The sequence below is a fragment of the Bubalus bubalis genome, chromosome 1 (genome assembly GCF_019923935.1).
Source record: "Bubalus bubalis isolate 160015118507 breed Murrah chromosome 1, NDDB_SH_1, whole genome shotgun sequence".
NCBI classification, from domain to species: domain Eukaryota; kingdom Metazoa; phylum Chordata; class Mammalia; order Artiodactyla; family Bovidae; genus Bubalus; species Bubalus bubalis.
The window spans coordinates 131715017-131859195 of NC_059157.1; the positions used below are offsets into that span (position 1 = coordinate 131715017).

Genomic DNA, 144179 nt, shown 5'->3' on the forward strand with positions numbered 1-144179 from the left:
TGATGCCATCCAACCATCTCATCCTCTGCTGTTCCCTTCTCCTCCCACCTTCAATCTTTCCCAGCATCAAGGTCTTTTTAAATGAGTCAGTTCTTCCCATCAGGTGGCCAAAGTATTGGAGTTTCAGCTTCAAAATCAGTCCTTCCAATGAACACCCAGGACTGATCTTCTTTAGGATGGACTAGTTGGATCTCCTTGCAGTCCAAGGGACTCTTAAGAGTCTTCTCTAACACCACAGTTCAAAAGCATCAATTCTTCTGCCTTCAGCTTTCTTTATAGTCCAACTCTCACATCCATACATGACCACTGGAAAAACCATAGCCTTGACTAGACGGACCTTTGCTGGCAAAGTAATGTCACTGCTTTTTAATATGCTGTCTAGGTTGGTCATAACTTTCCTTCCAAGGAGTAAGCGTCTTTTAATTTCATGGCTGCAGTCACCACCTGCAGTGATTTTGGAGCCCAAAAAATAAAGTCTGCCACTGTTTCCACTGTTTCCCCATCTATTTGCCTTAATGGGACCAGATGCCATGATCTTAGTTTCTGAATGTTGAGATTTAAGCCAACTTTTTCACTCTCCTCTTTCACTTTCATCAAGAGGCTCTTTAGCCTTACTTTACTTCAGTCTGACCTTACCTTACTACCACCAATACCATCCAGTGTTACCCATCTTCTAGCCTTTGCTCAAACTATCTGCTCAGAATGACTCTTCTTTCCATCTTAGCATTGGAGTAGCCAGTTTATTTTTCTGGACTGCAGCGGATTTCTTTTGATCCACCCAGAACTCCTATTTCTGGGAAAACTTGCTTCTCTCACTTTGCAATGATGTGTTTCCAAAAGCCTTGCCCGCCAACCAAGGCCATATACATCATCATGCTTGTGGTCACAATGATTGACCGAAGTGTGACCAAGTAATCCAAACTGGGCCAGTTGGAGTCCTTCCAAGATTGCTGGTACTCAAGAGATACCCTTACCTTCTGAATCATTATTCTGGAGTGACGTTTAGCCCAAAGCTGCTGGTGACCATGTTTCCTAAGACAAGGAGAAAGCTCACGTGTAGTAGGAGGTTCTGAGGCCAACATGCAAAGAGAATCAGATAAGAGAGTTGGGGAGACAGAGAGTCGGGGTGTTCCAGACCTTGATCTAACAGTACCAAATCATAATCTTCTTCTTCTTTTTTTAGAATTGAGTCTGTCACTTAAAATAAATAGTCCTCCAGGTCCATCCACATTAAATATTTCTTCCTCTATGAAGCCTTTCTAGACTGTAACCTTATAGATCTGCTTTATTATACAACTGCCATCTGCTTTTTCTGAAGGTATAGCTAATTATTTTCCTATTCCATTAGGTTCAATCATTTAGTAATATTTGCCAAGTGTTACCATGTTTCCCACTGGACTAGACTGGAGCTTGACTCATACCCCACTCAGCACAGAGCTTAGTACACGATAGAATTAAAAAAAATATTTACTACGTTGAATTGTTAAGGTTGTTCAAAGAAGGGTTTTCTTCGATTGTGCCTGATGACATGTATTTCTCTCTCTGTTTCAAGCTCTGTGCTGGTAATAGAATCACTAATGATCTACAATATTTCACTGAAAATGTAATTTTTGAAAAATATGTGAACAAGTGAAGAACATAAGCTACATTCAAAGCAGAAAAAGGGTAGTTTTCAAATAATGAACTCAAGCCACTTCTGTGTCTTACCTCTAAATAGCAGGTACAAATTGGTTTATTTGCATTTTCTTGGTTAATTACACATTTTGGAATGATCTTTCCATGTGGAAGTCATTGATAACAGGATCTAATTCCAGAGACCGAAGTGCCATTAGTTTCATTGAATTGAAGCATTTTCAGAGGTTGGAGTCAAAGCCTGGGAATTAGAAATCGTGGGTCTTAATTACATCTTGGTCACAGATTGGTTGTTTTCTTGGAAGCATACAACCTCAAAAAATTCAAGTGCCTGTAAAATGAAAATGAGAATCTTTGCTTCCTTCAACATCAGACTTTTATGTGGTTTAATGAAATATTACCTATACATGCCTTTGAATTCCTAGGATAGTGTGCATTACTTTCCTAAGTCCTTGAATAGAGTAGCTATTTAGCATCACAGACAAATGGGTAAATTAAGGTCTTTGGTTCAGTGGAAAACAAAGTCTAGCTGTTTGTAAGGGAGGTACAGATATATAAAAGGGAAGGAACACAACTTTCCCTTTGGAACTGGATGGTCCTATCTACCAACTGCAAGGGTATTTACTTATCTTTATTTATTTATTTTTTTTAATCCCATGATATATAGTTTATAGATGATTACAACATGCACCATCACATTTAAAATCAACTAAAATTTTATGAAAATGCACATTTGATGTGTTCAGTACAAGTGTGTACACAAAGTTATTCATGCAATTAATATTACGGCATACTTTAGGTTAAGGCACTACTTGAGAGCAGGAATGAACAGCTTGTCTCTCTTTATTTATTTTTTTTTTGTATTTTTATTTATTTATTTTTTAATTTTACAATATTGTATTGGTTTTGCCATATATCAAAATGAATCCACCACAGGTATACATGTGTTCCCCATCCTGAACCCTCCTCCCTCCTCCCTCCCCATACCATCCCTCTGGGTCGTCCCATTGCACCAGCCCTAAGCATCAAGTATTGTGCATTGAACCTGGACTGGCGACTCGTTTCATATATGATATTATACATGTTTCAATGCTTTTACTTATCTTTAATCCTTAGAAAATTGTATGAAATAGAGAATACATTTTACCCATAATGAGACCAAACTTCAGATACCTTAAATAATTTTCTTCAAGGTCACCAAACAACAATTGGATGACGGTCATGTGCTGATCTTTGTAGAATTAATTATGCTGCAAAAAGGCTATGCTTTTGGTTCTGGCATACTAAGCCATTTACTCATAACACTGAATAAAAACTAGGTATGTGTTTTGGATTTTTTCAAAAGTAGTGCTGTACATTTTATTATTGATTATCAGCAATAAGAGGAACTTTGAGCTGCAGGGCATTTTGCTCTATTAGAATGGCTCATAAATTTTAAAAGTTAGTCCTTGAATTTGACTCTAGCTGGGACTATAGGAATGCTGTGGGCAGTCATTCTTGCTCAAAATTCAGATTAGGCATCAGATTCGCTTGTGAAGCTTGAAAAAAGCAACTCTGGAGCCATTAGAAGCAGATTCTGACTCTGAAGGATGTGTATATATGTGTATACGTTTGCATGCTCTTCTCTGAGATAGGAAGACAGTGATCCCAGAGCAAAGGTTTCCCTGGGAGAAAACTAAAGCCAGTCCTGGGGAGGGGGTGAGAAACTCTAAGAAATCTAGGTTATCTCTGAGGTATCTGAGGTATCTCTGAGGAGTCCCTAAACTGTCCCTCCAGTTGTAGACATTTCTAATTTGATTTCAGAATTGACCTGTTCTCCATAAAACCTGTGTAGCAGTGACATCAGCTGGTCCTGACAGGTCATGATCTCTCATCCTGGAGCAAGTTCAAGTCAAAACAGCTCACAGAGGGGAGGAGACGAGAAGCAGTTGAAAGAGAGAATCCTTTGGCAACAAGACCAAAACCTTACCAACAAGGAGGCTGCAACCTCTTTCAACTGCAAGATAAGACAGAATAATACCTTCCTGTTTCACTTGGCCAGTTTATAATGTGACACTTGGAGGGAAGCAAATGTGTCAAGCTGGAGTGTGCGTTATCTGATTTCCCCCACACTGCCCCTGCTGGCCCCCTTTGTGTCAGGAGTGCATTACTTGTTGGAGCAGTGAGCCTCAACCAACCTGGAGAGTGGGGCTAGGAGGATTACAGGGAAGAGCAGTGAGGCTCAACTAATGTGGGGAGTGGAGAGGGGTAGGGAGACATATAACAACACAAGCTCTGCTTTGACTCACAGACCGAATCCAGTTGAAAAGACAATTCAGATTTTGGTGTAATGACTCTATTAGCAAAAGACAGCAAGGGTTTTCCTCAAGCTGTTTCTTCAGAATTCAGAAGAAACAATGCTAGAAGGATGCAAATACTACTCTTTTAATTTATTTTATTGAAAGAGGTTTAGGGGTGTGTGTGTGTGTGTGTGTACATGTGTGCACTCATTCATTCTTCTCCACACTGGCAGAGAAACATGGAAGAAGTCTCTCTTGGACAAGGCCATAGAGTGCTACAGGATGACTCTATTTCATTGCTATTTTCTATAACACACAGAATTTAATCTGATGTTCCTTTCCATAGAAACTGGCGATAGTCAAACAACATAGCATGGGTGTCTGATTAGGATTAGTGTGCATGAGGGTCCACAGCTTAATCCGAGACTATACACAAAAGCAAATAGTTTGTGGTATAGCCAAAACAAGTATAAATTGACTATAGATTCTGAAAGTGTGGAAGTGTCAGTCACTCAGTCGTGTCCAACTCTTTGCCCTCCCTGGACTGCAGCCCGCCAGGCTCCTCAGTCCAAGGGATTCTCCAGGCAAGCATACTGGAGTGGTTTGCCATTCTGTTCTCAATCCTGACTAGTTCATAAAATCATTACTAATCATTATAGGTGTAGTAATCAAATGCATTATAAAAACCGATCTTAGCAAACCATAGGGATCATTTAAAATATTGAAGTTTAACAAGTGTTTAAGTAGATCAGATCATAGATGATGCTTTGGTTTTTCTCATCTCCTTACTAAAGAAAAATTTAAGTCCCTCAGATGAATATACCTGAAGAAAGTGCATGGTAACTTTTACTGGAGAATCTCAAAAGTACTTTAAAAATGAACATTAAGCAATAATAAGCAGTTATAATAAAACAGCTATCCTATTTTGTACCTGACATAGTGGTATTTTACACAGATTATCTCAATTAATACTCTCAAAAGCCTTGGGGTTTAATGCTCAATGCTATTAGTATCCTCATTTTATTGATAAGGGAAATGAATCCTATAGAGTTCAAGTTCACACAGCTAAAATATGTGGTGGATTTAAGAATGGAACTAGAGCCCTCCGAACTGGCTCTTAACCATCACTCTATCCCAGAATCACAAATAACTTCAACATAACCCAGAGATATAGCAAGAGGAGTTAAATGGTTTGTCGTATTGATGGATCTAGGATGAGGTTTTCCAAATTCATAAATTAGAGTTGTTCACTAGATCACATAACTTAATTAAAGCAAATAAAACAATCCTCCTTGCTTGCAAGGCTGATATTAATAAAGGATGGACTACCGAGATAGATTTCCAGTCAAAGTTTGTTCCAAGCATGGCTGTTTACATAAATTTGTGCAATATAAGCATCATACACTGCCAAAAGACTCCAGAGGAACCTTATTACAATCTTTTTAGCTTACTTTTAAACTAAGAATTGCTATGTATATGGGCTTCCCTGATGGTTCAGACAGTAAAGAATCTGCCTGCAATGCAAGAGATCCAGGGTCAGTCCCTGGGTTGGGAAGATACCCTGGAGAAGGGAATGCAACCCACTCTAATATTCTTCCCTGGAGAATTTCATGGACAGAGGAGCCTGAAGGACTACAGTGCATGGGATTGAAAAGAATCAGACATGACTAAGTGACTAACACTTTCACTTTCATATATCTGTATGAAATATAGATGTATAAAGAAGAAAAACATAGATATATTCAAGAAAAAAATCACCCATATATAGCCTCATCACTGTTTAATTTTGTTGTTCTTGTATTCTAGTTTTTCGTGTGTCCATATATGAATATAAATGTCTATTTTCTAAATAAAAATTAGATATACCATAATAGTGTTTCATTTACTGTCTTTTCTTATCAATATATGATTCAGGAGCTAGCCACAACCCAGCTTCACACCTTATAAACTGTGAAACTTTAGGAAAATTGTTTAGTTTCCAAGTGCCTCAATTTGCTTTTTTGTAAAGTAGAGATATTATAAAGTCGGCATAAAAGTTTATTTTTAATATGTGAAAAAGTGCTTAGGGAAGTTAATGGCAGATAGTAAGTACTATATAGAGTTTTGTTAAATAAAAAATACATCCCAGAGAAAAGGATGCACATCTTTTAAAGGATTCTGATATTATCAAGTTACCTTTCAGAAAGATCCTACCAATTAAAGCAGCATGTGAGTGGAGTACCCATTTTCCTGCTCCCATGGCAGACTAGTTAAAAGTATAGGAAGTGAAGTGAAATGAAAGTTGCATAGTTGTGTCCAGCTCTTTGTGAGTCCATGGATTATACATGTCCATGGATTATATAGTCCATGGAATTCTCCAGGCCAGAATGCTGGAGTTGGTAGCCTTTCCCTTCTCCAGGGGATCTTCCCAACCCAGGGATCAAACCCAGGTCTCCTGCATTGCAGGCAGATTCTTTACCAGCTGAGCCACAACGGAAGCCCAAGAATAGTGGAATTGGTAGCCTTTCCCTCCTCCGGGGGATCTTCCTGACCCAGGAATCAAACCAGGGTCTTCTGCATTGTAGGCAGATTCTTTACCAACTGAGCTATGAGAGGTCAGGCCAAATTCTGGCTCCATCGTCTGATAGCCATGTTATTTTGGAAAAGTGACTTGACCATTCTAAGCTTCACTTTGGTTTTGTATAAAATAGGAATGACAATAAAAATATCTACATTTTAGGATTGCTGTGAAACTGAAATGAGATGATTCACAGTAGAGCCTCTCATAGAGAAAGGGATCAATAAATGCTAACTATTAGTCTGTATTTACAGTCCCTCCATTTTCAAGATAAGAAAAATTAGGGCCAGAAAGTATGTCATCTATGGCTGAAGAACTAATCCCATAAGCAAAAATAATACAGGAAATACAGTGAGGAGGATATTTATGGTTTTAGGTGATAAATTTTTTGTGCAACTGAACAATGTGGGTATCTTTTAGAATATACTTCCATGATGCTTTCCTGTGGCTAGTGCTCAGCATATATTAATTAGTAACCTGGACAGTGGAACAGAAAGTAAGCTTATTAAGCCTGCCAGTGTGAGGGAGGGAGAGCATGAGCTTCTCCTTGAAAGAAAGAAGCAAGAAAATACGCTTCTACCAGGAAAAGTGATAGTAGTCTATTTGAAGAAGGAAAATCAGTTGCCCAAGTATCTGGTGAGGAATGAATAATTATGATCAAACCACGAAGCAAATGCTCTATCAACCAGTCTGTGCAAAACAATGTATGATAAATGTAAATCTAAATATTACTGTAACCTAAAAGACTTGAATAGACTGAGAACTGGGTGGTGTCCTACTCTTTTGGGCACCATTGATCAGGCTTTCAGATAAGTAACAAGATAGGAGTGGGTTTCCTGAGTAGGTGTGGTCTTACAGAGTATAGGATGTCATCAGAGGAGACCTATAATACAAATGGCTGAAAAGATGAAAGAACTTAGCATTATTCACTTTGAGGAATTTGTCAGACTTTTTTTTTTTTTTTCCAGTACAGGCAAGATTCTCTTAGAGAGGAAAGTGTACAGTTGTTTATTTCCACTGATATTAGAATAATAGGAAGTGGCTTTAAAACTGCAGCATGGAAGATTTAAGTTAGGATGATTGAAAAAAAATTTCTAAGTAATGTGAACTGTAAAACATTGCAAATGATTACTAATTAATACTATGCAACATTTGTAGAATTATTTAAATTTAGACTTTTTTTATTAGTTTCAAATTATTTTAGTAGGTCTTAACTAAAGGCAGGAGAATAGGCTGGGTACACTCTCAAGTTTCCTTTCTAAGATTTGATGATAAAAAAGACTTGATCCTATAAAGATTGCTCTGGCTTCTTTTCTATTGCAGCTACCCAAGGAACAGCTGTTGCCTTGACAACAAGGGACATTCTTAGGTTCCTCATATGCTAATAGGAAAACGGCCAATTTTCTTGTTCATAAAAGAAAACTGTTGGTTAATGTGTGCATCTTTTCCCCTCTCTCCCCCACCTGTCTCTCTTTCATTCTCTCTCTCCTCCCGTTACTAGCCGCACTTACATGAACCTCAGTGAGAGAGTTAAAAGAAGTTGAGAAAACAGGGTAGAATAGTTTGTATTTTCAGCATCCTCACTGAAACTTAAGAAACTCATTCACAAAAGACTTTGGAGTAAGATAATACTAGAGGACTAACATGAAATCATCATTCAGTGTGTAGAGAAGAAAAACAATGATGGCACAAATTTCTTATAGTGTGGGTAGACACACTGAACAGATTTCAAGAGGAAGGACTCACTATACCTTCAGCGATGTCTCAACACGAGATGACAAAACTAACACTACCAACTATCCAGGCACGAGTATACAGACATCCACTTTTGACTAAACTGAGTAGATGGCATATAGACCTAGCTTTACATAGGTTTATGTGAATAATACTACAAAACACAGCAGGAGAACAGCAATTACTTCACATACAATTCACTAAAGTAATTGGTAACACTTATTTCCCCTAGCGCAAAAACCATAGAACAATTCCTCCTTTCTCCTTTGCTACCTGAACTGTAGCCAAATGCAGGCTGGAAAACAGATTGATAGCTCATAAAAAGTGCTTTAAGTAAACTTACCCATATATTATGTGGAGAGCTATAGCTCACTGAATTAAAGCAGGCCACCACTCTGTGGTATTTCTTAAAGCCTCAACTATAAAAAGCCAAATCTCTTAGCCTAGTGGAATGGTGCTTTGTCCATGTAGCAGCATGGAAGCCACAGCCCTGTTCCACCAGACTTGTTTTTATATTTTGTTCACATGGATGGCGTGTACATATCATAACACACATTTCCTTGTATATTTACCCTACCTTTTTTTATACAGTAGTTATATGGTGGGTGTGCATTTTTGTTTGCAGTTTTACCACTCCCTGTTACCTCTCAAGGATTTTTTTTGGGTGGTATTGTTGTTAAAAGTATTTTTCTTTTTGTCATAAAAATAATTCAGGCTTGTTGTACAGAATATGAAAAAGTTCACAAAACAACAAAGAAGGATATAAAAAAATCTCTGTATTGTTTTGAAGAGCAGTACTGGAAGCAAAGAAAGTTGATACCAATATATTTTTTTTATTAACTGCTAGGATAGCATAAAACGCAGGAAATTGTTTCCTGCTTGTTTTCTTTTTCTATTTTTCTGTGTCTATCATGGACCAAGAGAATAAGAAAACTGATGATGTACACAAACATACAGGTACCAGTAGGTGATGCTATATATTCTGATGATGTAGAGTGGCATTGTCAAGCAAGTGGGAGAATATAGAGGGTTTGAAAGGCTGAGCAAAACCACATTTAGATGTCTATAAGATAATCTTAAGGATATTTTGAAAACACTTCTATTTGTGGCACAATATTGTTGACAGGTTTTGGAACTAGCTTTTCTTATCCCAAGCCCACTCGGCCCCAACATTTCCCACAGAATGAGAGGACCATCCTCTTGGTTGGTCCCACTTTTAAACAGTCACAAAGTCTTATCTTCTGCCTTTTTTCTCTTTCCCTATTTTGCATCCTCATTACCGATCTCTTTTCCATTCATCTCCCTCATTTAAAACTACTCGGTGTGTCCTTATTGTCTATATGAAAATTTTTTGTGATGTTGTACCTTTCAGTTCTCCCTGCCTCATCTCATATTTGGAGAAGGAAATGGCAACCCACTCCAGTATTCTTGCCTGGAGAATTCCATGGACAGAGGAGCCTGGTGCGCTACAGTCCATGGGGTCGCAGAGTTGGAGACGACTGAGTGACTAACTCTAACTCATCTCATATTCCTCTCCCACGCAAATGCTACCCTCAATAGTCACTCCCTTCCCCATTCAGTAGGACTGAACTGCTTGTAATTTCTTGCTGCTCTCCACCTCCCAGGCTCAAAATTTTCCACATTATTACATTATTATTATTCTCTCTACCTGGAATACACTTTCATCTCAGGTTTTCACCAGGAACCTTTGTATCACCATCTTTGAGGTTTCAGATAAGACCTTATTCTTTTTTTATAGAGGGTATATATTTTATTGTTTTCTCATTGGCCACATTATTTATTTTAATTTTTATTTTATATTGGAGTATAGTTGATTAGTAACGATTTGTTAGTTACAGGTGTACAGCAAAGTGATTCAGTTATACCCATACAAGTTTCTTTTCTTTTTCAAATTTTTTTCCTATTTTGGTTAATACAGAATATTGAGCCAAGGTCCCTGTCCTATATAGTAGGTACTTGTTGCTTTTCTGCTTTAAGTATGATAGTGTGTACATGCCAATCCCAAACTCCCAGACTATTCCTCCCACCTCACTTCCCCCAGTAATGATACATTCATGCTCTAAGTCTGTGAACATTTCTGTTTTGCAAATAAATTCATTTGCATCATTTTTTTTTTTAGATTTCTCATATAAGCAAAATCATATGATATTTATCTTTCTCTGTCTGACTTAGTTCATTTGGTATGATAATTTTCAGGTCCATCCATGCTGCTGCAAGTGGACTTATTTCATTCTTTTTAAAGGCTAAGTAATAATCCATTGTATATATGTATACCACATCTTTCTTATTCATTCATTAGGTTGCTTCCATATCTTGGCTATTGTAAACAGTACAGCAATGAACACTGGGCTGCATGCATCTTTTTGAACCATGGTTTTCTCTGGATATACACCCAGGAGTGGGATTGTTGGGTCATATGCTAGCTCTAGTGTTAGTTTTTAAGGAACCTCTGTAATGTACTCCATTGTGACTGTACCAATCTACAGTCCCACCAATGGTAAAGGAGGGTTCCCTTTTTTCCATACACTCTCCAGCTTTTATTGCTTTATAGATTTTTTGATGATGGTCATTCTGACTAGTGTGAAGTGATACCTAATTGTATTTTTATCTGCATTTCTCTAATAATTAGTGATGTTGAGCATATTTTCATGTTCCTTTGGTTCATCTCTCTGTCTTCTTTGGAGAAATGTCTATTTAGATCTTCCACACATTTTCTGATTGGGTTGTTTGTTTTTCTGATATTGAGTCATATTAGCTGTTTGTAAATTTTTGAGGTTAATCCCTTGTTGCATTGTTTGCAAATATTTTCTCCCATTCTGTGGGTTGTTTTTTCATTTTGTTTATGATTTCCTTTTCTGTGCAAAAACTTTTGAGTTTAATTAGGTCCCATTTGATTGTTTTTGTTTTTATTTTCATTACTCTGGGAGACAGATTTTAAAAGATTTTTGTTGCAATTTATGTCAAAAAGTGTTCTGCCTATGTTTTCCTCTAAGAGTTTTATAGTATCTGGCCTTAAATTTAGGAGATAAGACCTCATTTTAAAAATATTTATTTTTAACGGGAGGATAATTGCTTTACAATATTACATTGGTTTCTGTCATATATCAACATGAATCATCCCAACCTCTCTTTTAAGACCTTTTTTAATAGTATGACAGCTGCGCCCCTGATTCTTTCCCACCTGCAGACAGACATTCTTCCCTGGTGAGTTCTGATAGCTTTGCCAAACTGTGTGTACTTGGTATGCTTTAGCTTTGTTAACAAAAGTTCTGCAAGGCAGCATTCTACTCTAGTTTTGCTCAATAATACATGTCCCTATCACTTACTACAGAGAGCATGTCACATAATAGGTGCTCAGTGACTATACAATGAATGAATGAATGTCCACTTCTGGGGACTTCCCTGGTGGTCCAGTGGTTAGGGTTTCATGCTTGCACTGCAGGGGCCATGGGTTCAATCCCTAGTCAGGGAACTAAGATCACACATGCCACATGATATGACCAAAAAATTAAAAAGAAAAAAAGCCATTTCCCTTGTGGCTCATCTGGTCTTTGGATGAATATAACTCCCTCCAGGTAATCTAGTTATAGAAAGGAGATTTAGTGGGGAATAGATGGGGAAACAGTGGAAACAGTGAGACTTTATATTTTTGGGCTCCAATATCACTGCAGATGGTGACTACAGCCATGAAATTAAAAGACGCTTACTCCTTGGAAGGAAAGTTATGACCAACCTAGACAGCATATTAAAAAGCAGAGACATTACTTTGCCAACTAAGGTCCATCTAGTCAAGGCTATGGTTTTTCCAGTAGTCATGTATGGATGTGAGAGTTGGACTATACAGAAAGCTGAGAGCCGAAAATTGATGCTTTTGAACTGTGGTGTTGGAGAATACTCTTGAGAGTCCCTTGGACAGCAAGGAGATACAATCAGTCAATCCTAAGGAAAATCAGTCTGAATATTCATTGGAAGTACTGATGTTGAAGCTGAAACTCCAGTACTTTGGCCACCTGATGGGAAGAACTGACTCCTTGGAAAAGACCCTGATGCTGGGAAAGATTGAAGGCAGGAGGAGAAGGGGACAACAGAGGATGAGATGGTTGGATGGCATCACCAACTCAGTGGACATGAGTTTGAGTAAACTCCGGGAATTGGTGATGGACAAGGAGGCCTGGCATGTTGCATCCACAGGGTTGCAAAGAGTCGGACATGACTAAGCGACTGAACTGAACTGAACTGAACTCCCTCCAGGTAATCTAGTTACACAAAGAAGATTTAGTGGCAACTCTTCCCTGATCTGGTGGCTCCTCTTATATCCCTAAGTTGATTTATCTCACCTTACCTTGTCTGTATTACAGCTGACCAGTTAAATTGTATTTTTTTTGCTTTTTCATCAAGATGTCATTGCTGAATTAAGATCATGGCTTTTCCATGTTGCACAACCTACCCAAGAATAATCTATACAATTCTGTCTCTTTGTGTTTATTCAAAGACTGGTGAGTTAATGAAGATACAAATGAATGAAAGTATAAATGATGAAATAGACATCTGAAAGGTTTCTACTGACTTCCCTGTATTTGTATTAGAATCTAGTCATTAAAGTGATAAATTTACTGAATAAAATCATTTTATTAAGCCTTTGGTCAGCAGATTATTAATACCTATATTATGTATAGAACTCATCTAAAATTAGTGATTACAGCTCTCATTTTTCTTTTGATACAATGAAAAAGTGTAAAAGAATTTTCAAAGTATGTGAAAGGACTTTGTGAAATCACATCAAAGTTAACTCAATCAAAATTCTATACAATAAACTAATGCAATAATAAAACTGTTCTAATTTTTATATTAGTTACATCTTCTTATCCCTATTTTATGATACAATGACACTTTCAAATCATTATAAATCTGTGAACTAATAACATACTTCAAATCTACAAAGATAAAAAAGACAAAAAACTTGATGATTTCTGATTCAGATCATTAGTGTTTCATTATTGTGTTTCCGGTAAATGAGCAACATAAATTAACTATTTGTAGGTTGCTGGGTGACATGGATTAATTTTGCTAATACCTAACTAGAGTCCCTACTTTTCTACAGCTTTCAGCCTTTCATGATTCACAATGAAACATTAATTTGCATGGTTCACGTAATCAGATTCAACAACAAACTTTGTTTATAAAATTTCACATACCTAAACTTTTTAGTATACATTATCTTCTAAGTGATTAATTTATGTGTCCATTTATCCATGATGATCTTACATTTAAACTTTCATTGTTAATTATTATCATTGCTATGGTTGCTTCACAATAATAGTAACTAACAGTGTTTAGAAGAATAAGATGGACTATGATTTTGCATCTGGATGTTTTTAAATGGAATGACACAGAGTTCTGTGTGACACCAAAGATTTTGTCATTAGAGTGAGAATGAGATGAGGGGAAAAATTGTTAAGAGATTGTTAGGTTGGTATTTGGGCCAAAATTATTTCTGGGGGTTTTCTCCTTAAGTACATCCTTAACGCTGTACCCAGAGATTTGGCTCAGATGTCAGGAATAATGAGCTTCATTATAATAGTAGACCTTGATGAGAGTTCTAGCTAAAAGAAAGAAAAGATTGAAAAAAAGAGACATTTGTGGTACTTTACATAGACAGACATGTAGCACCATCTACTGGATTAGAATAAATGAATAAAATCTGTAAAACAAGTGTTTCCACTAGCAAAAGTATGAAACTATGAATATTAAAGCTTGTTATAGTATTGGTTTAGCCAGTTCTTTTGATTTTGAGGATTGTTTTACTGTTAGATGAGACTACTTTGCTATAAAGGGCCTTCTTTTCCCCTTTGTCCTTGCATTTAGGAAATAGTCACCAAAAAATTGGTAGGTATTATTTTAGGTTACCCATCTACAGCAATTGATTTTTTATGTACACATACACGCACACAGAGGCACATCAAAAAATAAAATTGCGTAATTTTTTTTACAAAGCAGTGGTTGCCATTGGCAAACTCAATTTGTAAATGTAATTTCCCAGAAAAGGGTATTAGAAAGTCTATAATCAGGGAGGTCTTTCCTCTACTGTTTTTCTGCAGTAGAAAATGTTTTCTTTAAAAATAGCTATGGCTCCATTATGAGGAGAAATAAATCCTTAAAAATGATCCATTTGTTGATTCAGCAAGTATTAATCAAGGGATTACTATATTCAGTAACAATGATAAAAACATTGAAAAAATGGAACAATGATTTTAGTAATATTGTATATTTGGCTGAGGTAAGTGCTCCTTTGTAAAAACTTACATCTATTTGTTTCATTAACTGAGCAGCCAGTCATCCAATAGAGCCTTGTAAAATGTATAAGTTTACAAAATGTTATAGATACTGGTTAAGATATTCAATACTAGAAACACATATCATATAGGGAGGGAAATTGTGGAACAGGACACTTAAAAGACCCCTCTGACCTTCTTCCAATGCGATCGTTATCTCATTATTCAAGTCATTTTCTATTTCATAAAAAGAATGCATTTCCTCAGGAGGGAGTCAGTACCTAAACCATACAGCAGCAGTATAAAAGCACTGCGTGTTGCTGAGGTGCACGTTGTAGCCGGGGGCAATCTTAGAATTTTCTTCTAATCCTGAGGTTACATAAATGTTCTGAATCTAGTCATGTGCAGCTATATTAAGAACAAATTGCAAAAATGAAAATCTGACAAAATGAAGATGTTTACCATGTTTCTGGATATGAAGACAATAAAAGTTTAATTTCTTCTTAAATTTTCATCTATTTTCAAGGAATTTCAATGAAAATTCCCAGGGTTCTTCAACTTTTTTTGAGCTTGATAACTTGATTGCAAGGAAGTGTTTGAAAATAAGAGTAGTTGTGATGGTGGTGATAGATGATGTGTTTGGCCCTACCATAGTAAGAAGTTTTCTACTCAAAACAGTTTGGTACTTTTGTACATATAGATAAATAAATCAATAAAATACCAGACATCCAGAAATATGTAAATTGTGTATATGAGAATTTAGTATACAAAAAAGGACACATTTCAAACCACAGAACATAAACTATTTAACAAATGGTGTTGGGAAAATTCCTATTTGTTTTGGAAAAGAACTATGAATCTACTTTGCCTCGTACACAAACATAAATTTTATGTGCATTAAAATTTTAATATTGAATATATGATTTTAAAAGTAATTACATAAGTGTGGAGATTCCTTAAAAAACTGGAAATAGAACTGCCTTATGATCCAGCAATCCCACTGCTGGGCATACACACTGAGGAAACCAGAAGGGAAAGAGACACGTGTACCCCAATGTTCATCGCAGCACTGTTTATAATAGCCAGGACATGGAAGCAACCTAGATGTCCATCAGCAGATGAATGGATAAGAAAGCTATGGTACATATACACAATGGAGTATTACTCAGCCATTAAAACGAATACATTTGAATCAGTTCTAATGAAGTGGATGAAACTGCAGCCTATTATACAGAGTGAAGTAAGCCAGAAAGAAAAACACCAATACAGTATACTAACGCATATATATGGAATTTAGAAAGATGGTAACAATAACCCTGTATGCTGCTGCTGCTGCTGCTAAGTCGCTTCAGTCGTGTCCGACTCGGTGCGACCCCATAGACAGCAGCCCACCAGGCTCTCCCATCCCTGGGATTCTCCAGGCAAGAACACTGGAGTGGGTTGACATTTCCTTCTCCTTTACGTGAAAGTGAAAAGTGAAAGTGAAGTCGCTCAGTCGCGACCGACTAGTGACGACCCCATGGACTGTAGCCCACCAGGCTCCTCCATCCATGGGATTTTCTAGGCAAGAGTACTGGAGTGGCTTGCCATTGAGACAGCAAAAAAGACACTGATGTATAGAACAGTCTTTTGGACTCTGTGGGAGAGGGAGAGGGTGGGATGATTTGGGAGAATGGCATTGAAACATGTATAATATCATATATGAAACGAGTTGCCAGTCCAGGTTTGATGCACGATACTGGATGCTTGGGGCTGGTGCACTGGGACGACCCAGAGGGATGGTATGGGGAGGGAGGAGGGAGGAGGGTTCAGGATGGGGAGCACATGCATACCTGTGGCGGATTCATTTTGATATATGGCAAAATCAATACAATATTGTAAAGTTAAAAAATAAAATAAAATAAATTAAAAAAAAGTAATTACATAATTATAAAACTACTTGGGAACTTAGGGTTAGCAGATACAAACTATTTTATATAGAATGGATAAACAACAAGGTCTCATTGTATAGCACACGGAACTATATTCAATATTATATGTAAACCATAATGGAAAAGAATATATAGAAAAAAAGAATGTATATGTGTGTATAACAGAGTCACTTTGCTGCACAACAGAAATTAACACAACATTGTAAATTAACTATATTTCAATTAAAAAAAGTTCTCAGGAAGCTGAAAAAAAGTACTAGAAAAATATATAAATAATTTATATATAAATAATTTAATGTATAATCAATAATACATTTTAATGACTAAATACTAAATTTTAATATTAATATAAATTTAATATTAAGTATATTAAATTTTAACATTAGTTGGACTATAAAGAAAGCTGAGTGCCAAAGAACTGATGCTTTTGAACTGTGGTGTTGGAGAAGACTCTTGAGAGTCCCTTGGACAGCAAGGAGATCCAACCAGTCAATCCTAAAGAAACTAAGTCCTGAATATTCATTGGAAGGGCTGATGCTGAAGCTGAAACTCCAATACTTTGGCCACCTGATGGGAAGAACTGACTCCTTGGAAAAGACCCTAATGCTGGGAAAGATTGAAGGCAGGAGAAGGGGATGACAGAGGATAAGATTGTTTGATGGCATCACTGACTCAATGGACAGGAGTTTGAGTAAACTCTGGGAGTTGATGATGGACAAGGAGGCCTGGCATGCTGCAGTCCTTGGGGTCGCAAAGAGTTGGACACAAATAAGCTACTGAACTGAACTGACTGAAACATTTAATAAATAAAATTACATATTATGTATAATATATATATATAATATATTAAAATAGATCATCTCTATAGTCCTCTGGGAAAGGATTTCCTTAGTGAGATGCAAAATAAATGTTATCAGGCAAAGGACTGACAGATTTAACTATGTAAAAACTTAAAACTCCTCTTTTTATTTATATATTTATTCTCTCAGAAGGTTTTTATTGAGCATGTTCAGGTATTCTTCCAGTTTCTGAATATAGGGTTAACAAAATGCATATGGTTCCTACTGTCTTATATATATTATATAGTGGCAATGATAGAAAACAAATAAGTTAACAAGGAAATAAAAACATAAGTATTCATTGTGGTGAATGTCAGATTTTAATTACTAAATGTGAAGATTTTACTATAAGAGAGAGTAACTGATAAGAGCTATATTCAGTTGAATGGACAAAGAAAGACCTCTCTAAGAAGGTTATTTATAACTAAAGACTGTAGAGCTCTGAAGAATACTCTAAAACTAGACATTATGGAAGGAAAATATTCCAGGTGGGAGGATCAGCATCTATGAAGACTCAAAGGCTATGAGACTCCTTGGCGTTTCTGAAGCTCTGAGGAAATAACTTAAAAAAATTCAAGGTGGCTAAAACATGGTGAATAAGGGGACAGAAGCCAAGAGAAGAAGTTGGAAAAAAAAGATCAGCTGAGATAAGATTTTGTAGACCAGGTTAAGAAGTCTGGGTTTAATTGCAACTAAACCAGCAACCCACCGAAGAGTTTTAACTTGGGAGAAATCTGAGTTAATTTTTTAGAATGTCCTTAAAATGGTACAACTATTTTGGAAAAGGTATGGCATGTTTTATAAAACTAACCATGCACCTATCCTAAGGTCAGCAATGGTACTCCTTGGTTTTTATCCAAGGGAAATAAAAACATATGTCCTTGAAAAGGCTTGTACTAAGATAAGTTCAAAGTGTTAGTCTCTCAGTCGTGTCTGACTCTTTGCAATCTCATGGACTGTAGCCTGCCAGGCTCTTCTGTCCGTGGAATTCTCCAGGCAAGAATACTGGAGTAGGTTGCTATTCCCTTCTCCAGGTGATCTTTCCAACCCAGGAATCAAACCTGGATCTCCTACACTGCAGGTAGTTTCTTTACTCTCTGAGCCACCAGGGAACACATTAACAATTCTGAAAAAAATTTAAATGTACTTTGGAGTTGAACAAATAAGTAAATGTATGACGCATAGTGGGAGCAAGGTTTCTGGCTATTAGAAGGGAAGTTTCAAATAAATTAGAAGGAAGGCAAGAATGGACTTGTGGTACTGGATTGGAGTCAGAGACATCAGTATGTACCAGGGTTTAGCTTATACAGATACATAGACACAAAGACAATTACAGATATGCATGAATTCCTGGGTTAGTAAACATTAATATAATATCTAATTTGGTCTGCTGAGAGGGCCCAGAAGCAATGACAACCCAGCAACAGCAAACAGGCCCAGAGCCTAGATCTCAATTTCTACATACCATTCTCTAATAAAAAGAATCAGAGCTCCTTGGAGAAATGCTAGTTCTTGGGTTGTGGAAGGAAAAATACAAGATAAACCTAGAGCATTTTGCAGGCCAGAAAGGAGATACTCAAAAAACAAAAAGATGAAAGGATATCAAAGAAATAGGGGCCAATGGCCCCTGGAACAAATTGAGTAACAAAATAGCATAGTTTGAATTATAATCCAAAGTGTAAAATGAGTCCATGGTAATATAAATAAATAATTGAATAAGTAAATGAAGAGATGATCTCACTTACAGAAGGACTTCAAATAATATATGTAGATACCCTCTCTTTGGGAGATAGAGTGTAATCTTTCTTCCTGAAGGCAGACTGAGCTCAGTGAATTATTCAGAGTATGGGAGGTGAAATAGTAGCTTTACAGTGAAGAAACCTGGAAAATGCTATTTAAACAAAAGGATGACAGTTAATCAGTAATGCCATGATAAATAACATCATGAGCCCTCTGATATGATGTAATGAGAAGTGTATTTCATCTCTGTGGTTTTCTGCCCCAAGCTCATAGCTCCAAGCTATTCAGGAGACAGCCAAGAGATAAACCATTAGGAGACATTTCGAGACATTCTATAAAATATGTAACCAGTATTTCTCAATACTGTCTAGCTTATAAAAAGCAGACGAAAACTAAAAACTTGTTACAGACCAGGGGAAACTAAGGAGATATGACAATAAAATTCGGTGTGGCATGCTAGATTATATCTTTGAATCAGAAAAAGAACATTAATGGAAAGACTAGAAAATCTGGAGTTTACATCACTGCAGATGGTGACTGCAGCCATGAAATTAAAAGACGCTTACTCCTTGGAAGGAAAGTTATGACCAACCTAGGTAGCATATTGAAAAACAGAGACATTACTTTGCCAACAAAGGCCTGTCTAGTAAAGGCTAAGGTTTTTCCAGTGGCCATGTATGGATGTGAGAGTTGGACTGTGAAGAAAGCTGAGTGCCAAAGAATTGATGCTTTTGAACTGTGGTGTTGGAGAAGACTCTTGAGAGTCCCTTGGACTGAAAGGAGATCCAACCAGTCCATTTTAAAGGAGATCAGTCCTGGGTGTTCTTTGGAAGGAATGATGCTAAAGCTGAAACTCCAGTACTTTGGCCACCTGATGCGAAGAGTTGACTCATTGGAAAAGAATCTGATGCTGGGAGGGATTGGGGGAAGGAGGAAAAGGGGATAACAGAGGATGAGATAGCTGGATGGCATCAATGACTCGATGGACGTGAGTTTGAGTGAACTCCAGGAGATGGTGAAGGACAGGGAGGCCTGGTGTGCTGCGATTCATGGGGTTACAGAGAGTCAGACAACTGAGCGACTGAACTGAATTGAACTGAACTGAATAGACTTTTCACTTCTTTTTGGCTTCTTACTTTTGTCAGACATACCATGGTAATATGTGATGATAATGTTAGAGGAAACTGAAACTATATGAAGGATATATGGGTATATTATCTTTGCGAGTTTTCTGTTAATCAAAGTTACTGTGAAGTAAAAAGTTTATTAAATGGATAATCAACAAGGACCTACTGTATAACACAGGGAACTCTGTGCAATATTATGGAAAAACCTAAATGGGAAGTGAATTTGAAAAATAATAGATATATGTATATGCATAACTGTATCACTTGTACACCTGAAACCATCACAACATTGCTAATCAACTATCAGTTCAGTTCAGTTGCTCAGTCGTGTCCGAATCTTTGCGACCCCATGAACCACAGCACACCAGGCCTCCCTGTCCATCACCAACTCCCGGAGTTTACCCAAACTCATGTTCATCGAGTCAGTGATGCCATCCAGCCATCTCATCCTCTGTCTTCCCCTTCTCCTCCTGCCCCCAATCCCTCCCAGCATCAGGGTCTTTTACAATGACAACTCTTTGCATGAGGTGGCCAAAGTACTGGAGTTTCAGCTTCAGCATCAGTCCTTCCAATGAACACCCAGGACTGATCTCCTTTAGGATGGACTGCTTGGATCTCCTTGCAGTCCAAGGGACTCTCAAGAGTCTTCTCCAACACCACAGTTCAAAAGCATCAATTCCTCAGTGCTCAGCTTTCTTCACAGTCCAACTCTCACATCCATACATGACCACAGGAAAAACCATAGCCTTGACTAGACGGACCTTTGTTGGCAAAGTAATGTCTCTGTTTTTCAATATGCTATCTGGGTTGGTCATAACTTTCCTTCCAAGGAGTAAGTGTCTTTTAATTTCATGGCTGCAATCACCATCTTCAGTGATTTTGGAGCCCCCCAAAATAAAGTCTGACACTGTTTCCATTGTTTCCCCATCTATTTCCCATGAAGTGATGGGACCGGATGCCATGATCTTCATTTTCTGAATGTTGAGCTTTAAGCCAACTTTTTCATTGTTCTCTTTCAAGAGGCTCTTTAGTTCTTCACTTTCTGCCATAAGGGTGGTGTCATCTGCATATCTGAGGTTATTGATATTTCTCCCAGCAATCTTGATTCCAACTTGTGTTTCTTCCAATCCAGCGTTTCTCATGATGTACTCTGCATAGAAGTTAAATAAGCAGGGTGACAATATACAGCCTTGACGTACTCCTTTTCCTATTTATAACCAGTCTGTTGTTCCATGTCTAGTTCTAACTATTGCTTCCTGACCTGCATACAGGTTTCTCAAGAGGCAGGTCAGGTGGTCTGGTATTCCCATGTCTTTCAGAATTTTCCACAGTTTATTGTGATCCACACAGTCAAAGCTTTGTCATAGTCAATGAAACAGAAATAGATGTTTTTCTGGAACTCTCTTGCTTTTTATGATCCAGTGGATGTTGGCAATTTGATCTCTGGTTCCTCTGCCTTTTCGAAAACCAGCTTGAACATCTGGAAGTTCACGGTTCACATATTGCTGAGGCCTGGTTTGGAGAATTTTGAGCATTACTTTACCAGCATGTGAGATGAGTGCAACTGTGGGGTAGTTTGCCCATTCTTTGGGATTGCCTTTCTTTGGGAATGGAATGAAAATTGACCTTTTCCAGTCCTGTGGCCACTGCTGAGTTTTCCAAATTTGCTGGCATATTGAGTTCAGCACTTTCACAGCATCATATTTCAGGATTTGGAATAGCTCAACTGGAATTCCATCACCTCCACTAGCTTTGTTCGTAGTGATGCTTTCTAAGGCCCACTTGACTTCACATTCCAGGATGAGTGGCTCTAGGTGAGTGATCACACCATCGTGATTATCTTGGTTGTGAAGATCTTTTTTGTACAGTTCTTCTGTGTATTCTTGTCACCTCTTCTTAATATCTTCTGCTTCTGTTAGGTCCATACCATTTCTGTCCTTTATTGTGCCCATCTTTGCATGTAATGTTCCTTTGGTATCTCTAATTTTCTTTCTAATCAACTATATCCAGTATAAAGTAAAATAGTTAAAAAATAAAAATTGTATTAAAAAAGAAGAATATTTATAATAGAGCTATTCATAGTTTCCCCAAACTGAAAACAGTCCAGGTGTTCATCATTACGAGAACAGATAAACAGAGTGTGTTATATTTATTATAAGGGAATATTATTCAGCAATAAAAAGAAATGAACCATTGACACTGCAATATGGATGAATATAAAAAACATGAAGCTGAGTGAATAAAAAGGCTAACATCAAAAAGTACATATTTTTATCCATCTGGGTGCAATCAGGAGAGCGAAAAGTCACACAGTGATTTTATAGAGAAGGCTCAATAAAAGAATTATTAACTGTAACAGAGGATGCAGTAACAAGAGGCTGGCTGTTAAGAAGTAAGTAAAACTGTAAAGAATGTAGAAACAGCAGATATAAGAACAGTTACTATCATTAAACCTGAGATAGTGAGCCCCGGGAGGAAGCTTCTCACCCAGCCCTGCCAGCTAAATGAATGGCAAAGTCATTGTGCTGGTTGAACTTGTTGGAAATCTGTTCTCTTTGGGGCCAGGGAAATCTATTAAAGGGGTGATGTCTCACTGGGGGCACTCTGTTGCCAGTTTCTCAAGTTGGGGTGGGGGTGGATGCTAAGGAGAGCTGCTACTGTGCACAGCAGGAGCTGGGACTTGGAGAAGCTATAAGCACTGCAGGAACCTGATGCTGGAAAAACTGCTTGAGATGCAGGAGCTGGCTGCTGAAGAAACTGTATGCTTGCAGGAACCTGCCAGGTGAGCACACTGAAACCAGGGAGAAAGAAAAGGCTTTTCCCCTCCTGCAGTGTCTTTCCTGTGCCCTTAATTGATAAAGCTTGATGGTGTGCCAACTGTCAAAAGAGAAAAATTTAAGGGCTAATATCTGTTTTCACAGAGCAGCAAAATGGGTGAATTTGAAGCTGAGAGGCAACAAATTGTCAATATGGTAAATATGGCATGATATAGTCTCAATGTTGTTCTATTTACTTGAAGTTTTAAAAGAGAGGAAACTAATTTATGATAGAGAAAATACTAGAACAGTAAGTTACCTCTGGGAGGTTAGAGGAGGGTAAGAGCAGGGACTGAGTGGATAAGCAAGAAGAAACTTTTTGGAGTAGTGGTGATGTTCCACTTCTTTAGCAGAGTCTAGGTTAACCTGGTATATGCATCTATCAAAACTCAAGATTTGTGTATTTGTATATAAATTTACCTATAGAGGGAAGAATGTCAACAAAAGTCGACATATGCATAGTGAAGCATTTAGTAGAGAAGTGTATTGATTACTGCAATTTACTTTGAAATGCACCAATAAATAACATGGATTGATAAATGGGTAGACAGATATGTGATAGCACGAATAGTCAAACATTCATGGTAGGACCTAGGAAACATCTAGATCCGGGGGATAATGGTGCTCACTGTAAAATTATTTCAGATTTTATGTATGGGAAGTACTTCAGAATTAGATGCTGGAAGTAAAAGATTACCTTAGCTGTTGAGGGAGAATGGATTTCAGGGGAACAAGAGTAGAAGTGGGCAGATTGTTGAGGATGCAATTACAGTGGTGCATTAAGAGATGATGATAGTCTAAATTGGAATGGTGGCAGTGAAGATGGGGGAGAAGTCATAAAAGCCAAAACAAGAAGATGTTTTAATAGGGAAGGAATAGCCGAGCTGAATGTAGCCCAGAGAGCAGAAGAAGTTAATGATGAATATAGCCATTGGAATATGAAGGATATTGATGGCAACATGAGCAGTGTCTGGGGTGTGTACAGCAAAATACACTAAAAATAAATTTTTAAAAGACAAACAAAAAAGATTAGGTGAAAAAAATATTCTTCTTAGACATAGACACAAAAATGCACAAAGAAACTACCAATATCATGAAAAACACTGCCATAATTCAATAAGAGAAGACAACCTAATGGGAAAAAATGGGCAAAAGATATGCTATAGAAATTCTTTGCAGAAGAAATGTGATGTTCAGTCGCACTCATAATTATTGATTTATCAATAAACAATGAGATAATATATTTTTCTCCTTAGGTTGTAAAATATTTGATACTTCATAATTTCCAGAGATTGCAAGAATACTGTCATACCTACTCTATGGGTATCCAAGACATTTTGAAAGAAATCTAGTGTTATCTATAAAAATAAAATCGCTTATACCTGTTTTCCATTAATTTTACTTCTAAGAAAATGTCATGCATACATACATAAGTGTGTAAAGTTATATCTTATTCACCAAATAAAACACTAACTGAAATTGCATTCCAATTTTGGAGATATTAAAATATGAAAATAATTATACTCTATAATTGATGACCTAGAGTATTTTAAAGACATTCATTATAGCATTGTTTATAGAGTTAAAATTGATTGATAATACTGAATTTTAAGCTGCCATTAAAAGACCAAAGATGTAATGTACTGATGTGAAAGCATGGCTACTGTTGTTAAATGAAAAAATGAATTTGCAAAAGAATGTTTTTTGTTTTATTTCTACAAGAAAAAATTTATATATATAGTTTCATTTATATATAGCTTCATTTTAAAAAATGCCAGTAGGATAAATGCCAAAATGTGGCAACCTTTTGACAGTGAGATTGGCATACTTCATGCTTATATGTATTTTTCTTTCTAAAACAAAGATCACATTATTTTTGCAAAACCAAATATCTCTTAATATTTTAGCCTGAACAACCTAATTTGAATGAAGTTATCTACTTGGGAATGAAATAGTAAAAGGGTAACATCTACCTTAGCATTTGGGAATTAAATTGATTATTTCATGGTCAGTGACAAGGCTTGTAAAACTTTGGGTTTTGTTTCTAAATCTAGATCCAAATGAATACAGTTATAATCTGGAAACTGTAGAATTTATAAAAGTGGGAATTGGATGATAGAAATACTGTGGCGATGAAGGGGAGAAGCAGGGATATTATTTAAAGGTGGAAAGGTAGAATTTGGAGGATGCATGGATATTTTGTCCAAAATTCAACATGGATACAATCATCATCCTGAAATTCAGAAAACAGAAGCCTTGAGTTATGGGAAATGGGACTATTTGCAGGGATTTGGCTGCCAAAGTTCTTATGTCAATGGGCCTAGAGGAGTACCCAGCAAAGACAGCTGCAATCATGCATTTGGCAGCTACAGCTGACACTGAGAGGGGTGGATCAACAGATTGGCACAGGCCAAGGCAGCTGCCTCAGTATTCACATTTTAAAATAATTGTTAAAAAAGACACTGCTATAACAATTTTCAAGTATAAATAATTATGCCATCTTAATATATGCTGGATACTAACATTTTTGTTAGCACGGATGATTAAGCCACTATGAAATGAAAGATGATCTCTATAAGCTATAAGTTATTTAAGCTGTAAAAGTCCATTATTTCATATAGGTCAAAATTCCCTCTACAAGTTGTTTTCTCGCAACCACCTTGGAAACTTAGGCATTGTAGAAATAGAGATTAAAATACCTTACTAACTCTTGTCTTTGAAGTCACTATTTCTAAGTCCGAATGATTAAATACATGGAAAACCATGTGAGCACAAAGAGCGAAAGCTACAAAAGAGGATTTCAAAAGTATAGTGACAAACCAAGGGAAAAAACATTTTCAAGACATTTGAGGAAACAGGAATGTGAAAAGATATTGATCACAAAGATATTTTGATACTGTTAATTTTGTTAGATGCAATAATGATACTCGTTTATGTTATAAAACATTAATAAGCTAAATGTTGGTGATGTATACTCAAGCAGTTACGGGTGAACTGTGAGATTTGTGTCTTACTTTAAAATGCTTCAGCAAAAGATATAGATGAAGCTAATACGGCAAAAAAAAAAAAAAGTGGTTAAGGTGATGAGTCAGTTCAGTTCAGTTCAGTTCAGTCGCTCAGTCGTGTCCGACTCTTTGTGACTCCATGAACCGCAGCACACCAGGCTCCCTGTCCATCACCAACTCCTGGAGTCCACCCAAACCCATGTCCATTGATTCGGTGATGCCATCCAACCATCTCATCCTCTGTCGTCCCCTTCTCCTCCTGCCATCAATCTTTCCCAGAATCAGGGTCTTTTCAAAAGAGTCAGCTCTTCGCATCAGGTGGCCAAAGTATTGGAGTTTCAGCTTCAACATCAGACCTACCAATGAACACCCATGACTGATCTCCTTTAGGATGGATTGGTTGGCTCTCCTTGCAGTCCAAGGTACTCTCAAGGGTCTTCTCCAACACAACAGTTCAAAAACATCAATTCTTTGGCACTCAGCTTTGCTTATAGTCCAACTCTCACATCCATACATGACCACTGGAAAAACCATAGCCTTGACTAGACAGACCTTTGTTGACAAAGTAATGTCTCTGCTTTTTAATATGCTGTCTAAGTTGGTCATAACTTTCCTTCCAAGGAGTAACAGTCTTTTAATTTAATGGCTGCAATAACCATCTGCAGTGATTTTGGAGCCCAGAAAAAAAAAAAAAATCAGCCACTGTCTCCACTGTTATTTGCCATGAAGTAATGGGACTGGATGCCATCATCTTAGTTTTCTGAATGTTGAGCCTTAAGCCAACTTTTTCATTCTCCTCTTTCACTTTCATCAAGAGGCTCTTTAATTCCCCTTCACTTTCTGCCATAAGGGTGGTATCATCTGCATATCTGAGGTTATTGATATCTCTCCCAGAAATCTTGACTCCAGCTTGTGCTTCTTCCAGCCCAGGGTTTCTCATGATGTACTCTGCATATAAGTTAAATGAGCAGGGTGACAATATACAGCCTTGATGTACTCCTTTTCCTATTTGGAACCAGTCTGTTGTTCCATGTCCAGATCTAACTGTTGCTTCCTGACCTGCATACAGGTTTCTCAAGAGGCAGGTCAGGTGGTCTGGTATTCCCATTTCTTTCAGAATTTTCCACAGTTTATTGTGATCCACAGAGTCAAAGGCTTTGGCATAGTCAATAAAGCAGAAATAGATGTTTTTCTGGAACTCTCTTGCTTTTTCGATGATCCAGCGGATGTTGGCAATTTGATCTCTGGTTCCTGAGTATATGAGGATATATATTTAAACTTTATTAAAGTTTAACTACGAACAGCAAAAATAAAACTCAGAAAAGGGGAAAAAAGCAACAGATAGTGAACTATTGGATTAGCAAAATTAATTGATCCTCAGGATGCCATGGTAGGGGTTTCCCTGGAGGCTTTCGGTAAAGAATCTGCCTGCAATGCGGGAGACCTGGCTTCGATCTCTGGGTTGGGAAGATCCCCTGGAGAAGGGACCGGCTACCCATTCCAGTATTCTGGCCTAGAGAATGCCATGGACAGAGGAGCCTGACAGGCTATAGTCCATTGGGTAGCAAAGAGTTGGACACAACTGAGCGACTTTCACTTTCACATGCAGTGGTAGAGAGTATTCCAGCCAAAGAACACCCCCTCATTGCAGAAAGCATAGTTTGAGACCTGTATCTTAGTTTAGGTTCTGTCTGGTTCCGTCCAGTTACCCCTTCACTTCAGGGAGCTTCAGTTTATTATCTAGGAACTGAAAGGATTAAATTAGTTCACTGTTTTGTCCTTTCCAGTTCTGAGAAGCTCTACAACACAGGGCATAAACTCAAACACCTATCGGTGCCAAGTAGGTAATCCAAATGAGTTAATTGACGTGTTGGCCATTCTAGATCTCCTTTTTTGAGATTAGGAAACAATACAAGTTTTTGTGCGGAATTAAAGATTTTACACATGTTAACAAATGAAAATGTAAAGAAAATAAAGGTGTAGGAACTCTGCGCTGCAAGTCAGCCACCTCTGCGCAGCTCACGTATGCGGTTAGCTAAGATTGTAAGCTGGAAGACCAGAAGTTAAAACAGACGAGGATCAAAACATCCAGCAATGTTTCCAGGGAGTTAATTCTGCTTCAAAATCCCTGTTTACTTCAGTCTACCGAGATTTCACCTACGAATGAAACTCAAACGCCACTTGAACATTCTTTTCGTCAGCTTTCATCTGCCGCCTGGCGCAGTGAGGATCCGTGCCTTGCGGGCCCCGGGAGACCGCAGGCACCGGAGTTTACAGCCCCCGGACTCGAGCTGCACGTTGAAGGACTGTTATGCCGGCACCTGGCAACCCCAAGGAACCTCGGCTGCTACTGCTGCTGCTAAGTCGCTTCAGTCGTGTCCGACTCTGTGCGACCCCATAGACGGCAGCCCAACAGGCTCCCCCGTCCATGGGATTCTCCAGGCAAAAACACTGGAGTGGGCTGCCATTTCCTTCTCCAATGCATGAAAGTGAAAAGTGAAAGTGAAGTCGCTCAGTCGTGTCCAACTCTGTGCGACCCCGTGGACTGCGGCCCACCGGGCTCCTCCGTCCACGGGATTTTCCGGGCAAGAGGACTGGAGTGGGGTGCCATTGCCTTCTCCGAAGGAACCTCTGTAAGAGTAAATTGATTCTCTTCCCTGGATGCTCAAGAAGTTGCCCTGGATTCAGGGACAGTGTTCTCGACCGGAAGTTTTGCCTCAGGACCTGAGCGCTTCCGGTTTGGTAACTAAGGGCGCGAAACGGTTGCTAGAGCTCGGGTAGCAACTACTCCGGAGCTTTGCGAGTTCCTGGGGTTGCCTCAGGTGCCGCTCACGGGTGAAATGAGAAGGTGGCTCTTTCTTCTGCACTTTTTCTGAGGTCCCCTATCTATTTGTCATCATGAGTAGTGAATTCCTGGCGGAGCTGCGCTGGGAGGATGGGTTCGCTATCCCGGTGGCGAACGAGGAGAACAAGACACTGGAAGAGCAGGTAAGGATCAGGTGAAGAAGGCGAGGTGGGCGGGCGAGGGGAGAGGGGGCCTTTGGGGGAACTTTTCTGGTTGGCAGAAATACCCAAACTCTTTTATTTCTCTCGTTCCTTCCCTAATGCCATCTTTTCTCGGTTTACCTCTTCGGTACCATCTCTTTCTTTGCTCACCTGCTAGCCCTTTTCGGTTCTTGCTAAGCGTTGAAATCAGTCAATCCTTTGAAACGATAATTGGTATACACGACTATAAAGTTTGAATCTTTGCTCCCTCCTCTTCCACTTCTTGCATTCATTTGCAACCTCCTGAGTAGTAGAGGAAAAAAGCGCCGGCATTTTCCTGCCTCAGAATTAAGCGCGGTTTGCAAAGTGACTTCTGAGATTTGCGTAGCAACAGTTATTTGCGGATGTTTGTAAACAAAACACGTATGGTTGTCTTTTCTTTTTGAGTTTCTTCCTATGATATTTGAAGTGACCCGAGGAGATGTTTTCAAGAGGGATGTTCTAGTAAGTATGTACAGTGTGCAGTTTATAGCTTTTCAAAGTGAGGATTAAGTTGTCACAGAACGGTATAAAAATATTTTACGTTGCAAGGGCGTATTTGGGGGATTCCCTGGTGGCTCAGCGGTAAAGAATTCGCCTGCCAATGTAGAAGAGGCTGTTCCATCCCTGGGTCCAGAAGATCCCATGGAGAAGCAATAGCAACCCACTCCAGTATTCTTGCCTGAGAAATCCTTCCGTGGACAGAGAAGCCTGCTGTGTGTAGTTCATGGGGGTCGCAAAGAGTCGGACAGGACTTAAGTGACTGAACAACAACAAAGGAGTATTTTAACCAGCTTGCAACCAAAGCATGGTAGTTGTTAAAAATAAAAACTGTAACCAGATCAGGAAACTTTTAAAGACCTTGAGCAGTCAGTCTAAAGTTCCATCACATGGCAATGTGTTGTGTGGAAGAGTCCAAGAAGAACCTATGATGCTTACACTGCTTTAGAGAATGGAAGACAAGGTCTTCTCTCCTCTGAGAAATGAAAATGAAAATCCTCCGCTCTGCTTCTTGAAAATATATTTTTAAAAATATTCTTATTTATTTACTTATATCTAACTAGATGGTTTCAGATTTTGCTTTTTAAGTGAAGAACTACATTAGGAAATATAAGAGATCTAGCACTGAATACTGAGGAATAATAATGTTAATAAGTATCCAGTCCTGGGTTCAGATCCTGTATATCAGCATTGAGTCAGTTTCTTCTTATGTAAACTGGAGATAAGTAAAATAATCATTTCACAAGGTTGTTATACTGCTCTAAGGACATTAATATAGGTTAAGTTCCATTAAAATGTTCTTTTTGGGTATTATTGCCATAATAAGTCTTACAGGATTTTAAATACTTATTACTTGAATTAGCTATTTTTAAAAATATTAAAGAATAATGAGGACCATAATCATGTCACCTAATAAACTCTGATATTAAAAAAGCAACTCTTGAAAGTTTAAAATATTCAAACAGAAGAGAAGGGTATAAAATAAAAAATACAAGATATTCTCTCCCCAGCATACTCACTGTTGACCATAGATATGACTATCATGGCTTTAAACAAATATCCTAGACATCATGATCTACAGGTATATAGACAAAAAAGACAGGAGTATTATAAAAATAAGATCCTATTACATGTGCTATTTTTAGCATAGAAATTTAATTTTACTTGTGTTTAAGAGGAGAAAATGAAAGAAATTGTTGACTATCAGTGAGTGTTACTTGGTTATAAGAGACAGTGGTTGCAAAAAAATTTTTGTAACATTAAGAAAAACTAAATAAGAAAAATGAAATCGTTAAATTAAGTGTTTCTAAAAATTTCTTTGCTTCATTTGTAGACAGTATGAGTTGACTCCCTGATCTTTCATTTTACATCTTTGAAATGAAGAGATTAGCCCTCCTACCCTTTCTGCTACCTTCTTTTCTCCATTAAAAATAGTGGGTTTATTATTTTTATATTATCAAGGTTTATTTTATTTGCATTCTATTCAATGCTCTTAATTTACTACAAGTGTTTAGTCTTAATTTTATATTTAATATGATTTAATGGTCTTTTATACAGCTACTTTACTAAGTTTATCTTATTTTGAAGTTTTCACTTTTGATTCATCTTTTGACTGGTTGGATGCTGTTCATGTGTGATTGTTTCAAAAAGGGCCCACAGTCTGTGCTTTGCCAGTCTGGTTCCTTGCACTGCCTGCTTTAACTTTATATTCCTTAAATCATAGTATTGGATCATCAGGATACTCTCTCTCTGCCTTACTACTTCCTCCTGGAATCCTGTGTTTCCCAAAGTGGACTGTTTTTCCAAAAGCCTATTTCCCAGCTGTTAACTTGTGAATTCACTTTATTCCTTTACTTGGTTGATGGTCTATTTCCTACATCATATATCTCCATTTTTTCTTGAGTCATTCCCTTATTTTGATGAGCTACTTTCTTGTGTCTCCCTAAGAAGTTGTCTATGTGAGGCAAACACTCTGAATCTGAAAATATTTTTATTTATCTTCACATTTGATGGTAATTTAGCTGGATAGAAAATCCTAGGTTAAAAATAAAATTTCCACAGAATTTATCAAGAATTTTGCCCTATTGTCTTTCAAGCAGTGTTGATGGTGAATAATCTTACATTAAAATGATTTCCAGGTCTTATTTTTTTAAATTCATTTCCATTTCTTTGTAGGTTACTTTTTCATTTTCTGGAAGCTTTTAGAGTTTTGTTTCATCTTTACATAGCAGTTTTAATTTTGGCAACTATATCAATCATATTTTTAATTTTCAGGTTATGTGCTTGTTGTTTTTTTGTGTCACATGGTCTTGTTTTAGGAGTATATTATCAATTACAATCTAAGTGTGTATGTATGTGTGTGTCTTTAGTTCTTGTCTTTTTTGTCCTGAATTATCTGTTTTCTTTGGAATCTTTTTATCCTGATGTCCCATACATTATGTAAATTTTCAATAAGTAGCTGGTGGTCCTTGCATATCCTTTTATATTTAAGAAAGAGGCAGTAAAATGTTGTTTGGGAGCTCTATGGGGAAGGAATTATCAAGTTGTGGAGAATTAATCATTATGCTTTAATTTGAAAAGCAGATTCTTTTGCTTTGGGTTAATTATGCAATGATAAAAGTCATAATTGACAAAGAAAAGTGATAAAGTACCAAACAACACAACAGCCAAATACATAAAAGTAAAAGCTATTATAAATGCTAGTAAACCTTGACAAAAATATGCAGTGAGGTACTTCAATATCTGGACTTCCCAGGTGGTGCAGCGGTAAAGAATCTGCCTGCCAATGCAGGAGACACAAGAAACCCAGATTTAATCCCTGGGTTGGGAAGATCTCCAGAGTAGAAAATAAAAACATGTTCCAGTATTCTTGCCGGAAAAATTCCGTGTACAAAGGAACCTGGTGTGCTACAGTCTATGTGGTCACAAAGAGTGGGACATGACTGAGTGACTGAGCGTGCGTGCGCGCGCACACACACACACACACACACACTAGACAAAAATAAAGATATATAATATATGAATAACACAACAAAAGTAAAAACAAAGAGAACATACATCCTTTAAGTATAATATGTTCATAAAACATTTACAAAGGTACATTGTGTACTAGACCAGAGCAAAAACCTAAAAATGAATGATTAACCTTAAATACAGTATGCTAAGTGAAATAAGCTGGACACATAAGGACAAATATGTGATGTGGTTTGGTAAGGTATGATTACCAAAGGTATGATTCCACCTATATGAGGTAACCTAGAGTAGTCAAATTCATAGACATAAAGTAGAATGGTGATTTCCAGGGGCTGGAGATAAAGAGGATGTGGGGTTAGTATTTAATGGATACAGAATTTCAGTTTGGAAGGATGAAAAATTTTTGGAAATGGATGGTAGTGATGGTTGTACAACGTGTGGATATACATAATGCCATTGTACTAATATACACTGAAAAATGTTTAAAATGGTACATTTTATGCTATATGTATTTACAACAATTAAAAATTAATGATAAAAATTTTATAGGTCACATTTTATGATCATAAGCCAACAGAATTAATAATAAACAGTTTAAAAGATTACTCTCCATTATTACGGACTGAATGTTTGTGTTCCTCTCCCAGTAATTCATATGCTGAAGCCCTAACTCCCAATGTGACAGTCTTTAGAGGTGGGGTCTTTGGGAGGCAATTAGGTTTAGATGTGGTCTAGATGGGGTGGGGACTGGGATTAGTGTTCTTATAAAAAGAGGAAGGAGATCTGGAAAAAGTTGATCCTCATGCCAGTCACCAGAAGGGTAGTATCAAAGAATCTGCTAACCATCGGACAATTGCACTCATCTCCCATGCTAGTAAGGTCATGCTTAAAATCTTACATGCTGGGCTTCAGCATTATGCAAACCAAGAACTTCCAGATGTCCAAGTGGGTTTAGAAAAGGAAGAGGAACTAGAAATCAAATTGCCAACATTTGCTGGATTATAGAGAAAGCAAGGGAATTTCAGAAAAACATCTATCTCTATTTCATCGACCATGCTAAAGCCTTTAACTGTATGGATCATGACACACTGTGGAAAGCTCTTAGAGAGATGGGAATACCAGACCATCTTACCTACCTCTTGAGGAACCTGTATGTGGGTCAAGAAGCAACAGTTAGAACCCTGTATAGAACACAACTGATTGGTTCAAGATTGAGAAAGGAGTATGACAGGGCTGTCTGCTGTCACCTGTTTATTTAACCTATACGCTGAGCATATCATGAGAAATGCTGGGCTGGGTGAATTATAAACTGAAATCAAGATAAGGAGGACTTCAACAACCTCAGATATGTGCTAATGGCAGAAAGCAAAGAGGAACTAAAGAGCCTCTTGATGAGGGTGAAGGAGGAGAGTGATAAGCTGGCTTAAGACTAAATATTAAAAAAACTAAGATCATGGCATCCGGCCCCATTACTGCGTGGCAAATAGAGGGGGAAAATGTGGAAGTAGTGATAGATTTCCTCTTGTTGGGCTCCAAAATCACTGCAGACAGTGACTGCAGCCATGAACTCAGAAGATGTTTGCTTTTTGGCAGGAAAGCAATGACAAACCTAGACAGTGTGTTGAAAAACAGACATTACTCTGCTGACAAAGGTCTGTATAGTCTAGGCTATGGTCTTTCCAGTGGTCACATACGGTTGTGAAAGCTGGACCATAAAGAAGGCAGAATGTCAAAGAATTTATACCTTCAAACTGTGGTACTGGAGAAAACACTTATACGTCCCTTGGACTGCAAGGAGATCAAACCAGTCAATCTTAAGGGAGATCAACCCTGAATATTCACTGTAAGGACTGTTGCTGAAGCTGAAGCTCCAGTATTTTGGTCATCTCATGTGAACGGACAACTCTTAGGAAAAGTCCCTGTTGCTGGGAAAGATTGAGAGCAGAAGGAGAAGAGGGTATCAGAGTGTGAAATGCCAGGATGGCATCACTGATACAATGAATATGAGTTTGGGCAAACTCCGAGAGATGATGAGGGACAGGGAAGCCTGGTGTGCTGCAGTTCATGGGGTTGCAAATAGATGGACATGACTGGATGACTGAACAGTCAGAAGAGTAAGAGAGACCGTGGTCTTTAGAGGTAGGGCCTTTGGGAGTTCTAGATAGGCGGGGAGGGCTCCAATACTTTGGTCACCGGATGCAAAGAGCCAATTCATTGGAAAAGACCCTGATGCCCTGATACTGGGAAAGATTGAGGGCAGGAGGAGAAGGGGACAACAGAGGATGAGATGGTTGGATGGCATCATCAACTCAATGGATTTGAGTTTGAGCAAGCTCTGGGAGATAGTGAAGGACAGGGAAGCCTGACATGCTGCAGTCCATGGGGTTGCAAAGAGTTGGACATAACTGAGCCACTGAACAATGACAACAAGATATAGGGGAGAGGGGATTGCACTGGGATTAGTGCTCTTGTAAGAAGAGAAAGAGAGACCAGGGCTCTTTCTGTCATGTGAGGGCACAGTGAGAAGGCAGTCATTTGCAAGTCAGGAAGAAAAATTTCAGTGAAACCAAGTTGACTGGTGCTTTGATCTTGGACCTCCTAGCCTCCATAATCATGAGAAATAAACTTCCATTGTTTTAGCCACCCAGTCTATGATTTTTTGTTATGGCAGTCTGAGCTGACTAAGATAGACATCTTAAATGCTTAGGCAAGTTTCTCAGAAATATATTCTGAATTGTTGTTGTTGTTCAGTCACCCAGTCATGTCCAACTCTTTGTCTGCCCTTGGATTGTAACACGCCAGGCTTCCCTGCCCCTCAGCACCTGGATATCTTTATATTAAAGAGGAATTGAAAGTGACAAAAATCACCTTTTAGAAAACAGTAAAAGGAAACTACTTTGTACCCACATCCATGTGTTCTCATTCATGTCCAGCCCTTTGGACCTCATGGACTGTAGCCCACCAGGCTCCTCTGTCCATGGAATGAAAAACAGCAAAAATCTTAGAGAAAACTTGTAGTTTTAAATTCCTTTATATTTAAATCAGTGTCTTAGCTTGGTTGCTATACTGAAACAACATAGACTCAATAAAAAACAGAAATTTATTTCTCAAAATTTTGAGGGCTAGAAGTCAATATCAGGGTGCCATATTAGGTGAATATATTGGGCGAGAGCTCTCTTTCTAGCCTGTAGATGGCTGCCTTCTGGCTGTGTTCTCACATGGCTAAGATAGAGTGAGTTCTGGTCTTTCTTCCTCTTCTTCAGTTCAGTTCTGTATCTCAGTCGTGTCCGACTCTTTGTGACCCCATGAATCACAGCAGCCAGGCCTCCCTGTCCATCATCAACTCCCAGAGTTTACTCAAATTCATGTCCATCGAGTCTGTGATGCCATCCAGCCATCTCATCCTCTGTCGTCCCCTTCTCCTCCTGCCCCCAATCCCTCCCAGCTTCAGAGTCTTTTCCAATGAGTCAACTCTTCACATGAGGTGGCCAAAGTATTGGAGTTTCAGCTTTAGCATCATTCCTTCCAATGAACACCCAGGGCTGATCTCCTTCAGAATTGACTGGTTGGATCTCCTTGCAGTCCAAGGGACTCTCAAGAGTCTTCTCCAATACCACAGTTCAAAAGCATCAATTCTTCGGCACTCAGCTTTCTTCACAGTCCAACTCTAACATCCATACATGACCACTGGAAAACCCATAGCCTTGACTAGATGGACCTTTGTTGGCAAAGTAATGTCTCTGCTTTTGAATATGCTATCTAGGTTGGTCATAACTTTTCTTCCAAGGAGTAAGCGTCTTTTAATTTCATGGCTGCAGTCACCATCTGCAGTGATTTTGGAGCTCCAAAAAATTAAGTCTGACACTGTTTCCACTGTTTCCCCATCTATTTCCCAGGAAGTGATGGGACCAGATGCCATGATCTTCGTTTTCTGAATGTTGAGCTTTAAGCCAAATTTTTCACTCTCCTCTTCACTTTCTGCCATAAGGGTCATGTCATCTGCATATCTGAGGTTATTGATATTTCTCCCAGCAATCTTGATGCCAGCTTGTGCCTCTTCCAGCCCAGTGTTTCTCATGATGTACTCTGCATAGAAGTTAAATAAGCAGGTGACAATCTATAGCCTTGACGTACTCCTTTTCCTATTTGGAACCAGTCTGTTGTTCCATGTCTAGTTCTAACTGTTGCTTCCTGACCTGCATATAGGTCTCTCAAGAGGCAGGTCAGGTGGTCTGGTATTCCCATGTCTTTCAGAATTTTCCACAGTTTATTGTGATCCACAGAGTCAAAGGCTTTGGCATAGTCAATAAAGCAGAAATAGATGTTTTTCTGGAACTCTCTTGCTTTTTTGATGATCCAGTGAATGTTGGCAATTTGATCTCTGTTTCCTCTGCCTTTTCTAAAACCAGCTGGAACATCTGAAAGTTCACGGTTCATGTATTATGGTGCTAATTTTCCCATGGTTATCTCTAAATCACAACAGTATCTTATAACATTTAAAAGATCAGTAGATTTTAGAAATTCAAATGGATATTGAAAGAAGCAAAGTAAATGAAAATTTTATTTTCTTTTGATATTATATTTTTAATATGGTAAAAACTTAGGACTTTGGTTGATCATAACATTTATTATTTACAGTTATCAAAGCTGCAAGATGAAAGGTCAAGCATGCAAGATCAGCTACGTGACTATGAAGATCGAATTAATGCTATGACTTCTCACTTCAAAAATGTTAAGCAAGAGTTCTTGTTTACCCAGGTACAATACTGATTGAAATTCACATTGAGTGTATCATGTGTAGTCATGGAACATTTCACATTGCATTTACATCTGTGATTTGATTTTAGAGATATAATAAGAAAGTTTCACATAACTAAATGATTATGAACATAAGCTTAAACCTGAAAGTAGGTAGAAAAAAAGATTTTTAGGAACTCTACTGCCACCAAATTCAAGGAACAATTAATTCATCAGGAGATAGCATCATTCAGACACTCTGATATAATATTAGGCAGCTGATTATATGAGAAGGGTGCAGTGGCAGCAGTGCAGAGAAATGATGGCCTCAGCAGAAACAGATTAATAAAACGTTACAATAGAGTTTCTGTCTACTTTAAAATTTTTCAGCACAACTTCCTGGAGTGATTTTGAGAGGAGGCAAACTGTCAACACACTTCAGTAGTCCTAAGGACACCACAGTATTTTAGCATAGTTTAAGGACTGAATTTTATAATAACAATCCTGAGATAATAGAAAAGTTAATTTATGTTCAGGAAGCCCAGGTGACTAGGGACAGTACAATGCATTTTAGAAATATTAGTACAAACAATAAAAATTAAAACTTAGAGTAATTAAGTAAGCATCTGTTTTATGGACAGTCTATTCATGTGAAGAATCTCTTTCCCTGATGATGCCCAGAAAATTCAAAAGCTCTGTAAATCAGCATTGGAGACTTTACTAGCTTCTCTCTCAAACTTTTTTTTTTTTAAGTACATCTACGTTTCTATGAAGAAATATGTAATTCTTAAAACTGAACAAGTCTTGTTTCTAATACCAATTTATAATTAATATAGATAAGTAACTATTTCATGGGTTTTTACAAGTCTCATTAGAAAGCTATAAATTTATTGAACTTTTAAAAACAATCCCATAAAATTAAAAATAAGGAGAAAAAAAATAAAAATAAAAACAATCCCAAGATTTTGGAATCCTAATGTGATTTAGTAATTAATAAACAGTTTAGGATAACTTCTTTTCCTCAAGTTATTAAACCACTGAGTTGGGGATTTGAGAAGCAGAGATCGTCTTAAGGTGTATTTCATTATAGTCAAACTTCAAGTAGGCTAATAGAGATGAAAGACAATAAACTTCCTTCACCACTAACAGCCTTAATAATGTAAAAACAATACCACTGGTGATAATTTTGAAGTCCTAAAAGATCAGTAGGCAACAAATACAATTTTATTAAGTAAAACAACCCAAAGGCATCATTGTATGTTAACATACTCTAAGGCATATTTACAACCATCACTGTTTACATAATTATTTTAAAAGTATTTCTCTTAATTGGATATGTGGTCAATTCTTATAAGCATACCATTTCCTAAGTATTTTAATATTAATTTCTTATTTTTAAATAAATGAATTATATCTTTTAAAGTCTCAGTATATAAACTTTGGTTTTCAACAGTTTCCCTAGACCAGAATAAAACTGCTGACAACATTTTTTCCTAGCACATTCCATGAACTGTCTTTCTCACAACTAGTAAGCAGCACTGCCTACACTGAATCACAAAATCTAATGTGCACGTTTCAGAGAAGTGGAATTAATAATAGGTCATCTAAGCATTTTGTGGGAACTTTGTTATTTTTTGTCTAGTTTTAGAGTTATTTTATAATTTTAAAATGTAAAGAGTCTTTCTCTTTTGTATGTTATTCTGTAGTCTCTTTGCAAAGCCAGGGATCATGAGATTGAAAGTGAAGAACATTTTAAGATGATTGCTGAAAGAGAACTGGGACGAGTGAAGGATGAAATTCAACGACTGGAAAATGAGATAACTTCAATACGGGAAAAAAAAAATGATAAGGAAGTATGTGTTGAACTGTTACCTAAAATTTTGTGCAATTGCTCCTTCTCCCTTCAGCAAATAAACGTTGATTTTTTTTTTTTTTTTCTGTATGGGAAAGACATTTAGTTTCCTGACGTTTACTTATGTTGTTTTTTGGACACTGAAAGTCACATGGAGCTGTGATTTAAATCAACAATGATAGAATATTACATTTATTTTCTCAGTGTTCGCTTACGAAATAGTCATTGAGCCTTACAATATGTGAGGTACCCTGCTGTCTGCCTATTACACCATACTAGGCATAATTTATTTATAAGTGTTACATTTTAAAAATCTACATTTAAAAAGTCACTTATAATTTTGAATTTCATTTTTCAGTCAGAATTTTTACCTTTCATATTATCAACCTGTGACTCTAATATTAAAGTACTATAATCTGTTTTTCTCTTTTCCTTAGCTTTTAGTTACTTGGTTGGGAGTGCTTTCCAAATTCAATTCTTCTCTTTACTTATGCATATACTTATGGAAATGTATTTGTATATATGGAAATATATATATATTCTTATCCGGTCCCATCACTTCATGGGAAATAGATGGGGAAACAGTGGAAACAGTGTCAGACTTTATTTTTCTTGGCTCCAAAATCACTGCAGATGGTGACTGCAGCCATGAAATTAAAAGACGCTTACTCCTTGGAAGGAAAGTTATGACCAACCTAGATAGCATATTGAAAAGCAGAGACATTACTTTGCCAACAAAGGTCCGTCTAGTCAAGGCTATGGTTTTTCCTGTGGTCATGTATGGATGTGAGAGTTGGACTGGGAAGAAGGCTGAGAGCCGAAGAATTGATGCTTTTGAACTGTGGTGTTGGAGAAGACTCTTGAGAGTCCCTTGGACTGCAAGGAGATCCAACCAGTCCATTCTGAAGGAAATCAGCCCTGGGATTTCTTTGGAAGGAATGATGCTAAAGCTGAAACTCAAGTACTTTGGCCACCTCATGCGAAGAGTTGACTCATTGGAAAAGACCCTGATGCTGGGAGGGATTGGGGGCAGGAGGAGAAGGGGACGACAGAGGATGAGATGGCTGGATGGCATCACTGACTTGATGGATGTGAGTCTGAGTGAACTCCGGGAGTTGGTGATGGACAGGGAGGCCTGGCGTGCTGCGATTCATGGGGTTGCAAAGAGTCAGACACGACTGAGCGACTGATCTGATCTGATACATATATAATAAATATAATATTATACATAAATATATACACATACAATAAGTATATACACATATATATATACATATATATGGGTATATATATATATGTATATATACATCTAGGTCTCCTGCATTGCAGGCATATTCTTTACCATCTGAGCCACCAGGGAATCCTATATATACACATACATACTTATTTTATCATGTTAATTTGTATTTGTTTGTGTATTGATCTGTTTTCTTTTATGAATCTAAATTTGTTAAATACATTGAAAAATATTTTATCTCCTTAATTACTATATTCATTTTAATTAAATGTGCTTCCAAAATTTCTATATACTAGATCTTTTAGAGACAGCAATCTGTTTGGAAATGGGGCTGAAGAGAACTTGTCTTGGGCTTGAGTTAGCATATGAGGCACATTGTTTTTATTATAATTTCATATGTGCTTGGGTAGTTTTGGTAGAGTGACTAATGGGATTGCTCTAGGGGAGATACCCTAATGTCTTTTTAAGTAAACTTTGACTCAACTATTGTTCTCAATTTGGTAATCACTTCCCTCTATTTCGGAACTAAAGAACTGAAATACCAGTATGATGGTTATATAATTAAATATGATATATTGTATACATCTGGAGACTGGGGACAGAGACAAGATTTCTTTCTTCCTTTTAAATATGTAATGTTATATTTTATTTTAGTTTGTATAGTAAATAATGTTTTGTTATTTCTCCCTGTTCCCTCTCTTTGGAAATTAGAATTCCATATTTAAAACTACTCAAAAATTGGATGGTTTGAAATGTCAAATGAACTGGGACCAGCAAGCATTGGAGGCCTGGCTGGAAGAATCAGCTCATAAAGATAGTGATGCTCTCACTCTTCAGAAGTATGCTCAGCAAGATGATAATAAAATTAGGGTGAGATGTTATACATTGTAGTGTTAGATTTTCTCTAAATCTATAGTAAAGCAACCTGTAATTTAAATTGGACTTATAATTTTAAAGCAGTGCTTAAACATTTTGGGTCTAATAAAGCCAATTATCCTCTCTCTAGAAAAATGAATGTACTCCAATACTCACACAATCCTGATGCAAGTTTTATAGCTCCTCTAAAGCCCTTTGACCATTTAAGGATCTTTGGACTCCAGGTTAAGCATCCTGATTGAGAAGGTTTCTCAAATGCATTTCAGAAAATAAAGTTTTGTACTAGAACTACGTGTTAATATTTTAACTTATTTTGTGTAATAGTTTGAATATTACAGATAATTTTTGCTGATTTGAGACTATAGTGCTATTGATTATTTAATATATTATAATATATTAAATAATATAATTATTATTATAACCACTACTTAAAAATCTACTTGTAATTAAATCTGGTGATATATTAGTATCATGAAACATTCTGTTTTCTAACAGGTTAAAACCGCATGCATTAGTTAAAATAACCTTAAATGAAAATTTATTGTGTAATCTTTTTTTCTAACTCATTTTAAAAAGTATTAAGAGTCTTTTTATTGGTTTTGCCAAATATCGAAATGAATCCGCCACAGGTATACATGTGTTCCCCATCCTGAACCCTCCCAATACAATATTGTAAAGTTTAAAAATAATATAAAATTTAAAAAAATAAATAAATAAAAAAATTTGGAAAAAAAAAGTCTTTTTAGAAACAATTGGGTTTCCATTGAAGTTAGAAGATAAAGAATATATATATTATTTGGAGTTATTTTAGATGTCAAATGAATATGTGTCATATAATATGTATACGTATCAGTTCAGTTCAGTCGCTCAGTTGTGTCCAACTCTTTGCATATATATAATATAATATTAATGTGAGATATGCTGTCTAACAGCTTTTATGTTAGTAAAATGATAATTATGAATATTTTTGTATGTAACTACATTGTAGGCCCTGACCCTGCAATTAGAAAGACTGACTGTGGAATGTAATCAGAGAAGAAAGGTACTTGACAATGAATTTGCAGAGACTCTAAGTGTACAGGTTGGTTTAGTAAAGATTTTTATTTTTTATTTGTCAAAATGATGTTCACAAAAGCACTTAAATTCACAGAAATATTATTTGGTCTTCATTTTACAGTTAGAATTGGATAAAGCTGCCCAAGATTTTCGAAAGATTCATAATGAAAGGCAAAAACTCATTCTACAGTGGGAGAGCACAATAGAACAGATGCAGAAGAGAGATAAAGACATCGATAACTGTGCTGTGGTAAAGTGGTTGTTTGGTTCTTGCAACTTTCAGCTCTATTTATCTCTTTTTGTATTTAACTCATTCATTTCAAATTAAATCACTATTATTTGAAAGTCACTTTTGTAGCATGATCTAATAGTTTTGGTAAATGTTTTCTAAAGCTGGTTCTATATCTATTTGGAAATGTGATTTTATGAAGGTTATTTACTTATGGTATATAATGCCAAAGACTGGATTCTAATATCTCTGAAATGTGAAACAAGAGAAAATCTACAGACAACTTTATTGCAGCAAAGCCAATGCCTTGACTCATATATACACGGTGGTCCACGATGCCTTGGATTTAACATATGTGCTGTTTCTGTGTGAATCAAAAGGTGTAGGGAAAGGAGCCTCATGGGTAGCCAAGAAAGAAGGATGGAGAGTCAGGAAAGAAACCTGGACTGCAATAAATTGTCCCTTTTGAAACTGAGTTACCATCCAGAATGGGGTAAAAGCTCTGAAGGGGAGGAACACCATGCTGATTTTACACCCGTCTAGTGTTATCTTTTGCTCCTTTCAGAGGTAATTTAGGAGAACTTTTTGGGGAAGTCATTAAAGAGTGAAATAGTGGTGAGTGAAAATGGGAAGATTAGGGAAGTTGGGGAGGGAGAAGGAATTGAGGAGGAAAGAAGGCTTATGAGAAATGTGCGAACTTCCATTCTGAGTATACTCCATGGAAAGGCATTTAGCAAGCAATTCGGATCACTGGAAGTTTGGAATTCTGATATCTGGATGTGGTTTACTTGTTACATGTAACTTATATGAAAATGTTATTTCTGTATTTTAAATTTCTATGAGTAATCATTTTATCAACAAAATGGCTTATGCCTCCTTAGAGGGCAGTTGGAAGAACCAATCTTAACTCTGAGTTCCTCTTATTTCTTGCTATTAATGTTGGTTTCTCTTTCTTGCCTTATACTGGTTTCACACATCAAGTCCTGACTGCTTCCTCTGTGTAGATCACATCTAAGACTAAGATCTAAGACTGCAAATCCATAATCTGAATGCTCATACAGCCCTGTAGCTAAAGTTACTCAGCCTGCTGATTTGGTGGAATCCACAGCCTACAGCTCTCTGGTTACATCCTCAGTGATTCCTTATTCACAGGGTGACATCTCCTGGCTATATGTATTGAAAAAGACTAGGGAGGGTGCTCAGAAGTGGTTCCGTAGGTAGTGGGATGCCTCTAAATGTTTAACAACTAGCTCTTGATTTGTGGTGTTTTTGATCTGTGGTATCACCTACATGAACACTTAATTGTGAATAGATTGCCCTGTTAATGCCTGTAATGTAGGAATTAAAGCTTCTGAGTAAGTGGTAGAAAAATTAATATAAAGCAGGGAATTCTAGAATAATTATTTGACACATACAAATTTAGGAAGTTTTAACTTTGGTTGAATGGACACAGTAGAGATATAGAATGTTACAATTATAGAATATTAATTGTTATATAGATGGGAATACTAGAGTAAACAAATCTATAATGTGTTTTCAAATGCAGTGAATTTTGGATGTATATTGATTTAATATGCTAATATGTACAATATTACATGTACCATTTCTAAAACTTACCAACTTCAGAAACATAGCCTCCCCTGACCCAGTCTCCTGAGATTAGTTGTTTGGTGAGACTCTGTTTCAGAAAACTTGAAAGAAATATATCTTAGGGTAAATTTTCCTTCTCTCTCCAACTCATCTGACATACTGTCATCAGAATCACCTGAAAAACCACATATGATCTTTTTATTCCCCAACTCTAAGATCTTTATTCCATATTGCTTAAAACTTGACTCTCCTAAACATGGCAATTGAAAAGTTGAATTCTTCACCATTTGGCCCTAACCTCTGCCTTCCACCCTTCATCTCTGTCATCTGTATCCACTCTTTCTTAACATCCCCCCATTCCATCCTTGCCCTCCCACCCTACACTTTAACCATGTGCGAGTATTTATGCATCTCCACTTATCTTTTTAGGCCTGACTCAAATGAAGCCTCTTAGGTAATGCTTTTAATGATTTCTCTTGGGTAGATTTCATCATCTTTTTGCTCCCATGGTACATTGTCCACACCACAGTTATTACTTTGCATATTCTAGTTATTTTGTATCTCCATGACCAGCAGGAAGCCTGAGTGATCAAGATATTCCTATTGAAACAAATAACAAAAATAATATTCTCAAAAAATGAAAAAAAAAAAACTGGTCTTGTTACACTGGTCTTGGAAAACTACATTGAAATGTGAAAACTATTCAATACTGTTTTAGTTACAAAAATTCAATATTGTTTTAGTTTTAGATGTCACCTTTTCTTGATAAAAGACTGACATTTTTCTTATCCCTTTAGCAAAGTACAAGATGGATGAAATAAAATATAGGGTTCTTTAAAAATATGAGCTTATAGATACTAGTGGCATACTAATATTTTATTTTATTCATTTAAATTAGTCTCTCCTTAAATTTTGGTAAAATAAGTACTATAAAAACGGAATTCCTTTTAGTTTTAATTACACATGTATTTAATGTGTATTTCAAATTCTAGGCATTAGCAAGGATAAAGCAGGAAATAAGAGAAAAAGAAAATCTGGTTAAGGAAAAAATCAAGTTTTTGGAAAATGAGATTGGGAATAACACAGAGTATGAAAAAAAAATTTCTGTTGCTGATCGTAAAGTTTTAAAATGTAGAACGGAATATCAACGTCATGAAGCTAATAGAATTCAGCTGAAGGATGAGGTATGTCAATTAAAAGGACTGGTTTGTGTGTTTATAACAACTAACTATACAAATAAGCATAAAGGCTTTCCTTTGTTAAGGACCTGCCTTCTAGTTCTTTTTGTTACATCCCTTCATGTTGTGAAACTTGAACTTATAGGATACACTAGGGCTTCCCTGGTGGCTCAGATGGTAAAGCATCTGCCTACAATGAGGGAGACCCGGGTTCGATCCCTGGGTCAGAAAGATCCCCTGGAGAAGGAAATGGCAACCATCCACTGCAGTATTCTTGCCTGGAAAATCCCATGGACCGAGGAGCCTGGTAGGCTACAGTCCATGGGGTTGCAAAGAGTCGGACACAACTAAGTGACTTCACTTTCACTTTCTATTGAAACCTTGATTCGATACAGGCAACAGGGGGCTGTCTTCACATCATGGGTGGTATAAAGGGTTCCCCTGGTGTTGTGCAGTGCCCAACTTGCCTATCACATGGGGTGTTTTGTTATTAACTCAAGGCAAAAGACTTCTGAAAGGTCTAGGGTGGAAATCATAAGATAAAGGAAAATGGATAAATGTGAAGATGAATTATTGACATTGGTGATATTTTGAAGTGTCTTTCCAGAGATACATGTATATGGTGGTTTTACCACTCAAATTCTAGGAGAAACTACTGTTGAAGTTCAGTGTTTTACCTTGTTAAGGGAAAACATTTCAGTGCAGTAGTGGGACAAGGTAGTGGTATAACGTCTTTAAACAGAGAGAGAATAAAATCTTCTGCTTTGGTCTTTTCTTCTTTTGAGCATACATGTCAACTAGATTATTCCATGGGTAGAGTTAGCAATTCCCATAGTTAGCAATAAAGGGATCTTTATGAAATTTGTGCCTTGAGGCCATATTATCTGAAGTTACTGATATTTGGGTGGGAAATTGAAACATTGCAGAGCATTTCATTTTATAAGTTGTTATACTTTATATTTCTGATAAAGAAGGAAAGTTTTTTCTATCTGAAGAGAAGAAGTAAGATCTTGCAAAAGCAAAAAAGTGAATTTCTTACATAAATTAAATGTCACTGCTAATAGCTCATTCTCCAAAATTTTAAAGCTTAAACCAGTTGTAGAAAAAAATGCAGGTATTCATTTATTTATAATTTATTTATTGAGATAGAATTCACATATCAAATACACCCTCTTAAAGCATACAATTCAATAATTTTTAGTATTTTATAGAATTGTGAAACCATTATCACTATCTAATTTTAGAGTATTTTGGTCTTTCAAAAAGAAATCTCATACCCATTAGCAATGGCTTTCCTTCTGTCCCTTTCCTCCTCCCACCCAGGCCCTGGCAACTCCTGATCTACTTTGTCTCTGTGGATTTGCCTATTTTGGACATCATACAACATGATGCATTTTGTGTCAGGGTTTTTTTTACTTACATAATGTTTTCAAGGTTCTTATAAGCTGTAACATGTGACAGTACTTCATTTTTTCTCAAATTTTTTTTATTGTGGTGAAATACATACACAATTTACCATTTACCACAATTTAACTGTCTTCAGATGGACAGTTTAGTGTTAAATACATTGCTAATGTTGTACAACCATCACTGTCAACCATCTTCATAACTCTTTCCTTGTAAAGCAGAAACTCTGTACCCACTGAACAATAATTTCCCATTTCCCTGTCCTCCCAGCCCCTGGAAACCACCATTCTACATTCTGTCTCTATAATTTTAGCTACTCTAAGTACCTCATATAAATGGAGTCATAAAATACTTGTCTTTTCCTGGCTGGCCTATGTCACTTATTTTTCTTAGCATAATGTCCTCAAGGGTCATCCACGTTACAGCATATGTCAAAATTTTATTTTTTTAAGGCTGAATAGTATTCCATTGTGTATATATACTATATTTTGCTTATCAATTCCCCTGCCAATGACCTTGGATTGCATTCCTGTTTTGGCTATAATGAATAATGCTGCTGTGAGCATGGGTATAGAATTATCTCAGAATTGCTGGATCAAATAATAATTACATTTTTAATTTTTGGAAGAATTACCACACAATGGTAGTACTATTTGATATTTGCACTAACAGTGTACAAGGGTTCCGATTTCTCCACATCCTCATCCACACTTGTTATTTTGAGATTTTTTTGATGGTAGCTATATTAATGGTTGTGAAATGGTATTTCAATGTAGTTTTGATTTTTGTTTACCTAATGATGGATGATGTTGAGCATTTTTTCACACGCTTATTTACCTTTTATATCTCTTCTCTGCAGAAATATCTACTCAAGATCTTTGACCATTTTTGAGTCAGGCTTGTTTGTCGTCGTTGTTGAGTTTTAGAAGTTCCCTATATATCCTGGATATTAGTCCCTTATCAGATATATAATTTGTAGTTACTTCCCCCTCATTCTTTGTATTGCTTTTTTGCTCTGTTGATATTACTTTTGCTGTACAAAAATTTTTAGTTTAATGAAGTCAAACTTGTCTATTTTTCTTTGATTGTCTGTGCCTTTGGTGTCATAGCCAAGAAATCATTGCCAAATGCAATGTTGTGAAGCTTTTGTTCTATGTGCTTTTAACTCATATATGTAGATCTCTATAATTTGTCAGTATCTTATAAGTCATTTGAAATTTATTATCAGATCAAAAAGAAAAATTGTTAAATATGTTACAGAAACATGGTTATTATGTTTGTCACTGTTATGTAGGTTAGAAATGAATGTGTTCAGAATAAAAATTCTCAGAAATGGAATTATAAGTTATAGAGTAAATATATAATTTCTGTCTGTTAACTAATAAATAGCTGGATTCTTTAAAAGCCACTGTGAATAGAAGTTCCAGTGATTTAGAAGCTCTGAGGAAAAATATTTCCAAAGTAAAGATGGACATTAATGAAGAAACAGCAAGGTAAGAAAAAAGATATTTAAGAATGTTTGTAGTTTTTTAATATTTCTAGAAAAATTATTGAATATTGGTTTTTTGGTTCAATAACTATAAAATTATAGCTACTAGGTTATTAAACCTAAACAATTTTTCCTGAGTTTTTCAATATAAAGCCTTAAGAGCAATATTTGTATGACCTACTAAATATATGCTGGTATGAAAAGGTTTATGGCAAAAGAAGCTTCACATTATATGAAGAAATCTTAGGATAAACTGTTCTTTGTTTGTTTGCATTAAATATCTTTTAGACATGTTTTCTGCTTTTTCCTCATAATTCTCTATAGGTTAGGCAAAATTAAAAATCATAATCAGATTGTAAGAAAAAAATTAAAGGAGATAACTGAGAAAACTATGTCTGTAGAGGAGAAAGCTACCAACTTGGAAGACATGCTAAGGGAGGAAGAAAGAGGCGCGAAGGTAAAATTTAGTTTCAGTTTTAAAAAAATTACAGCAAATTTAGTAATAGTGAATAAATTAGACTCTTGAGATCAGATGAGCAGGAGGTCTTTTAATAAAGCTGTGATTTCTGAGGTAATCACATTTGTAATTAGATTGTTGAGTCGTTGAACCTCTTTTTATTTTAAGCTCTTAATTCTCCATTTGCTTCACTTCCAGCATTTAACTTTGATGTCGTCTCTGAAAGGTAGATCCTCTGAGATTCCATGTCCTCCCAATGCCCTACTGTGTCCTTGTCCCTGTTTGCTATCCATATGTATTTTCTTAAATTGCAAATGTATCTTGAAAAATGCCCTTGTTTTACAACTGATTTCTACCTGCCTATCATTTTTTGCTTGTGATCCAATTCCCTCCCAGTGGTCTGCATTCATTACATATATTTCTTCAGCATCTGCTGTCTCTTTAACCTCTTCCAGCTTGGTACCATTATTGGTAAATGGGCTTATAAATGCTAACACCTTACTAACTTCACTGGCACCCCCTTTCTACCGAAATCTGTTCGGCACTCTGGTAGCATTAAAGCCAATTTTTGAGGAACTGGAATAGGCTAGTTTGCCATTTCCTCTTTGAAAACTCCAAATGATTTGTGTGACCTATCACCATAGGCACTGTGTAGGCACTACTTCTTGCTTTAATTCTTTTTTGTCTAATGGGGGAAAAGGAAGGGCAGTTCAAGGTGCTTGTAGAATCTCCCATTTGCAGAGGCTTGTTTCAAGTATGGTTTCATTTATATTTGGATAGAATCCAGCTTCCTTAGTGTGCTGTTGTATGTTTAAAATCCTGAGTGACAATGTCATGCAACAATCTTGATTTGAGTGGTATTTGAGTCCAAATCATAAAACATTATTTAAAAAGATGTTATGACTGTTTCCCCTCAGAAAGCATGATTTTCTGTTAGCACATGAAATGGGACAGTATTGGAGCTTATTAGAAATCTTAAAGACTGTGAATTTTATATGAAATAAACCTTCTGAAGAAAGAATTAAAAACTAGTGATATTTAAAAAGAAATTAGCTGAATTAATAAATAGTAAGGTTGGCTGCATGTGTGAGCAGGGCTGTGTTCTTGGGGTTTTGTTTGTTTGTTTGGGAAAAATCTCAGCCCTATATGTTTTGCTGACTTATTTACCACCAAGCACTGACTTTAAAACTCAGCCAGGCAGTCATTGAGAAGGTCCTGAACCCAGTGAAAATTTTCTATTATATGAAAAGCAATGTATTTTATAATCTTGTATATCAGATTATTAGGTTTCTTCATTTGTGAAAATTCACATGTGCCAGTCACAGACTTCTTTTGTTACATATTGAGGTTCATTGGAAACCAAAGAGAAATATGCTTACCTGTGTATAAGAGGACAGAGGGAAATTATTTCAACATTCTAAAATGAGAGCTTTCAATACATCTTGGCATGTGAGATCTATCTGAAGCCTAGAAGAGATCTATTTGAAGCCTAGAATACATTAATGTGACACTTTGAGGTCAAGACAGACCTGCCTCCTGAGACGGGAGAAGTGAAACTGGGGTACTGGTTTCTGTTTCCTAGTGGACTGCATGGGTAGGGAAGTCAGCTGCGGGCAAAATGTGAGTAAGGAATAGTGCCAGTAGTGTGTTGGTGCCAGTGCTTACCAGCTCACAAAAGCTGATAGTTAAATTTTCTGGAATTTTATAAGTTAGCTGCTAAATGTAGCTACTATTAAAAATCAAATTATATAGACTCACAATTAAATAAATTATATTAGAAACAAAGTAAAAAGTACTCAGCACATATCACTTCTAAATTAGTTTTCTACACTTTACTGTTGTCTATGCTTTTAAGGTTGGAGAAGGCAGTGGCACCCCACTCCAGTAGTCTTGCCTGAAAAATCCCATGGATGGAGGAGCCTGGTAGGCTGCAGTCCATGGGGTCGCTAAGAGTCGGACACGACTGAGCGACTTCACTTTCACTTTTCACTTTCATGCGTTGGAGAAGGAAATGGCAACCCACTCCAGTGTTCTTGCCTGGAGAATCCCAGGGAGGGGGGAGCCTGGTGGGCTGCCATCTATGGGGTCGCACAGAGTCGGACACGACTGAAGTGACTTAGCAGCAGAGGAATCATATGAGTAGCTTGAAATTGGCCTTAGTGGGAATATAAATAATTATGGAAATCAGCCTCTTCCTCCTAACCTCCCATCTCCTAGAATCCTGGTGGTTAAGCATTTATCTGCTCACCACTGAATAGTGCTGAAAAGAAGGTGGGAGAGTTCTTCCCTTAACATTTTCAAGACTTTAGTAAACTTTGGGAACTTATAAGCTGTGTGTCTTCAATGTACTTTATATTCTAAAGAAACCAGTGAAAAATGGTCAAGTTCTAAGGCTAAGGTGACACAGAGTATATGACATATCAAGGTATATGATACAGGAATAGTGGATGAGAGTAGACTACAAGCAATGTTGGGAATGTGTTGAAATTGTAAGAAGGGCTTTATACTCTCTAGGGCTAAAATGAGGGTTCATTGATGAGCCCCTAAATTATAATATTCATTCAGTAAAACATTTAAAGGTATTATATTACATTAATCATTGTTATTCTTATTATCAGGAAGTAGAAGTTCAGTTGAACATAGTGAAAGATGTGTTATTTAAGAAAGTTCAGGAATTACAGACTGAAACAATGAAAGAAAAAGCTCTCGTATCTGAAATTGAAGGAACCCGTTCTTCTCTAAAGCACCTCAACCATCAGTTACATAAACTGGACTTTGAAACCTTGCAGCAGCAAGAAATTATGTACGCTCAGGTAGATGTTACTCTTATGAATGTCTTCATACTGATTTGTCATAATTGTGATGGTCAAGATACCGCAGTGTCCTAAGAAAAAGATTTCTATGAACTCTTGAGGTTGGCATAGACAGATGCTACAGACTGCAGGGGGTGTGGGTTCCATCTCTGGCCAGGGAACTAAGATCCTACATGCTGCATGGTGCAGCCAAAAAAACAAGAAAAATAATTCCTAAAACCCCTGCAAAACTGTATGTTATGCATACATCAGCCTCTCCACCCCTGTCCCTGGACCAATAGGTTAAAAGTATTTTTAAAGTTTTCCTTTTTGGTTCTCTTTATCATATTCTGTCCCATGTTAATTGTTTAATGTCCTCCCTCTCTACATCTTAATTTTTGCCTCTTATATATTCTTAATTTCTCAGAATTACAGATGCTGAAGTGTAATTTTCAAAATATTGTTTAAAAGTTCATCGTATTTGAGCCTTTCATGGCTAACAATCTGTGACTCTTTTTTGTACTCTGTAGAAAAATACCCTCCAAAATCCACGTCCATGTAAACCTAGTAGATTTACTGATGTTCTATCATGATAGTACAATAAATACCCACCTAACTGCTCTATTATATTTTAAGATTAGTGTGTGTTATTATCATATACTCTGGTTGTTGAAGAATAGTTTACTCTTTCTCCCTTTGGAGTAAGAAGGACTTCATCACTAGAGAATTAAAGTGACTTTAGTAAATGATGACATCAGACCAAACTCATGAAAATATTTACAGTGTGTTTGCATCTAAAAAATGGTTTTAACTGTTTCTCCCTACTAACGTTCTTTAAAACCTGTAACAGGATTTTTACATTCAACAAGTAGAACGCCGAATGTCGCGCTTAAAGGGAGACATTAATTCAGAAGAAAAACAAGCCCTTGAAGCAAAAACTGTTGAACTTCAGAAGACATTGGAAGAGAAAAAATCTGCACTTTGCCTTTTGGAAACACAGATCAAGAAGCTTCATGTAACTTAGCTAAAATACTTTTTATGCTTCAAATATCCTAATTATTAGTCATTTTATGTTAACATGTTCCTAAGACTGACTTTGGATAGGATGATTGCCAAGCTACCCACATATGTAATAAATGTATGAACTAATGCCCGTATTTCTGTGCTTACATTTTCATATGAATATGAGAAATTCATGAAATATGAAATATGAAAATAACGTTACCATTGATTATGCATTTGATGTATGCTATGTCTATGTCTTTAGAGTTTTATTTCATTTAATCCTTATAAATGTCTTGTGAGGAAGATATTATTACCTGTTTTACAGATTAAGTAACTTGTTCATGATTTCACGGTGAGGATTTGATCCTTGGTCCATGTAACTTAAAAATAGTCTTAAATGGTACATGATTTAAAAAATTGATAAGTTCTAGTTTCTATTATGTGTCTCCCGTAATAACTTGATTGCTTTTTATCACTAAAGTGGCATCTAAAAGAAGCTGCTTTTTTATGGGTCTTCTTTTGTTATTCAAATATTTACTTAGTTACATATTTCATATGACTCTATTTTGTTAATAAGGTTAAAAATGTTCTTCATCCTTAAGTACTTTAATATGTTTATGGTAATATAAAACCTGTGTTAGGGGAACCTATGTAATATAGAACCTATGCTAATGTTTAACTGGCAAGAGTGAAGGCCTGAAAGCATGGATCTGAATGGGGGGAGAACTCCAATTTTAAATGTTGAACAGCTGGAAAGGCTAGTGATGAATGTCCTCTAGTGGTTAAATGAAAAATTGCCCTGAATTCCTTAAGGTCTACAAAGGTGAAAGGGAGCTATTACTTTTTTAAATTAGGAAAGAAAAAAAAAATTCAACATGACAAAATATTGGTTTCGAGTGGTTTATAGCCTGATTAAATTTTCAAAAGACTATTTCCTTGGTTTAATAATAGGAGCACATGTTTTGGAATCAGAACTGGTTTTGAATGTCAAGGTTATACCTAACTACCTGGGTTGGGAAGATCCCCTGGAGGAAGGCATGGCAGCCCACTCCAGTATTCTTGCCTGGAGAATCCCGTGGACAGAGGAGCCTGGAAGGCTGCAGTCCTTAGGGTTATATAGAGTTGGACAGAACTGAAGTGACTTAGCACAGCACAGTACTGCTTTTTTAACCTTTCTGAGTCTTAGTTTACTCATTTTTAAATGGAAAAAAATATTTGATATTATTTTAGGACATTTAGGAGAATTAGAAGCAATGTGTATCTTAACAGTGCATTTAGTCTGTTCTCAATAAATGGTATTATTTTAATTACATAGAATATGAGAATATTGGTGCTATAGAATGATAGGAGGATGACTTTCATATTTGGATGTGTTTTTTGATGCTAACTCAATTGTGTCTGTTTTGCTGTGTGAGAGTGGTTCTAGTGTTTCCCGTTTTAACTACCATGGGGCTCTGTCCATGACACAGTAGGCTAGCACTTATGCCTATCCCAACTCTGGTTTTGACAGGTGAATAAATTAATAGACATACAAGTGAATTTTTAAAGATATTAAAGCTAGTTAACTTTCTAATGAAGGTTTAATCTTCTCGATAGTAGTGTTAGATTGTAAAGTCATTCTACATTCTCTTCCCCATGCCACTCCATCTCTTATTTTGAATAACAAATTTCCTCTAGTTGAAAATTACCTTAAATTAATATTTTAATTCTAAAAGTTAATTTTTTGAAGTCATATCTTTATGTGAAAAAAGAAATCTTGTCTTGTTTCAATCTTAGGTTCTGATTGTTCAGAGAAATACAGGCAGTGAGAAAGGTAGGGGAGGGAGGAAGCAAGGGAGATAGGAAGCGAGAGGGGAAAGGGAGAGAGATCTTGGCACTAGAAACTTTTTGCTTTAGGTCCCATAAGAGGGACTAAGGAGGACAAAGAGAGCAAACCTCATTCTAGTTCTGGGTGGGAAGTGAAGTGAAGTGAAGTCGCTCAGTCGTGTCCGACTCTTTGTGACCCCCATGGACTGTAGCCTACCAGGCTCCTCTGTCCATGGGATTTTCCAGGCAATAGTACTGGAGTGGATTGCCATTTCCTTCTCCAGGGGATCTTCCCAACCCAAGGATCAAACCCAGGTCTCCCACATCGTAGACAGACGCTTTACTGTCTGACCAGGGAGGGAGGATGCAAACTTGTATAAAGCTGGAAGACTGATGAGTATGTATGACCCATTCATTCAGTCGATGGAATTAGATCTTATCTAGTATTTTTCTCTTCAGCAATATGTGATTATATACATAATAATCATAACTCCATTTCCCTGTGTCAAACATTGTTGCACATATTACAGTAACTTCTTAAACCTTCCACAACAGCCCAGGTAGGTAGGTGTTGTTATCATCTCCATTTTAGAAATGAGGAAACTAAGGAAGAATAGGTTGCCCACAGGCATTGGATGGCTGATAAGTAATTGCTGTTGCTGCTAAGTCGCTTCAGTAGTGTCCGACTCTGTGCGACCCCATAGATGGCAGCCCACCAGGCTCCCTCGTCCCTGGGATTCTCCAGGCAAGAACACTGGAGTGGGTTGCCATTTCCTTCTCCAATGCATGAAAGTGAAAAGTGAAAGTGAAGTCGCTCAGTCGTGTCCGACTCTTAGCGACCCCATGGACTGCAGCCCACCAGGCTCCCCTGTCCCTGGGATTCTCCAGGCAAGAACACTGGAGTGGGTTGCCATTTCCTTCTCCGGATAAGTAATTAAGACCGTCTAATTCCAGAGCTTGTAGTTAACCAAAACCCTTTGCTTTCTCAGACTGTTAACATTTTTACCTTCTGGGGCTTGGGTTGAATCAAATGATGAAATCCAGAAGGTGAACCCTGTATTTAAACAAAACTTGAACTCTGCCCTCCCATGTCTTCCCATAAATGGCAATCACTTAATAATTCAGTTTGAATGGTAATCATACCTGATATTTCCTAGAATTACTAAAATCAAACTGAACCCAAACATCAACAAATAATAAAAATGAAAGTGTATATATCTTATTAGAGATGTCAGAGTATGAAGGGGTGAGATTTAAAAATCTGATTATTATAAATATTTAATGGAGCATATAATTCAATGTGTCATGCATGTAATATTGTTATTTAAAATATGTATTTATGTACCTTTTTTCCTCTTTACAGAATGATCTTTACTTTACCAAGAAGTCAAATAGTAAATATCGTGATGAAAAACAGTCCCTCATGACCAAAATAAATGAACTAACTCTTTTCAATGACAGATCAGAGAAAGAACTTACTAAAGCCAAAGCTTTAAAACAGGTGCAATAAAGTCATGTTTATATATAATATTAAAATCCACATATTTTCATGCTAATTGTAGAAAAAATTTTAAATATACCAAATTATAAAGGAAAAAAATGTCACTATAATCACTGTACAGATAATAAGCAGTGTTACACAGTATATTATCGTTTTTCAGTCTTTTAAAGAAAATGGATTTATATATTGTATTCAAAAATTTAAAAATATATGATACATGTTTTCTAAACATTAAATATCTTTAAAGACTTCCTACACCCCATTGCATGAAGTTACTATAATTTATTTGACTATCTATTTTTAGATATGTATTTTTTTTCAATGTTTGGCTATTATAGATAGTACTCTCATGTACTGTGCACATATTTCATTGTATAGTTGTTCATATAGTTCCTTAGGATAAATTTCTAGCTGTATAATTATGGTTCAGAAGAATGTATATTTCTAGTATCTTGAAACTATTTTTAAACCATTTTCCTTCTAGAATGTTCAACTAATACTTCCACCAGCAATGTATAAGCATTCTATTTTATTCACCACCACCAGGGCTGGATAATATAATGTATAAAATTACTGTTAGTTTGATGGGCAAACATAGTATTTCATTGTTTTTAGTCTGCATTTTAAAGTTGTGAATGAAGTGAAGTTGCTCAGTCGTGTCCGACTCTCTGCAACCCCACGGACTGTAGCCTACCAGGCTCCTCCATCCATGAAATTTTCCAGGCAAGAGTACTGGAGTGGGTTGCCATTTCCTTCTCCAGGGGATCTTCCCGACCCAGGGATTGAACCTGGGTCTCCCACATTGCAGGCAGACACTTTACCATCTGAGCCACCAGGGAAGCCTGCATTTTAAAGTTAGTGAACATTTTAAAACATTTTAAGCATAAAATTTTAAATATTTATGTTTCATTGGAAATGTTTAAGCATTTTTTCTGCTATGTTATTTTCTATAATTTTTCTTTTGGATTTCTAGTTCATTTTCTTGCATATATTTCCATTAGGTGGTTTATGTTTTTAAAATACTTGGGAAAAGATCTTTGTATATTAACTCATAAGTATTTGTCCCATTGTCTTTAAACTTCTATTCAGTTTTTTTCCATAAAACTTTTTTTAAACATCGTATGTTTAAGTGTTTTTCCCTGTATAATTTTTATGCTTAGAAACTTTTTAGTCACACTAAAAATATTTACTATTTCTAGTGGTTGCATTTGGTTTCATCTCTTACATTAAGTTCTTTCATTCATCTGGAATTTATTTCTGGTACATATGAGATATGGGGGTTTAATCTTTGCTCTAAATAACAAGCTTTGTCTTGAAATAGTAAAATCTTATATTCTGGAGTATTTTTTCTGGGCTTTCTCTTCTGAAAATTGATCTATTAAGTGTGATCTTGCGTCAGTACTCTGTTGTTGTTCAGTCACTAAGCCATGTCTGACTCTTTGCAACCCCATGCACTATGGCAAGCCAGGCTTCCTCGTACATCATCAACTTCTGGAGCTTGCTCAAACTCATGTTCATTGGTTGGTGATGCTATCTGACTGTCTCATCCTCTGTCATCCTCTTCTTCTCCTGCCTTCAATCTTTCCCAGCATCCAAGTCTTTTCCAATAAGTTGGCTCTTTGCATCAGATGATGAAAGTGTTAGAGCTTCAGCTTCAGCATGAGTCCTACCAATGAATATTCAGGGTTGATTTCCTTTAGAATTGACTGGTTTGATCTCCTTGCAGTCCAAGGGACTCTCAAGAGTCTTCTCCAACACCACAGTTCGAAAGCATCAACTCTTCGGCTCTCAACCTTCTTTAATGGTCCAACTCTCATATCCATAATGACTACTGGAAAAATCAGTTTTAACTATAAGGACCTTTGTTGGCAAAGCAGTGTTTCTGCTTTTATAATACACTGTCTAGGTTTGTCATTGTTGTTGTTTAGTTACTAAGTCATGTCCGACTCTTTGTGACTCCATGGACTATAGCCCACTAGGCTCCTCTGTCCATGGGATTTCCCAGGCATGAACTTGAGCAGGTTGCCATTTTCTTCTCCAGGGGATCTTCTCAACCCAGAGATTGAATTTACATCTTTTGTACTGGCAGGCGGATTTTTTACCACTGAGTCACCAGGTTAAGGTTTGTCACAGCTTCCCTTTTAATTTCATGGCTGCAGTCACTGTCTGCAGTGATTTTGGAGCCTAAGAAAATCTGATCTGTCACTGCTTCCATTTTTTCCACCTCTATTTGCCATGAGGTGATGGGACTGGATGCCATGATCTTACTTTTTTGAATGTTGAGTTTCAAGCCAGCTTTTTCACTCTGCTCTTTCACATCATCAAGAGGCTCTTCAGTTCCTCTTCACTTTCTGCCATTAGAGTGGTATCAGCTGTATATTTCAGGTTGTTGATATTTCTCCCAGCAATCTTGATTCCAGCTTGTGATTCATCCAGCCCAGCATTTCACATGATGTACTCTGCATATAAGTTAAATAAGTAGGGTGACGATATACAGCCTTGTCATACTCCTTTTCCAATTTTGAACCAGTCAGTTCCATGTCTGGTTCTAACTGTTGCTTCTTGACCTGCATACCAGGTTTCTCACAGGCAGGTAAGGTGGTCTGGTACTCCCATCTCTTTAAGAATTTTCCACAGTTTGTTTTGAACCACGCAGTAAGCTTTAGTGTAGTTAATGTATCAGATTTTTTTTTGTTTTTGGAACTCCTTTGCTTTCTCCATGGTTCAAGACATATTGGCAATTTGATCTCTGGTTCCTCTGCCTCTTTGAAACCCAGCTTGCACATCTAGACGTTCTTGGTTTACATACTATTAATGCCTAGCTTGAGGGATTTTGAGCATAACTTTGATAGCATGTGAAATGAGTACAACTGTTTGGTAGTTTAAACATTCTTTGGCGTTGTCCTTCTTTGGGATTCCAATGAAAACTGACTTTTCCAGTCCTGTGGTCACTTCTAAGTTTTCCAAATTTGCTGGTGTATTGAGTGCAGTACTTTAAAAGTCTTAATCTTTTAGGATTTGAAATAGCTCAGCTGGAATTCAATCACCTCCACTAGCTTTGTTTGTAGTAATGCTTCCTAAGGCCCACTTCACACTTCAGGATGTCCAAGTCTAGGTGAGTGACCACAACCTTGTGGTTATTCAGGTCATTAAGATCTTTTTTTTGTACAGTTCTTTGTATTCCTGCCACCTCTTCTTAATCTCTTCTGCTTCTGTACTCTATTCTACTCATGACTCTCCTTCAGTATTCTACTTATGATTGAACTATTTTAAAATAAAAATGTATTTATACTTTATCTTGTAAGAATTAGTTTAAAATATAAAAATGCTTATCCATAGGGCATCATATATTTTCTGGATATTGTAACTTTCAATTTTAGGAATAACTTCATTTTGTTTTTTTATTAATAGTAAAACTTGAATTTACAATAACATTATAATAAAAGTTGGAATAGTTATAAACCCTTCTCTTAAAATAAAAGGAAAAAGCAGAATTATGACTCAGAGCAATCTAAACTTAACCCTAATTAATATCTTGGAAAATAGTCAAATTAGAAAAAATTCTATTTCCAAGTTTGACTTTTATAGAAATAACAAAGAAACATATTTTGGATTGGTTATACAAATAATTGTTTCAATATTTGATGATTTTGTTATGTTTATAGGATTTGATTATAGAAGACAATCTTTTAAAACTTGAAGTTAAACGTACTCGAGAACTGCTTCACAGTAAGGCAGAAGAAGTTCTTTCTCTGGAAAAAAGAAAACAACAGTTACACAAAGCTATGGAAGAACGGACCGAAGAAATTAAGGTTCACAAAACAATGCTTGCATCACAAATAAGATATGTTGATCAAGAACGGCAAAATATAAGGTAATAATTAGAATTTTTAAATATTGCTAATGAATTTTGAAAACATGAGTAGTGTTAGAAGAACTGACTGTTCCCTCCACCACCTTGGATATCCATCTTTTTCTTATTTGTTTGAAAAGGCTATTAATATAATGTGTGTGTGTGCTCAGTCATGTCCAGCTCTTTGCGACCCTATAGACTGTAGCCTGCCAAGCTCCTCTGTCCATGGAATTCTCCAGGCAAGAATACTGGAGTGGGTAGCCATTTCCTTCTCCAAGGGATCTTCTCAACCAAGGGATTGAACCTGGGTCTCCAGCATTGCAGGCAGAATCTTTACTGTTTGAACCACCAGGGAAGATTAATATAAAACATAGGCCACATTTTAGTAGCAAATATATGCTTCTCTCTCTCTCTCTATTTCCTTAGGCTAACTCCTTGTTCTGCAGATTTATCATTTTACGTTAAGATCACCAATTCCCTTGGAATTGATTTTTATATATAGTTCGTGGTAAGGGTTCAATAACATGTTTTCCCTTATGGATCTGCCTGCTATGCAGGAGATGCAGGAGATGTGGGTTCAGGATCCTGCAGGGGGACCCAAGATCCCCCCTGAGTTGGGAGGATCCCCTAGAAAAGAGCATGGCAACCCACTGCAGTATTCTTTCCAGGAAAATCCCATGGATAGAGAAGCCTATTGGGCTATGGCTATGGGGTCGCACAGAGTCGATCATGACTGAAGCAACTGAGTATGCACACATGCCCAAGGGTCCAATAACATGCTTTCCCTTATGGATACCCAACAGCTGCATTTACTGAAGCAATTTTCCCCTAGAGATTTCACCTATCTTGTATAAGATTTATTTCTGGATTACATGCTACTTTTTAAGTGTTACTGTCAATGTTAATCTCTTTTTAAAGCATTTCATATTTGATTTGTTGCTGGTATGTAGAAATGCAGTTGGTTTCATTAAGTATTCAGCAACCTTGCTTAAACTTTTATTAATTCTAACAGTTGATCTGTAGATTCTACCTTCCAGGTATTTAATTGACATCATTTGCAAACAACAGTTTTGTGTCTTCCTTTTCAACCTCTATAACTTTTCTTGTTCTTGCTTTATCGTCCTTGCTATTTAACCTCCAGTTCAATGCCGAATAGTAATGGTGATTGCAGGTACCCTTGTCTTGCAGGTGCTTGATCTCAAAGGGAAAGTGTTCATTGTTTTATCATTAAGTATCAAGTTTACTATAATGTTTTTTGAGATTCTTTTTACAATATTAAGAGAGATCCCATCTATTTTCATTCTTTGATAAGAGGTTGTTTTAATTTGTTTAATCAGAAATGAATGTTGACTTTTATTATGTGATTTTTTTTTAGTCATTGATATGATATAGCTTCTTCAATCTGTTAGTATAATTGAAAACTGTATATTGATCACTTTTTCAAAGTTAAACTAACTTACCTTCTTGTAGTAAATGTAACTGTCACGTATTATATTTTGTATGTATCTAGATTTTGTTTGCTAATATTTTTATATAATTTTTACATTCTATGCTTATAGTTGCTTTCTCTCCTGTCCTTGTCAAATTATCAGGTTATTAAGGTTACATCTACTTTTATAAAATGATTTTTGTGTTTCTTTTTTTCCTATACTCTAGGTAAGTTTGTAAAAGAGCAGAATTACATCTTGAATTTTCAAACACCTCACCGGTAAAGCCTTTGGACATCTGGAGTTTTTTGAGGAAGATTTAGTTCAGTTGAACTGTTGGTTCAGTTTATTTATTGGTTATGGGACAGTGTGGATCTTGTATTTTTTCTTGCATCTGTTTTAGTAAATTTCTTATTTTTCTCTAGAAAAAAATTTTCTACAGACTTCTTTCATGAAAGTGACTCTTATTTCTGCATAATCTTCTGTATCTCCTTTTTTTCCTCCTCTCAGTCATATCACATTTGTTTTCCACTTTTTCATTCATAAAGAAATATATCTTTCTTGTTTCCAGAGCTGTGGTAGGTTTTTTTTCCTTTTAATATTTTCTGTTTTAGGAAGGAGGAGACATGTTTGTGCTTGGTCCACCATCTTAAGCTGGAAGGCCAACAAGTCTTGTCTTTTACAATCACATAAAGGATGAGTAAATATTTTCTGATGAAACAATATTAATACTTAAAAATAAGCAAAGCTATAACTTCTGATACTTACTATATTTTACCATCAACTTTCTTTAGGAGTAGGAACCTAGTATGTTGAAGATTTCTTTTCACTATGGTTAGAAGGCTTATTTTCATGAAGCTATAGCAGGCAAATGAGTCTCCATGTTGCTGTACATATATTAGCATTATTAGTATTATTACAAAATAAGTTAAAAATGATTTAAAAATATAAATTTACTGGAATAAAAGGAAGAAAGTAACCAGCAGTTTTAAGGCTGTAAATCTCAGGAGATAATTCTCCAAAAGTTTCTCATATTTCTGCATACCTTGAGAGAAGAGGCAATAGCTATCCTGTTCTGGACCATATTTTAAAAAAATTTTGGTGAAAAACACCTAAAATTTATCTTAACCATTTAAAAATGTATAGATAGTAGTATTAGTATTTTCACATTTTTGAGCAACAGATCTCTAGAACTTTTTCATCTTGTAAAACTGAAACTCTATACCCATTAAATATTAGCTTTGCATTTTCCCCTTCCCCTCGCCCTTGATAGCCACTGTTTTTTCTGCCTGTATGAATTTGACTACACTAGATGCCTCACATAAGTGGATCATGTAGTATTGATATTTGTCTTTTTTGACTGGCTTATTGTATTTAGCATAATGTCTGCAAGACTCACCCATGCTTCCACTTCTTGGCTATTGTGAACTATTGTGAATAATATATGAACATCGATGTGCACACATGTCTTTGAAAACCATTTTCAGTTCTTTAGGATATATACCCAGGAGTAGGATGACTGGATCATACGACTATTTTATTTTTAACTTTTTGAGGAACTGCCATATTTTTCATAGTGGTTGCATCATTTTACTGTCCCACCAAGAGTTCTTAAAGGTTCAGTTTCTCTACACCCTCACCAATACTTTATTATTATTATTTTTGTCTTTGATAGTAGCCATCCTCACGGGTGTGAAGTGATATCTTATTGTGGTTTTGATTTGCATAGGACTATCTTTTAAAGGATATTTGGATAGTGAATAGCCTTGTGAGCTAGAGATAGTATCTCCCTCCGGAGCAAAGGTTAGGTATGTTTGCTTATTTCCCATTATGAAATATTTGGATCAGCTAAGCTTGAGTTCTTCAGTTGTGACATAAACCTACTGTATGTGCAGCATCCATTTGATCCCCTCCTCACTTTCATGTGACTTCAAGAGCAAGGGGAACCAATGCAAATAGGCAGCTCATGCTACTTGGTATGCCAATGAGTGGTAAAGTCCTTTTCCTGTGACCCAGATATCTTGTGTTTTCTGCCAGCATCCATGAAAGTGGCAGACTAACTTGCTAGCTTTTAAATAGGGTGAAATCTGAGACCTTTCACAGTTCAGTTCAGTTGCTCAGTCATGTCCAATTCTTTGCCACCCCGTGGACTGCAGCACAACAGGCTTCCCTGTCCATCACCAACTCCCAGGGCCTACTCAAACTCATATACAAGGAGTCAGTGATGCCAGCCAGCCATCTCATCCTCTGTCGTCCCCTTCTCCTCTCACCTTCAGGGTGAGAGGGTCTTCTCCAATGAGTTGGTTCTTCACATCAGGTGACCAAAGTATTGGAGTTTCAGCTTTAGCATCAGTCCTTCCAATGAATATTCAGGACTGATTTCTTATTTTCAAACTGAAATGTAAAACTGCAAAGTGAGAACCTTATTAAACTGTTTCAGTAGTAACACAAATACAGACATCTTCTCTAAGAACAGTATAGTCCTTTAAAAAAGTATATTGTTTGTTTTTCAGTGTTTAATTTTTCTTTTCATGTTAGTGCTGAGTTTCATGAGCGGCTAAGTAAAATTGATAAGCTGAAGAATAGATATGAAATTCTTACTGTTGTTATGCTGCCTCCTGAAGGAGAAGAGGAGAAAACGCAGGCCTACTATGTAATAAAGGTAAGCTTAATGGATTTATGGGCTTCCCAGGTGGCTCTGATGGTAAATTATCCATCTGCAATGCAGGAGAACAGGCTTTGATCCCTGGATTGGGAAGATCCTCTAGAGAAGAGAATGGCTATCCACTCCAGTATTCTTGCCTGGAGAATTCCACAGACAGAGGAGCCTGGTGGGCTATAGTCCATGGAGTCTCAAAGAGTTGGATATGACTGAGTGACTTACCCTTCCAGTTCTAATGGATTTACAGTTGTGGTAAAATGAAGTATCCATTCAGTTCAGTTAAGTCACTCAGTCGTGTCTGATGCTTCGACCTCATGAACCGCAGCACGCTAGGCCTCCCTGTCCATCACCAACTCCTGGAGTTCACCCAAACTCATGTCCACTGAGTCGGTGATGCCATCCAACCATCTCATCCTCTGTCGTCCCCTTCTCCTCCCACCTTCAATCTTTCCCAGCATCAGGGTCTTTTCAAATGAGTCAGCTCATCGCATCAGGTGGCCAAAGTACTGGAGTTTCAGCTTCAACATCAGTTCTTCCAATGAACACCCAAGACCAATCTCCTTTAGGATGGACTGGTTGGATCTCCTTGCAGTCCAAGAGACTCTCAAGAGTCTTCTCAAACACCACAGTTCAAAAACATCAAATCTTTGGCACTCAGCTTTCTTTACAGTCCAACTCTCACATCCATACATGACTACTGGAAAAACCATAGCCTTGACTAGATAGACCTATGTTGACAAAGTAATGTCTCTGCTTTTTAATATGCTGTCTATGTTGGTCATAACTTTCCTTCCGAGGAGTAAGTGTCTTTTAATTTCATGGCTGCAGTCACCATCTGCAGTGATTTCGGAGCCCAGAAAAATAAAGTCGGCCACAGTCTCCACTGTTTCCCCATCTATTTCCCATGAAGTGATGGGACCAGGTGCCATGATCTTTGTTTTCTGAATGTTGAGCTTTAAACCAGCTTTTTCAGTCTCTTCTTTCACTTTCATCAAGAGGCTCTTTAGTTCTTCACTTTCTGCCATAAGGGTGGTGTCATCTGCATATCTGAGGTTATTGATATTTCTTCCAGCAATCTTGACTCCAGCTTCTGCTTCTTCCAGCCCAGCGTTTCTCATGATGTACTCTGCATATAAGTTAAATAAGCAGGGTAACAGTATACAGCCTTGACGTGCTCCTTTTCCTATTTGGAACCAGTCTGTTGTTCCATGTCCAATGCTAACTGTTGCTTCCTGACCTGCATACAGGTTTCTCAAGAGGCAGGTCAGATGGTCTGGTATTCCCATCTCTTTCAGAATTTTTACAGTTTATTGTGATCTACACAGTTAAAGGCTTTGGCATAGTCAATAAAGCAGAAATAGATGTTTTTCTGGAACTCTCTTGCTTTTTCGATGATCCATTGGATGTTGGCAATTTGATTTCTGGTTTCTCTGCCTTTTCTAAACCAGCTTGAACATATGGAAGTTAATGGTTCACATATTGCTGAAGCCTGGCTTGGAGAATTTTGAACATTACTTTACTAGCATGTGAGATGAGTGCAATTGTGCGGTAGTTTGAGCATTCTTTGGCATTGCCTTTCTTTGGGATTGGAATGAATCCCAAGCTCTTGTTAACAACCAAATGGCATTTTTTTTTTTTTTTTGCTATGGAATTTCAAATTTCATAGCTGTCCAGTAGCTATTGCACATAATTAGGGTCATAGAACATGAGTTGCTAGATGGAGGTACTGAAGGACTATTAGTTTTATACACATGAGGTCAAAGAAAAGCCTAGACCATTCAGACACAGGTTTTTTTTGGCTATCATTTGTGTCACATTCAGTTCAGTTCACTTCAGTTCAGTCGCTCAGTCATGTCCATCTCTTTGCAACCGCATGGACTGCAGCCTGCCAGGCTTCCCTGTCCATCAACTCCCGGAGTTTACTTAAATTCATGTCCATTGAGTCAGTGATATATCCAACCATCTTATCCTCTGTTGTCCTCTTCTCTTGCCTTCAGTCTTTCCCAGCATCAGGGTCTTTCCTAGTGAGTCAGTTCTTTGCACCTGTGTCATGTTGTGTTCCCTCATTTATTCAAAGTTCATAAACTCTTACTCTAAAACCTACTATCACTCTCAGTATCACGTGCTTGTGACAACCCATTCACTTTAGGCTCAAAGCTTTACTTCACTGTATCCACTCATATGACCACAACCTAGACTTTGTCTCCTGGAGCTCCACCACCTTTGAATCTTACACTCCTGTTTACCATTGCTGTCCTGGTATGGCAGATATGCAGAGAGGAAGGGGGCTGTTCCTTTGCCTTCATATTAGGAGACAAACAGATCAGATAAATTTACTGTTTTTTTTTTTTTTTTTTTTCCTGATGTTTTGAGAGTTGACTGCCATCTTGTGGTTGACTTCTACTTACTCTTCTAAGCTTCCCTCTGTAGCCCTTCTTTTAGGCTGCCCTGAACACATACAACACTGTGTGATATGTCTGCCACTTTGCCTCAGGAAATTCCTTCCAATCTATATGAGAAATGAGTCCCAGCTCTCAAATGCTTCTTATCAGTCTTTAGTACCTCAGGCTTCTGTCCACTATTAACAGTATTTTCCTCCTCTTAGGTTTTGAAGGTTCCCAAGGGGTGAATTGGAGGCTCTATTCTGTTAATTCTTGGGAAGTAGATAGATCCTGCAATTGCAGTGAAGTTTCTCTCCCAAAAAGGGCTCTGATGAGAGTTACATAAAAAGCACTGGTGTTCGAGTGCTTTTGTCCAAGTCTTAATTCTATCACTTATTAGGTAGGTGACCTTGAATACGTTACTTAACCATTTGGGGCCTCAGTGTCCTCACTTGCAAAATTAGGATACTGTTACATTTGTTGTAAGAAGTAAATGAGAAAATATATGTAAAGCCCTTAAAGCAGTGCCTGGAACAAAATGAGCTCTCAATGAATGTTAGCTGAAATTATTGTTATTGCTGTTATGATGATGATGTTGATGGGAAGTATCCACTTTTTAGGGAAAAACAGGCAGGTCATATGAGGAGGAGTATTCCTTTGTGCCAATGTAACTAATATATGACATTAATCAAGGTTGTCAGTTGTTCTCAATTTCCTGATGCCACATTCCACTTTCCATCTTCTCCAGGGTTCATAGCTTGCCACACAGTTATTTACATGTTTTGTTTATAGAACATTTAAATGTTTTACTCACTATTCCTCATGTGTGCCAGATGTATAAAACTGAAACTTTCTTTAATAACTAAAGTCAGTCTGGCTTAATGTTAAGAAAAATCATCCATGGTCTGAAAATGAGGAAAAGCAATCAGTGGGTGTACAATGATGCCACTTCATGGTGACAGAGAAGGCTTGCCATTTTCTAGCAGGCCCTCCAGGGATTGTCTGATTCTACAGGAATGCACACCTCTGACTGATTTTCTGTTGACTAATCTATTTTACCATTCTCTAGAGGGATAGACTTTATCTTACGGAAAAATGATGGTAATGCATATGATTCTCACTCATAACAATGCAAATGAATTTTGCCCAGTGTAATACAACTCACTTAATGCTTGTAGGAAAGATAACCCAAGCATTATATTTTATTACCAAAGCCTTTGACTATGTGGATCACAATAAACTGTGGAAAATGGGAATACCAGACCACCTGACCTGCCTCTTGAGAAACGTGTATGCAGGTCAGGAAGCAAGAATTAGAACTGGACATGGAACAACAGACTGGTTCCAAATAGGAAAAGGAGTACGTTAAGGCTGTATATTGTCACCCTGCTCATTTAACTTATATGCAGAGTACATCATGAGAAACGCTGGGCTGGAAGAAGCAGAAGCTGGAATCAAGATTGCCGGGAGAAATATCAATAACCTCAGATATGCAGATGACACCACCCTTATGGCAGAAAGTGAAGAGGAACTCAAAAGCCTCTTGATGAAAGTGAAAGTGGAGAGTGAAAAAGTTGGCTTAAAGCTCAACATTCAGAAAACAAAGATCATGGCATCTGGTCCCATCACTTCATGGGAAATAGATGGGGAAACAGTAGAAACAGTGTCAGATTTTATTTTTTTGGGTTCCAAAATCACTGCAGATGGTGATTGTAGCCCTGAAATTAAGACGCTTACTCCTTGGAAGGAAATTTATGACCAACCTAGATAGCATGTAAGCAGAGACATTACTTTGTCCACAAAGGTCCATCTAGTCAAGGCTATGGCTTTTCCAGTGGTCGTGTATGGATGTGAGAGTTGGACTGTGAAGAAAGCTGAGCGCTGAAAATTGATGTTTTTGAACTGTGGTGTTGAAGACTCTTGAGAATCCCTTGGACTGCAAGGAGATCCAACCAGTCCATCCTAAAGGAGATGAGTCTTGGGTGTTCATTGGAAGGACTGATGCTGAAGCTGAAACTCCAATACTTTGGCCACCTCATGTGAAGAGTTGACTCATTGGAAAAGACCCTGATGCTGGGAGGGATTGGGGACAGGAGGAGAAGGGGACGACAGAGGATGAGATGGCTGGATGGCATCACCGATAGATAGACATGAGTTTGGGTGAACTCTGGGAGTTGGTGATGGACAGGAAGGCCTGGCGTGCTACGATTCATGGGGTTGCAAAGAGGTGGACATGACTGAGAGACTGAACTGAACTGAATTGAACTAAAAAGATATTAGCCAGTTTTATATCTATAAGAAAATTAATCTCAGCATTTCTGACTCTGTATATTTGTAAAATCTAATTCTCTTTTTGAACTTGTCTAAATGTCTTACTGGTTCTTTCACTAATGAATTGGATAAAATCTTTGACATGTTTATGTTCATATGAGCATAATATTTAACTTTTTGAAAATACGATTTCAGCAGTTTCACTGCTGGAAAAAACTTCGAAGCTAAACATCATTTCTAGTTTTGAATGTGGTAGACTTAGGGTGTAAATTCACTCAATTCAGGCTCCTTTCCCTTCCTTATATCCTTTACATTCCTCCCGAAGGTGGTCTTTCCTGATAGGCACATATATGTATGTTTATAGCACTGGGGGAGAGGAGTTTGGTTATAGAGCAAACCACTCTTTTATTTTCTGCATACTCTATTTCAGGGGTAAGCAAACCAAGGACTCTGGGCTAAGTGCTGCCCACTACCATTTTATAAATAAGTGCTGAACCACACAATACATAAACTCATTCATTTGTGTATTGTCTCTGGCTGGTTTCATGCTACAATAGCAGTGGTATTAAGTACTAGTGGTTTAGAGACTGACTGGCCCATAAAGCCTAAAATATTTACTCTTCCCCATACTGTTTGCTGACCCCTTGTATTAATTTGTTAGAGCTGCTATAACAAAGTGTCACAATTAGGTAGCTTATACTATAGACATCTTACAGTTGTAGTGGCTGGAAGTCCAAGATGGTGTCAGCAGGATTGGTTCTTTCTAAGGGTTGGGAGGGACAATATGTTATATGCCTCTGTCTTAGTTTTTGGTGGTTTGCTGGCAGTTTTTGGAATTCCTTAGCTTATGGAAGCATCATCATTAGCTCTGCCTTCATCTTCACATGGCATTCTTCTTGTGTCTTTTCAGCCTTTCCTCTTTGTGTTCAAATTTCCCATTTTTGTAAGGACACTAGTGATAGTGGAATAGGGCCTACCCTAGTAAGTTCATCATAACTTGACTACATCTACGAAGACCCTATTTCCATATGTGGTCACATTCTGAGGTACTGAGGGTTGGGACTTCTTGTATTTTTTTAGGTTAACAGTTTAACCCACAGTCCTCATTTTTGGTCCTGCAAGTATCGTCTATGTTACACACATGGTCATGTTCCCTTTTACCCACCTTGTATTGTTCAGTCACTCAGTCATGTCTGACTCTTTGCGACCCCATGGACTACAGCACACCAGGCTTCCCTGTCCTTCACCATCTCCTGGAGTCTGCTCAAACTCATGTCCATTGAGTTGGTGATGCTATCCAACCGTCTTGTCCCGCCATCCCCTTCTCCTCCTGCTTTCATTCTTTCCCACCTTAGCACCTTCTATATCTGACTTTTTTTTTTTTTAATATTTATTTATTTGACTGTGCCAGGTCTTAGTCACAGCATGTGGGATCTAGTTTCCTGACCAGGAATTGAACCCAGGCCCCTCTGCATTGGGAGCTCAGAGTCTTAGCCACTGGACTACCAGGGAAGTCCCTATATCTGACTCTTAAGAGTCAGAAAAAATATAATCAGCAATCAGTGAAGGTCTGGCATCTTTCAAATCACATTTCCAAGTTCCCTTTTATCTTTATAAGGAAACAGTTCAATTCTGATCAGAATTTAATCAAACAGCCCAATAAAATTACTTTAAAATGCTGACAGAAAGGTATAAACATTTCTACCAAATACTGCTGCTACTGCTGCTAAGTCGCTTCAGTCGTGTCTGACTCTGTGCGACCCCATAGACGGCAGCCCACCAGGCTCCCCCATCCCTGGACTTCTCCAGGCAAGAACACTGGAGTGGGTTGCCATTTCTTTCTCCAAATAACTGCTCTTCTAATCCAGGATAAAAGGTAAAACATTATATAATTGGTGATTTAGAAGTAAATGGGACCATAAAGGTTTAGAAGTTTAAGGTATATGTGGAATTAGATCAGGAATTTGTATAAATGAACAAATCCAATGCCTTTGACAAATTGAACTTGGAGTAGTGAAGTAAATTATTTAATGCTATTCTGCTTACTACGGAGAAGGCAATGGCACCCCACTCCAGTACTCTTGCCTGGAAAATCCCATGGACGGAGGAGCCTGGTAGGCTGCAGTCCATGGGGTCACAAAGAGTCGGACATGACTGAGCGACTTCACTTTCACTTTTCACTTTTCACTTTCATGCATTGGAGAAGGAAATGGCAACCCACTCCAGTGTTCTTGCCTGGAGAATCCCAGGGACGGGGGAGCCTGGTGGGCTGCCGTCTCTGGGGTCGCACAGAGTCGGACACGACTGAAGCAACTTAGCAGCAGCAGCAGCAGGGGGAAATCTACAACTAAAATCTAGCTGTTTTAACTCATTCTAGCTTTTTCCCACTACACTATATTTTAAATGAAATGTTTGCTAATTCTAGACTCAACTTGAAAGAATTAGATGTAATTTATCTCAGAATTTTTTTTTTGCTAAGCTTTTTATTACATACTATTTGATATAAAATGTATATCTTGAGGCATAATAAAACAATAAACAGTGAAAATGTTAAGAATTGAAATGTTACCAAAACTTTTCCAGTGATCACATTCTGATTTAAAGATAGATACTTGGGATTGAATAATTTTACCAAAGAAATTATTAGTTGGTTTTGACTAAAAATAGGTTTCGGTACTTTTTTTTTAAACTTTATTAAAGTATCATTGATTTGTTTAGTGTTAAATTTCTGCTGTACAGCAAGGTGATTCAGTTATACATACATATATTCTTTTTCCAATATTCTTTCCCATTATGGTTTATTCAATAGGATCTTGTTGTTTATCCAGCCTGTATGTATTAATTTGCATCTGCTAATGTCGAACTCCCATCCTTTCCCCACCCTCTCTCCCTTGGTGACCACACGTCTGCTTGCTATGTCAATCAGTTTATTTTTATCACAAATTTGCTTCAGTAATTGAGCCAATTGTAATATCTTAACACTTTAGGAAAGATAACTAAAATATAGTTAATTTCACAATAGTGAACCTGAAGACTTAAAAAAAACTGTAGATCTTAAGTTATGTAAAATTTGATCAGTTTGAAGGAGGCAACAATGTTGACTGTGAGAACTTTTTGCTTGCTTAAAATAAATGAGAACTAGAGGTGTGATTCCTGAACCCTGCTTTTACCATATTAGTCATTAAAAACCAACAGTCTTCTGGACTCCCCTCGTGGGCCAGTGGCTAAATTTGCATCTGCTAATCCCAAACTCCCACTCTTTCCCTCCTCTACCCCACCCTTTGCAACTTCAAGTCTGTTTAATATGTCTGTGAGACTGTTTGTTTCATAGATAAGCTTGTTTTAGAGTCTGCATGTAAGTGATATCATATGATATTTGTCTTTCTCTTTCTTACTTCATTTAGTATGATAACCTCTAGGTCCACCATGTTGCTGCACATTGCAGTATTTTATTCTTTTCTACAGCTGAGTTAATATTCCATTGTATATATGTACCACATCTATTCATTCATCTGTCCATGGACATATAAGTTGTTTCCATGTCTTGTGAATAATGTTGTGAACAGAGGGGTCCATGTATCTTTTCTGAGTTATCATTTTATATGAGTATATGCCCAGGAGTAAGATTGTTGGATCATATGGCAACTCTATTTTTAGTTTTTTGAGGAACCTTCATACAGGTCTTCCACAGTGGCAGCACCAATTTACATCCCCACCAACAGTGTAGGAAGATTCCCTTTTCTTCACACCTCCTCTAGCATGTGCTATTTTTAAGACTTTATAATGATGGCTGTTCTGACTGGTGTAAGGTGGGATCTCACTGCAGTTTTGATTTGAATTTCTGTAATGATTAGTGATGAGGAGCATCTTTTCATGGGGGCATTTTAAAATATATATGCATACTATCTCAGTCTTTAATTGGAGAAGTGCTTTGGAACTGTTTTGGCACAACTCTAGAAGGCCTAGCCCAGAAGTCCGCTGACTACTCACTGAGGAATTTTTGGTTTTCAGCAGTTTATAGACTTCACTTGTTCCTGGCCACATTTATCATAATTATCTTTAATTAAAGCTGTTTTAAAATATGATAATATATACATGAAGTGAAGTGTTAGTTGCTCACTTCTGTCTGACTCTTTGCAACCCCATGGACTGTAGCCAACCACGCTCCTTTGTCCATGGGATTTTCCAGGCAAGGATACTGGAGTGGGTTAACATGTCCTTCTCCAGGAATATATACATGAGATTTGGCTTAAAATTTGCTGTTTTAATAGTTTTTAAGTGTACAGTTCAGTAGTATTAACTATATTCATATTGTTGTGCAGCCAACACAACAGCCATCTCTAGAACTTTATCTTTCAGAACTGAAACTGTACCTGTTAAAACAGTAACTCCCCATTTCTCCCTCCCTGAAATCCCTGGCAGCACCAATCTACTTTGCCTTTGTGAATATGACTACTCTAGGTACCTCATGTAAGTAGAATCATGCAGTATTTTTTCTTCTTAAAAATATTCAATCCCTGGGGTGGGAAGATCCCTTAGAGAGTGAAATGGCAAGCCACTCCAATATTCTTCCTGGAGAATTACATGGACAGAGGAGCCTGGCGGGTTACAGTCCTTGGGGTTGCAGAGTTGGACACAACTGAGCAACTAACACTTTCACTTTCATGGGTTTAGCTTGCTAACCTCTTTTACTCCTAAGATTTAAAATGTCAAAGTGTGCCAAACCTCTTCCAGGCAAGAAACATACATTCCTTTTATTTAATATCTAGTTTGAAACCTCTTCTACTTAACCTTTTCTTTTCTCAGTAAAGTTTATATTTTTTGGTCATTTTTGTTCGAGTCTTCATGTTAAGTTTTAGTTAACTCCCATCATGGTTTTGTATCCTAAGTGCTATATTTGGAAGGCCTTCAGGATTTGGTAAATCAAGTGCAAGAAATAAATGCTTGGTGCTGCACTTGCGTCCCAAGGCAAATTGGTATTGTTGTGAGTTAAGTACTTCCTGCCCTGATCACAGACATTCTTCTGCCCCCCCCACCCGCCCGCCATGATAAATACTTTTAACCAATCTATTCTATTCTGTTTTAAATAGGCTGCTCAAGAAAAAGAAGAACTTCAAAGGGAAGGTGACAGTTTGGATGCTAAGATCAACAAAGCTGAAAAAGAAATTTATGCTCTAGGAAACACCCTGCAAGTGCTGAACAGCTGCAACAACAATTACAAACAATCTTTTCAGAAAGTGACTCCATCTAGTATGTAGAAATTATTGAAACTTTTAAATGAATGTACATGTAGTGAAAGCTGCATAGTTATTTTAAAAAGAGGATCACTATGCGATAAGGAAAACAAGTGCATCATGTTTGATTCAGCTGGAAAACCTAATCACCACAACCCCTCTTCCCTCCCCCACTTAAAATAAATGCTAAGGTGTTAATTCCATCTGTTACTAGTTGTAGTGATGTGGCATAGTACTCCTCTACAGAGTTCATTTCAAATCTGAAACACACAGCAGCATACTCGGTGCTCTATGTTGACAAAATAAGAATAGTTATTTCACATCCTATTTTTCAAAAATCAGACATACAGAAGTTGACCTTTCATAATGAAAAATATTATAAGTTTAAATTATGTATTATCTTAAATTTGCTTTCTACACAGCATGTTAAAAATTTAAAGCAAAAATTCTTTTAAATTCTAGGTGCTGAGTATGAGGTAAAAATTCAACTAGAAGAACAAAAAAGAGCTGTTGATGAAAAATACAGATACAAACAAAGACAAATCAGAGAACTACAGGAAGATATCCAGGTAAATTCTATAGGCTTTAATAATAAGCCCTTAGTAAAAGTTAACTATCACTATTATTATAATTATTCTACTCTTGTTAATATACAATTTTTTAGAGAAGCAGTTAGAGATATCTCACTTAAATGAGAAAAAAGTGATCCAAGTATTAACTAGTTAAAATCCCAGTGCTAAGCCCTGACAATTACTTGGTAATCAGTGGATAAATTATAGCTAGCTAACTATGATATCCCCTGATCTTTATTTCAGTTAAACCCTTTAAAATCACCTTAAAAGACTGTTACTTAAAACAAAAATTTGAAAGATGAGAAAACAATGTGCATGGTAATAAGCAGGCTCTATATAAACATTTCGGAGAAGGCAATGGCACCCCACTCCAGTACTCTTGCCTGGAAAATCCTATGGATGGAGGAGCCTGGTAGGCTGCAGTCCATGGGGTCGCTAAGAGTTGGATATGACTGAGCGACTTCACTTTCACTTTTCACTTTCATGCATTGGAGAAGGAAATGGCAACCCACTCCAGTGTTCTTGCCTAGAGAATCCCAGGGACGGGCGAGCCTGGTGGGCTGCCGTCTATGGGGTCACACAGAGTTGGACATGACTGAAGTGACTTAGCAGCAGCATATAAACATTTAAGGGCTTCCCTGATGGCTCAGTGGTAAAGAATCCACCTGCCAATGCAGCAGACACAAGAGAGAGGGGTGCAATCCCTGGGTTGGGAAGATCCACTGGAGGAGGAAATGGCAACCCACTCCACTATTCTTCCTGAAAAATCCCATGAACAGAAGAGCCTGGCAGGCTACACTTGAAAGGGTTGCAGAGCTGGACATGACTGAGTGCACTTACAGAGATTTTTTTTATTAAAGGAATAGATTATATGAGTTGGGAATCTTTGAAACCTGTGTGCTTTCAATAGTCATTGTTTGAATTGTTTTTCTCCCAAATACCATAAAAATAACCTTCCAGTGGAATTATATATAAAACTTAATCCATAAAACCATTATACTTATTATCTACCAATAGAATGTACACTATATATGCCGAGTTGGCCACAACTGAGCAACCAAGCACATATATACAAAAACAAAGGAATCAGAATTAAATACTTGACAAGTGGCAATTATAAAAGTTATTTCTGATCCTAACCAATAAATTTGTTAATATTTATTTTCTGCAGAGCATGGAAAATACTTTAACAGTTATAGAACACTTAACAAATAATGTCAAAGAAAAAGTAACAGAGAAGCAAGCTTATGTACTTCAATTAAACAGAGAAACTGAGGAACAGAAGCCAAAATTAGAAAGAGTAACTAAACAGGTATTGGAAACTTTAAAAAACTGACCTGTCATATTTATGTTTTGGAGTTCCAAATGGTAACCTCACATCTTCCTTCATCCATTAAAAAATACTTAGTTCTAGAAAATAGGTTTAAATAACTGACTTCTGTTGACCAACAGTGTGCAAAACTCACCAGGGAAGTCCGTCTTTTGAAAGATACAAAAGATGAAACACTAGAAGAACAAGATATCAAACTTCGTGAAGTGAAACAGCTTCACAAGATCATTGATGAAATGATAGTTGATATCACACAAGAAAATGCTGAGATCGGTGTTATCCTTCAAACATACTTTCAACAGGTAATAAGGTCATCTTCTAGTCAAATATTTCTTAAACATTTCATGAAGAAAAATTTATGGTATTCAACATAAAATGAAATCTATTGAAAAATATTCTGAAATGCAATGGTACTAATGATTGCTCTTGAATATTTTTCCAGAGTGGTTTAGAACTACCTACAACTACTACTAAAGGTAGTCGTCACAGTTCTAGATCCCCTTCCCAGACTTCACTGTTATCAGCAAGGTAAGTGGAAGGAGAAAACACCATCTCCTGACTCACTCAGTTACAGCTTCCATCCCAAGCAAACTCGGCCACTTCCATTTGCCATCGCTGTTGGGCCTGCCAGTGCACTGCTAGTACTCCCCCCACTTTCCCTACCTTCTCATGTTTGTCAGAGGCAGAAACCAGCCAGCAGCACAAGACTCTTCTGGCTTCTGTCTGGTGTTACCATTTCCACTTTGACATATAGTGCTTTGTGACTATCAGCTATTTCAGCAGGATAAAGCAGGGTGAAATTTTGGATGATACACATAGCATGGTCATCCCTGAGTGTGGGGAGAATTGAGTAAACCATAAAAGGACCACTTAGCTGTACATAAATATTGAGTAAGAATTATAAGATTAAAATCCACTGTAAAATCTAAGAAGTTAGAATTTTATTTATGCTGCTTTGGTTTGCTAAAAAGGAATTTATTTTTTCTTCTGCAGTTTAGTTTTACCCAGATTTGTATCAGGTAGACATTTAATCAACATTCCTGTGCCTTGCTGACAAAATAATAATTAATAAAGATGATCCTCATCTTAAAATTCCCAATCTGCCACATTCAGCACCGTATTACTTTTCATTACTCCACAGCAAGATGTCATGAAAGGATTTCCTAAAAGATATTTTTTAAGTAAAACAAAATCATAAACATTTTCTATGTAAACATGGTGACCACCCACTTAAACACCCTCAGTACAGTTCAGTCGCTGTCGTGTCCGACTCTTTGCGACTGCATGAACCGCAGCACACCAGGTCTCCCTGGACCGCATGAACCGCAGCACACCAGGTCTCCCTGTCCATCACCAACTCCTGGAGTTCACCCAAACTCATGTCCATTGAGTCAGTGATGCCATCCAGCCATCTCATCCTCTGTTGTCCCCTTCTCCTCCTGCCCTCAATATTTCCCAGCATCAGGGTCTTTTCAAATCAGTCAGCTCTTGCATCAGGTGCCAAAGTATTGGAGTTTCAGCTTCAACATCAATCCTTCCAATCAACACCCAGGACTGATTTCCTTTAGAATGGACTAGTTGGATCTCCTTGCAGTCCAAGGGACTCTTAAGAGTCTTCTCTAACACCATAGTTCAAAAGCATCAATTCTTCAGCACTCGGCTTTCTTTATAGTCCAACTCTCACATCCATACATGACTACTGGAAAACCCATAGCCTGGACTAGACAGACCTTTGTTGACAAAGCAATGTCTCTGCTTTTGAATATGCTATCTAGGTTGGTCATAACTTTCCTTCCAAGAGTAAGTGTCTTTTAATTTCATGGCTGCAGTCACCATCTGTAGTGATTCTGGAGACCCCCAAAATAAAGTTAGCCACTGTTTCCCATCTATTTGCTGGGAAATGATGGACCAGATGCCATGATCTTAGTTTTCTGAATGTTGAGCTTTAAGCCAACTTTTTCACTCTCCTCTTTCATTTTCATCAAGAGGCTCTTTAGTTCTTCTTCACTTTCTGCCATAAGGCTGGTATCATCTGCATATCTGAGGTTATTATTTCTCCCAGCAATCTTGACTCCAGCTTGTGCTTCTTCCAGCTCAGCGTTTCTCATTATGTACTCTGCATATAAGTTAAATAAGCAGGGTGACAATATACAGCCTTGATGTACTCCTTTTCCTATTTGGAACCAGTCTGTTGTTCCATGTCCAGATCTAACTGTTGCTTCCTGACCTGCATATAGGTTTCTCAAGAGGCAGGTCAGGTGGTCTGGTATTCCCATCTCTTGAAGAATTTTCCACAGTTGATTGTGATCCACACAGTCAAAGGCTTTGGCATAGTCAACAAAGCAGAAATAGATGTTTCTCTGGAACTCTCTTGCTTTTTCCATGATCCAGCGGATGTTGGCAATTTGATCTCTGGTTCCTCTGTCTTTTCTAAAACCAGCTTGAACACCTGAAAGTTCATGGTTCATGTATTGCTGAAGCCTGGCTTGGAGAATTTTGAGCATTACTTTGCTAGCGTGTGATATGAGTGCAATTCTGCAGTAGTTTGAGCATTCTTTGGAATTGTCTTTCTTTGGGATTGGAATGAAAACTGACCTTTTCCAGTCTATGGCCACTGCTGAGTTTTTCAAATTTGTTGACATATTGACTGTAGCACTTTCACAGCATCTTTTTGGATTTGAAATAGCTCAATTGGAATTCCATCGCCTCCACTATCTTTGTTTATAGTGATGCTTCCTAAGGCCCACTTGACTTCACATTCCAGGATGTCTGGTTCTAGGTGAGTGGTCACACCATCGTGATTATCTAAGTCGTGAAGATCTTTTTTTGTACAGTTCTTCTGTGTATTCTTGCTACCTCTTCTTAATATCTTCTGCTTCTGTCAGGTCCATATCATTTCTGTCCTTTATTGAGCCCATCTTTGCATGAAATGTTCCCTTGGTATCTCTAATTTCCTTGAAGAGATCTCTAGTCTTTCCCATTCTGTTGTTTTCCTCTATTTCTTTGCATTGATCGCTGAGGAAGGCTTTCTTATCTCTCCTTGTTATTCTTTGGAACTCTGCATTCAGATGCTTAGATCTTTCCTTTTCTCCTTTGCTTTTTGCTTTTCTTCTTTTCAAAGCTATTTGTAAGGCCTCCTCAGACAGCCATTTTGCATTTCTTTTCCTGGGGATGGTCTTGATTCATCTCCTGTACAATGTCATGAACGTCCATCCATAGTTCATCTGGCACTCTATCAGATCTAGTCCCTTAAATCTCTTTCTCACTTCCACTGTATAATCATATGGGATTTGATTTAGGTCATACCTGAATGGTTTAGTGATTTCCCCCGCTTTCTTCAGTCTGAATTTGGCAGTAAGGTGTTCATGATCTGAGCTGCTCCCCGTCTTGTTTTTGCTGACTGTATAGAGCTTCTCCATCTTTGGCTGCAAAGAATATAATCAATCTGATTTCGGTGTTGGCCATCTGGTGATGTCCATGTGTAGAGTCTTCTTTTGTGTTGTTGGAAAAGGGTGTTCGCTATGACCAGTGCATTCTCTTGGCAGAACTCTATTAGTCTTTGCCCCCTTCATTCTGTACTCCAAGGCCAAATTTGCCTGTTACCCCCGGTGTTTCTTGACTTCCTACTTTTGCATTCCAGTCCCCTATAATGAAAAGGACATCTTTTTTGGGTGTTAGTTCTAAAAGGTCTTGTAGGTCTTCATAGAACCATTCAACTTCAGCTTCTTCAGCGTTACTGGTCAGGGAATAGACTTGGGTTACCGTGATATTGAATGGTTTGCCTTGGAAACGAACAGAGATCATTCTATCGTTTTTGAGATTGCATCCATGCACTGCATTTCAGACTCTTGTTGACTATAATGGCTACTCCATTTCTTCTAAGCGATTCCTGCCCACAGTAGTAGATATAATGGTCATCTGAGTTAAATTCACCCATTCCACCCTAGTATTTTCGTAAAAGCATCCTTTCAAAACTTAGCATTCAGAATTGTATGGATAGTTATGTTTTTCAAATGATCCCACCACTTTATCCTGTCAATAGGTCCCTCATTTTCTTCTTTTTGGCTCAAATTATATAATCTATCATTTTAATCACTATTGCCAGCACTCAAATTTTCTTGCCTCTTCTTTTGTTGAATGATTTTGGCAAACTTTTAATACCTAATGATTCTAAATTATAGTTGCAACATTTTTTAAATAGAAATATGTTTGCAGAACTATTTTTCTACTGATTTGAAACTTTATGTTTATCATCTTTTTCTTAATTTCCTGATACTATTAGTGGTCTTTTAAAATTCATTATTAGCACTCTTAACAATGTATCTTTTTTGATCTCTTTAAGTACTTGTGGGATTATGGCATCTTTGTGATTAATGAGAGGGTCTCTACTAAAATACAAATTCTGAATTACCCTATAGTAATTCTGGTTTTATTGTAGGTCATCTAAGAGTACAAGCACTTCTGCTTCTCAGACTTCAATCAAAGTATTAGAGCTGAACTTCCCAGCCTCTCCACTAACCGGCAGCACTTCCAGACCAGCTAGTGCTAGCAGTGCCTCCAGTACTGGTAAAAGCAGAAAGACCAACAAATAAACTTTTAAATCTCTCTTGAACAAGTTGTAAACACAAAACCAAAAGTCTCCTAAGTTTAAAATAGTACATCACACCCTATACTTTTGGATGCCTTAGACTGATATAGGGCCTACTAAGTGTTAGAAATACAAAATGACCAGAGAAAAGTTTTATTCAGTGAAAAATGTAAAAACTTCATGCTAGCCATGAAACTTCTCACTTCTAATGTAACAGAATCTTTTAGGAAGAGATCTCTAAAGATTTACTGTACTATATAGTTTACAACACTATTAAAATTCTTTTGTCCTAGATGATCCTGAAATTAGGTTTTATTTATTAAAAGAAACATATTTCTGAGACTTTGGGAGAAGAAACCTGTTAGTTTCTTCTTTTAGCATTGCCTCTCCCCCTCCCTCCACCAAGAAAACAGCTGATAGCAAAGAGAACCACTATATGGCAACAGTGGAGCTTAAATTTCTAGAAGTAGGCCATTCCGATCTTGAAAGAAGTCAAACATAGTGAAGATTCTGCTCTCAAGATACAACCAAGAATATGTTTTCAATATTTTCAATAATAATATTGCTTATTATTGATTTAATAAGCAGTTTAAAGAAAGCCAGGCGTAATTAGATTTACAATAGGAATTCTATAAATTTCCGTAGACTACCAGATTAAGAATTAGTTATTTGTCAGTTTTTATCATAACATGTGCCCAACACTTTGAACTTTGGAATAGAGGGTGAAGTATGACTATGTTATAAAACTGGTTTTCAAATAAATGTATCAGAATATATATACTTAAATGAGTACTGTCTCCTTCAAATCTTGGGAAAAAGTATTTCTTACAAAAACTGTCACTGTTTACAACTGTCACTTGCAATTCCTTCTGAAAGGCAGTAATTCTCTGGATCACTGGTGTATTTATTGTCATTTCTTGTAATAGGAAGCAAAAGGCACAGCCAAGTCCAATGAATAAGATGGGTAAAAAGCTGGTTTGTTTTTTTGTAAAACATTATTCCAGTGAGATTTGTGAAATATAAAAACTGATTAATCTTACCATCACTTTGAATGTTCACCAAAATTCTCATTCTTCGCCCTATTTTACTTTGCAAATTACCTGGAAGTTGAAGTGTATTCCAAACAGGCAGGGACTAGTACTGTGACCTTGGGAAAGTTATTTCTCTATGCTTTCTCATTTATAATATAGAAACAGTAAAAGTTACCTACATTGTTTATTGAAATCAGGTAATTTATATAAATGCACAGGGCCCAACACACTGGAATTGCATAGTGAAAATGTCAAGTTGCTCAGTCATGTCTGACTCTTTGTGACCCCATGGGACTATACAGTCCATGGAATTCTCCAGGCCAAGAATAGCATAGTGGGTAGCCTATCCCTTCTCCAGCGGATCTTTCCTACCCAAGAATTGAACTGGAGTCTCCTGCATTGCAGGCAGATTCTTCACTAACTGAGCTATCAGGGAAGCCCTAGAATTGCACAGTAGCTTCTATTATTGAGCCACCAACCAAAGCCTAGCACAGTATTTGTGGAATGGTTAAGTTAGAGTACATCGTGAGAAACGTTGGGCCAGAAGCACAAGCTGGAATCAAGATGGCTGGGAGAAATATCAATAACCTCAGTTATGCAGATGACACCACCCTTATGGCACAAAGTGAAAAGGAACTAAAAAGTCTCTTGATTAAAGTGAAAGAGGAAGAGTGAAAAACTTGCCTTAAAGCTCAACATTCAGAAAACTAAGATCATGGCATCTGGTCCCATCACTTCATGGGAAATAGATGGCCAGTGGAAACAGTGTCAGACTTTACTTTGGCCACCTGATGTGAAGAGTTGACTCATTGGAAAAGACTCTGATGCTGGGAGGGACTAGGGGCAAGAGGAGAAGGGAATGACAGAGGATGAGATGGCTGGATGGCATCACGACTCGATGGACATGAGTTTGAGTGAACTCCGGGAGTTTGTGATGGACCAGGAGGCCTGGTGTGCTGCAATTCATGGGGTCGCCAAGAGTCGGACATGACTGAGCGACTGGACTGAACTAAGTTATATTAAGTTTTGGTATTTTATTGCTGGCAAGAACCAAAACAGAACAAGGACTAAGTGTCTTCTTCTGCTGGCATTCTCTGTCACTTAGACGTTTGTAGATGGGGATACTCGCTACCCTTCAACCCACCCATCCAGTGTCAGCATGAATTGGAGATTCTAAAGCCTATGAGATTCTAAACACCTATGACTCCTATGTATACCTATCTCTATTCTCATCTAAACTGTTTTTAATAATTTGTGAAGAATCATTATGATCCAAGTTCCTTCCTTCTTCAGCTCTAGTTGCTGAAATTAATTCTGAGTAAGTCCAGGTTCTGTCAGCTGAATCATTTATTTAGACTCTAGGAAGAAAAGCAGAAATGCAAGCCAGCTCTAGGCTATCAAAAAACACACTCAGCTGGACATTTGCAATACTAGGACAGTTTCCTAACTTCCTTTCCCTTAGTGGAAGACCAGATTTATAGTGTGCTTCACTTGCCACTGCTGCTTTTGCCAGAAGGACTCTTTCCTACTCATCTATTCATGCCTGGAATGTATGGTCTTGTCAATATTTAAAGAAATTTCTTAGGGCTACACTGTAGCAAGGAAGAAAAAAAAAGAGAGATGAGCAAAATGGGCCCCTATTCAACTTTCATGGCTTTATTCCTAATGTACTTTTAAACATCTGGTACATAAATCATTTTAATTAAATCAGGTTTTAGAGGTCAATTAGACAAGACACATATCTGTCTACCATTTAAAAATGTTATGGAAGAAAATTCACCTTTAAACAAATGATTATAAAATGGTATTTAACATTCAAATAATCTCTTTAGAAAGTCAAGAGCTTTTAACAGAATGAAATAATTTTTCATAAAAATGACCCAAGTGTTCAATGTACAAATTTAATATGTTCTCAAACAGCAGGATAAGATGAACCTGAGGAATTCTAACATACCATAGTACAATGAAGAAACAGTACTTTGAGAGTTATCTTTAGGTGAAGAAGTTTAAATCATCAGAATAAGAAATAACTGTACATAACATACACACATTAAAAAAAAAAATCAAGCTATGAAAAGGGGACCTATAACTGAAACAAATATACTTTGAGAACCACTATAAAAAGCAACTGATTTCCATAATGTCTACAAATAAAATAACCACAGGAGCAGAGATTTCTGCACTGGACTGTATTACTAAAAGATCCAAATATTTTATTAAAAGTCTTTAGTGTAATGTTGAGGATACCCTTGGCATGTTAGTTTTTTGGCTTATTTCCTTTTTCTTTCTCAAATGCAGCTATCTGATTAAATATATTGAGTAAATTTTGAGGTAAATTTTTTTTAACTCCACCTTCTGAATGCTCTTTGCTATTGAGTCCCTCTCCCGGAATCTCTGTTTTAATATCCTCCTCGTAATTACCCTCTCTTTCATATTCTCCTTGATTTCTATTTAATTGATATCTTTGCTCATGTCTACTTAGATCACGTGATCCAGAGTAAGTGGATTTCTTATATTTTTCTCCTGACTTCCAAGAGTAGTCTGAGCTTGCTGGTGAAGTAGCATGTCTTGTGGAACCTGGCTCCCACTTTCTATAGTGCTCTTTTCTTCCTTCTATATCTTTTTCAAATCTTCTATAACCATACATTTTTACCTTATCCTCTGAATTCCTATAAAAAGAATCTGAGGAATCTCTTCTACTGGAAAAATGTCTTTCTGATTTATATGGCTTTTCTGTTCTGCTACTACCTGCCTGAGTTTTATAGCTATCATAAAAATCTCTTGGATCTTCAGACCTACCTCCAAAATCATCCGGCATTTCAACAGAAGATGATGAAAAAGAACATTTATCTTTTTCTTTTACCTGTTTCTTTTGATATGGTAACCTATCCTGCTTTTCCAATAGTTTTTCCACTTCTTGTTTTTGGTTAAGAAAAGATGCTGACGTATTAGCTGGAACTGGGAAGCACTCATCTTTCTTATTCTGATCTATCTGATTTGAGGATGCCTTAGCTGAATGCCTTTTAGAACTTCGAGAAGACTCTGAGCGGTTCCTCTTATGTTTCTTATGCCTTTTGTGACCAGAAGATGAAGAGGATGATGAAGAAGAAACTGATTCATCAGCAGAAGAAACACTCGAAGAAGAAGAAGTTGATTTTCTTCTTTTTTTCTTTAGCCTAAAAAAATGTAGTTAACTCATCAGATATGTTGAGTATAAAAATGTTTAATTACCCATAAAGATTTTAGTTCTATTTTATTCTCTTTAAAGATTTCATAAAAGTTTGCAGCTTATAGAAGAATTATAGTAGTAAGTTTAGTTTTTACTACAATATCCAATTTTACCATTAGTCGTGACTTTTGGGAAAAAATACTTGTGTAGACAATTGTCACTGTAAGCAAATCTATCATTTTTGAAATACACAGTGACATTTCTAAAATTACCTTAAAAATTTAAGAGCATCTGAATACATAAAGGAGAGAACTGGAAATTTTACATTTGGCTACGTCTAGTTCATGGTTTTACCACCTCAGGACTATTAACATTTTTGGCCAAATAACTCTTTGCTGGGAGGGTAGGGTGGCAGTGGGGAAATTCTATATCATTGTTTAAGTATAGCAGCATCTCTGACCTCTATCCACTAGATGCCAGTAGGACCTATCAGTTATGAAAACCAAAAATGTCCCATGGGAAACCACACCCAGTTGAGAACTACTGCTCTAATTTTGAAATATTTCTCCCTAAAATACAGATAATTAAAATAACATTTTATTTGTATTCTTTTTTCTTTTTTTTTCAGAACTCTAGCCATCCTTTGCTCTCTTTTACAGAAAAATTTATGGTACACATACTTGCTAAGAATCATTGATTATGACTTGAAACACTGTAATTTTTTACTTACTTTATCTCCCAAATGGCACTTTGGTTCAACTGAGTACTTGCTTTAAGTTTAAAAATACTGAATATTATAGTTTACCTTTTTTCCTCTTTTAAGAGCTTACGCAACTTTTCTGCACTTGTTTCTATTTTCTTTGTTTTCTGTTTTTCTTCCTTTTCAGCTTGTTTTTCTCTTAATTCCAAAGATTTCTTTTAGAACCCAGATATCGGAAAAAACCACACGTTAAAAATAGCAGAATATATAAAATCCAGTTTTCAAAAGACCAACCCACCCCCCAACCAAAACCAAATGTGGTATACCCAAATCACCATATATCCAGCATTAAAAAAGTATTTTTAACATATAAAAATTAATCACAGGTGTTTGGCATTAATCATTGAACAGCCAGAACAGTATTGAGGACCATATTGCAGTTGGTATTCCATGGAAAAAAAGGGAAGCCATTGCATTGATACCCATGACCCAGAGTGCAAGAAAGAGAAAAAATAAAATACATGAAAAAAATATATATATATATTAAAAAAAACCATTAAAAATTGAAACAGGACACAAATTTTATAAATAAAATTCAAAGGAAGAAATCCCGATATGGTGAGTTGAGAGGGGAATCACCATGTTCAAATACAAACCATTTAAAAAATAGCACAGCCCAGTTGGATGCATGGTTACATAAGAAATCATTTTCCAGTTTGAGGATGGGGATGAGCAGCACCAGATGTCAGACACAGCAGCAATGGTCCAATTCAGAAGAAAATGCATGAGAAAACATCATCATCAGTATTACAGGAAAAGACAGTATAAAATATTTTTCAGAATGGTTTTTATAATTAGCTCAATTACAGTAATAATACTGAATTTTGTAACCATCAGGAAAGCTCTAAGGACAATTCTACAAGGACAAGTGCATACCAAACAGGCAATGGGAATTTTCTCAACAAAACTATGAAGTAATATCAAACCCAATTAAGAAAAGCTCTATCTAAAAAACTTTTCGTAATGCCATAATTAAGTGATCTAGAATAGTTTTCCTAGAAGAAAGTTACGTTTTGGCATTAATCTTAAAAATGACTACATTTCTAAGAGGAAATAAAGAATCACCTGCATATATATATGAAGCTTCTGCAAAGCATCCTCTGCATCTTTGAAAGTTTCATCCAAAGCCAAAGCTTTCTTATAATAACTTTCAGCATTTAAAAACTTTTCTTCTTCTTCTAACCTAAATTCAAAAGGAAAATTTAGCTTTTTTGGTAAAAATTAGAAGTTCTCAAATATGCATATAGGGCAGAAGCTTATGTGAGTTCATGAGGGAAAAGCTATGTTTAGCAAATTATTTTCCAAATTGAACAATACTTCAATACTGTGCTTCTGCTATTTTTTTGTTAGTGTTGTTGTAAAAGACAATATAAAACTACATAAAACAAATCAGAGAAACTGAACTCAAAGATACAGAGAATAGACTGGTGGTTGCTGGAGGTGGGGTAGGGGGTGGGTAAAATGGGTGAAAATGATTCATTTTATAAACTTCCAGGTATAAAATAAAGTCCTGAGGATGTAATATACAGCATGGTGATTATAGTTAGTACCATACTATATATTTGAAAGTTGCAAAAAGAGTACATCTTAAAAGTTCTCATCACAAGAAAAAAAAACATAACTGTGTGATGATGAATGTTAATCCGACACAATGGTCAACTCTTCACAATATATACATAAATTGAATCCTGTGTTGAACATAACCTGAAACCAACATAAAGTTATGTATCAACTGTATCTCAATTAAACAAATAAAAAAACAAACAGGAATTCATTACTGATAATTAAAGCCATATTATAGGTCAAGCAGTGGCATTTTAGTATAATTTGTGAAAACACACTATCAACTGATACCCTCTGAAATTTAGTATGATCTTGAACTTTAGCACAGAATTATGTAGGCTGGCTTCTCCTAGTAGTTTATGAAGAGTTTTCCTTTCTACAGAAAAATTTTCCCAGAAAATTTACTGCTAACATCACAAATACCAAGGCACACATATCACAACCAGCCTGCAGAAAGGATAATAATCATTATTAGATGATGCTCACAAGTCTATGTTGTGAAATATCAGAATTTAAAACAAATGAATAAACCCAGTGGTTTCAATGCAATCACTTCTGTGTCAGATAGGATGAGGGGAGGAAGGAACAAGCCAAAGACGATCAAGATTTCTGGACTGGATGACCAGATAGATGGTGTTGCCATTCACAGAGTTAAAAATCACGAGTATGTGAATAGTAAGACAACCACATCTAAGGAGGCACTAGCTATGTACCTAGGGGCTTCCCTGGTGGATCAGATGGTAAAGAATCTGCCAGCAATGCGGGAGACCTGGGTCTGATCCCTGGATTGGGAAGATCTCCTGGAGCAGGGCATGGCAACCCACACCAGTGTTCTTGCCTGGAGAATCCCCAAGGACAGAGGAGCGTGGCAGGCTACAATCCATGGGGTTGCAAGGAATCAGACACAACTGAACAACTAAGCACAGTTATGTAAGCTATGTAAGAAAGAAAAAAGCTGCTCCAATCACTTGGGTCCAAGTAGAAGTTCTTATCAGTTAAACACAAACATTGCAAAATTTCATTTATATGGAGTTCTGAAATGATCATACAAACCGTAATGATCTGGCAAATTCATGAAGCAGAAAAGGGATGATTCTATTTAAGAAAAAATGATAGCAAAAAAGATGCTGGCCCTTAATTATTAAAGCAGGATGTTACCAAAGTATTTATATTAAAAGTATACTGTATTTCTTCAAAATATTTCATAAGTTAGAATAGTCTGTTAGTCATTATGCCAAGTACTATGCCAGTATCTCAGGACAGTATAATATAGGTTACAGGGTTTGTTCTTAATGTTTTGCTCTTCATTTAATCTAAATTCATGGATTTTATTAGACAAAGTAGAGCAATAAGTTGACTACAACAGTGAAATCTTATGTATAATGAACTAAAGAGTTCTCAATTTGTATTTCTGGCATTATAATTACTAGAATGATGAAATGAGTTAGAAATTTCTATTAAACAAAAACTTTTGGTGTGTGTCCAGCATAAGATTTACCTATTAACTTTCTATGTATTAAAATACATACTCACAACAGTGAACTCAAGACACTAAAATATCTCCAATCATGAAGAAAGTAAATAATAAGGAAGGATAAAAGGATCAGAGAATGTAAAAAGGACTATATTTAAAAAACATTTTCAATCAAAACTGAAATTAAGAGTATCTGAACTAAGTCCAAGATGCTATTCCTTTAAGTTCAAGATTTTATAGTAGTTGGCTATTAAATATTAGATCTCTACTATTAAACAAATCTGACACTTACTGCCCTCCTCTTTCTACAAGTGTCTGGCAGAGGTATTTTCTTGCATTTCTGTGAGTTGGACAGTTTTCCAGTGCAAGTTCAAAATCTTCTATCGCTTTGTTTAGACTTCCTTTTGTTGCATATCTATAGATATGAGACAAAATTAGAGGAATTTATCTTGTGAGCTATTCATAAATCTTATATACATTTATCTTGTAAATATTCCTCAAAACCCATGATCCACTTACAATGCTCCACGAGCTACCAAAGCTTCCACATTTTGTTTGTCTATTTCCAGAGCCTTATTGTATTCATTCATAGCATCCACATGGCGTCCAACCTTAAAATAATCAACTCCAATCTTCACACTAAAAATATATTTTAAAGCATACATAACAAATTATTTCACAGAATATCCAAACAAAATGTTAGCATAAATAAAATTTTAAAGCAAACCAAATTTATTAGTTATTAGTCTTCAATATTCTCAGTATAACTAAGAAAGAGTCTTTAGATAATTTTGTAACAAATATTTATGAAATCCAGATATAATATACTAATTCCTTTTTAACAAAATTTAAAAAATATTAGCTAAAATGTAAATCTTTAAAGTTTACAACATAGTAGCATTTATATCTATAAAAAAGCTAATCTCAAAAAGGTATCATTTAAATTCATTTATAAATTTAGTCTTAAAGATGACATAAGCATGCTTGCCTTAACCTAACCTATTAGGTTAAATAATGCAATTGTTGAATGACAAAATCTTCATACCATTTTAAAGCCCATGATGCAGACTGCTTCTTTCTTAACGCAGAAGCAAAATCATCCTCAGAGAAATTTTTGCTATTAAAGAAAATAAAAGTCAAACTGTAACTACATCTCACTTTACCTGACAGATAAAAACTGAATCTCAAGCAAGAAATTTGTATTCCCATTTATACTGCAAAATTTTTGAACTCTCAGGAATGACTATTATTATTAAAAAGTATTTTCCTTTAGCATATACATGAAATTCTTATAAACTTTCTGCATCTTATAAATTTTTTCTGCATCTACCTGGTCACACGGCACACATCAATCACTGTTAAGACTCCACTCCAGAAGGAGAAGGGATAACCTAGTTCATTCAAATCTTGGCATGTTGCTGCCACCAAGCGTAGGATAATCAACTATGTTCTTCAGTTATGCAGCTTCTCACATCAGCACCACAGACCTCACCACTTAACAGAACAAATACTGATTTACTATACCTTTGAAGGCCTCTCATTAAAGATGGTGGATTAGATTCATCTATTCCTAGTTTTCCTAAAAGGAATTCAACTACTCCTGGATTAACAAATCCCAAAGAACTCTGCATGATATTCTCATAGGATTCCAAAGAATTGCTATTTAGTTCAACGCTTTTCCTTAAAAAAAAAAAAACAAAAAAACCCACAAAATATAAAGATGATTAACACAATTAAACAGCGTGTCCCCTTTTCATTATGGAAATAACATTATTATATAGGATTTAAATACTCAGACCATTTTTGTACATGAAAGTGTGGCAATTATGATTTGGTTCCTTTTACCAAGTTTGAACCGATTTATGGGTTATAAAAATAAAATTAGCATATTTTGAAATAAGAGAAATTAGAATTCTACTTTCTTGTTAGAAGTTGGGCAAAATTTTCAATTTTTTAGCCAAGAAACTGTTTTGCAATTAACTTGTTGAGACAATGTGGATAAAATTACCTGTAGTACAAAGGAAGTTCTTCAGAACTAATCACACCTAATTTAATACCAGATAGGTGTGGTGGAAGAGATGAGCTATATAGAGACACTGCAAGCTTTTCATGGTATCTGTCAATATCCTTGATTCCAGCTTAAAAAATAAGAAAATTAAGTTGATTAGCAAAGCAACGCAAACTAACATAAACATGACCAGTTACTTTTTTTACTAATATGAGGAAACTGATCACCTCGAATGATGTCACCAGTTTGGTAATATGATAAAGGATCCCCATGGTTACTCATTGAAGGCACGTCTCTTAGCGGACATAGAGCCTGCAATGAGAAGCACTGTAAAACACTAGACATTCTATTCTTCAGGGAGAAGTGTCTTCTTTTTTCTAGCGGTTCAGTATAAACAGCTAAGACTTGACAGGAATATTAAGAAAACAACTAGCACGCTAGATTCTAAATTTACATTTCTGTGCCCAAACATAAATAAAAAAAGTTTTCTGGTTCAGGTCAAAGCTAAACTCTCATCAAACTTGCAATTAGTTTTAGAAACTGAATATAAGTATGCATGATGAAACAAAAAGATATTTTGTGCTTATTAAATATAAAACTAAAATGTGTCCAGAAAGTAGGAGACTTCCAAGAAAATGAAATGTGAATTCTTCTAGGTTTGGGTGTGTTATCAAGTTTGCGGTATCTTCTGGTTTTCTTCCCTCTCTATCTGTTTCAATAGACAATACCAAACCTTTCAAATTAAAGAGACATAGTGTATTTCAAATTTAGATCTATTCACCTTGGGCAAAGTATCATGATGTACACATCACTTAATTATTGGAAATATACAGAAAAAGACAGGAATTTGTTTCTAAATTATCCACATGCAAGTATCTAATGCTGAATACTAAATAATTAAAGACTTTTCAGCTAGACGATAACCCAGGCTACTAACTAATCTCACCAGGTCCACTAATAACTGAGCATTTAAAACAGGACCCACTTCTGCCAGCCAAAGGACCAACCCCCCCAAACTAGAAACAGTGGCAGAAACTAATTTTATTACTGCTAATAATTTTTTTAAAAAGTAAAAAAGTACTTAAATTTTCTATTAATACTTATTTAATTCTCAAAACTAGGTCTGCAGAGTACACTTAATTACAGCTGGATGAAAAGATATAATTTTTGCACTGAGATGACATTTTTATCAAAAACAATCAAATAACTAAAAGGTGAGTAACTTACTGTGATTTCTAAGTGGGATATATCTCTCATAATGCCACTGCCTAAACAAATCAACACTATGAAAAACCCAAATTCCCGAATGGAACTAATTCTTCCAATCACTATATCACCACGCTCAATATCTCGAAAAAACAGCTCTCTCCGGTCCATAGTAGGTATATCCATGAATTGCTCTAACGGTGGCATGACTGCATAATAATCTGAAAAAATAAGTAACAAAATTACTAACAACAGCTCTGTGTTCTGCTTCATCAAAGTGCTGTTAAACCAAAACGCAACAATTTTAAGACTAAACACACCATCATTGTCTTCACTAACTTCAGCAGTTGTAGGTGCATCTGATTTCCAGGAAAGTGCAAAAAGCAGATCCGCTTTTTTGGAAATGAATTTTTGTATTTCAATGTTGTCAACTCTCCTCTCTTTTCTTAAAAAGAAAACAAAATTTATGAAAACTGGTTTTTCTGCAAAACTTTTTAGTACGTACAAGCTTCTGCTCTCTGCTTGCATCGCCCAATCGTGACCATCCTAAGCTCTTGGCCATACATCCTCCGAAAAAAAGTTTTAACCAGGGATCCCCTCATACGCCAGTCCGTAGATGGAGGGCGCGGAAACTTAAAAACACAGCCGCGCTGTTCCAGATATACACAAGCCCAAAGGATTTTAGCTAAAGAATCCGCGCCTCTGGTGGCCGTACTCGATTTAAAAGTTCAACCCACATCCCGCATTGCCCACATCAGGGAGAAGGTACCCTCCTCCATCCTGCCCTCGAAACCGGCGCCGTAGTCCTCACGTGCACACAGCCTCGGCTCAGCAGCCGGACTGCGGTAATGAAGTCCGGAACTGCGTCCCCTCTCCCGTCTCGCAGCGGCGCCGCCGTCCCATTACCTGCCCGGTAACTGCTGCTGGCCCGGCGGGCCCCGGGCAGGGTCGGCCACCGACCCCAGGAGGCTCCGGAAGTGCGGGTTGTCCTGCTGTTCGCTCCGGAGCAGCGAGAGCAAAGACGGGCCGTGGAAATTTAGTGACTGCCGCAAGAGGTCTCGGTCCATGGCTAGAGACTGTCGTGACCAAAGGCCAGCAGCTCCCGGTTCAGTGCCCACTACTTCAGGCCGTAGTCGTGGAGGCTAAGGAAGCGGCCTGGAAGCCGCCGGAAGCACACATCGCAGACACCTCCAGTGTGGCCTCCCGGAAGTGTTCTGGAACCGCCCCCAGCGGCGGTGCTGCGGAGCGCAGTTTTGGTATCGCGAAATTGAGCGGGATTACGGAAGCCGGGAGGATTGGGGCAAGATTTTCCGGAGTTTAGGGCCGGTTGTGGCTCTGAGGTAGTGAAGTGTGTAACAAGTTTTCGTTTTAAAATTTCTGTGGCGTTATTACATTGAAATGGCCCAAGCTCTAATCTGTGGTAAATAATAATTCATCCTTGTGTTTAGCGAGGCGCTTCTAAGTGCCAGTGTCAGGAAGAGAACCCTGAACGGTTACAAAGTTGCTTACCTTGGAGTTATCGCTGGATAAGTATCTATGCCTCAGGCATAACCGCATTAAAACGACTGCTCTGGGAGACTTCCTGTTAGGCGGTAGGGCAGAAGAAAGGAAGAATATTAACATTTATTAAACCCTGGAGTTGTGTTTTCTAGCCGTACCCTGTTCACTGTTAGTGATTTTAGAGTTAAAACCAGAATGACTTTAATGCCTAGACATATGCGTATTTTGTTTTGTTCTTTAGTCGCTAAATCGTGTCGGACTTTTTTTGCGACCCAAGGGACTGTAGCCCTCCGTGCTCCTCTGGCCATGGAATTTTCCAGGCAAGAATACTGGAGTGGGTTGCGATTTCCTTCTTCAGGGATCTTCCCCACACAGGGATCGAACCCCCTCTACTGTGTTGGCAGGCGGATTTTTTTACCCACTAGCTACCTGGGAAGCCCCAAATGTATGTATACATACATTCCTTTTTATTTGTTTTAGTTTAAGTGTTTTCTCAAAATTTAGTGCCCATAAGGTTTACTGTGTAATTCAGGTGATTTTTCGAAGATAATTATGACAGGCTCTCACTCCCTCCCCCACACTTACTGACTTTGGATCCTAACCGCTGTACTGAGGAAACAAACCCAGATACTCTCAGTATATTGCCCAATATCACCAGCTGGCAAAATGCTAGAGTTAGAATTTCAGCCTACCACTGACTAGATCTTCACCGGCAGAGTTGCTGGAGAAAGTATTTTTTATCATATAGAAGGCCTGTCTTTAATATTAAAATAATGTGACTTTGTTTTATTAAAATATATCAACGTCTATACTACTTAAATCGTGTAGTTTAGTATAGTCCTTTTGAACAAAAACAAAATAGCAGTGGTTATTCTGTCACATCTTCCACTTTGTATATTTGGGAATTTAGTTTACCCTCTCACCACTTGGATAGAAGATCCAGTCAGAATATAGTGAATGCCTCCACACTATTTTGGGGAAAACCCAGGCAAATAGGTAAACAGTTTATTGAGACTCCAGAAGATGAAACAATGAATGTAACTTTAAAAGATAATAACTTTCAAGCCAGAAGAAGCACATCAGGAAAGTTTTATCAGTGGTACAGACTGACTTGTGTTAAGCTATAACTTCAGACAATGGCTATTTTTAGGAAAGAGGGTGCTGTCACTGAAAAGGAAAACTGATTTCTAAAAAGAAACTATATGGACATTCTGATAAATAAGGTATGTGATTTTAGTTAGAGTTGATCTATTATTAAGGATCTAATTATCTCTGGAGGGACTGAGAAGCCAGTGGCTGAGAAGCCGATGTGAAACCTACTCTGAGAATGTCTGCTTATAAAGCCATTCTTGAGTAACGTTGTTTTTGGATCTGGTTACTCTTCTTGGGCTTCCCTGGTGGCTCAGGGGTAAAAAATCTGCCTGCCAGTGCAGGACACGTGGGTTCGATCCCTGGTTGGGGAAGATCTCCTGGAGAAGGATGAAACAACTCACTCCAGTATTCTTGCTTGGGAAATTCCATGGACAGAGGAGCCTGGGGTGCTACAGTCCATGGGGTTGCAGAAGAGTTGGATAGACTTAGCAACTAAACAGCAACACTCCTTTTCCTAATTCCAACATCAGAGTTACTACCCCGTATTTTGAACATCTAAAACTGCTGTGATATGGCCATGAAAATAGGAAAAAGTAGCTGCTTTTAGAAGATAAGCATTGTTGTCAAGAGTGACATTTATCAAATGCTAATAAATTTCAAGCAGGGGTAATCAAAGCTCAGGCTGGGGTTTTCCATCTTTGGTTAGTGCCTTGAATGGAGTAGTGATAGCAATAGTTAAGTGCAGAGGCAACATTGTTCTTCTCTTTCCAAATAACACTCCCACAGCAGAGGTTTGAGCCTTTTACAGTTAGAAGTGTATTTCAATTCATTTTCTGCTGGGATGGATGCTTTTGGTTTGAAGGGGACCAAGTACTGGATCTTTGAAGTAGGACTGGAGGAAGTGAGGAGAGAAAATGGGGAAACTAGTTTTGCTTCTAGGAGAAACTAGTCCTATATATGGGGCTTTTCAAGTTGGGCATAGAAAGTTGACCCTTTTTTTCATTTCTTGATTTAATTTGTTTGGTTGTTCATTTGACCATTGAAAATATTTTTAAAGTAATTTTTCCACACTAAGCAGTATGAGTGATTGCATGAATATATGGGAGGTAAGAGAGGGCAGAGCATTAAAGACAACTAGATCTTTGGTGTCTTCATCCTGGGCGTATTTTTATGTCAAATTCCATTTCTAAATAAATACATATTTACAGCTTTTAATAAATGCTCTCTAGGCATATCAGCCATATAGTGTTTCAATCTTGTTTGCCACAAATACGTGATAGTTCATCAGTGAAGCTGTATTAAATACACTGCTATGTATTTGCAACATTGTGTAATACCAAATATCTGACTTGTTAATGAAGGCAGAATTAATGGAGTACTGTAGTTTACAGGAGCACAAAGATAGACAATAGTATTACTCCTTTTTCATAAGCAACACTTACCTAGGGTAATATTTCTCTGACAGGCACAAAGTAGCATTACATAAGGGAATCAGCATCATCTTTTCCCCTCACCAGGTCTGAGAAATTCAAAGCACCCACCAACAAGGGGAGAGTGGCTTCTGGTATGTATGCACAAAACATGTGGTTCCAGTTAAGATTTCCCTGAAACACACAGACAAAAGCAAAAAAAGAAAGAAAGGAGAAGAAAAAACTGTAAATTAGTTCCATCAAACAACAGTCTGAATTCATTGTCTGAACTTTGTCATTAATATCATTTCTGTCTTTAAGTAAAGAGCTAAGGGTCTCAAGGCATTTAGGCAAAGAGGCACAGAATATGCATCATATATTATAATTTTAAAACAATTGAATAATGTTCTAAAAATTCAAAAATAATGTCTAAAAAAATGTTCAAATGAATACTTCTAATGCATCCACTGAAGTTCATCAGATAAAAACAATACAATGACGAGCACTCTCATGCTATTCTCAGTGAAATGATACTTGAAATTATTTTATTATTGCATTGTAGCTATGACTTACTAACTGGATAATAAGATATAAAGAAGAAAAATGAGGAAAAGAATAAAGAATCAGAACAGCAAATGTGGAACACCTCAGTGGAATCAGGGAGGGAATTAAAAAGTTAAAATAGATGGAAAACTGAGAAAGGACCAAATAAGAAGTCAGGGGAAAAATATATCCATAAGAGAAAAAACAGATAAGAATAATCCATAGCAAAGGAAACAGAAGCAACAGAAGTATAAGGAGAGAAATAAAACCTGAAATTCAAGTAAGAAAGACCCAAGTGAAGAAAGATAAGAATTGAGAAGCAAATACTAAAAAGAAAATAGGCATATTGACAGACTTGTAGGAGAACAAAGAGACAAGGAGGAGTCCATAAGTGGCATGAACCTGGAGGATGCCTTGAGGAAAAAAGAAGCAAGTATAATAATAAGGAGAAAATATGGAAGGAGTCATAAAAGACAGATGAAGAACAGAAGACAGAAAGATGGTTAAGAATAAATAAGAGGCAGAAACAAAATGAAGGTTTAGTGGAAAAAAATCCTCCAACTGTCTTACTATGAAAAAGAACTCATTTGAATGTTCATGCTTTTTGTGCGCTTGTGCCATAGAAGCAAAAGTCTGATTTCTGTAAAAAACTATTTGGAAGTCTGTACTGAGTTCAGATTTGAAATATAAAAGTGTAAGCCTTCTAAGGTTTTACTTCTTTGGCTTTATACAGCTCAATTGAAAAGCTTCATTCTTTTTGAAACAAAAGGCTTTGTATTACCATTTAAAATTACCAAATGTCATTAAACAATTTTTGAGACATAATTTGGAGGTGAATGTAGGGGACACTTTGGTTATAGTTTTCTTTGATACTCTTGTCTATAAGGAATTGGTTTTTTCTTTTGCTAAGATTAATTCAGAACTATGAATTTTAATGAAATATCAATAAGTGAGCAAGTCTCGTATTTTGGTTTTGACAAGACTTTCCAAAGATTAAACAAACCAAAGTACACTGCAGGAAATAGTATTCTTCTTAACATTTAAGTAAAAGTTGAATCATTTCAATATGTATGGAAGATATATAATGCATATGTATATATAATGTATTTGTATGTGTACATATACACACATAAAATTATAAACAATTTTTCACTTAAAAACGTTTAAAAGTTACTTGTTTGTATAATCATTCAAACCTCCTTTTTCTGATGGAAATTAGTTTCCTTTCATGAAATTGCAAAGAAATAAATACTTGAACCAGGAACAGTTGTACAATTCTATTGCCTCTTTATCGGAGAAAGGAATGGCACCCCACTCCAGTACTCTTGCCTGGAAAATCCATGGACGGAGGAGCCTGGTAGGTTGCAGTCCATGGGGTCGCTAAGAGTCGGACATGACTGAGCGACTTCACTTTCACTTTTCACTTTCATGCATTGGAGAAGGAAATGGCAACCTACTCCAGTATTCTTGCCTGGAGAATCCCAGGGACAGAGGAGCCTAATGGGCTGCTGTCTATGGGGTTGCACAGAGTCGGACAAGACTGAAGTGACTTAGCAGCAGCAGCAGCTGGCTCTGGATATTTAAATATGAAAAAAAAAAACCCATCTGGCTCTTTTCTGGCACACCATTCAACAGAGGAATAAACACAAAAAGAAACAAATATGGCACAATGGTAAGTACTATTATTGTGAACACCTGCTACGCATCTGCTTAGTTTCCCCTTTGTTTCTGGGGGATGAGGTAATGGGAATGGATAAAGGTAAGAGAGAAGAGGAGGAGGCAAGTATGTGTATTTTAGGATGAGGAACAATATAAGTAAAGGAGTAGAGATGTATGAAAGCAAAATACTTGCAATTGCAAGATTGAAATTGAATTAGGGATATTTTGTTTTTATTTTAATAATGGACATTTTGATTATTTAAGTGTCTTTTCAGGCAAATTATAGATTGGTGGTAAGAGATCCTCTGTCCCTGTGAATGCGCACACACACACAAACTCAAAGATTAAATGCCTGATTTATTTAGCAAAGAACCTAAAACCTTAGATGAAAAAAGGTAGTCACATGAAGTAGGGGAAGAAACAGCATATTACAAAGTAGCTTTTCTTAGATCCCCTAATTTTCCCAAAATAACATGTGTGGTTACTGGTAACACTGTATGCCACAGATAAGGTCTGTCTGGGTCTCATAAAGTTGTATATTACCATTTGGAAAAGATTTACACAGATAAATCTATGACTTTTATAAGAAATATTTGTAAACGGGTTTTTTCTGATTCTTGAACTGATATAAACAATTTCAGCAAAGCCCATTCCTCATCTGGGTCAAGTTTGGGATGTGTGTATCAGAAAAGAGTGAGTAGAACTGAAAAGATCCTAGTAATGTGCTACTCCCTTTAGTTTTTCAGCATCTCTCTCTTTTTTTGTTGTTGTTAAAAAACTTCTTTTTTATTGCATAAGCCAGCTTGAATAAATTTAGGGTTTGGAACCAGAAGAACTTTGACTAATACACAAAGAAGCCACCAACTACTCTCTGCTCTGGTTTCTACTCTAATTTTGTGTGTGTGTGTGTGTGTGAAGAAACAGATACAGAGAGGTGAATAATTTGTTCAAAAAATAATTTTAGAATGCACATTATTTTACTGTATATCTGGTACTCTTTCTACCATGCCATATAGTTTGTAGGGTCGACTGAAATTATGCTCTTTATGGACCTAACAAGCAGAAGATATTAAGAGGTGGCAAGAATACACAGAAGAACTGTATAAAAAGATCTTCACGACCCAGATAATCACGATGGTATGATCACTGACCTAGAGCCAGACATCCTGGAATGTGAAGTCAAGTGGGCCTTAGAAAGCATCACTATGAACAAAGCTAGTGGAGGTGATGGAATTCCAGTTGAGCTATTCCAAATCCTGAAAGATGATGCTGTGAAAGTGCTGCACTCAATATGCCAGCAAATTTGGAAAACTCAGCAGTGGCCACAGGACTGGAAAAGGTCAGTTTTCATTCCAATCCCAAAGAAAGGCAATGCCAAAGAATGCTCAAACTACCGCACAATTGCACTCATCTCACATGCTAGTAAAGTAATGCTCAAAATTCTCCAAGCCAGACTTCAGCAATACGTGAACCGTGAACTTCCAGATGTTCAAACTGGTTTTAGAAAAGGCAGAGGTACCAGAGATCAAATTGCCAACATCCACTGGATCATGGAAAAAACAACAGAGTTCCAGAAAAACGTTTATTTCTGCTTTATTGACTATGCCAAAGCCTTTGACTGTGTGGATCACAGTCAACTGTGGAAAGTTCTGAAAGAGATGGGAATACCAGACCACCTGACCTGCCTCTTGAGAAATCTATATGCAGGTCAGGAAGCAACAATTAGAACTGGACATGGAACAACAGACTGGTTCCAAATAGGAAAAGGAGTACATCAAGGCTGTATATTGTCACCTTGCTTATTTAACTTCTATGCAGTGTACACCATGAGAAACGCTGGGCTGGAAGAAACACAAGCTGGAATCAAGATTGCCGGGAGAAAGATCAATAACCTCAGATATGCAGATGACACCACCCTTATGGCAGAAAGTGAAGAGGAACTAAAAAGCCTCTTGATGAAAGTGAAAGAGGAGAGTGAAAAAGTTGGCTTAAAGCTCAACATTCAGAAAACAAAGATCATGGCATCTGGTCCCATCACTTCATGGGAAATAGATGGGGGAACAGTGGAAACAGTGTCAGACTTTACTTTTCTTGGCTCCAAAATCACTGCAGGTGGTGACTGCAGCCATGAAATTAAAGACGCTTACTCCTTGGAAGGAAAGTTATGACCAACCTAGATAGCATATTGAAAAACAGAGACATTACTTTGCCAACAAAGGCCCGTCTAGTCAAGGCTATGGTTTTTCCTGTGGTCATGTATTATGGATGTGAGAGTTGGACTGTGAAGAAAGCTGAGCACCGCAGAATTGATGCTTTTGAACTGTGGTGTTGGAGAAGACTCTTGAGAGTCCCTTGGACTGCAAGGAGATCCAACCAGTCCATTCTGAAGGAGATCAGCCCTGGGATTTCTTTGGAGGGAATGATGCTGAAGCTGAAACTCCAGTACTTTGGCCACCTCATGCGAAGAGTTGACTCATTGGAAAAGACTCTGATGCTAGGAGGGATTGGGGGCAGAAGGAGAAGGGGACGACAGAGGATGAGATGACTGGATGGCATCACTGACTCGATGGACATGAGTCTGGGTGAACTCAGGGAGTTGGTGATGGACAGGGAGGCCTGGTGTGCTGCGATTCATGGGGTCGCAAAGAGTTGGACACAACTGAGCGACTGAACTGAACTGAACTGAACTGAAGGATGTAATTTATAAGTATATATGTATTGAACTTATTTTATTTAAAGCAGGTCTAGTATCTTAACATCTAAAGATAATCTTGAACATTTTTTCCTGTAACGAGAACACTTGGTTTCATTCAAAAGCACGTGGTAAAAGAGGTTTAGATTATGACTTGTTACCATATGGGCTTCCCTGGTGGCTCAGACGGTAAAGAATACACCTGCAATGCAGGAGACCTGGATTCGATCCCTGGGTCAGGAAGATCCCCAGGAGAAGGGAATGGCAACCCACTCCAGTATTTTTGCCTGGAAGATTCCGTGGACAGAGGAGCCTGGTGGGCTACAGTCTATGGGGTCACAAAGAGTCAGACATGACTGATTGACTAACGCTTTACCATATAGGGTAGCTATGTTCTATTCAGAGTTCTACTCAAAGTCCTCCTAAATACTCAAGAAAAAGTGAAGACTATTAAATGAGAAGTAGGGCTAGACCAGCCAAAATCCATCCTCATTTATTAAAGAAATAATTCAAACTACAAGCTGTTTATTTATTTATTTATTTTTAGTTGGAGTATAATTGCTTTACAATATTGTGTTTGTTTCTGCCATACATCAACATAAATAAGCCATAGATATACATATGTCCACTTCCTCTTGAACCTCCCTCCCACCTTCCACCCCATCTCCCCCTCTAGGTTGTCACAGAGCCTGGTTTGAGTTCCCTGAATTATACAGCAAATTCCCATTGGCTATCTATTTTACATATGGTAGTGTATATATTTCCATGCTACTCTCTTCATTTGTGCCACTCTCTCCTTCCTCCCCCCTCCCATGTCCATAAGTCTTTTCTCTATGCATCTCCATTGCATGCTAAGTCACTGCAGTTCTGTCCAACTGCCCTAGCAATAGTTTCATCAGTATCATCTTTCTAGATTTCATATATATATGAATTAATATACAATATTTGTTTTTCTGACTTACTTCACCCTGTATAATAATTGGCTCTAGGTTCATCCACCTCATAGAACTGATTCAAATTCATTCCTTTTTATGGCCGAGTAATATTCCATTGTATATATGTACCATAACTTCCTTATCCATTCATCTGTCGATGGATATGTAGGTTGCTTCCATGTCCTAGTTACTGTAAATAGTGCTACAGTGAACGTTGGGGTACATGTGTCTTTTTCAATTTTGGTTTGCTCAGGGTATATACCTAGTAGTTGGATTCCTGGGTCGTTTGGTAGTTTTATTCCTAGTTTTTAAAGGAATCTCCATACTGTCTTACATAGTGGCTGTATCAATTTAGATTCCTACTGTTAGGTAGTTAGAATAGGAAAAAGGAGTCTAGAATGGCAGTGGCTAAAAGACAAGGAAGGGAAAAGCCCACGAAAATAGAACAAAGGAAGGTCTGAGGACTGGAGTGAGGACCTCAGGTAAAACAAACAGCACTCCTGGCTAGCCCAGCTTACATAGGGCAGGTCCAGGGGGAGGAGAAAAAACATTTAAAAAGAGGAGCCAAAATTGGGCCAGAGGTGGGTTGCCTCTCTTTTCTTGACATCTTTTGGGTTGGCATGCCCTCATGCCTCGAGGATGTGTTTTCCTTCACTTTCTAAATAAAACTAAGAAGGCTATGGTACATATACATAATGGAATATTACTCAACTATTAAAAATAATGCATTTGAATCAGTTCTAATGAGGTGGATGAAACTGGCGCCTATTATACAGAGTGAAGTAAGTCAGAAAGAAAAACACCAATACAGTATATTAACGCATATATATGGTAACGATGACCCTATATGAGAGATAGCAAAAGAGACACAGATGTATAAAACTGTCTTTTGGACTCTGTGGGAGAAGGCGAGGGTGGGATGATTTGAGAGAATAGCATTGAAACATGTATGTTACCATATGTGAAATAGATCGCCAGTCCAGGTTCAATGCATGAGACAGGGTGCTCAGGGCTGGTGCACTGGGATGACCCCAAGGGATGGGATGGGGAGGGAGGTGGGAGGGGGGTTCAGGATGCAGGACACATGTACACCCATGGCTGATTCATGTCAATGTATGGCAAAAACCACTACAATATTGTAAAGTAATTAGCTTCCAATTAAAATAAATTAATTAAAAAAAAAACAAAACAAAACTGAGCTATAACATGGAGTTGTAACACTGGTCCATTCGAGGGCTGTAACACCAGTCTGTCTGAGGGCTGTAACACTGGTCTGTCCATTGCTTCAAATTTTTGTTGTGACGAGACAGAACCGCGGAAATTGCAAACTCCCCTGACGCTACCAGTGGTGCAGGAGGACTCCCTTTTCTCCACACCCTCTCCAGTATTTGTTTTTTGTGGATTTTTTGATGATTGCCATTCTAACCAGTGTGAGGTAATATGTCATCATATTTTGATTTGCATTTCTCTAATAATGAGTGATCAGTTCAGTTCAGTCGCTCAGTAATGTCTGACTCTTTGTGACCCCGTGAACTGCAGCACTCCAGGCCTCCCTGTCCATCACCAACTCCCAGAGTCCACCCAAACCCATGTCCATTGTGTCGGTGATGCTATCCAACCATCTTATCCTCTGTTGTCCCCTTCTCCTCCTGCCCTCAATCTTTCCCAGCATCAGGGTCTTTTCAAATGAGTCAGCTCTCCACATCAGGTGGCCAAAGTATTGGAGTTTCAGCTTCAACATCAGTCCTTCCAGTGAACACCCAGGAGTAATCTCCTTTAGGATGGACTGGGATGTTGAGCATCTTTTCATGTATTTATTAGCCATCTGTATGTCTTCTTTGGAGAAGTGCCTATTTCAGTCTTACGGCCACTTTTTGATTGGGTTGTTTGTTTTTCTGGTATTGAGCTCCATAAGCTACTGATGGCTACAAGCCCTTGTGATAAGGGTTCATACGTCTTCATTCATTCAGAATTCTTTGTTTCTACCACTTTCTTTTTCTTTTTTTTCCTATCAAAGCTAATACATCTAAGAAAAATATTGCCACTTGAGGGTGCTATAAGATCATCATGAGTATCAAATTCTCTATCCTTTACCAGAAAACCAACTGCCAATTAAATGAAAATTCAGGAATGGGAAACTATGAACTGTCATATAAAGTCATTTTAAGATAGTTGTGTCTCTAACACCTTCTCTTTTTTGCTTACTGTTCAACCAGCTTAAACATCTGGAAGTTCATGGTTCACGTATTGCTGAAGCCTGGCTTGGAGAATTTTGAGCATTACTTTACTAGCATGTGAGATGAGTGCAATGTGCAGTAGTTTGAACATTCTCTTGTTCAGGACTTTGTACTCAATAGCTAGCTCAGTGCCTGGTGCATATAAGGTACTAAAGAAATATGTTTGAGTGAATGAATAATAATGAACAAATATTCACATGTAGATATCACACCCACTCAGAGTAAGTGATAGGATGTAGCATGTCATATATGTCACATATATGGTTGAGCTAGGCTTAATTAACCATGAAGAGGACCTGGAAATAATTTCACATTCTGGGCTGCGATACCACCTCTTGCCTTGCAAGGTAGTCATGGGAAACAAAACATATCATCTGAGAGTTATAGCAACAAAGAAAAGGTGATATTTCAAAAAAGTGATTCACACTATTGATTCAATGTGGAATAAAAGTGCTTTCTGGACGGGTGAGAGGAGCATGGTAACCGGATACTCCAGAAGCAGATGGGTTGATTTATTTTTTAAAAACTTACAAGGAGTTTTTTTTTCCCCCTTTAGCTCAATTATGAGTTAAATGGTGTGATAACTAAAAAAGCAAATGTAATTTTTTCTCTTCCTCCTGGTTTACATTTGGTTGTTGTTCTTTATCTTGTATTAATCTTTGTTGATTGCATTTTATCTGTGATTACGAGTTGTCCTCTCTGAGGTGTTAGGAATAATCTCTTTGCAGTATTCTGTGTGTAATCTCTCTCTCTCTCTCTCTCTCTCTATATATATATATATATATATATAAATTTATAAATAAATAAATATATATTTATAAAGAGATTTATTTTAAGGAATTGCTTCATGTGATTATAGAATCTGACAAGTCCAAAACCTGCAGGGTGGGGAGGCAGAAAGAGCTGATGCTACGGTTCAAGTCTGAAGGCCATCAGGCTGGAGATCCAGGAAGTGCTGATGTTGCAGTTCAAGTATAAATGCAGAATTCTCTCTTGCTTGAGGGAAGCCAGTCTATTGTGCTATACTGCCTTTCAACTGATTGGATGAGACCTACCCACATAATGGAGTGCATTTTGCTTCACTTAGAATCCACCAACTTAAATATTAATTTTATCTCAAAGCACCCTCACAGAAACATCCAGAATGTTTGGCTACATATCCAGGCACCATGTCCCAGCCAAAGTGACACATAAAATTAACTATCACATTTGTGTTGTATTTCAAAGCCACATTTTAAGACAATGATGCTTATTTGGAGCTGTGCAACCAACCCCATGACGGCAAAGCAGCTAGAGACAATGTCATGTGAAGAACAACTGAAGGGACAGGGCTGTTTAGAAATTCTGCATCGTTTGACCTATTGGATTCCACAATTGTTTATACCCAGTATCTTTCTGAGTTGAATCATCATGTCTTATATCAGAGTTATAGTATGAGTTGTAGACATTTCACTGTTCTTTGGCTTGAAATTGCTTTAATTTCAGTTAAGTGCCTTTATCAACAAAATTTCTACGCTTGTAGTTTTTTATTTTGCTATTTCCAAGATCTAGAACTTAAGAAGATTTCTTATTCAGTCTTTTGATTTCTGTAAAATAACATCCATGTTGAGCCTTGAGTAAAACATTTTCTTCCTTTTGCTTAAAAATGTTTCTGCCTTTTGATTCCCCGCCTGGGAATCATTGACCCCAGGTGATTCCCTTTGCAGCAATAAAACATCTCTTCTTATTGTAACAGCCTTAACTGTAAACTGTCTCATGCTCATTTCTGTGGGCACATTTAAACCCCATCCCCAGAAATAACAAACAAAACCAAGAACCATCGTGTTAGGAAAGGTCTTTGATTTTGGGTTTTTTTTTGTTGTTTTTCTGTGACACTTAGACCTTTCATTAGCTGTTGGTCCAGAATTTATTGTATTCATTTTTTGTATTGAATGAATTTGTTATATTCATTATTGGCATCATGGTGAGTAGTATGGGTGTAAGAGTTGTAATTTATTCATTCATTCACCTAGTGTTTACTGACTATCCACTTGTGCCAAGCATCTCAAGGTGCTGGGAATTCAATGATGAACAAGTCATAGAAACATCGTATTTGAAAAAGATAGCATGAATGGTTATTGCCAATATTTTGCTTTCATCCTGATGAATCTTCCTTAATTCTAAACCTATGGATCTGGATACAAAAGTGAATTATTTCCATAGGTTTTATCAGTTATACAGAATAAAAGGACTAGCACTCTTGTTAAAATTTAAAGATTTAGAGATGAATAAAACTCACAATAGTATAGTATCATTTCACAGTAACATGTCATTACATTGATTATCTCTGTATAATTAAAATATTTCCAAGTCTTTGTCATTGGCTCTTATTAAATTAAGGATAATTCATTTCCTGTAGTATATAGCAAAAGAGTATCTGTAGAATCCTTGGAATTAGTGGAATAAGAACTGAATTATTGGAATTGAAATTTTTATACCACTTACTAGGAAATTTGTTTTATGGAATATTCTGAATTGACATAATCCCCTTTCCCAGCATTCATGGAGACAGAGAATGTTGAATTGTGAGCAAGTGTTCTTATGACAGTTTCTATTTAAAATGATTAAACACAAATGCATTTTGTATAAGAAATACTAAGTGAATTAATAGCATATAAATGCTGAAATTTTCTGGGCAATCTCATTATTTACAAGCCAACTTTTTTTTCCCCAAACATTGATGCCTTATCTCTTCTTTTTTATTTTTATTTTTAATTAATTAATTTAACTTTACAATGTTGTATTGGTTTTGCCATGAATTGCCTTGAATCTGCCATGAGTGTACATGTGTTCCCCATCCTGAACCCCCCTCCTACCTTCCTCCCCATCCCATCCCTCTGGGTCATTCCAGTGCACCAGCCCTGAGAACCCTGTATCATGCATCAAACCTGAACTGGCGATTCGTTTCATGTATGATATTTTACATGTTTTAATGCCATTCTCCCATATCATCCTGCCCTTGCCCTCTCCCACAGAGACCAAAATACTGTTCAATACATCTGCGTCTCTTTTGCTGTCTCGCATACAGGGTTATCATTACTTTCTTTCTAAATTCCATATATATGCGTTAGTATACTGTATTGGTATTTTTCTTTCTGGCTTACTTCACTCTGTATAATAGGCTCCAGTTTCATCCACCTTATTAGAACTGATTCAAATGTATTCTTTTAATGGCTGAGTAATATTCCATTGTGTATATGTACCACAGCTTTCTTATCCATTCATTTGCTGATGGACATCTAGGTTGCTTCCACGTCCTGGCTATTATAAACAGTGTTGCAAAGAACATTAGGATACATGTCTTTTTGGCATGCTTGTAGTATTTAGGTCATACACTCTCCCAATTTTCCAAAAATGTCTTCTCTAAGGATAGTCTGAACTTATCACATTTTCAGTTTTTGAGGGAACCATGAAAATCCTCTTAGATAGTCCTTATTTAAATCCCTATTTGCCCTCTTCTAATGGGTTATGTTTTATTATCCCAAGGCCATGCAGTGAACAAACACCAGTTCCCTATCCTGTCATTTACTGCAAACTCATATTATTAAATTCTGAAACTTTTAAATTTTATTAGAAAAGAGGAGAACTTAATCCCTCCTTTGTTCTCTAGGAAATTGCTTTTCCTTTGTTCTCCAGGAAGTCATTTTTAATTCCCATATTCTTCTCTTCCAATAACTTCTCTTTTGTTCTGTTTTATGAATAAATCTACTAGCTGATCTCTCTACATGGTGTATCTGAATTATAGTTATTACAGTAGTAATAAAATTTTACTATACAATCTATTTTATATACCTACTGAAATTTAGGGTGGGTTTTGATAGTATCATTTATAAATTATTAATTAATTTTTTCCTAGCATAAATGATTAAATGGTGATCCTCTTCTCGGTTGGCACATACATAGAAGGATATCCATTATTTTAGGGGTTGTCAATAATATTTGTATAAATGAGACGATCAAAAGCCTTGACTCACCCTTCCACAATAAATAAATAAAACTGGGCAACGTATACAAAACAGCTGTTTTCAGAGATTGTACAACAGGCAGTGCAAAACTACAGTGTCTGAGAGAAGGAAATCAAGCTAGATTAGTCCTACCATTCCCAGTTTTCTGGCTGGAGGCACTTCACAGACAGTTGTGAAGAGAGGTGGGACCCAGACAAAACATGGCAGCCTTTCTAAACTGAGGAGACAACAGAGTCAGAGAGGCTTAGGAAATTAATTTATGGGTCAGAGGGCTAAAAACAAGGGAGGTAGGTAGGGAAAGATCTCCAGAAATTTGTATGGATGTCCCTTTGAGCATTTTGACTGAACACTAAGCTGTACATATATGAGGTAAGACTCCAAAAGAACTCCACAAGTTGTACATATATAAGGTGAGACTCCACAAGACAAATGACTACCAGCAAAGGAGCAACTATAAGAAAGCTATAAACTGAAAAACTGTCAGAGTTTCACAAGGTTGGTAGATGTTTGAGTTCTGACCAATTGGGTGGAAAGGCCTGTTCATGCTCAGGGAATTTAATAGAGATCCCCAAATGGATATGCCATTCATTTTACTTCTAAGAAGAAGGGCTAAAACTATCTCTAGAGTAAAATCTGTTCTAGATTAACCTTAATAAAGTTAAAATAGAAGCTTCAAAATGATCATATTATACTTCAGGTGTAGGCATACCTCAGAGATATTGTGGGTTTCATTCTAGACCCCTACACTAAAATGAATATCACAATAAATTGAGTCACATGCATTTTGGGGTTTTCCAGTGCATGTGAAAGTTACGTTTATACTATACTGAAGTCGGAGATGGCAATGGCACCCCACTCCAGTACTCTTGCCTGGAAAATCCCATGGATGGAGGAGCCTTGAAGGCTGCAGTCCATGGGGTCGTTAGGAGTTGGACACGACTGAGTGACTTCACTTTCACTTTTCACTTTCATGCATTGGAGAAGGAAATGGCAACCCATTCCAGTGTTCTTGCCTGGAGAATCCCAGGGACGGGGGAGCCTGGTGGGCTGCCATCTATGGGGTCGCACACAGTCGGACACGACCGAAGCGACTTAGCAGCAGAAGTCTGTTATAAAGAATGCAATCTAAAAAACCCTTAAAAATTACATACCTTAATTAAAAATATTCCTGAAAAAACATTTACCATCATCTGACAATGCAAATGGTAACAAACCACAGTATCTATTAAGCACAATAAAGTGAGATGCTGTAAAACAAGGTATGCCTGTAAATTAATTACTTACCAGAACAAAACTCAGCTCCCTTTAATGAAACACAAAAGTCATTCAAAAATAAAATTCTTCATATTAAACATTCATTAAAAAATTGCTAAACACGTGGAGAATCATGAAACTGTGACCCATAGCCAGGTGAAAAAAAAATCCATCAATAGAAATAGACCAAGAAATGAAGAGATGATGGAATTAATAGACAAGGACTTTAAAACAAGTTATTATAAATATATATAAAGATTTAGAATGGTAATGGAGATAGAGAAAAGATAACTTTGTTATTTTCTATGTAAATGAAACAAATTCCCTTGGAATAAATTCTGGGGACCGTATAGGGAGAGGAGAGAATGGTCGTGAATCCTCCCCCTCTTACTCTGATGGGTTTGCTCTCTATGAATCACTGTTTCTCTCTGGGACTTTGGTAGACTTATCAAGGTTTACCGCACTATGACAAGAGAACATTACAGAACAGAGCGTTCTCTAGAGATGGTATGTCACAGCAAGTGCCTGCTGCAAACATGGAACCTTTGTGGTCCAAGAGATGTATGAACAAACAGTGAACATTTCTTGTGTTCACAAGAAAGGGCCCAGAATATAAGTGAGAAAGAAAGACTCAGCAGACTTGGCAGGAGGTTTACCAGTCTCTCAGCCTGGGTAAGAAGAACCCTAGGGAGATACATCTCAATGGATTATCAACAACACAGTGGTGAAACATGATCTCCAAGGATACCATTTTCCAAAAATGAGCCCGATTAAAATGCAAAATGGATGGCCCTTGTACCCAGATATCACTGTGGCATATTTAAGTCCCCCAGCTCAACAGGGAGGAGGAAGAGGAGAAAGGGAAAGCAATCTTACATAGGAATGAGTCTTCATTTTGATACATCTTAGTTTGTTTATTGTTACAGGCTAAAAGAAAATGATTTCCTGCTCTCCAGTTGCTTTTCTAATCATCTAGCTTTAGATTTGTTACTGGATAATTTTAGAGATGTGATCTTTCTGTAGAGGAATAAACATGAAGCCAGCCTATGAACAGCAGCAGCCTATAAACCTATGAGAAGCTATGTGCTTTGTGTAGGTAAGCAATTTCAAAACAATATGTAGGTACATTATTAAAAGGAAAGGTTAAAAAAAGCACAGTATACAGCTAAAAATAGATGATTTTTTGTATCATTTTCGAGATGTGATGATTAAGTACTTGCATTCTTTACTTTGTCTTATCAGCAAATACACAGCTGCAGTAAAAAAAACTCCATTTACCCTATAAATGTGATCTGAGAGAACTAAATTCTGTGTCTACCTGGTTTGAGCTTTTCTTCGTTTAACAGGTTGATTTAAGGGGAGTATACATCCAGGCTCAGCCTTAATAGTCACTTGCCACTCACATGGTTTAATTTACTGTGGACTGCAAGTTCATATAGTGTCCCTGGCTAATTTATATGGGACACAGAATTTCCTTTCTTCAAGATTTGATTTTAAAATGTTACCTAGTTTTTAGGTCACTTGAACTTGTTTGGTTCTCAGTTTCTAAAATAATCCAGGCCTTTCTGGCTTTAAATTTCTGTGACAGTGTGCTTTATGTTTGAAAGTAAAGATGTTTCCTTTTCAGATAAAAATATCCCAATGTGTAATTTTATTATTATTAGCCCCAAATTGACTCATTAATTCATCTTTCTATGCCAGTAGTTTGGAAAGAAGTGACACTAACTAAAAAAGAAATGGCTCCTTTTTTTTTTTTTCAAGAATTGCTGTCCTAAAGAGAATGCTTATGTGTGCACACTGCTTGTAGATCTAGAAAGCTAATATAAATGTTTAATACCACAACAAATCAAACTATTGCCAAGATGAAAAGTTTTATATACATATTTATATACAGCAATATCTACATATATGTATACATAAATATATACATATTAATAAGTTTGCCATGGGTTTATTGGCATCAAATGTAGAAATAAAAGAAAAGTGAAAGTTTTTACCATATTTTTCTAATGCTCCATGGTCAGCCTAAACTGGTGGATTCATATATTCCTGAATGTCATGATAATTAGAGCTGAGACATGATTTAGATTACCAAATAGGCCTCTGTGGTCATTCGTTGTCTTTCGGATGCCTATCTTTTTACTAGTTTTGGTAACACTACTCACCTTTTCCCCACTCTCTGTCCTTGGGCTTTGTGTGGCTTACGCTATTGAGTCTAAGAATAGGCATGTGATTCAGTATAGGCCATCATGTTTCACTCCTGTTTAAATTGATTGGTTTAGGAATGGGCAGGTGACTTGACTTAGGCCGCTGAGAGTTAAGCCCAGGAACTCTCTTTAAACTTGGTGAAAGGACCTTGTGTTTTTTTTTTTTTTTTTTTTTTTACTTTATTTTTCTTTTACTTTTTTCAAAAAGAATTTTTGAAATTCAAAATTTCAACCTGAAACTGCTATCAAATATCTTGCCACTTTGAATATAGTCTACACAGAAGGGAGCACAGCTAAGAGATGGAAAGATACTGAATCCCATGACATCCTTTGAAATGCTGAGTGAAGATGGGCCTGACAATAGTTTTATAGTTTCCAGATGCTTAGGTGAATATATACCCTTGTTTGCTTAGATAAGCTTGAGTTAGATTTTATGTTATCTGCAAAAGAGTACTATAGTAGATATTTTCCATTTGCCCTCCAACCTTACTTCCTACTCTTCTCCCTTCTGTCTATGCCCCAGAGGGTTAACCTATCTGGACTGCATCAGAGAGTTCTAGTACCCTCTGGCTTCTGGTTATGTTCAGCCAATGGAAATCTCTGGAAGCTTAAGTCAGGGCAGTTATTCCCTATTATTCTTAGGAGTTCTCACTCAATAATATGTTGATTGGTCTTTCTTGCAGAGGATGTATATCCTGTCGTGTCCTTCTCTCTCCAGGTTTGAATAGCCATTTTCTCCCTTCATACCATCAGATGTAGGGGAATAGTACCACCCTACAACTGCTGCTGCTGCTGCTAAGTCGCTTCAGTCATGTCTGACTTTGTGTGACCCCATAGACGGTAGCCCACCAGGCTCCACCGTCCGACCCTGGATTAAAGCACTGTGCTTAATTGATTTCCTGTAACCCTTCCCATACTTTTGTAGTCTTTTAAATTTATCCTCAGTTATCCAATTTCAGGCTAATCCAGAGTTATCTCTTTGTGTCAGAACCTGAGTTGTTCTTACTCTGTTTATTTGGGTTTTCCAGGTGGCTCGGATGGTAAAGAATCTGCCTGCAATGTGGGAGACCTGGCTTCGATGTCTGGGTCAGGAAGGTCCCCTGGAGAAGGAAATTGCAACCCAATCCAGTATTCTTGCCTGGAGAATTCCATGGACAGAGGATCACAAAGAGTCAGACACGACTGAGTAACACTTTCACTTTCAATATAAAGGAAAAAAAACATAAACCACATAAATATGTGGTAGTTTAAAGACAATCAGTCTTTCCATATGAATAATTTATTGCTTGGTATTGAATGCTCAATTGAGTATCAAAACAAGGCTTCAGACTTTTTGCAATGCATAGAATTTTAGAAAGTCTTTGGTGAAGGGAACTGAGGCCTGTTGGCATCTATATGAGCTGGGGCCTATTTAAGATTTTTTGGATTCTTTTCTAGTCTGTCACTTCTAGAAACTACCTTTTAGTGCAGCCATGGTGGGAATCTTCTTTGTTATCCATAGTAGCTCTAAGTAAGAGTCACAATGCTCTCACAAACTTACATTTTCACTTCTTCAGGTCGTAAAAAGAAGGCTACTTGAATTTCTTTGAATAAAAATGAATAAAGAAATAATCTAGAAATGCACACCAAATTAAATGGCAGCAATCTATATGCACATAAATATTCATTTACATCTAGTGAATTTACACTCTGATAATTTGCTTAAAATTTTTTTGTACCATCTATGTAAAAAAGGTTTCCTAAGAAAATTAACAATGTTAATAAAATTTGCATGTTTATGTTAAAAACTACTTAAGAGAGCAAACTTTCCATGGGTCTTTATATACTTCAGAAAGACACAGTTGTAAATATGCTAATTTCCAATTATTCACTGAAGCAGTTTGTTAACTAGGTATCATGTATTTATTGTGTATATTTTAAGTAGTAAGTTTACTTTAATACATCTTTCAAACTTTTTACCACATTAGCCTTTACTTCAGTTAGTCTGAATGGTGAGCACTGATGAGCATTTTTCCTGATATAATATTAAAAAATTAACCTTACTGAATGTATATAATGGATTAACAGCTGATGGCTCAGCCTGCAATGTGGCGAGATTTGAATTTAATCCCTTGGTCAGGAAGATCCCCTGGAAAAGGAAATGGCAACTCCCTCCAGTATTCTTGCCTGGAAAATCTCAGGCAGAGGGGAGCCTTGTGGGCTATAGTCCGTGGGATTGCAAAGAGTTGGACATGACTGAGTGACTAATACTTGCACACTTCTTTCAGATATTCAGTATTAGCCTGAGGATGTGAAGTATATTCAGTAGTCAAGATTAAGCAAAATATTATTTACACGTTGAGAATACTTTATTAAATCAATCAAGGTATTTTTCCACGTCATTAGATTTTCCTGACTTCATTTATAGCACAATTTTTACATGCAACAGCAGTTCAAACTAATAATAAATATATGGCTGCTATAAGTTTTGGAACTTTTTATTGTGATAACGAACCAAAATATTTGAAATTGTCCCTGGTTTAAGGAAAAAAAAAATCTAAGCCATAAGATTGCTATGTGTACAGTGTTTTAAGCGTGACACATTTCCTCTTAATCTCTTTTGTGAAAGGAAAATCAAAATAGAGTCAGTATTGCTAAGAGAGCTTTCTAAAATGGAGACTGAGAAGCTACTGAGGAAATGTGACTTATGTACCTCTCAGTCCAGATGGAATCTGACCTTTTGAACACTTATCGTCCTACTCAAGATACTTATCCATCATGTACCCTAATATAAACTTGTGACAGCCTATCTACTTACTGAATCCTTAGCCTAAAACAACTCGTGATTCCTTAAGGACAAATATCCCCTGACTTGCATCAGTTCAGTTCAGTTCAGTCGCTTAGTCGTGTCCACTCTTTGCGACCCCCATGGACTGCAGCAAGCCAGGCTTCCCTGTCCATCATCAACTCCTGGAGCTTACTCAAACTCATGTGCAAGGAGTCGGTGATGCCATCCAACCATCTTATCCTCTGTTGTCCCCTTTTCTTCCCACCTTCAATCTTTCCCAGCATCAAGGTCTTTTTCAATGAGTCAGTTCTTCGCATCAGGTGTATTGGAGTTTCTGCTTCAGCAACCATCCTTCCAATGAATAATCAGGACTGATTTCCTTTAGGATAGACTGGCTGGATCTCCTTGAAGTTGGATCTCCTTGCAGAAGATGTCTTCTACAACACCACAGTTCAAAAGCATCAATTCTTTGGCGCCCAGCTTTCTTTACAGTCCAACTCGCACATCCATACATGACTACTGGAAAAACCAAAGCTTTGACTAGATGGACCTCTGTTGGCGAAGTAATGTCTCTGCTTTTTAATATGCTGTCTAGTTTGGTCATAGCTTTTCTTTCAAGGAGCAAGCATCTTTTAATTTCATGGCTGCAGTCACCGTCTGCAGTGATTTTGGAGCCCAAGAAAATAAAGTCTCTCACTGTTTCCATTGTTTCCCCATCTATTTGCATCAGAGTCTATCACAATTCTCTCACAATTTAACATCCTTGTGGTTTTTGTCTTTTTAAACTCCTCTTTCTCTTCTTCAGAACAGTCTTTTGGTTTCACCTGAATCTGTGTGTCTCAAATTACAATTCTTAAAAAAAATTTTTTTTAATTAATTTATTTTGGCTGTGCTGGATCTTTGTTGCTGTTGCTTTGAATGGGCTTTCTCTACTTGTGACGAGCAGAGGCTGTTTTTCATAGCGGTGCACAGGTTTATTGTGGTGGCTTCTCATTGCAGAGCACAGACTCTATGGTGGTCAGGCTTTAGTAGTTGTGGCACACAGGTTCAGTAGTTGCAGCTCATGGGCTCTAGAGCTCAGACTCAGTAGTTAGAGCGCATGGGCTTTAGTTGCTCCATAGCATGTGGAATCTTCCTAGACCAGGGATTGAGCCATGTCCTCTGCACTGGCAGGAGAATTCTTTTCCACTGCACAACAAGGGAAGTCCCCAAATTGCAATTCCTAAGACCCCCAAATAAAGCTCTTTGTTTTTTGCAGCATCAATACTGATTATTGTTTGACATTCTCAAAACTGTATTAAAAGTATGTACCAGTCTTCTCAGAAATCTAATAGATTTAAGAAATATGTTTTATAATAATAGTTAATAATATACAAGAGTTAAGCAGCATGAATTAGTGCTTCACTATGCTAGGCACCCTTGTTGATTAAAGGGTACCATAAAATATGTTTCTTGCTTTTAAGGAGAATAAAATTTAAGAGAAGTGAGTTATCAAAAGTATAAAAATTATACTTTTTATATAGGTAGTATAAAAATCTTGACATTTCAAAGAATAGATATGTGGAGGATTATTAGATGAAGAAAGACAGTATTTACAGAATGCTGGCTATGGCTGCAATCTGGGCTTTAGTCCTGGCTATAGCATATGCTAGTTATATGACCCTGACTAATTATCCTGAGAAAAGGTTCTTAAGATTGAAATGGTTACTTACCTGACTATGCCATAAAATCACTGGAAAGATGTGTCTTATGCCCTCATCTTTTCCCTACTAAACCCTCTTTTTTTTCCTTTAGTTTCCTTTGATATATTGTCTAGAACTCCATCTTTACCTGTGTTTTCAATTCCGTGAGTGTGCTCGGTCACTCAGTTGTGTACGACTCTTTGCAACCTCATGGACTGTAGCCGCCAGGTTCCTCTGTCCATGGGATTCTCCACACAAGAATACTGGAGTGGGTTGCCTTTTTTTCCTCCAGGGGATCTTCTCAGGCCAGGGGTTGAACCCACATCTCCTGCATCTTCTGCATTGCAGGTGGATTCTTTACTATTAATGTCTTCCAAAGAAACAGTCTGAATGTGCCAAAGGTACCTTAAGCCCACATACTCAGAAAGTATATTGATAATAAGATTTATTACAGTGTGTTTAAGGACTTCCCCGGTGGCTCAGATGGTAAAGTGTCTGTCTACAATGAGGGAGACCTGGGTTGGATCCCTGGGTCGGGAAGATCCCCTGGAGAAGGAAATGGCAATCCACTCCAGTACTATTGCCTGGAAAATCCCATGGACAGAGGAGCTTGGTGGGCTACAATCCATGGGGTCGCAAAGAGTTGGACACGACTGAGTGACTTCACTTTCCTTTCTTTTCCTAGATTGTGTTTAAGATGATGGCAGAATTTGCCCCATTGTAATTTTCACACCTATGACTTCAGTTATCAGTACATTAAAGTTGAAAAAGTAAATAAAATTGTGATCATATTTTCATTTTAAAAATAGCACTCCAGCATCAGATTATAGGAAAAACATAGAGGAAAAAGAATGGACTATCCAGGCAAAAGATTATGAAGCTCTGAGCTCAGGCAATGAATGGTACTGGGCATGGATCATAATTAAAGAGGTATATAGGAGGAGGATAGGCAGGTTTTTGGACGTTTGCTAGAATTTCCTCGTGAAACCATTTTGGCCTTGAGCTTTCTGTGGGCTACTGTTGTGAAAAAGTATATTTATTTATTTTATGAAAATTAGTTTGTTGGACATTTTATATACACTAGGGTTAATATTCTGAAGGTATATATTTCATCTAGATTTTACAATTTATTAGCAGAGTTGTACCATGCAGTGTCTTATGATTTTTTTTTAAAGTTCCTGTTTAATGGTTACTTTTGTAGATTTGTGTTCCTTTTTTGCTTGATTAATTAGCTAGCTGATTCTTATTTTGCTAATATTTTCCAAAACTGAACATTTTAATTTATTCTTTTTTATATTTATAACTCATTTTGCCATTATTTTTAATATTGCTTTTTTTCATTTTCTGTTTATTTTTAATTACTCCCAAGTGAAATTTTATATACTGGTGAAGAATTGACATCTCTGTATTAAATAAGTCCTATTTAAGAACAAGAAATGTCTGTCAATTCAAGTGGATATTTATTTATTGCCATCCTTTCATTTTTTTCTGTATAACCATTGATTATACAGATTTTTTTATTATACTATGATTTTTTTCTCTGATCTTCACTTTGATTGTATCTCATTGATACTGATAAATAATACTTCATTTCCATTATTTTTATTTATAAATAATTCTGAAATTTCAGTTCCCCTTTGCCTTGAGTTGTTTAATCATTACTTAACTTTATATGGAAAGGTCTATTTATGTTTTAATTTTGTTATTGATTTCTGTGTTTTTAATATGAGAGAATTATTTTTGTATCATTTCTACTTTGTTATGCTCATTGAGATTTTCTTTGAACCATAATATATTGACTGTCTTCATGAATGTTTATGGGATCTTGAAAATATATTTGGCATGCAAAGTTTGATATATATTCATATAATTTACTTTATTGCCTATGTTGTCTAGAATTTCTATATCTTTATTTTTTGTCAAGTGTCTTGGATTGAGAGTAGAATATTAAAATTGTATATTACTGTGTGTTTCTGGCTATTTTTCCTTACATTCTTGTGTTGCTCAGTTGTGTCTGACTCTTTGCGACCCCATGGACTGTAGCCTGCCAGCCTCCTCTGTCCATGGACTTCTCCAGGCAAGAATACTGGAGTGGGTAGCCATTCCCTTCTCCAGGGGATCTTCCAGATCCAGGGATTGAACCCTGGTCTCCTGCATTGCAGGCAGATTCTTTACTGTCTGAGCCACCAGGGAAGCCCCTATATTTCTTGTAGTTTTTGCTTTATGAGGTGATAGCACATAAGTATTCAAAACTAGTATATATTCATATTCTTATGCTAATGACATGTCATTTATTTTAATGCTTAAGGTACTGAATTCTAGTTTGTCAGGGATTAAGATCACTACTCCTTCCTTCTTTTTGTTTGCTTTTATTTTGGTATACCTTTGTCCATCTCTTTATATTTAAACTTTCTGAATAATTTTGTTTTAGGGATTTCTCTTATATGTGGTATAGAGGGGGGTTGTACTTGTAATATATGAGTTTGAACTAGTTAATATTATTGATAATTTTTGGTGTTTGTCATTCACATTTATTATGTTTCCTTTGTCCTTTTTATATTGCTTTAGAAAGGTTTGTAATTTTATTCCAGTGTATTTTATTTTATGCTAATTCTAATAATTTTCTTTATATAATGCCCTTCAGTACCAGTTTTTCTTACTTAGGCCTTTGTTTAGTTTATGACTTTCAAATAACATTGTTTGATTCTCACCTATTGCCTGTGTTGGTACATAGACATTTTGTAATTTAGTCTTAATTGTTGACATACATTTTTTTCTAATTTCTCCCATTGTTTGGTTAACTATGACTTCACATTTCTCTGTTCCTTGTTCACTTCTAGATTGAGTTTTAACATTTTTATATCTATAATTTATTGTCTAATTACATTTTATTTACATGGAAGCATTGTTAGTTTTCTCTGTTCTGTGGTTGCCATCTTCCTTCATTTTTTTCTTTCTGTCTTCTCTTTGTATTTTTTGCAGCTGAAAACTTTTGATTTCTCTTCAATTGTGGATGAGAAAATTTGAGGTACAGAAAAGTTTAATGATGAGTTTAGGGTCACACTACTAATTGTGAAAGAATGGAGATAATGACTCAGGTCTTTTGACATCTAACATGTGACATTCCTGAGCTATACTAAATTCAAAAGTACAGTTTTACAATGAATAACAGAAGCAAGGCTAGTGAGAGACAAAATATACAAATGGATAATGGCCAGACCATATATATGAATAGAACTATGGACCAGAATTTGCAGCAACTTGCCCAGGAAAATGACTCATTGCCTATAGTAAGCAGCTGAGGAATCCAGCTTGCTATAAATCTGACTGGTAGGAAGTCAGGGGTCTACCTCTAGTAACAATTAAAAAAAAAAAAACAACCAAATAATAACTCTATTACAATTTGCTCCAAATGCCTCAGTTCAGTCGTTCAGTCGTGTCCGACTCTTTGGGACCCCATGAATCACAGCACGCCAGGCCTCCCTGTCCATCACCAACTCCCAGAGTTCACTCAGACTCACGTCCATCGAGTCAGTGATGCCATCCAGCCATCTCATCCTCTGTCATCCCCTTCTCCTCCTGCCCCCAATCCCTCCTAGCATCAGAGTCTTTTCCAATGAGTCAACACTTCGCAGGAGGTGGCCAAAGTACTGGAGTTTCAGCTTCAGCATCATTCCCTCCAAAGAAATCCCAGGGCTGATCTCCTTCAGAATGGACTGGTTGGATCTCCTTGCAGTCCAAGGGACTCTCAAGAGTCTTCTCCAACACCACAGTTCAAAAGCATCAATTCTTCCGTGCTCAGCCTTCTTCACAGTCCAACTCTCACATCCATACATGACCACAGGAAAAACCATAGCCTTGACTAGACGGACCTTTGTTGGAAAGTAATGTCTCTGCTTTTGAATATGCTATCTAGGTTGGTCATAACTTTCCTTCCAAGGAGTAAGTGTCTTTTAATTTCATGGCTGCAGTCACCACCTGCAGTGATTTTGGAGCCAAGAAAAATAAAGTCTGACACTGTTTCCACTGTTCCCCATCTATTTCCCATGAAGTGATGGGACCAGATGCCATGATCTTCGTTTTCTGAATGTTGAGCTTTAAGCCAACTTTTTCACTCTCCACTTTGACTTTCATCAAGAGGCTTTTTAGTTCCTTTTCACTTTCTGCCATAAGGGTGGTGTCATCTGCATATCTGAGGTTATTGATATTTCTCCCGGCAATCTTGATTCCAGCTTGTGTTTCTTCCAGTCCAGCATTTCTCATGATGTACTCTGCATAGAAGTTAAATAAGCAGAGTGACAATATACAGCCTTGAAGTACTCCTTTTCCTATTTGGAACCAGTCTGTTGTTCCATGTCCAGTTCTAACTGTTGCTTCCTGATCTGCATACAGATTTCGCAAGAGGCAGGTCAGGTGGTCTGGTATTCCCATCTCTTTCAGAATTTCCAAATGCCTAGAACTTAATAATTAACAGCTTCCCTAATTTTTGTCCCAGATTCCTGTTTAGGACCAACCAGAAAAAGCCAAATATGTACCTCGGAGAAGGCAATGGCAACCCACTCCAGTACTCTTGCCTGAAAAATCCCATGGATGGAGGGGCCTGGTGGGCTGCCATCTTTGGGGTCACACAGAGTTGGACACGACCGAAGTGACTTAGCAGCAGCAGCAGCAACTAATTGCATAGGAAGTCCCATTTCTAGTTAGCCGGTTTGCAACTTCTCCACACTAACAGCCTCCATTCAAGGAATACCTGAAACCTTTCCTTTTCTCCACTACAAAGTTTTCCCCACTCCTTTGCCTGCTTTGAGTTTCTGCCAAAATGCAAGTGATAGTGGCTAACTCCTCTTTATAGCAAGTTCTGCATAAATAGTCTTTGCTTGTTTTAATTTGGTTGATCTTTATTTCCACACTACTGTTCCTCATTGGAGAAGGAAATGGCAACCCACTCCAGTATTCTTGCCTGGAGAGTCCTAGGGATGGAGGAGCCTGCTGGGCTGCCATCTATGGGGTCGCACAGAGTCGGACACGACTGAAGTGACTTAGCAGCAGCAAGCAATGGCACCCCACTCCAGTACTCTTGCCTTGAGAATACCATGGATGGAAGAGCCTGGTGGGCTGCAGTCCATGGGGTCCCGAAGAGTCAGACACGACTGAGCAACTTCACTTTCACTTTTCACTTTCATGCATTGGAGAAGGAAATGGCAACCCACTCCAGTGTTTTTGCCTGGAGAATCCCAGGGACGGTGGAGACTGGTGGGCTGCCGTCTATGGGGTTGCACAGAGTCGGACACGACTGAAGTGACTTAGCAGCAACACTGTTCCTCATAATCAAATATTTCCTTCAATATGACTCAAATATAACTCTCCCAATAGGACTACCTTCCCCTGACCCTTTCACAGTGGCCTCATCCTCATTTCTTATTTTCCTCCTAGTGTATTAGACATGACAGAGATATGCTCCTTACTCCCCAATGTCATTTCGAGGACCTTTAACTGCCACTCTCATCCCACTTTTTAATCTGAGGTTCAGATAATCCATTTAGGTTATCTTATTTCCACTTGCACTTTGGTTACTGGCTTCCATAACCTATTCCTGTCTTCACTGTGTAGCCTGGAGCATATTTACATTCTCTGACCCTGAGTTGTCCAGTAAGGAAGCCAGTATTCATGTATGGCTATTAAGCACTTGAAATATAGCAACCAAATTGAGATGTGTTGCAAGTGTAAAATATACAATAAATTTAAAAGATGGCAAAAGATAAGAAGAATGTTAAATTCTCAATAATTTTTATACCATGTATTGACATTTTTTAATTTACTTTTGAAATTGGGATAAACAATATATTCTTAAAATAATTTCATTTATTTCTTTTTACTTTTTAAAAATGTGGCCACTAGAAAATTTTAAATTATATATGTGCATATTATCTTTCTATGGTCATTGGTCCTTTTTCTTGTGTATCACAAAACTGAGATCCCCACTTTCTTGCTTTTCTTCCTTCCTTGATCTCTATAACTCTGAGTCACTAAAATTCTTATCTAGTCCTTGTTTACTATTCTTTTGTCCCTTTCACTGGCTTCTCTTCTTCTTCATATTTTAAAGGTCCATCCAAGTGCTTTGCTTATGTTTCTTTATTCCTTCTATTGAGATGTTTCATCCATTTAATGTCATAACCACTGCATAAATGAAAATGATAAATCACCCTCTCTGGGTCTGCCCCCCCTTTAGCTGTATTATTTTATCAACAGTTTTCTGCTTACATTTCTATTTGAATATTCAGTCATCAGTTTTAAGATTCTGTCTCAAGTAAATGCAATACTTTTCTCTCAAAACCAATTCTTATTTTTTCTGTTTTTGCTGGTGGTGTCATGATTTTCTTTATCACCCAGCTTGAAACCTCTGATTCAAGTTGTACTCTTCCACCTCTCCCTAGCCTCTCCTATCCATTCAGCCAGGAAGACCAGAAAGCTCTTTTTCCCTCATGGATTTTCTTGTATCCATTCCTTCCATCTGGTGCTACAGATGAATGTACTCCCATACTTCTCAGGCAGCTGCTTCTTTCTGAATGCAGAGTATGGCATGGGTATGAAACATCCAGGGCTGGAGTGGGGAGTGATAATGACCATTTCCTAGATAATTGCTCCAAAGAGATTTATTCACAGTACTTAAAAAAGTGCTAACAGATATCATTTTATAGTTTATCTATGAAACTAGATTTTTTTTGGAAAAAGGAACTGTTCTTGTTAGTTCCAATCAGAATTAGTGTTCTTTATTTGGACGTAAAGAGTTAAATGTAGACATACAGGCAGAAAAGACAGGATGAAAGCATAGTATATACATTAGAGAAGTGGAAGAGGAGAGAAATAAACCATATCACTCAAGCCACATTGACTATGAAACATATTAGAATCATAGTGTTATGAAATCCTTTTTATAGGATATATATTGGGACTGTGGAAAAGACTTTGTAAATACTAAGCCTTTTGCATTACTAACAATATTTTAAACTATTTAATTTTTTGTTGCTTTCAATTTTTAGCCTTTCATCTTCTCCTTTTTATTTTTTGACAGAAGTATAGTTCCGAGAGAGACAAAAATCATTTTATGCATTCTTTTAATTCTTTTGACACTTTCTACATATATAGCATTTTTTTTTTTTTTTTTTTTTTTTTTTTGTCCATAGGAAGACACTCTACATTCTCAAAGACATAAGACAAAAATCTTCAGGGAAGAAAAGCATAAATATCTTGGGTGGCCCTGGTTAGAAGTTACTTAGAAATTCAAATTAAATATAAGCACTGTATAATAATGCAAAGTTATATCTGAGTTTGGACTGACTGATCAAAGATGGAAATGCCAAGGGACTGTGCCCAAATAGACTGCCAGATAGTTTTTCAGCAAAATGGGTTTATTTGGGATCAACAAAGAATTGCAATTTTGGATCTACAACCATGGGGAACCACAGTGCAAATCCCTGCACAACAAAGAGATAACCCTCTCAAAGAGGGGATCATTGAAGTTGGGAGGGCTGTAGAAAACAGTGAGTCCATCAGAGGAATTGAAAGTTCAAAGTATAGTTGCTTTTAATTGAGCTGTGACAGTAACTCATTTGCTGACCTCTTGCCAGGCAAGATGAAAGTCATCTTTTTCTTGGGCTCTATTGTCATAGCATGTGAGAGCTCCCCCTTCTGGCATCCTGACTCTTAGTTGTGGTTTCTGTTTTATTTATTTTTACACACATGACACACTAGGCTTTTCTTTTAAGTTCTATAAAACACTTCACAAAAACAAACTGTTCCCTTCTTGTAACTCCCTATGAAAGTCTTTGCTTCGCGGCTGCGACCAGCACATGAAGCACGGCTGACAGGAGCTACCCCACGTCCGAGGTCAGGGGCGGCGGCCGGGAGGAGCTACCCAACGCCCCTATGCCCGAGGCCATGGGCGGTGGCCGGGAGGACTAACCCCACACCCAAGGCCAGGGGCGGTGGCCAGGAGGACCAACCCCACATCCAAGGAGCGGTGGCTACACGGGCACAAGAGGGCCTAGAGAAGCTATCCCACGTTGAAGGTCAGGAAGGGAGGCGGTGAGGAGATACCCCTCGTCCAAGGTAAGGAGCAGCGGCTGCACTTTGCTGGAGCAACAGTGAAGAGATACCCCACGACCAAGGTAAGAGAAACCCAAGTAAGATGGTTGGTGTTGCAAGAGGGTATCAGAGGGCAGACACACTGAAACCATACTCACAGAAAACTAGTCAATCTGATCACACTAGGACCACAGCCTTGTCTAACTCAGTGAAACTAAGCCATGCTCATGGGGCAACCCAAGACAGGCGGGTCATGGTGGAGAGATCTGACAGAATGTGGTCCACTGGAGAAGGGAATAGCAAACCACTTCAGTATTCTTGCCTTGAGAACCCCATGAACAGTATGAAAAGGCAAAATGATAGGATACTGAAAGAGAAACTCCCAGGTGGGTAGGTGCCTAATATGCTACTGGAGATCAGTGGAGAAATAACTCCAGAAAGAATGAAGGGATGGAGCCAAAGCAAAAACAATACCCAGCTGTGGATGTGACTGGTGATAGAAGCGAGGTCCGATGCTGTAAAGAGCAATATTGCATAGGAACCTGGAATGTCAGGTCCATGAATCAAGACAAATTGGAAGTGGTCAAACAAGAGATGGCAAGAGTGAATGTCGACATTCTAGGAATCAGCGAACTAAAATGGACTGGAATAGGTGAATTTAACTCAGATGACCATTATATCTACTACTGCGGGCAGGAATCCTTCAGAAGAAATGGAGTAGTCATCATGGTCAACAACAGTCGGAAATGCAGTACTTGGATGCAATCTCTGTTCGTTTCCAAGGCAAATCATTCAATATCACAGTAATCCAACTCTATGCTCCAACCAGTAATGCTGAAGAAGCTGAAGTTGAATGGTTCTATGAAGACCTACAAGACCTTTTAGAACTAACACCCAAAAAAGATGTCTTTTTCATTTTAGGGGACTGGAATGCAAAAGTGAAAAGTCAAGAAACACCTGGAGTAACAGGCAAATTTGGCCTTGGAATACGGAATGAAGCAGGGCAAAGACTAATAGAGTTTTGCCAAGAAAATGCACTGGTCATAGCAAACACCCTCTTGCAACAACACAAGATAAGACTCTACACATGGACATCACCAGATGGTCAACACCGAAATCAGATTGATTATATTCTTTGCAGCAAAAGATGGAGAAGCTCTATACAGTCAACAAAAACAAGACCAGGAGCTGACTGTGGCTCAGATCATGAACTCCTTATTGCCAAATTCAGATTGAAATTGAAGAAAGTAGGGAAAACCACTAGACCATTCAGGTATGACCTAAATCAAATCCCTTATGATTATACAGTGGAAGTGAGAAATAGATTTAAGGGCCTCGATCTGATAGATAGAGTACCTGATGAACTATGGACGGAGGTTCATGACATTGTACAGGAGACAGGGATCAAGACCATCCCCATGGAAAAGAAATGCAAAAAAGCAAAATGGCTGTCTGGGGAGGCCTTACAAATAGCTGTGAAAAGAAGAGAAGTGAAAAGCAAAGGAGAAAAGGAAAGATATAAGCATTTGAATGCAGAGTTCCAAAGAATATCAAGAAGAGATAAGAAAGCCTTCTTCAGTGATCAATGTGAAGAAATAGAGGAAAACAACAAAATGGGAAAGACTAGAGATCTCAAGAAAATTAGAGATACCAAGGGAACATTTCATGCAAAGATGGGCTCGATAAAGGACAGAAATGGTATGGACCTAGCAGAAGCAGAAGATATTAAGAAGAGATAGCAAGAATACACAGAAGAACTGTACAAAAAAGATCTTCACAACCAAGATAATCACAATGGTGTGATCACTCACCTAGAGCCAGACATCCTGGAATGTGAAATCAAGTGGTCCTTAGAAAGCATCACTACGAACAAAGCTCGTGGAGGTGATGGAATTCCAGTTGAGCTATTCCAAATCCTGAAAGATGATGCTGTGAAAGTGCTGCACTCAATATGCCAGCAAATTTGGAAAACTCAGCAGTGGCCACAGGACTGGAAAAACGTCAGCTTTCATTCCAATCCCAAAGAAATGTAATGCCAAAGAATGCTCAAACTACCGCACAGTTGCACTCATCTCACATGCTAGTAAAGTAACGCTCAAAATTCTCCAAGCCAGGCTTCAGCAATATGTGAACCGTGAACTTCCTGATGTTCAAGCTGGTTTTAGAAAAGGCAGAGGAACCAGAGATCAAATTGTCAACATCCACTGGATCATGGAAAAAGCAAGAGAGTTCCAGAAAAACATCTATTTCTGCTTTATTGACTATGCCAAAGCCTTTGACTGTGTGGATCACAATATACTGTGGAAAATTCTGAAAGAGATCGGAATACCAGACCACCTGACCTGCCTCTTGAGAAATCTGTGTGCAGGTCAAGAAGCAACAGTTAGAATTGAACAAGGAACAACAGACTGGTTCCAAATAGGAAAAGGAGTATGTCAAGGTTGTATATTGTCACCCTGCTTATTTAACTTATATGCAGAGTACATCATGAGAAACGCTGGACTGGAAGAAACACAAGCTGGAATCAAGATTGCTGGGAGAAATATCAATAACCTCAGATATGCAGATGACACCACCCTTATGGCAGAAAGTGAAGAGGAACTAAAAAGCCTCTTGATGAAAGTGAAAGTGGGGAGTGAAAAAGTTGGCTTAAAGCTCAACATTCAGAAAATGAAGATCATGGCATCCGGTCCCATCACTTCATGGGAAATAGATGGGGAAACAGTGGAAACAGTGTCAGACTTTATTTTTCTTGGCTCCAAAATCACTGCAGATGGTGACTGCAGCCATGAAATTAAAAGATGCTTACTCCTTGGAAGGAAAATTATGACCAACCTAGACAGCATATTCAAAAGCAGAGACATTACTTTGCCAACAAAGGTCTATCTAGTCAAGGCTATGGTTTTTCCTGTGGTCATGGATGGATGTGAGAGTTGGACTGTGAAGAAGGCTGAGCACGGAAGAATTGATGCTTTTGAACTGTGGTGTTGGAGAAGACTCTTGAGAGTCCCTTGGACTGCAAGGAGATCCAACCAGTCCATTCTGAAGAAGATCAGCCCTGGGATTTCTTTGGAAGGAATGATGCTGAAGCTGAAACTCTAGTACTTCGGCCACCTCATGCGAAGAGCTGACTTATTGGAAAAGTGATGCTGGGAGAGATTGGGAGAAGGAGGAGAGGGGATGACAGAGGATGAGATGGCTGGATGGCATCACTGACTTGATGGATGTGAGTCTGAGTGAACTCCGGGAGTTGGTGATGGACAGGGAGGCCTGGCGTGCTGTGATTCATGGGGTTACAAAGAGTCGGACATGACTGAGTGGCTGAACTGAACTGAACTGAACTGTGACATCATTCTAATGTTGTCTATCATAGTTGAAGATCAGTGAGTACAGATAAAGATATCATAATTTAGATTTCAGTATACAGAGTGTCATATTTCTACCCTCTGATCAGATTCACACCTGCTTGTCTAAGGAGATATACTCCTTATATTGGTATTATTTACTTTTGTTTTAGTTTACTGATTTTGAGACTTCAGTGTACATTAATTTAACTTAGAGGAGCTAATTGAAAATGCAGGTTAGAGGTCACCAGTCCCAAAGATGCTGATTCAGTACATCTAGAATAAGAATTTTAATAGGTTCTCTAGTTGTAATGCAAGGAGCTGTAAGATCATACTGTCAGCAATACTGGCTTAATTAATTTAAGAAAATGTGTTCCCTTTCCTAAGTTACCTGTGCATATTAATTCCTATTTTCTATTGTAGAATACAATTTTTATGTCCCTATACATTGAATTTCAGGTATGGGAAATATCTAGGGGCAGAATAAATAAAATCTACCTGGTATGTGAAGGATAAGTGATTTAAAGAAAAGTTTTTAAATGGTTTTAAAATATGTATTTCCCCTAGATATCTTTTTTTTTTTTTTTTTTAAACACCTTAAAAAGAAAACAGTCAGGTTAGTCTTATTTGTATAACTCATTATTGAAACCACTGGACTGGGTTAACCCAGTGAAGAAGTGGGAAGAATCCCATTTTTAGTTTCTTTCATTGTTTTGTTACTTTCAAGGAAGAGAGAAATAGTATTCCAAAAGGCCTCCCTGGTGGCTCAGATGGCAAAGAATCCTCCTGCAATGCAGGAGACTTGGGCTGGGAAGATTACCTGGAGGAGGGCGGGGCAACCCACTTCAGTATTCTTGCCTGGAGAATCCCCATGGTTAGAGGAGCCTGGTGGGCTACAGTCCATGGGGTCACAAAGGGTCAGACACAACTGAGTGATTAAGCACAAGCACAAAATATGCATAATATAAAATTTACCATTTTAACCGTTTTTAAGTGTACAGTTCTGTGGCATTAGGTACATTCACACTGTTGTGCAGTTACCATCACCTTCCATATTGGAAACTTTTTCATATTTCCCAACCAAAACTATGTACCCATTAATATTAATACTAACACCGCATTTGTGCTCCCCCTACCCCTTGGCAACCACCATTCTACTTTCTTTCTCTATGAATTTAACTACTCTATGTACCACATATAAGTGGAATCACACAATATTTGTCCTTTAGTGAATGGCTTATTTTTGCTTGGTATAATATCTTGAAGATTCATCTATGTTGTAGTTCCGGGAGCCAGCACAGGAGATCCCACCCATGACAAGGTCATGCGGAGGAGACCTGACAAGCAAGGCAGATCAGGACTTGAGGGACTCCCCTGGACCTGCTCGAGCATCTACCCCGAAACCAAAGTTTGTCTGTCTACTGTTTACTGTATTATGCCTTTCACCAACTCTTCTGACATTAACAGGGGGCTATCCCCGACCACCTTTCTCTGAAGAAAATCAACTTAGGGCTCTAGTTAATAAGTCTCCTGGGCATGAAAGAAGTATTTCAATTCAAACTCCTGTTGGCATTCTAGCTTGCTTGGCAGGTTTGTCCATACTCTTGCAACTAATGCACATGATTGTTCACAACTTCCCAGCCATGAAAGGCACGGGAAGCCTAAGCATCCTAAAAGTCCTAATGGGCATAGAGCCCTTCGAGGGGTGAAAAATTATTAGAATAGTGCTGGTGAAGGGTTTCATTGTTGAGCCAATGCTTGCTGCCGAGTTTCCTTATCCCTTACCCATTGTGTGCCTGGGAGTGCATTAGTTGTTATAGTTGGAATGTAGAAAAAACAAGTAATAGCCTTGGCATTAGCAACATAAGACCTTTGAGTTAATAAGTTCTTTCTTTGTTGTAACCCACTACACTTTTGCTCAATAAGAATGTAACTTTATTTAGTACTTTCTGCATGACTCTGCATCTTTCACTTCTGGGAATGTGTAACTCAGGGTATAAAAGCTCCTTTTGAAAATAAAGCTGCAGACCCTGCTTCACCTAAGCTTGTTCTCCCCATGTCATCTTTCACTGATGCTGTTCATCCTGAGAGTATCCCTGGACTCTGCTGAGCCTGGACCCCGGCATTGTAGCATGTACCAGAATTTCTTTTCTTTTTAAGGCTGAATAATACTTCACTGGGTTTTCGTTATGGCTCAGCTGGTAAAGAATCTACCTACAATGCGGGAGACCTGAGTTCGATTCCTGGGTTGGGAAGATCCCCTGGAGAAGGGAAAGGCTAACTACTCCAGTGTCCTGGCCTGGAGAATTCCATGGACTGTATAGTCCATGGGATTGCAAAGAGTCGGAAACGACTTAGTGACTTTCATTTCTTCCAATATTTCACTATATGTATATGCCACATTTTGTTTAACCATTCATTTGTTGATGGATATTTGGATTGCATCCACATTTTGGCTCTTTTAAATAATGCTGCTATGAACATTATTATACAAATATGTTTTTGAAGGAAAAAGCGCCTTTATAACTTAGAAAAAGGACTTCTGAGTTTATTCCTATGCTTTTTAAATACATAAACTTTCTCTGTCCTCAGACACCTACTCATAGAGTGGATATAATACTACCAGTTACTTGCAGAACACAAAAATTCAGGAGTAGAAAATCTGCTTCAATGTTATTTATCTTCTGTTCGGACACAAATAACATGCTTGCTCAACAGACAGTGAAGTCTTCAAGTGAATTACCACTCTGGAACTGGAGTACAGGTTTGCCAACTAGTGACCTGGAACCTATCCACATGCAGTAGCACCACAGCATACATAATACAGCGGTATAAGAGAAAAATAAATCAGAGTACCCAATTAAACCTGAAGCAAGCTTGTTTCTAGCTCAGCCTTTTCAGCCTCTATGAAAAAGAAATGAATAAAGACTTAAAGCTGAAGTAGAACCAAAAAGGTTGAGTATAAAGTGGATGTGCTTTCAAAAAAAGAGGTAAATATAGTCAGAAGGAAGATAAAACCAGAGTTCCGGCTGGAGCATTAGGTTAAGCAGAGGCCTAGGAAATGAGGGAACGCTGCATTGGGGCATGTCCTCTGGACAGTCTTTCCAAGCCCCAGTCTGTGTTAGTTCTGTCACAACACCCTACCAGTAGTTCCTCATAACATCCTCTCCTAGTTTGAAAGGAGATAAAGCACTCTTCGAGCTCTCCTGGAGTTTATACTCTGATAATGGAGAAGAGGAACAATTCAATAGCAGTAAAGCAACCAAGAAACAAGAAATAAAATGAGCAGCAGAGACAATGATGCTTTAGTGAAAAAGGAAATCGATACAGGCTAAAGCTTTTGGAAGCTTACTCAGGCAGAATTTGGAAGGGGAACGACTTCCGCTGCAATTGGAAGAACAGGAGAATCTGAAGAGATGGAAAGGGGGCCTCTGAGAGGCCCCCTTGTTAACTTGTGTGAGTTAGACCAAAACTTTTTTTTTTTTTTTTTTTTGCTAGTACTAGAGTGTTTTTTCTCAAAAAAAGAAGAAAGAAAGTAAAAAAGGACAGTTTAAATCTAAGCAGCAGCTCTCTCCTTTAGGAGCACTTCCACATTTATTTTAAAAAGTTTTCTTTCCTTAAGGTTTTTTTTTTTTTTTTTTTTTCTGACATAACTAACATCACAGCTTGCCAAGATTACCTCTTTTCAAGGACTTGTAGTGTCAGAAACTATTTAGCCACCATTTTCAACTTTGCAAGCTGGGTCAATCTGTGTAAAACTTGCAAGTTAAGTTCTGAGTACATAACAGAGTTTCAGGTTGGGATTGGCAGAACTGGGTCTTTAGATTCCTTGATAACTTTGTGCTGCCATAAGAGTTAAAGACTTAAAGGATTTCAGGATACAGTGAACTCATTGGTAGTTTTGCAGTTTTCCTCTTATCTCTGAATCAGCAATTCTAATGAGCAGCTTGCCAGAGTGCACAATAAATACTCACTAAAGAGCAATTAGAACAAACAACCATTGAGCATTCAATGAGTAGGAAATTTACACATTTCCCTAAAGTAATCAGCATTCTTTTTCCTTGCTTTGTTTAAATTTTGTTTTTACCTAAATTGCCTTTAATGCTGCCCTTAGTAAAACAGTTTAAAATAAGAGTTGTAAGAATTGGATCTTTCTTAAATAGACCAAAACTGTATCTGAAGCTATTGAGTACAGATCAGTGGTCCTATTTATTTTCCAAGGAAGTCTTATCTCTCACATTAGGCCTGGATTTTAAGACCTTGATGTTGGCACTATCATGGAAATCCCTGGAGTTCTGTTTTTACCTGTGTATTTATAAAAACAAAGTACACAGAGGGCTAATGACTTGGAAGCATTATTGTGAGTTGGGAGAACTCCTTCCTTTTCACATCTTGTCTTGGAAACAAGCTAGTAAAAGTTGTATTACCCCAAGTGGAACTGAGGTGAGGCTTAGCAGAACTGTTCTGATAGTCTAGCCTTGAGCTAAAGAAGCAAGAATATCAAGAAATTAAATATCCCTGAACCAAAGGGTGTCAACTAAAAGAGATATGGCCCTATTATCCACAGAATACATTTCTTGCAAATACAAAGGTTTTCAAAACTTTTGACCCTTTTCCTTTGGAATAAAACTTGTAACATAATAATAGTGTTCTTGTTAACCTTCCCTCCTCTATCCTTCACCCTGTGCCCTCAGGAGTGAATTTTGCAACACACTCCAGTACTCTTGCCTGGAAAATCCCATGAACTGAGGAGCCTGATAGGCTACAGTCCATGGGGTCACAAAGAGCTGGACATGGCTGAGTGACTTCACTTTCACTTTCACATTTTAACAATAGAAGTGTGAATGATTCATGTTAGAGCTGTCAACTACAAATTGGCACTTACCAAGAGCATTGCCAATGACTGAACAACAAAGGCATTTGCCATCTGCCTCTATTAGATTGAACCCCATGCTGCTATAGCTATTGACCTTCAACAACCCCTGAGGGAGTTCAGGATGGAGTGAAGCACTCTGTGCTCCAGGGAATCTGGTGGGACAGGTCTTTAGATAGTTGGATGTTTTTAGGAACAGATTTTATGATCTCAATCCTTGCATCTCCTAATATCTAAAGTGAAAGTGAAAGTTAAGTCACTCAGTCGTGTCCGACTCTTTGCGTCCTCTTGGACTGTAGCCCACCAAGCTCCTCCGTCCATGGGATTCTCCAGGCAAGAATACAGGAGTGGGTTGCCATTTCCTTCTCCAGGGGATCTTCCCAACCCAGGGATCGAACCCAGGTCTCCTGCATTGCAGGCAGATGCTTTAACCTCTGAGCCACTACGGAAGCCCCTCATATCTAGAGAAGCACTAAATCCCTTCACAGTGACATCAGATCCTCATGACTAACAGAAACCTTTTGTAAAGTGAGTGCTTCATGGCACTGAACTCCCCATTCACCAAAACCTTATATATTGACTTTCTCCCACTGCACATTTGGAGCAGTCTCTCAGAGCTATCTGAGATGCTGCCCCTGCCGCCGGGCTGCAGTCCTTATTTTGCCCCAAATAAAACTTAACTCACAACTCTCAAGTTGTACATCTTTTTTTTAGTCGACAGAGCCACATTTCATTCTTAAGACCTGTCAATTTAAAATTATAGACCCCAAATATTGTTAGCATGAACATAACATTATTACAAGCAGTAAACAGCCATTAACAAAGTGAATTGATTATGTTGAAACTAAGTGAAAAGTTCTTTATAATTAAAAAACAAGAGTTAAAACAATTAATGACCATAAACAATTCATTTTGTTCATCCAGTCCACAAATATATACAAATATATACCAAATACTTACAATTTCCTAGATACAGTTTCAGCTTCTTATATTGTGGTGAAGAAAACAGACATGACCATGGATCTTATAGAGCTAATCAGTTCAGTTCAGTTCAGTCGCTCAGTTGTGTCCGACTCTTTGCAACCCCATGAATCGCAGCACGCCAACCTCCCGGTCCATTACCAACTCCCGGAGTTCACTCAGACTCACGTCTATTGAGTCAGTGATGCCATTCAGCCATCTCATCCTCTGTCATCCCCTTCTTCTCCTGCCCCCAATCCCTCAAAGCATCAGAGTCTTTTCCAATGAGTCAACACTTCGCAGGAGGTGGCCAAAGTACTGGAGTTTCAGCCTTAGCATCATTCCTTCCAAAGAAATCCCAGGGCTAACCTCCTTCAGAATGGACTGGTTGGATCTCCTTGCAGTCCAAGGGACTCTCAAGAGTCTTCTCCAACACCAAAGTTCAAAAGCATCAATTCTTCGGCTCTCAGCCTTCTTCACAGTCCAACTCTCACATCCATACATGACCACAGGAAAAACCATAGCCTTGACTACACGGACCATTGTTGGCCAAGTAATGTCTCTGCTTTTGAATATGCTATCTAGGTTGGTCATAACTTTCCTTCCAAGGAGTAAGCATCTTTTAATTTCATGGCTGCAGTCACCATCTGCAGTGATTTTGGAGCCAAGAAAAATAAAGTCTGACACTGTTTCCACTGTTTCCCCATCTATTTCCCATGAAGTGATGGGACCAGATGCCATGATCTTCGTTTTCTAAATGTTGAGCTTTAAGCCAACTTTTTCACTCTCCGCTTTCACTTTCATCAAGAGGCTTTTTAGTTCCTCTTCACTTTCTGCCATAAGGGTGGTGTCATCTGCGTATCTGACCTGAGGTTATTGATATTTCTCCCAGCAATCTTGATTCCAGCTTGTGTTTCTTCCAGTCCAGCATTTCTCATGATGTACTCTGCATATAAATTAAATAAGCAGGGTGACAATATACAACCTTGACATACTCCTTTTCCTATTTGGAACCAGTCTGTTGTTCCATGTCCAGTTGCTTCCTGTTGCTTCCTGACCTGCATACAGATTTCCCAAGAGGCAAATCAGGTGGTCTAGTATTCCCATCTCTTTCAGAATTTTCCACAGTTTATTGTGATCCACACAGTCAAAGGCTTTGGCATAGTCAATAAAGCAGAAATAGATGTTTTTCTGGAACTCTCTTGCTTTTTCCATTTCTCGGGAAAGTTCTCTCTCTTTTTTTTCTCTCTCTCTGTCTATCCCACAGTTTGGGTTGCTATCTCACATTAGTTCCCTCAGATTGTCCTCAGGGCATTCAGGCCTGGTCCTTATGCTAAACAATACAGCCCATGCCTCCCCTTTCAGCTCCCACTTGCTGGTGGCCCTTGTGAGTGTCTGGGCTACTTCTCTGCTGGGAGTTGTGGTTAGGCACGTAATCTGTGGGTTTTATTTATTTATTTATTTTCCTCCCGGTTATGTTGCCCTCTGAGAGTCCAAAACTCCCCACAGACCCACTAGTGAGAGGGTTTCCTGGTGTTTGGAAACTTCTCCTCTTTCACAACTCCCTCCCCGGGATGGGTCTCCATCCCTAACTCTTTGGTCTCTCTTTTTATCTTTTATATTTTGTCCTACCTCCTTTCGAAGACAATGGCTACCTTTCTAGGTGCCTAGTGTCCTCCATCATTGTTCAGAAGTTGTTTTCTGGAATTTGTTCAGCGTTCAAATGATCTTTTGATGAATTTGTGGGGGAGGAAGTGGTCTCCCTGTCCTATTCCTCTGGCATCTTAGGACTGCCCTCTCCAGAATTGATGCTTTTGACTTGTGGTGTTGGAGAAGACTCTTGAGAGTCTCTTGGACTACAAGGAGATGCAACCGATCAATCCTAAAGGAAATCAGTCCTGACTATTCATTGGAAGGACTGATGCTGAAGCTGAAACTCCAATACTTTGACCACCTGATGTGAAGAACTGACTCATTGGAAAAGACCCTGATGCTGGGCAAGAATGAGGATGGGAGAAGGGGATGGCAGAGGATAAGATAGTTGGATGGCATCACTGACATGATGGGCATGAGTTTGAGTAAGCTCTGGGAGTTGGTGATGGATAGGGAAGCCTGGCGTGCTGCAGTCCATGGAGTCACAAAGAGTTGGACATGACTGAGCAACTGAACTGAACTGAAAGAGGAACTAAGATCCTGCATGGCACATGGCCAAAAGGAAAAGTTAATCTCACTATAAAACACCCTCCAATTTCCTACATTAAGTTGATTAAAGACCTAAATGTCTTTAAAACTATAAAGACTATAAAACTCCTAGAGGAAAACAAAGGCAGACACTCTCTGACATAAATCACAGCAACATCTTTTTCAATCCATTTCCCACAATAATGGAAATAAAAAAATAAACAAATGAGACCTACTTAAACTCAAAAGCTTTTGCACAGCAAAGGAAACAGTGAACAACATAAAAGGCAACCCACAGATTGTGAGAAAATATCTGCAAATGTTATGACAGATAAGGTATTAGTTTCCAAAATTCACGAACAACTTATGATGCTTAACAGCATCAAAACAGCCCACTCAAAAAATGGGTAGAAGACCTGAATAGACATTTCTCCAAAGAGGACATACAGATGGCCAATAGGCACATGAAAAGATGTTCAACATTGCTAGTTATTAGAGAAATGCAACGGAGAAGGCAATGGCACCCTACTCCAGTACTCCTGTCTGGAAAATCCCATGGATGGAGGAGCCTGGTAGGCTGCAGTCCATGGGGTCGTGAAGAGTCGGACATGACTGAGCGACTTCACTTTCACTTTTCACTTTCCACTTTCATGCATTGGAGAAGGAAATGGCAACCCACTCCAGTGTTCTTGCCTGGAGAATCCCAGGGACGGGGGAGCCTGGTGGGCTGCCATCTATGGGGTCGCAGAGTCGGACACGACTGAAGCGACTTAGCAGTAGCAGCAGCAGCAGAGAAATGCAAATCAAAACTAAAATGAGATATCACTTCACACTGGTCAGAATGACTATCATCAAAAAATCCACGAACAGCAAGTGCTAGAGAGGGTATAGAGAGAAGGAAACTTTCCTGCACTGTTGGTGGGAATGTAGATTGGTTATAGCCACTATAGAGAACAGTATGGAGGTTCCTTAAAAAACTAAAAATAGAGCTACCATATGACCCTGCAATCCCATGCCTGCACATATATCCAGAGGAAAACATGATCCAAAAGGGCACATGCACCCCAGTCTTTATTGCAACAGTTTACAATAGCCAAGACATGGAAACAACCTGAATGTCCATCGATAGAGGAAGGGATTAAGAAGATGTGGTACATATATACACAATGGAATATTACTCAGGCATTAAAAAGAACAAAATAATGCCATTTGCAGCAACATGGATGGACCTACAGAGTGTCAATAGTGAATGAAGTAAGTCATACAGAGAAGGAGAAATATCAAATGACATCCTTTATATGTGGAATTGAAAAAGAACTTATTTTCAAAATAGAAAGACACTCATAGACTTAGAAAACAAACTTATGTGGGAAGGGATAGTTAAGGAGTTTGGGAAGGTCATGTACACACTGCTAAATTCAAAATTCAAAATTGATAAGCAACAAAGACATATTGTATAGCACACGGAAGTCCACTCAGTGTTATGTGCCAACCTGGATGGAGGGAGGTTTGGGAAAGAATGGATACATGTATATGTATGGATGAGTCCCTTCACTATTCCCCTGAAACTGCCACAACATTGTTAATGGACTATATCCCAATACAAAATAAAAAGTTTAAAGTTTCAGAAAAGAATTAACCTTCATACTAGCTATGCCAAACTTTAATTTGATTTGGATAATTAGTTAGCATTTGTTAAGTGCCTACTGTTTGTCAGACACTTTATTCCTACTTGAATCATACAGAACCAACAGGTTATGAATATTGTATTATTTTAGTGATAAAAAACTTGAGCTCTGTACAGTTAAAAACAGTGTTCAAGATTATACAGCCCAGGATTATGAGCTCAGGCTTGTTTGATTCCAAAGTCTATGTTCTTTCTATTGTGCCATAGTACCTGAGAGATCAATTTCAGCTTCTGAGTTCTTGGTTAAATGATGCCTTACAGGATCAGTAAGTATAATTTACTGATATGCAAAGCCACAATCTATTCAACTTTGTCAGCTATATGTATTTTTCTGTACTTAGGGTGGAATATGGCATATTTCAGGAAGCAATAGGCATCTGCTATAGCCAGAAAATTGCACCCACATAAACATCAGTTGCCTAAATGTTTTCTTTCATATATCCTGATATTTCTCAGAAGTACACCATCTGCTCATCAACTAGATATCAGAACATGTCTGCAGCAGTTTTTCCTGTTATCACTCTTACAGTGCATTACTTTGGTTCTTATGCATACTTAATCCAATCCAGTAGAGAACCATGCAATATTTGTTGATTCATTCACCCCAAAGGAAGGGGCTATATGTAAAATGAATTAAACACAGGGAAACAGAATATATGGAGATTAGAGTTCAGTCTTTGGTAATTTACAAACCTGACTTAAAACTCTGGTCTACTGCTTACTAGCTCTTGATTTTTGGAATTTATTACTCTAAGCCTTTGTTCCCTCATCTACAAAATGAAGACAGTGAAAATTATGCTTATCTCATGGGGTTTTGGGAAAATTAAATAAGGACATATTTGTATGTCCTTATGTATATTTGTAATATAGTGATTATCACATAGTAGGAACTCAATAAATGTTACATATTTTTATCATTAGAGTAAGTCCCCCATATATAAAAGACTCCATTCCAAGAGGGCATTCATAAGTCCAATTTGTTTTGTAAGTCTAACAATTTAGCCTAGGTGCCCAACTAACACAATCAGGTCTATAGTACTGTACTGTAACAGGTTTATAGTATCAATACTTTTCACCCAGATAATACATAAAAAACAAACCAAAAAATATAAAGAAAAACAGTCTTATAGTACAGTTGGTACCTTGGAAAGTACAGTAGTACCAGCTATATCACTGCTGATTTTACTCTCGCTTCCAGACCTCTTGGGCTTGAAATAAAGATACTGTCCTACTGTACTCTAGACAGTAGTGTACTGTAAAGTATACAAGAGCATAACCACTTGCAGAAGCTGCACATGTGACAATGTATGCCAGACACATGAACTAACTTACATGAGTGGTCATGAGAATGCATGTTTAAGTCTTTGAAAGGTTGCAATTAAGTTTTGTATGTAGGGGTTTACTGTATCTTTTCCTTTGTTTATTTGCACAACTTTATACTTTATTGTGAGTAGACAATAATTGGCCTTGTATGGTATGTAACATTTTAAAATCAAACTAACCTTTCCATTTGTTCACTAAAAATATTTAATATGCATCAAGTATTTTTCTAATTCCTAGGAAGAAAATGGTGAGCCAAAAGGCAAGGTTTAAGTCAAAGTCTTAGATTCTTCAGGGCTTTGGGTCTAAAGTGAGAAAGAGATTTTGATACCTATACTGTTGTGTTGTTGTTGTTGTTCAGTCACTAAGTTGTGTCTGACTCTCTGTGACTCCATGGACTGCAGCACACCAGGCTTCCCTATCCTTCATCATCTCCCAGAGTTTGCTCAAATTCATGTCCTTTCAGTTGGTGATGCCATCCAAACATCTCATTCTCTGTTGCCCCCTTCTCCTCCTGCCTTCAATGTTTCCCAGCATCAGGGTTTTTTCCAATGAGTTGGCTCTTCACATCAGGTGGCCAAAGTATTGGAGCTTCAGCATCAGTCCTTCCAATGAATATTCAGGGTTGATTTCCTTTAGGACTGACTGATTTGATCTTGCTGTCCAAGGGACTCTCAAGAGTCTTCTCCAGTATCACAGTTCAAAAGCATCAATTCTTTGGTGCTCTGCCTTCTTTATGGTCCAACTCTCACATCCGTACATGACCACTGGAAAGACCACAGCCTTGACTAGTGACTTTGTCAGCAAAATGTTGTCTTTGTTATTTAATATGCTATCTAGGTTTGTCATAGCTTTTCTTCCCAGAAGCAATTGTCTTCTAATTTCTAGGCTGCAGTCACCATCCGCAGTGATTTAGAACCCAAGAAGAGGAAATCTGTCACTGCTTCTACCTTTTCCCCATCTAGTTCCCATGAAGTGATGGGACTGAATGCCAGGATCTTAGTTTTTATAATATTGAGTTTTAAGCCAGCTTTTTCACTCTCCTCTTTCACCTTCATCTAGAGGCTCTTTAGTTCCTCTTCACTTTCTGCCATTAGAGTAATATCATCTTGCATATCTGAGGTTGTTGATATTTCTCCCAGCAGTCTTTATTCCAGCTTGTAACTCATCCAGTCCAGCATTTTGCATGATGTGCTCTGCATAGAAGTTAAATAAGCAAGTTGACAATATGCAGCCTGATTGCACTGTACTTCCTTCTCAGTTTTGAGCAAGTCAGTTGTTCCATATAAGGTTCTAACCATTACTTCTTGACTGCATACAAATTTCTCAGGAGATAGGTAAGATGATCTGTTATTCACATCTCTTTAAGAGTTTCCCACAGTTTGTTATGATCCACACAGTCAAAGGCTTTAGCATAGTCAATGAAACATAAGCAGATGTTTTTCTGAAATACCCTTACCTTCTCTATGATCCTGTGAATTTGTTGGCAGTTTGATCTCTGGTTCTTCTGCCTTTTCTATACCCAGCATGTACATATGGAAGTCCTTGATTCAAGTACTGCTGAAGCCTAGCTTGATGGATTTTGAGCATAACCATACTAGCATGGGAAGTGGGTGTAATTGTCTGGTAGTTTGAATATTCTTTAGCAATGATCTTCTTGGGAACTGGGATTAATATTGACCTTTTCCAGTCCTGTGGCCACTGCTGGGTTTTCCAAATTTGCTGACATATTGAGTGTAGCACTTTAATAGCATCAGCTTTTAGGATTTTAAATAGCTCTGCTGCAATCCCATCACCTCCACTAGCTTTATTGGCAGAAGTGCTTCCTAAGGCCCACTTGACTTCACACTCCAGGATGTCTGGCTGTAGGTGAGTGACCACACCATTGTGGTTATCCAGGTCATCAAGATCTTTCTTGTATAGTTCTTCTATGTATTCTTGCCATCTCTTCTTGATCTCTTCTGCTTCTATTAGGTCTTTACCATTTCTGTCCTTTATTATGCCCATCTTTGCATGGTATGTTCCTTTGATTTCCCTAGTTTTCTTGAAGAGATTTCTAGTCTTTCCCCTTCTGTTATTTTCCTGTATTTCTTTGGATTGTTCATTGAAGAAGGCTTTCCTGTCATTTCTATCTCAAAGTAATGGACAGAGGAGTATTTTAAATGAGTAGCTTGGAACCCATCTATCTCTGCCTCAAAATGTTCATTCTTCCCCAATTCCTTTTTTCAATTATCCAAAGCTTATGACAGTCTTAAGGATAGTGTTCAGTTGGTATGCATTGTATGGCTCTTTTCTTACTGATGAGTAAAGATCCTATACCCAAGCTCTTGAGTGGGCCTACTCTCACCCTGCTGGCTTGGCTCTAGAGTCTCCCCCACCGGAATCCACCAGACTTCTCCCAAATCAGCAAGTGAATGGTTGATGCCTGCCCCGAAAGGCCCTCAAAGACACTACTTCCTCATTCTGGCAAGCTGGGTCTACGCTACCAGGTCAGTGCTAGTACTGTATTGCTCATAAAATATTCTTAATATGCCTGATTAAGATATCAGCAGTTCAGCCTCCATTTTATCTACTGGGAAAGATATGAAGGAGTACAATGACCTAAATCAGTCTCAAGAGTTATGTTCACTCACTTTATTTCTATTTGCTTATGTTTTTAGTTTATTATCTGCAATCTTTGAAGCTAACACTTGGGAAGCTAACTTGTCCTTTGAATGAATTACTAAGTTAGTATTTCATGCTAATTCCTTGGTTCATTGTGATTACATTTTACTTTGGGGCTGCTTATTTTAATGACAGAGTCACAGAACTGTAATCTATGCTTCAAATAGAGTTCAAAATATGTAGATCTAATCAGTAGAAGGTTAGCAGAGGACACAACTTCAAATCTGTTTCTAGATAACTAAATGCACAGCCCTAATTAGCACAGAAAAAAAGACTTTCTCTTAATACTATTTTGGAAATTGAGAGCTAACTTGTTTCAACTCCTATGACTGAGCTGAGAAATCAGTCAATTGAGAAATTTTTAGTTTTATTGTTGTCTGTACATGTGAAGGTCAAACCATAGATACTGCAGTGGGATATTTAATGGAAAGAAAATGGATTATATCCATTTTATGGTCTTTTAAGTCACTAGATAGTCATTACTCCCATAGATATGTAAGGGAGAAATTAATTCTTTTAGAACATGTGAGTAGAATTGGCTGAAGCACTTACCTGAACTATCACTAGAAACAAGGGCTTCTTTTTTAATTTTTATGGATGAGCTGTATTTGACCTATTTGATTTCCCATGATGAGGAAATCAGGTTCTGGGAAGCAACAGGTTTTCCTTTCCATACACTATGTGTGTTTGCCATTAGCTTACCACAGATTTTAAAATTAAATGGTATCACTAATTATTCCAAAGCTTCTGTAAAAATTGGCAATCAGTCTCAGCCAGCAACTTATCACTTGTAATGATGAACAGGTAACACCTAGACAATAAAAACCTTCTGAGCAGGTATTCTTTGTCACTTGAAAGAAAAAAGAATTCTCAGGGCAGTATAGAAAGTTTCCATAGATTGTGAAAAAGAAAAGAAGCAGGGGGCAGCTTTCATTTCTGCATCTTCACATGGCATGGGATTTTAATGTAGTAATTATGTTAGTGTTTAATGCTAATGAGTTAACTCTCTTCCAGTAAGTACATAGCAGTTATACTTTGGTTGGAAAAAACTACATAACATCACAAGAGAAGTTCAAAGACTTCAGGAAGTTTATTCAGATTGCAAAATATATTCCATCAAAAAGAAGTGGATAACAAGTCCATGAAGGCCAGGTCATACAGAGTCAGACCTTAGTAAAGAGATTGTATTTTATTCTAAATACAATGGGAAGCCATAGGAGGGTTTTGGGTAGAGGAATGATGTGGTCTATGTTTTAAAAATAGCTATTCTGCATGCTATGTGGAGATTAGACTGTAGAAGTGTAAGTGTAAAAGTGTAAAGTCAAGCAAGTGATTTAGGAGGTAATTGCAACATTACAGATGAAGGTGAAGATGAAGATGTACCAAGTGGTAGCAGTATGGCAGTGAGAAATGGTTGGATTCTAGATTTGTTTTGATGGTAGATCTAGGAGGACTTGCTGATGGATTTTGGAATGAGAGAAAGGCAAAAATCAAAAGTCATCATTTGATTTTTAATCTGAGCAAATGGATGAATATTGGTGTTTTACTACTATAAACTGTCTAAGAAAACTGCTGCAGGAAGCATGGTATAATTAAAGTTATTATTTTATCTTAAATAAAGATAAAATTTAAGATAATTTTATCTTAAATAAAGATAAATTTTAAGATAATTTTATCTTAAAAGACCATCCAAAATCTCCTCATCTTTATCATCATCAGCCATCCAAACCTGCAAGCTCATCCATTATCAGGGGGCAGAATAATGGCCTTTTAAGTGCATGATAACTGGAACTAGATAGTTCAAACCCTGAGTTTACGACCCATTGTATGTATGACACTGGCATATTACTTCACTTCTGTGCCTCAGTTTCCTCATTTGGAAAATGGGGATAAAGATAATGGTGCTTATCTCATTTGAGTTTCTATGACAATTATTCTGTTAATTCATAGATGTTCATAGCCCTTAGAAAAATGCTTGACATATGGTTACTATTCTCTAACTTAGCTATTGTTACCACACAGACTTTTATGTATATAAACCATGCTTGTATCCTAGACTCTGTTTTTACCAAAATTGGAGTACATCTACACAGAGCTCTGGAGGCTTTATTTAAATCCAGGAATCTTTTGGATTATTTAGTTCCAACTCCTTCCTCTCCCATCACCCACTTCTCTGTCTGTCTCCCCCCTTTTCCTCCTCTTCCTTCCTCTTATGAGGAATCTGGACCACAGAGGTTAAGTGAGTTTACTGAGGTTACAGAATTAATTAGTGGCTGCTTTTTGAGTCATATACTGTCAGAGATGTATAACCTATTGGGCATTGCATTTTTTTGTTTTGTTTTGTTCTTAGCAATGAAAGGCAAGATGCAGAAGTCCAACAAATAAGATAATCACTTCAATAAGGGAGATTTAGTAAACAAGCTATTTGGGAAATATGAGATCTTGTGCAAGATAGAACAATAAGTAAAGAAAGCTGAATGCTTTCACATTATAACAGAATCAGCACTGTTTAGGGAAAAAAACAAACAAACACTGAACTAGGCATGTTCATGACATGCTATTCTAGTCCTAATGTGACCTCTAAGTAGTTGTACTAGGTCAAGGAAGTAACTCAATTTCCCTTCAACTTACTGCTTTGTATGTGCAGTGAAAAGAGACCAGATTGTCTGTGAGTCTATGCTGATTGCCCCATGGACAGAGGAGCCTGGTGGGCTGCAGTCTATGGGGTCGCGGAGGGTCAGACACGACTGAGTGACTTCACTTTCACTTTTCACTTTCATGCATTGGAGAAGGAAATGGCAACCCCCTCCAGTGTTCTTGCCTGGAGAATCCCAGGGACGGGGGAGCCTGGTGGGCTGCCATCCATGGGGTCGCACAGAGTCAGACATGACTGAAGCCACTTAGCAGCAGCAGCAGCAGCAGCAGCAGACCACTAATGTAAGATCTAAGTGATCTTGTAACCATTTTTGATTCTGTTTATTGAGTCTTAGTCAAAGGAGTCATCCGTAGAACCATTTGAAAAATATTGGTCATAGATAGTTTAGAAGTTGAGGAAAAAAGTAAAAATAGAATCAAATAAGTGGATTTTCTCTGAGCAAAAAGCAGTCATCAGTTTCACAGAATTCAAGGACTGGTATAAGGAGTGAACGCAGGGTGATTTTAAGAGCTCTTCTTGGGAAATTTTGTGATTATCAGACTCAATATTAGTCCAGTCTTTCTGTGTCCTGCCTTGACCTTGTGTGTCATTTGTAATTACTGACTTTAGAGTCTGATTTTCTTCTCCCATACTCAGCTTACAGACTTTACTTGCCTGCACACTTCATGAAGTATAATATTGTCACAGACTGCCTCTAGGCAGCTTTACCTGCTCCCAAGGAGAGCCCAAAGTGTTTACTTCTGGAAGCTTCCATCTAATTTACCTATCTAACTTCCCGGGATACTTGGTGCATCTTGATGATTATATTTTCTTTCTTTGCTCAGAGTCAGTTTTATCTCCTAGTGTAGACCTACTTTGTTGTTGTTTAGTCACTAAGTTGTGTCCAACTCTTTGTGACCAGAGGGACTGTAGCCTGCCAGGCTCCTCTGTCCGTGGGAGTTTTCCAGGCAAGAGTACTGAAATGAGTAGCCATTTCCTTCTCCAGGGGATCTTCCCTACCGAGGGCTCAAACCCATGTTTCCTGTGTCTCCTGTGTTGCAGGTGGATTCTTTACCACTGAGCTGGCAGGAAGCCTGTAGACAGAGTAGGTGGGACCAATTAGTCTATTCCTACTGGAACTCCTAAGCCCATTCTGATGGTAGGGTCTCAGAGTTTTTCATCTTCCCCACAGTTCCTACGTCTGCAGGGTTTGACTACTCACATGTTCTTCCCAGAATCACATGCAGAAGTCTGCTT

General features: G+C 37.5%; 2 protein-coding genes across 4 annotated transcripts; one reads left to right on the forward strand and one right to left on the reverse strand.

Moving 5' to 3' along the window:
- Positions 1-28552: 28552 nt before the first annotated feature.
- Positions 28553-80761, forward strand: CCDC39 (coiled-coil domain containing 39). Its single transcript, XM_006050989.4, has 20 exons — positions 28553-28941; positions 37090-37209; positions 38895-39041; positions 40989-41147; positions 42142-42234; positions 42331-42459; positions 45021-45212; positions 48003-48106; positions 48427-48559; positions 51178-51372; positions 52202-52366; positions 55526-55663; positions 59329-59537; positions 63482-63605; positions 73348-73507; positions 73954-74060; positions 75235-75375; positions 75516-75695; positions 75836-75921; positions 79832-80761. The coding sequence occupies exons 1-20, from the start codon at positions 28852-28854 to the stop codon at positions 79983-79985; spliced, it is 2826 nt and encodes a 941-aa protein (XP_006051051.3). The 5' UTR covers positions 28553-28851; the 3' UTR covers positions 79986-80761.
- A 1886-nt stretch (positions 80762-82647) lies between these two features.
- Positions 82648-92420, reverse strand: TTC14 (tetratricopeptide repeat domain 14). 3 transcript variants are annotated; one of them, XM_006050987.3, is made up of 12 exons: positions 92099-92419; positions 91513-91637; positions 91214-91413; positions 90214-90298; positions 89987-90116; positions 89503-89658; positions 89024-89095; positions 88498-88617; positions 88271-88393; positions 86007-86124; positions 84987-85096; positions 82648-84188 (listed from the first exon to the last, which is right to left on the reverse strand). In XM_006050987.3, the coding sequence occupies exons 1-12, from the start codon at positions 92257-92259 to the stop codon at positions 83270-83272; spliced, it is 2319 nt and encodes a 772-aa protein (XP_006051049.1). In that variant the 5' UTR covers positions 92260-92419; the 3' UTR covers positions 82648-83269. The 3 variants fall into 3 exon arrangements, 2 of the variants coding, with proteins under 2 accessions (XP_006051049.1, XP_025143667.1); XM_025287882.2 differs by having other exon boundaries at positions 92004-92117; XR_326857.3 differs by lacking the exon at positions 82648-84188 and having other exon boundaries at positions 85068-85096; positions 85538-86124; positions 92099-92420.
- Positions 92421-144179: the final 51759 nt, after the last annotated feature.

Excerpts from the sequence above, each read along its gene's own strand:
- TTC14 (XM_006050987.3), bottom strand. The coding sequence starts at position 92,259 with ATGGACCGAGACCTCTTGCGGCAGTCACTAAATTTCCACGGCCCGTCT. Across the intron at positions 89,659-89,986 it reads GAACTTCCTTTGTACTACAG|GAAAAGCGTTGAACTAAATA; the intron begins GTAATTTTATCC and ends TTTTTTTTTAAG. Across the intron at positions 85,097-86,006 it reads AGCTTCATATATATATGCAG|AAATCTTTGGAATTAAGAGA; the intron begins GTGATTCTTTAT and ends GGGTTCTAAAAG.
- CCDC39 (XM_006050989.4), top strand. The coding sequence starts at position 28,852 with ATGAGTAGTGAATTCCTGGCGGAGCTGCGCTGGGAGGATGGGTTCGCT. Across the intron at positions 37,210-38,894 it reads AAGAGTTCTTGTTTACCCAG|TCTCTTTGCAAAGCCAGGGA; the intron begins GTACAATACTGA and ends GTTATTCTGTAG. Across the intron at positions 41,148-42,141 it reads AAGATGATAATAAAATTAGG|GCCCTGACCCTGCAATTAGA; the intron begins GTGAGATGTTAT and ends ACTACATTGTAG.